The sequence below is a fragment of the Phaethon aethereus genome, assembly GCF_964289735.1.
Source record: "Phaethon aethereus genome assembly, chromosome: 3".
In the NCBI taxonomy this organism is placed as follows: Eukaryota; Metazoa; Chordata; class Aves; order Phaethontiformes; family Phaethontidae; genus Phaethon; species Phaethon aethereus.
The window spans coordinates 66,041,559-66,159,020 of record NC_138576.1 but is presented as its reverse complement, the minus strand read 5'-3'; the positions used below and the strand labels follow the sequence as shown (position 1 = coordinate 66,159,020).

Genomic DNA, 117,462 nt, shown 5'->3' with positions numbered 1-117,462 from the left:
AACATGAATAAACAGAACAGCTGGCAAAATGCAGATTCATGCCTGGAGCCTTCCAAGCTTCTTTTCACTCAGTGCTCATCTGCTTGTGCAAGCACAGCTCCATCCTCCCACCGCCCTGCGAGGAGGAAGGAGCAGCCCCTGCTGCTGAGGTGCTTCCAGCTCTCCGCAAGTGTGTGGGAGACAGCGTTCCCGAGGCCGGCGTGCTGCAGCTGAGGAGACAACACTCATAGACCCCCTCTGATTAGGATGTGTCAGTGTTGTCAGGGCAACTGTTAACAGCGGCGTATCATATTTTCTCCTCTTGTGTTGCGTGCTGAATATTTTAGTGTGCTGTAGCTGGAAGAGGCTTGCAGGGAAAAAGGTGGTGCAGCAAGGAACCTAGAGCTGTGGGCTGGGATCTGACTGAACAGGTTAAGACAGTGACAAGCAGCATCCAAACCAATGTGCCTTTAATTAGGGCTTTTCTTGAAGGTGGGGAAAGCCTGCAAGCCGTGGATGTTGCTATTTGTCAGCTGTTTGCCTACTGATTATCCATAAGGGATCTATTACAAGTGCTCAAATGAACAGGCAGTGTTGCAGCTAGCTGCGAAGCAGGGGCTGCAGTTTCTTACTTTTTTTTAGTAAGCAAGAGGCAACAGCAACATGCCTGGTTCAACTACTGCTCTCCGACAAGAGAGATTGAAGAAGACAAGTGCCAGGCCAAATCCCCTGGGTTTATTCACCATTAACGAAGAGGATGAGCAGCAAAAGAACGGGAATTCCAAAAGACTGAAAGGTATGTTGCGGTTCTGCAGCACGATCAGGGCTGTGTGGAATACGCTGCACAGCAGGCACAATGTTTTATGAGCTACAGAGCTTTATTAGCTCTTCGGTGTGTGACTGGTGCAGTTTGGCAATGTATATTGGCACCCACAAATGCACTGTGCGTGATAGGTGCCTGTATCGAAATCCCCTGGATAATTATGCAATCATCTGCTCTGGATATGAAGAAAAAAATACTTTTTAGTTATTAACACAATTTTTTTCTGGTAGGGGTAAGGGTCCTGCATCAGAAATGTATCAGTGACTTTCGATGTGTTTTATTTGATTTCTGTGTGCAGTCTGGATAAATACCTGTAAAAAGAAAGAAGGTTGGAGAACAGAAAATGCAATACCAGCCTGTTATAGAAGACAGCTTTGCCAAAGGCAGTGTAAAATTAGCTCTATTTCCATCCCTGTGCATAAGGGGCAGTGTGCCTTTGGCAGAGTATAGAAAAATACACATTGTTCAAATATGCTGACTTTAATTCTGACCAAAAAAAAAAAGCCCCAAACAAATTGTAACTGTTAAGGAAAAATACTTTGGTGCTTAACATAGGTGAGTGGTGATGGCAGAAGGATGCTGATGGCTGCTGATGGCTACACAGGCTGTCAAGCCTGTGTAGCCACTGTCTGTCTTGTATCATGTAATTAATGTTTTCCATATGGATCCTAGTGTTTAAATTCTGTTGGTCTGGCAGGGATCCTGCAGCTTACAATTGTGACTGGAATTTTAAGTTTGATCATTAGAATTTTTATTATCTTTCGTGATCAAGTGATTCCATTTATATGAGCACTCCTTTTCATGGTCTTATTTTGGGGGGAAAAATTGGACCAGATTTTTTTGTTTACAAAACAAATGTTAGGTTGTAGCCTCAAGACAGTGTTTCAGATTTCAGATGTTACCATTCTACCATGTAACGGGAGAGGCTAGCAAGCATTTAAATAGCAAATTTATGGTATGTTTGTTTATTTGAGCTGAATCATTTACAGCTAATTGGTTATTTTCTTTATCTTGAAGGAAAAGGGTAGCTTAGTAGCTGTTAGAAACAAATTCAGATCCTGGGATTTTTTTGTTTGCAGCTTGTACTTTTTTTTTCTCAGAATAGTAAAGAACCTGACAGTTTGGAGCATCATGATAAAAGACATATTGCAAGTCATTGTTAACGTGCCTAGTGTGTTAGGGTCTTGTGTACATAGTTACTTGCTCTCCTGTATACTTGAAACTGCCCATATAAAATGGAGATACAAACTCTAGTGTGAGTTTGTCGAGTTTTTAATGTCTTAAGAAGCATATTACTTTCTTTTATCACCCACTGGATGGCTTCCAGAGTCAACAATCCACAAAGCTAAGAATCAGTAATTTTCCTCTTTTTGTTCAATGGCACTGATAGTTTCCCAGGGTAAAAGTTCTTGTTGACTTAGCTAGTGTTTACTGCAGCAGTTATACAGATGTGCTTATCCTTTGCCTCTCTCTGTAACTGATATTCTATTTTTTATTATTCCTTTTTTCTCTTGTTGCTGTGAAATGTAAGTAGACAAATGTGCACAGAAGCATGGACAGCAAACTAACAAGTATATGTGGTTTTAATATAAAAATTTGGTGTCTTACCTTGAATGTTCCTAGTAAGAAATAGCATAGGAGGCTGTACAAAATATTTTGGAAGTATACTTGTTTGTTTTGCTTTTACTAAATACTTAAAATGGCTCATAGTGTCTCTGCAACACCATTTGCATGCTGATGGATGTAGTTATTTACCCTTCTGTGTGTTTGAATGCATTATCAGTGGTTAGGTGAGTTAGAGCTGGTAATACCTGGTCATGGGGAATGCATGTATTCAGGGCTGTGTTCTTCGTTCCCTACCTGGCACCAAGCAAGGTCACTCCAGCACAGCTCTGAGCGGAAACATAAGGTGTGTGAGGGACCCATGTGAGGCTTTCTCGAGTCTTTAGAGCCTATTCTGTTGCTACTTAACAGAGTTTGCTTCGTCTTAGTTCTTTACCTGTCCTGTTTGCTCAGCAAGCATCTGCAGCTGCTGAGATTAATCTTTTTTCTTTTCTGCCCTCCTTTAGCACATTCTAAGTCAGTGTCATCTTTGTGGGAGGTGGGCTATGTGTCATCTTCATCTGCAGTTTCTATAATCATGCTGGACCTGCAGTTCAAAACCCAAGAGGTCTTTGATGGATCTGATATTCCAAAGTAATAAAGCAGCTCATTCCTCCATCAAGGATATTTGAGTATCATCACAAGTTTTAAAATAATCATTATTTTGGTAGTTCAGGTCTTCTCAGAATACTAAAGCTTGATTAGAGTTTCTATGAGAACTGGTTTTGTTCTATGGGAAAAAAAATTTACATGGATCATAAAGTGGCTAATGTTTGTGAAATTCTCTGTAAATTGATTTTGATATCAGACATTTCTTGTCTTGTCTTTGGCTGTCTGTATTGTAACATGAGAAATCTGGTAGGCAATAAGTTTGTTCTTCCAGTGTAAATAAATAATGAACTGAAAATTGTTTGTCAAGGATTTATTTTTTTTTTAATCTGGCAGTGGTCTTTGTAGCCATGTGCTCCTGATGTTTCCTTTCCTTTGATATGAATTGTATTCACTGCTTTTTCACCAAATATTTTAACTTCCTTTCTGCCTCTCCACCTCTAGCCCTCTGCCCCTTCCTAATAGCTAAATGCATGTTTTAGGAGGATTGAAAGAGGCAGCAATTGACTTGTGGATTCTGAATAATGTAGCTACTTGCCTCTGTATATCAATTAAATAACTGGTAGTTGGAAAGGTGAGAGAATTATTTTGTTCAGTCCATGCCTGAGAATTTTTTACAAGCCTGAATGTGAATTTCATATGAGCCTGTGTCTGAAGACATTTTAATGTTAAAAAATTAAATCTAATCTCTGTTAGATTTGACAGGGTTGCTGGCTGAAATTGTTGGTCACAATTGGGTGGGTGTATGTGGGGGGTGGGGGTATTCCCTTGATATTTTTTAGTAGGGAACTAATTGTTCTTCTGCTAAATATGTTCCTTGGAAGTCCTGAAAGTTGTTGTTTATTTTCACAGATAACACTCATATTAAGAAATGAGTCTCATCTCCTAGACATTCTCATGGGTTTGTCCCTTGTTTTGGGTTTGGTGTTTTTCCATCTGTTCCAATGGATTTGACAGTTTCCTTTAGCTTGGGGTGGGGGGTGTTTTGGGTTTTGGTTTTTGGGGGGGTTTAGATCAAGTTTTCTTTCTTTCCTTTGTCATTTTGCCAAAATACTAGTTGAACCAAGCAAGCTTTAGTAAGATGCTTGAAACTTAATTAGTGATCTGAAGTGCATAAATGACTGGACATCTTCAAAATAACAATTTGGGAAATGCAAATGTAGTCCCAGCCTGATTATTTAAAGAGGTATTTTTATCATTGAATGTTAATGGAAGTAAAATTCATGTCTTGTTTGCTAAGCTAAAAGCAGTGAGAATTGGCACAGGTATCCAAACTGTGTGGTACTTACACAGACTTGTGACTGTCCAGAAGACTTTCAGGTAATAAATCCTGATTACTATTTGTTGGTTGAAGTCTGAATGTGAATTGAGGATGAACTTCCTACTGGGATCAGCATCTACCTAAAACCAGTCTTGCAGGTATGTCTAGTTTTGTTCTGTTAAGCAGCCTTAGAAATCAGTTCACAGCAAAGCAATAGACTACTGTTTCCAAGGGGACATTTTTGACAGCTTAACATTGGCACCTGCATTTTCAATTGTTCGAGCTGTGTTTCTGAATGCAGTATTGGCAATTAAAGTGTGTTTTTTACTCTGTATTATTTCATAAATCCTCTTTCCTGAAAGATCTGGATGTATGGCTGCAAAAGTGAGGGTTTTGTAGCAATCTGAAATCTCCCTATAAAGAAATGTGCTTTTTAAATCTATTTCCCTGTCAAAACTTAGGATATACAGTCACTTATGAAATATATGCCATATGTTTTATTTAAGCTACATATTTGCATCCCAAGTGTGCTACTGTGGTGAGGACTGTGTTGTAAGCTCCTTGGGACAAGGCGTGTATTTTTGTTACATGTCTCTGTAGCACCCGCTACTGCAGGGTCTTGAGGTCTAGCTGTTGTGCAGTAGAACAGTGCATGTAAAAATGATTTTGAATTGCCTTTTTTACTACTATTAACAGCCTCTATTCAGCTCTCACATTATAATGCACAAGAATTTTGCTACATAATGCACTATTCAAATACAACTTGCACATTTTTACAGAAGTTTGTTTTGCACTTGAATTGGTTTTGGTTTTAGTCACTAGCTTTCCAGCAGTTCTGCAACTATATCCACAAAGAAACCAGACAAAACAGGCACAGAGACACATGCTTAATAGCTTCAATGTTCCCTTAAAGCTTGTGTTGTAAAACAAATATTATTTCTGTGACTGAAAATAGGGTGTGAATGTGGTTCTCTATGTAAATCACAAGCATATGTCCAGGTAGATTAGTGTTTAATTAAAGGTATCCATCCTGTGTGTGTGAACTTTAGCCTCAGCCATTGTTTGAATTCAGGCACAAGCAATTCAATTCACCTTAGTATTTCCTTCCTCTGCCCTGTTGATTTTGTGCACCTTGGATGTGGTCTTAACTCTTACTCAATTTTGTGAAATTAAGTGATGCCTCCTCTCCTTCCTCTTGGGGTGGGGGGAACACCTTCTCAGACTGTTGATATTGTCGTGTTTCTAAAATTATCATTTGAAGAGCATAGAAAAGTAATGCTCCTATTTCTGGATTATAAATTTGAGTAATAACTGAAATAGCTACCATATGAGACTTATGGCAAGTGAATGAGAAGACTAACAATGGAATCCTTCACCTGCCTGCTTATTTAAAACTGATCAAGGGAGCGTACCTGTAATCTTCTGGGTGTTGCTGTTAATACAAAGCTAGACATATGTGCTTTAGGTCTCTGAACAGTAATGCGGATTCTTTGACATCTTGAAAGCAAACAAGAGAACAGCTTTTTCCGGTCCTTTGGTGCACAGCAGTGATGTCTGATTACCAGCAGATTTTGCTGCTGTTGTGTGGATGGTAATGTTTTTGTGTAATGCTCATTTCAGGTGTAAGCTCTGCTCATCTGGAGAGGTGAGAGAGATTTCTTTTAACATGACTGTTTATGTGCTTAGTCTCAGTGTTCTGCATGTACTGGGGAAATACGTATTCCTTGTTAAACTCAGATTGTCTAATTTTTAATTCACTTGTTATTTTGTTGCCGTGTATCTGCAGCCAAACTTAAGATACCTGAAAGAAAAGGAAACTTGGCATATTCAAGGGCGTTAAACTGATAGTCCTGGAAACTGAACCAGTATACCTACAAAACAGGTACTGTGTGGGGTGTGGAAGTGTAATGTTATCCCACGCTGTAGAGTCTGTGCCTCAGGCTGTATCCAGAATGACAGCTTGGTCTCTGGCTTCCACCATACTTTAAGCCAGCAAAACTGCCTGGGATGGTGGTTCTCCCAGTGGGGCCTCTTAACACTAGTTAGGTAGGGTTTGGTTTGGGCAGAGCAGTGAGCAGCTGTTAAAGGCTGGTGATCTGGCTCACCAAAGTCAAGTACTGGAGGTTCGCATGACAGTTAGTAGCCTTATCTTGCCCATCTGCATCTGAGGCAAAGTTAGGGGAGACAGTGGGTGGAAGGAAGGAAAGGTACCAATTCACATTACAATGCTGGTTGTGGAAAGGGGCAGGGCTGAGAAACTGGACAATGTGGTTTGTCATCCTGCACCTTCCAGTGAGTTCTGCTAATGTTTCTCTACACTTCCTCTTTCTTTCTGACAGCTAAGGCCAGAAGAAAAGGGGGTCCAAAAGTAGCTGTGATTTTCTTTTTTTTTCTGGACATTTATTTAAAAACAACTCTCAAAGTATCTGGGAGGTACATTCTCAAAAACGCCTATATTCGTTATCTAATTTGCAGCTGTTGGGGGTGCAGGAGGAAGTTGTATTTTCTTCAGGAAGCTACTACAAAGCTGTCTCCGTTGTAGGATTTCAGTGTTCATAGCTGTAGGTGCTGGGTAGCATGAAACAACTTATTTGTAATAGACAAAGAGATCCTAACATGAAGTAATTTATTTGCAATAAAGCAAAGAGACCATGCTGGAAGTCTTGGGGATAGCAGGGAATATGTCTGCAGACCAGTGGAGCAAATCTGATTTGTTCAGTCCCTCTGGCTTTTGGAGTGAAAGTCCCAGGTCTGAGGACTTGGCTTCTGTTGTAACGCAGTCTTTTCAACAAAGTGTGCGCTGGGATTACTGAGAGTTTATCTATGCTGGGTAAGAATCATTTTATACTTCTAGCTCAGCTCTGTGAAGAATCTTCCACTGCTGATTCTGGAGGACTGTGTTCATATATTTTTGTCAGCTGTGTTTGGGGGGGGAAACAGCCTGTGACCTGTTCATGTTGTCAGGGAGCCACTTGACATTGAGTATGTGGGTGGCAGAAGTCCAAAAAAGTGCAATGCTGATAGTCTTTGAAGTTTAAGATATTTGTTAAAAGGAATTTGGGTTAACTTGGCATGCGAACTGAGGATAATCCTAATCAGGGAAAGGTTGAATTTTGCAAAGTAACTTTTGTAAGTAAACAGGGTTATTTCAACCAAGATATAAATGATAACATAGTATTCATCAGAGCTGTCCGTGTGAGAACAGGCTGCAGTATTTGGTTGCTGTAGTTGCAGGACAGAATGCTTGTTGAAGTTGCAGAAAGATTTGATTTCAGTTTAATTTAGACATCACAAAGCTTTATATAATAAGAAACACCACTCATAAAAGATTGATAGCAAGCAGTGGAGTTTCTTCCTTCATCACTGTTACTGCTGTAAAAGTACTGGCTTTAAGAACCTTGAATTGAGACTATGATTCCAACTGTGGGGAAAATACCTGTTGTGGTGGGTTGACCTTGGTTGGATGCCAGGTGCTGACCAAAGCTGCTCTATCACTCCCCTCCTCAGCTGGGCAGGGGAGAGAAAATATAATGAAAGGCTGTCTTGTGGATTGAGATAAGGGTGGGGAGAGATCACTCACCAGTTACTGTCACAGGCAAAACAGACTCAACCTGGGGAAAAATTAATTTATTGCCAGTCGAATCAGAGTAGGGTAGTGAGAAAATAAAAACAAATCTTAAAACACCTTCCCCCCACCCCTCCCTTCTTCCCGGGCTCAGCTTCACTCCCAAATTCTCTACCTCCTCTCCCTCAGCAGCACGGGAGGATGGGGAATGGGAGCTGTGGTCAGTTCATCACGTTGTCTCTGCTGCTCCTTCCTCTTCAGGGGGAGGACTCCTCACACTCTGCCCCTGCTCCAGTGTGGGGTCCCTCCCACAGGAGACAGTCCTCCACAATCTTCTCCAATGTGGGTCCTTCCCATGGGCTGCAGTTCTTCACGAACTGCTCCAGCCTGGGTCCCTTCCCCGGGGTGCTGTCCTTCAGGAACAGGCTGCTCCAGCCTGGGTCCCCCACGGGGTCACAAGTCCTGCCAGCAACCCTGCTCCAGCCTGGGCTCCTCTCTCCATGGGCCCACAGGTCCTGCCAGCAGCCTGCTCCAGCGTGGGCTTCCCACGGGGTCACAGCCTCCTTCAGGCATCCCCTTGCTCCGGTGTGTGGTCTTCCATGGGCTGCAGGTAGAGATCTGCTCCAGTGTGGAGCTCCATGGGCTGCAGGGGCGCAGCTGGCCTTACCAGGGGCTGCAGGGGAATCTGCTCCAGTGCTTGGAGTATCTCTTCCCCTTCCTTCACTGACCTGGGTGTCTGCACAGGTGTTTTCTCTCACATATTCTCACTTGTCTCTCCAGCTGCTTGTTGTTGAGCAGCAGGTTTTCCCCCCTTCTTAACTCTGTTACCCCAGAGGTGCTACCACTGTTGCTGATGGGCTTGGCCTTGGCCAGCAGAGGGTCTGTCTTGGAGCCAGCTGGCACTGGCTCTGCTGGCCACAGGGGAAGCTTCTGGCAGCTTCTCACAGAAGCCACCCCTGTAGCACCCCACCCTCCCCTGCCCCCCAAAACCTGGCCATGAAAATCCAATGCACATCTAAAAGGAATGTAGGCTTATGGCCATTTCTTATGAGAGAGGGAGAAATTTGGAAAGTGGTAGATCTGTCCAAGGATCTTGAAATTCGCTGAGGTCTTCTTATAGTAGTCTTCTTTTTTTTTCCTGAAAATAGGCAAATAATACTCTTTGAAGGGGTTTATACAGTAACATGTAACATGCCATTGGAATAAGATGACAGCAAGAAGAAATGGAACTCTGTGCCCTATCTGTACCGCATTACACATGCCTGGTTAGTACTGTCTTTTTACTTTGCAGTGGAAAAACGGGGCAATAGCTAAGCATGTATTTTTAAAAGAAATATGTTGCACTTATACCCCCGATGTGTTTGTGATTGTGGTGTTGTCAAGAGTCTTTGCACTCCTGTTTAAGCTTGCTCAGAAACTCCTTCAAAGTTGCCTGTGTATCCAGGTATGTAGAAGTCTGACTTTTTTTTTTAAGATCAAACCTTTTGCTTGTCATATTGAACTCCAGAGAAATTAATGAGCACTGGCCTAGGGTGTTGCTTCTGGCCATCAGCAAGTGATGATGGAACTCTACTTATTACTGGGCTGAGCTGAATCAGTGGGAGTATGTGATTTTTTTTTTTTTCCCCCTGCACAAACTCAACATGTACATTCTTTGCTTACTCAGCTATCCACAGAGTACTTCTAGTGCTCCCCCCTCCCCCGCCCCGCTTCTTTAAATTCAATCTGTACTGGAGAACTTGTTTTTCTCGTATTTGAGAATTAAGAGTTCTAAGTGAAAGCATCTCGAAAGAGTTTTGTATTATTATCAGAATTCTCTTCAGAAGTGATTTGTGGTTTGGTTGGGTTTTTTTAAGCCACGTTAAGGAATTATTTAACTCAGTCTACCCAACCTCAGGCCACAACACTAATGTGCCAGCAGAACAAATGGCACAATGATTGATTGTAATTTGCTCTATTTTAATCAACTACCTTCACTCACTGAAGGTGCATCTCACAATGCACTCTTTCTGCAGCCAAGCACTACTTGAAACTCGTATATATGAGTTTCACCTGCATTGTGTTGAAGCATGGTGTGAGTAGATGCTGATGTCTGGGTCAGATCTGCATAATGAAGGTGAGAGAGGCTATGAGGAATGATTAATAAATAAAAATGCAGATGAAACATCAGAAATTAAATTAGGGAGTACTTTAAAAATTGAGCTTTCACATCTTGTTACTTGAGGCAAAGCATTTTTCTGTTTCGGAGGAGTGGAATTGTGTTTAGCAAATTCTACACAAAACTCCTATCTCATTGATTTATAGGTTTGACTATGACAGCCATTAAATAGCCAAACTGTCCCAAATCCCATCTTAGTGACCTGTATGTATAGATGTAGCATAGCTGCTTAGTCAAGCTCAAGGTAGGGATGACCAGGGATAGCACGCAGATTGCTTAAATTTTCTTTTTATACTAGCAGTTTCAGAGAAGAAGACCTTGAATGTTAGCTTCACTTTCTCCTTTAAATGATTAACTTGCTGATAATGGCAAAAATAAACAAAGTTCCAGTAGGCAGGTCACTGCAGCTTAACCTGGATGCAGGTTCCTCCAGAAAGGATAATTTGTGTCCCTGTACTAGGGGGGGTGAAGACAAGGAGTTTGGGGCAGGCAATGCCGGTGGAAAGCTGAACTGCTGTTTTAGTACTGACACAGACCTGTAGCTGCCCTATGTGTTTGTGCTAGGGAGCTGTTGAGTTCTGAACTAGAATAATACCTTCTGTAGCTTCAATGGGATGATGGTACAAGATTGTCTCTAATTGTTTGCCAGATTAGAAGTCTGTTGAAGTTTTTGTTCCCTTTTATTAATGCTGGGCAAATGCATTATCTTCTAGTTGTTTCAGATCTGTTGAAGCCTAGTTTTCTTCTCTATCTCTGTAAAGGCAATAGAGGTTTTCTCGGGGATTAGCTATGCTTCTGTAGATTTGAGTTCATGTCTAATTTATAGAGTTTAGCTGTGCAAATGTCAACAAGAAGAAACTGGGTTTGGAATCGAGAGTTCGAGCAAATCAAGCACAGGTATCTGCTGAGACTGGTGGGAAGGAAAATGTGGAAAGTAGCAGAGATTCCAAATCATAGAAATCTTCCAGTTAATGTCCTTCACATAAGAATAAAAATCAGTTAGCTGAAGTACTCTTTTCTGGTACTAGTGTCTATACAGCTGGCTTCAGGGAAAGCAGGAGTTTCCCGCTAGAAGTCATAGTTGTGGATTTACAATTGGTCCTTAATCACAGTAAGTGGTTTTCAGTAGTGTGTGTTTGGAGGCCAGATTTACAATCAAATTGGAAGAGCAGGCAAAGAGTCATTTTGCTCAGAAGTTGGGAGTTACTTCAACAACCCAGGAGAAATACTCAAGGTACTGGAAGTCCCAGTAGGGACTCAATGTACTTACAGAACTTGTTGTTTGGTTGCTGGCCACCTGGTCTTCAGTCTTTGTTTCTGTTGTTTAATACCACTATAGTCAGAACCTCCAGTCATGCCTACTAATTGGTCTAGTTCTTCACATGGAAGTTGATTTCTTTCACAGTCACCTCTGTTCTGGGTCTTCACATCTGAAGCAGACATAGCAACAACTGTCCTTCCACAAACTGGTGTGCCAGGTACAACTGCTCACAGATCTCTCCTGTGGTCTGCTGCTAATTTTTTGTTTAGCATTGGAAGGTTGTGGAATGAGGCTGGTGCCACTGCAGCCAGGAAATACTCCTGGTTGGTGGAGTTTTCTCTTCAGAAGAGCCTTGCTGCAGCCTAGTGCCATAGCCACCTCCTATTGCATGGTATGCTGTGCTAGAAGTGTGCTCTGTTTTCTTATCAGGAATGGAGATGCCTATTGAAGGATCTGAGAATAGCGGATGACAGAAAACATTAAAAAGCATTTTTATTGTTTGTGTGCTGGGAGACAATGAGGAAAAACCATGAGGAAGTAACATACATTTTAACATTTCTGCAGGATGCCTGAGTTCTAATTTAATTGATGGGAATATGATCATAGTGCTGATGTCTGGGGCAGAGGCAATCTGACTAGGTGAAAGTCCAGTGAAAGATCCTGAACCTAAAATCTCATAACATCCTAAAACATACTGTTAAGTGTGCTGAAGAGGCTTGGTTTTTCCATTCTTGAATTCCTGATCTTTTTCAGCTTCATTTTAAACTCCTGCACAGGCAAGGTTTATTATAGAAGTGCTGACAGAACTTGATTCACACTGTTGTACAGCTTGTACAAAGCTATCTTCTTTCTCAATTTTGCTTCAGAGAGCTTTTCAAAAAGCTGTTTTGGAAATGCAGGTTTCTCCAGTTCCCGCCCTTGACATGAGAAGTCATCCTTTTATGCAGCCGATTCTAGCTTTCATTTTTTTATTTCCTTTTTCAAAGTCAGTTTCCTCATTGCCTGCATGCTGACTAATACACTGATGGAAATTACAATACCAAATTTTGACTTGTATGCTAAGGCACCATGAATGTCATCAAATATGTTGGAGCTATTTTTGAAGGCACAAAGGTGTCATGTCAGTGGAGTTTGCACTTGTTTATACTTTTGAGTGCAGCAGTGGCAGTATGGTGGGAAACAAACTGCTGAACCTTCTTGCTTGTCATTCCTTCTTAACTGTAACAGCTATTTCATTGAGGAGTGTGCACCCCATCTTGGATGTGCAGTCCACACAAACTCTAGACAATGCTACTTCAACATTTTGTGTGCATTCCCTTTCACTAGAAAAACCAAAACATGTTTACCTTACTCTCTGGAGTGAAAAAGTAGTTTGTGTTTTTAAAACAAAACAAAAAAACCCCAAACACCCTTCTCCAGCCATCTAGCTATGTTAAAGTGCTGTGTTTAGTTGCAGTCTGAACTGCAAAATAAGAGGGTGAAGAAAAAGCAGATGGCAGTTGCCATCTGTAAACCAGAAAAGGACAGCAACAACCAGCTGCTGAGTGAGGTATTGGCAATAAAACCAGGCTGCAGACCAAGCAGCTTGTGCTTGTCATTGTGCCTGGGTTATCAGCATTTTGGTATGATTTACACTTCCAGTCTGTCTTTTCGGAAATGTTCCGTGATGTATTTATTTACTTTTGTGCCAGGATCTTTCTTCACCAGGTTATTCTCAAGTTTTAAGAAACACAACTGTCAACTAGTTTGTGCTTAGGGAGTTTGAGAGCCTCCCTGTCCCCGTGAGTTACCTGTATTGCTGTTGTAAACCACATCTCAGATGCCCAGTGTCACTGAAGACTGTATGCAGAGTGGCTTGGCTTTTCACTGCAATATGTTTACTGTGAATCTTTGTAGTCAATAGCTAATGCAGAGCATAGGAAAGCAGTGTAGTGAAGACTGATGCTCACACCATGGTGATGCTTATGGATACCTCCTTCGGTTAGACTTATGTTTAATAGCCATCCTTACAGATTTCACTTGTTTGTGGCATCTGCATGATGAGCAACATTCCAAGGCTGAAATAGTTAAGGTGACAATATGACAGTTTGATCTTCCTCTCCTGAGAAATGAAGACACCATCTCCATGATTACAGTGTGTTGGAGTTCTGAGCAGGCTCCTGACCCCAAGCTTTGCAGAGGTGATTTATGCTTGTCTTAGCTCTGCAAACAGGCCCTGCTATTGCCTGGCTGTGTGTTTTGCTGCTACTAGAAGTTTCCTTTAACACTTAGCGAAGATTTTGCTTAAATTTTGACATAGTGCTGTTCATTGGTCTTTCTCTTTATACTCCAAGCTTTGATACGGAGTTTTCTTAAACTTGTTCTAGGATTTTTTTTTTAAAAGATCTAGATAATTGCCAGTATCAAGCTCTTATCACTAATCTAGTCCCAGATGGTAAGGCTGTAGCTCTTTTTGCTAAAAATCAAGGCAAGAAGGTTCTGCTGACAAAATGTGGAAGTCTGAAGGTCAGTCTTCAGTTGAGTTCTCAGGCAGAGGTACTTTAAGATGACTTTGACCTCTTTTGTTTGTGGTTTGTATTTTTTTTAAGTAGGGGAAACAATGATGTGGCCTTGTAAACTTGACCTGGTAAGTTACCAAAAGCTTTAAGAAGGGAGTCTGTGTTATTGAGAGAGGTTACCTGCATCGTTTTGTTACCATTCACTCTTGCTTGCCCTTGTCATGGCTCCTTAGGAGCACAGTTTGACACATTGCAACTAGTGAGTCACATAAGCTCTTGAAACAAAGCTAACATAGCTTTAGAAAGAAAGAAAGTAGGGAGCAACCTGATGAGAAGGTTTTACTTTTGTATTTGTGGTGTTGGTAACATCTATTCTGTAGTCCTTCAAGACAGCCAAGGTATTTCTTATAATGATGCTGTAGAATCCCAGGCAAGTGGGTTGTTAGAGTTACTGCATACTCATAAACAAGATGTTCTGTGAAGTAAACAGGATCTAACGGCTGTAATTCAGAGTAAGACTTTGAATTTTTCTCCTTGGTTACAAAACCTTTTGTAATGTGTGTCTGTGTATGGCCATTTACTTGTTTTTGAAAGGCTTTGTCTTTCCTCATTCTCAACCAATTCTCTGCCATGGAATATCCAACCTGACCTGCCCACTTTGGTGGACTGAAGTGGTGTGAAAGTACACCAAGATAGGAGACTGGGAGTGATCACTGAAGTGAACTGATCACTGGAAGTGTTAAAAAAAAAATGTGTGGACGTGGCACTTCAGGATATGGTTTAGTGGGCATGGTGGTGTTGGATTGATGGTTGGACTTGATGATCTTAAAGGTCTTTTCTAACCTTAATGATTCTGTAATACTGTGAGTGGGAGCCATGACATTCAAGAGAAGACATAATATAAATATGGAGGCATGTGCTTTGCTTGAGGAAGGCTTTTTTTTTTTAGTTTTAAAGCAACTGTCTTCTGAGTCTAGTTATTGGAAAACCAGTTATTGATTAACAGTCCTTCTGAGACCTGTGCTGCAAAAACTACCTTTTCACATGAAAATTCTTGTGACTTGGAGAATAACTGGTGATAAATACCATGTTCAGTAACATTTACAGGAACAATCTCTGTTTCCCCCTCTGGGGAGGGGAAACTTGTTTTTGCAGGACATCCTGACAATAGTGATTATAATGAGAGCTTTCCCATCTGACTCAAGTATTTTAGGCTGTGTAGGGATTATTGAATATTACTCTGGAAAAACAGCCAGTCAGTGAGGCTCTAATTACTTGTGACTGAGCAACAGTGCACCTAATAACTCCCATTCTCTACACAGTGTTTTCTCCCTTTCTTTTGTCACAACTTTATTGACCTTTTGCTTTTATTTTCTTTAAATTAAAACAGTATTAATGATATACTCCAAAAGGGTTTCATATGTAGTATAATATATATGTTTACGTTAAATATCTCTCTCAACATTCTTTTTTTTACAAAATGAGAACAAAATGTTTTGCCTGTAAACCTTTTGAGAAGACTTTACTACTTGCAGGTATTAAAAGATGTTGTGAAATCACTGTCTGCATGTGCTCAAACTTTCACTCTGTATTGCACTCCTGGATCTTGTGCTGGTTTTGGCTGGGGTAGAGTTAACTTTCTTCACAGTAGCTAGTATGGGGCTATGTTTTGGATTTGGGATGAAAACAGTGTTGATAATACAGGGATGTTTTCATTATTGCTGAGCAGTGCTTACACAGAGTCAAGGCCGCCTCTGCTTCTCACCCCACCCCACCAGTGAGTAGGCTGGGGGTGCATGAAAAGCTAGGAGGGGACACAGCTGGGACAGCTGACCCCAACTGACCAAAGGGACATCCGTACCATATGATGTCATGCTCAACATATACAGCTGGGGAAGAAGAAAGGGGGGATGTTCGGAGTGATGGCGTCTGTCTTCCCAAGTACCTGTTATGTGTGATGCAGCCCTGCTTTGCTGGGGATAGCTGAACACCTGCCCGCTGATGGGAAGTGGTGGCTGAATTCCTTGTTTTGCTTTGCTTCTGTGTGCAGCTTTTGCTTTCCTTATGAAACTGTGTTTATCTTAACCTTTGTCACTTTTACTCTTCTGATTCTCTCCCCTGTCTTACGGGGGGGGGAGTGAGCGAAGCAGCTGTGTGGTGCCTAGTTGCTGGCTGGGGTTAAACCACGACAGTCCTTTAAATGGGAAAATCCAGTGAGATCTGGCTTTGCTGTTATATAAACACACTACTGTGCAATTCTGAATGCTGAAGCCACCTTCCAAATACCTTTATTTTGTGCTCCTGTAAAGTAGTGCAATGCTGGATTGCTGGATTATGTTTTATGCTTTGCTTTTTAAAGGGAGAGAAATAAAATGAGGAAAACAAGGAGGTGTATGCTGGTGTCCTGCATGCCTTCAAGATTAATTGGGACTTTCTGCTGGAAGAGAAGTTAATTTGTGTTGAATACAACTCACTGCTGAGTAAGTGGAGCACTGAGGCTTATGTTAATTGGCAGTGGTGCCTTTTCTGCTGTTTCCCCAGTGCTGTACTCTGACCTGGCTGGGCAGGGCTAGCATGGGTTGTAGCCAGTCAGAGCTGTTCAGGCACTAATGCTTGCAGAGTAGGGCTGTTTTAATGGGCCACTTGCATAGTGTGTTGGTTGTGGTCCACTGAGCTCTGCCTTTCACGTGCCAGTAGAGCCAAAAGCTGTGTGTGCTGAGGTGCTGGTGGCCAAGCAGATGGTAATGGAGATTGCCTGCCAGGGTGACTTGCTGAGCAGGTCTGCTGCCGCTCTGTTGGATTGCCTATTCATAGATTTGATGAGACATAGATACGTCAGTTGTTACTGTCTCTTAAACAGTTTGAATTTCTTCTGGTAAATGTTGTAGATACACTGCTGACCAGTCAGCCTAGGAAATCACAAATAACAGATCACAAATTTAAAAATATTTCCATTCCCTGTCCCACCCACATAAGGCCTTATAACATATTGTAGTGTGGTTTGTGATTTTGGTGAAGTATAGGGGCTAAACTGTTTTCATCAGTGGTGGTGCACGTGTTGCCACTGTCTGTGGGTACCTTTTGGGGGTCATCTTAATGTCAGCTGATCCCCAAAGCTTTCTGCAAGCAAGGATTGCTACTGCACCAATGTTTCTAATCCTAGCCTCTGTGGCAAAGTAGAAAGCAGTGCTGTGATGAAGTACTTAGGGTGAAAGTTGACTTTTTTGACGTGAGGAGAAGCCTTTGTCCCTGTATCTGCCCTTAAACAAGTAGGGAACTAACCTTCACCCACATACTATAACAGAGGTGCATTGCAAGGCATAACTGACAAACATTCCAGTACTTGAAATCTGATTATTTGAGAAAGGTAGATGAGCATTGCTAAGGCATTCTGCCACCCCCAGGTAAACTAAGTAGGGACACTTATCTGTGGGGGAGATGGGGGTATCTTTTTTGAAGCACCATTGTCCGTAAACAAATACGGATGTAGGCAGATTACTAATGCAAGCTGGAGTGTGGGAACAGGTTACATTATAGATTGCATCACAAGCTTTGGCAGAATGAAACACAAAGCTTGCAGACAGTGATTCTAGATCCTGTTCTTGCTCTGAGAAGGAAAGTACTTGACTTGAGACTGGCAAAAACCCTACTAGACTGTTGCCTGCCATAGTTAACTCTAAAAATAGATGAACACTGAATTTTGTAGTCTGCTGTCACAACTGGAAAGATAGCCCATGGTATCACTTGGAGCCCACCTATTAAAGGACTTGAGTACCTCAGTTTATGAGCACTGAAAAGCTAGACCACATGTCCTCCTTTCCCATAGTCTTTAAAGCCTTTTCAAAAGGTCTTTTAATAAAGCCCTCTCTGAATAGGAGTTGAAACTGAGGATTAAAAAAAGTATATGAGAAAAAACAAGGCTTACTGACCTTGCAACTATCCCATGCAGTATTTTAAATACTTCAACTCAATGGTTTGCTGTTTTCAAAGCTGCAAATGTTTTGCACAACTGTAATGCTGTCCTATGTAGTTGTAACTCACGGGTAGCGCAGAACTAAATCTGTCATAAGAGGAGGTGCTATGTGCAGGGAGTGTTAAAGAAGTCTGTTTGGCAAGAAGATGAGTAAGACTTATGCAAAACCATTAGAAAGGCTGAGCCAACTTTGTCCCATTGTAATCCTTCTGAAGCAGAGTAAATTGAAAAAGTAGTGAATCTGACCTCCTGTTTTCAGGCTTAGAGCACTTACCTTTTTCTCTTGGTAATTGACTGAAAGCACTTACTGTGTTCTGGATCTCGCTGGCTTTATTGAACCAAACCACATTTTGCAAGTAAACAATTAGTGGTCTAATTCTTCCTTTAAAGAAATGACCATAAAGTATCCGTTTCAAAGAATGAGAAAGCTTCCAAGGATGGGTATAGCTGTAATACCTGAAGCTGCCTTGAAGAAACTGGTGCAAATTTCTTATCAGCCTTTGAATCCCAGATCTGTTTATCTTCTGAATGAATGATGGGTCTGTATATCCTGCCATCACATTCAGTCATATTTCAAAATAGTAGAACTATAAAAAGTTTTATAGCTTTGCACTGGAGTAATTACTTTTAGAAAATCCTTTCTTGGAAAATGGGGAATTATTATGTTGTTTGGCGATTTGCAGAAAGGGAGTTTTGAGCAGAGCACTTGTAAAATGGTCTGAATCATCCCTCCCCGCAGTCAAGGCTGAGGCATGCTGGCAGGACTGCAAGCACAGCCTGGTATCGCTTGTATAGAAAAACAAAGGGCTTCAGTCCTGAAGTACCCAGCCTGCTACTCATCAGAGAAAAGGCCTCCATAGGATTTAATGGGAAGATGGGTTAAGGGTGTCTGGCACAGGGAAGAAAGGCATTATGAAGAAAAGCTATTTCGACCTTAATTGTATTTTTTATTTCTGAAATCCTTCTTTTTCACACTTCATGTTTCTTTACTGAAATGGTTATGTACCTGGGCTTCCCAGAAGATTGCACTGTCTGTTTACTTGGAGTACCACCTGGTTTTGTGCCACTAGCTCTTTTGACTTTTCATGTGCTTCAGAGTTTCCCAAAGATCAAAGCTGCATTTACGAGAACTGGAGAGACACCATGCTGGACTAGGTCCAGTTTCCTTGGTTTTGTTCTTATGCTATTGGCAGTAAATGTCTAGATTGTTTTGCAGCCACACTATCAATTTGCTGCACTGCTTAAGATGTGGGTACCTGGCACTGGATTCTACTCTACTGCATTTATTTTATTGCAAACAATGCATCATAAGTCAGAGAAAGAAAGAAGTGTTAAAATGATGGATCGTGAATGCCATCCAGTATGTATAAAGTCAGCACTTTAAAACACAAAAAGCTAGAAGTGACTGTACTGATGCAGTTAGCCTGTGCCTTAGAGATAGTATCAAAAAAAGTGGTACACTCAATTCTTTCATGTGTAGTCTCTGTAGTCTGCATTATTTAATAATGAACTGGTCACAAAAGTTACTAGCTAGCTTTGGAGGCTGGTGAGACTTTGGGTTGTTTTTTTTCTTTTTTGTGGCTAATACTTTAACTTGCGCTAATGAAGCTGCTGCTTTTAAGACCGTGCTTTGGCTGCAGCTTACAAACTGCCTAAAATAACACTTTGGGGAGTAATGAAGGCTACCTACTCTTGCTACTGAATCACATACTTAATTGCTGCATGGTTGTTCAGGCTCTACTCACTGTTCAGTAATTGCTGTGTTTGATAGTATGGCTCTGTTTTTTAAATCTGTTCACCAAATTATTCAGTTCAGAGCTGTTTGGCAACTCTTTGAGGAAACATACAGCTTAGCTAAATGCAGGCAAGACTGTTCTTTCCACAGCATTTTGTTTGCTAGGAGAAAGGGGAATAGCTTAGAGGAAAGGTGCACCAGCATGCAAAGTGCAGTTCTTGCACAAAAGGTATGTAGCCGCATCTAGATACAGGTGTGCTTATAACAAAAGTGAAAGGATAGTGTTTCAAAAGGATACATGCATACCATGGATACTGTACAGTAGTTACACATATAACACTTTGTGACACTACACCAAAACATTATTTTGGAAAATGTGTGCATTTCCTTATGAAAATGGCCTATGCCCTGAACTGTTAGCTGAAGTTCTCATGTCTTTTCAGTAATAACATCCTAGTGAAACCAACTTTAGCTGCTGTAGCCTGCATTTGTAGGAACTCCAAAATGATGGTAATAAATAGAAATATTTTTCTTTCTTTAACACTACTTAACTGCAAATTATGGGACTTAAAGCTTCAGGATTCTTCCCCTGTTTTCATTTTTATTAATGAATGCTACATACACTGCTTAATGCTAACTTCTTGTAACTGAAACTTGCCTATTTTTTGCTCAACAGTAGGAGTTGTGACACTCCTGACAGCGTCCTACTGAAAAGTATATCAGACGTCATTGCTTAGGCACATAAATGTGTGGAGTAACTCTCAAAGTTCTTTCCTCTAGCACGCTGATAAGAGGGAAGCAAATCTCAGACTCAAGTGAATTCCCTTATAACCATACTATTAATCAAAATGGATGATTTCTTTAAGAAAAAAGGGATTCTGTGGATATAGGCGTAACCAAAATCCAAATGTGTAAAATTACATAAACTTTATTATAGAAATGCTTGAAACCAAACTGGCATCCTAAGGCTCATAACAGCATAGTTGAATGTTAATTTGCTAAAACTGTGTAATCAAATGTCTAATTATGGGTTAAAAAATTATTGTGCACATTTGGATCACATTGTTGGACACACAGCTTACTTCAGCATCTATTGAAACTTCTTGGACTACCTGGGTCATGTAGAAGCCTTGTTGCTGGCAAATGGTTCATGAAGAGTCAAAGATGTGTTGTTTGAACCGCAGAGCAGTTCTGGTATCTGTCAGCTGCCAGCCAATTACCCTGCTGTTCTCTTCTGGCTATACTTTGCCTCATGCAGATTGTTCCAGGATAGCCATGGAAATGATTCAACTTTCAAAAAGGGCAGAAGGGATCTTTACATTGTTCTTGGTCTTAAGCCATCGCACTCAGCTGTTTTCAGCAAATGCTCTTTGGAGTTTGGGGAGTGTTTTCAATGTGAAATATCTGCACTTGGAGTGTCAGTGCTGTTGTTTTGTTGTTCTCTTTGGTGTTCATATCCTAGCTTGCTCTTGAGTGTGAGGGCATTGCCGTGGGCAAGCAGTTGCAGGCCTACATGATACAGGGAAAGGAGACTTTCACCGAAGCATTAAAAAAAGCCTCAATCATATTAAGATTCACGAAGCCTTTTTTTTAGAAACAAAAAATAAACTTTTTTTAGAGAATAGGATAAAGGAAGGACAGAGCTCACACAGTGGGCCAGAAGCAAAGCCAACAGTACAGTCAAGGAGCCCTGACTTCTGTTTATTCTCATGCCATAGTGAATATTGACTTCTACAGAAAAAAATCTAGGTTGTATTATTACTGCTATGGGTGGGGGGAAAAAAAAGGAAGTGACTATTTATCCACATTTTCAAGAGCTTTTTCTGTTAATGTACTAAAAGAATCTCATGAGGACATTGACTCTACAGTGGAAGCATATGTGTCATCAGGAGACTTGTCAGTCCCATAAATGTGATTGCTTCCTGGTTACCAAAAAGGAATCAGTGAAAAATATCCATTTATGTTTTGACATGTAAAGAATAGGAGAAAAATTTAATAAATCTGTACCTATATGATAAATAACTGATGGGCTAACTTATTATCAGAGGGAGGGGACACCTGTCCTATGAGGACAGGCTGAGAGAGTTACAGTTGTTCAGCCTGGAGAAGAGAAGGCTCCAGGGAGACCTTCTTGAAGCCTTGCAGTACTTCAAGGGGTCTTAGAAGAAAGATGGGGAGAGACGTTTTAGCAGGGCCTGTTGCAACAGGACAAGGGGTAATGGTTTTAAACTACAAGAGGGCAGATTTAGACTAGAGAGAAGAAAGAAATTTTTCACAGTGAGGGTGTGAAACCTGGCACAGGTCACCCAGAGAGGAGGTAGATGCCCCATCCCTGGAAACATTCCAGGTCAGGTTGGATGGGGCTCTGATCTAGTTGAAGATGTCCCTGCTTATTACAGGGGGTTTGGTCTAGATGACCTCTAAAGGTCCCTTCTAACCCAAACTATTCTATGGTTCTATGATTATGGATATCTTTATAGACACAAAGGAAAGTGGCACTTCTATTTGCAGTTAATTCCACAGGATTATACAGTTGTCACAAATGTGAGTGTTACAGGCTCAGGGGCTGGGGGACCAAGTTTCTAAATACTAAGCTATATATAGTAGCTAGATATATGTATATATCTGTGTCTTCTGACTTAGTACTGGTAGACTGAAATATGAAAAATTCACAGGGGCAGTTTCCTACATTTACAATGTTTTTAAGATACTGTTTGTAGATCCTTTTATACTCCTTTAAAAGGGGATGAGGTAAAAGTCTTTGTTAAGACTTGGAAAAACTGTTGTAGCAGTGGATTTCTCTTATGATATTTATATTTCGGGTCATATTTGTTGACAGTGGTCAATGTAACAAAAGCCACAATGAAGCAGAGGTAGTCTAGGGAATATAGCTGATGATGAAATTTCCCTCAAAACTGTTTTTCTATTGCCGTTTGACAACACTGAATTATACTTTTTTCAGGCAATTTTAATATTAAGTGCCAACCTGCTTAAGTTTTCCTACTTAGGATAGGCAGCAGAGTATATCTGATTTTTTTTCAGGGGTTCTTTGTTTTTTTGGCACTTGCATTTTTCCCCAAGCCCTCTTTCTCTTTGTGAAGACGGGTTAGGGCAGAAACAGCTCGCTGCTTTTATGTATGTGATCCCCTAGGCATACAGTAGCCTTGTTAGAAGCACAGAATGACAGGAGCACAAAGTCTTGCTTGCACCTGGAATCATTTCCCTTTTTATTTTTCTTTTCTCTTCAGTGCTTTCTGTGCTGAACCTTCACAGAAATAGGTCTAGAAAGTTAAGCTTCAAGTTGTAACAGTAGTTTGCTCACCAAATACTGTACTGCTGTCGTGTTACTCATTTTACAAGGACTGTGATGTAGGCTAATGTTTACACTTTAAAAGTTGATTACTGAACTTTAACGTGTGGGGCTACTGAACTTCAGCATGTGAGCTAAAGAGATGTGTCTATTCCTTCTGTTCCCTACTGCATTGATTTCAGATGAAAAAGGGCATAGTCTTGAGTGATGGAACAAGTTGGTAGTATGTGGGATTTTTTTTTTAAATGCGGGGTGGTTCACAGGTGCTGTAGCAGGGCCCACCTGCAGAGTCAAACCAGTTAGGGGTGCAGGGTGTGAGTGGAGATTGCTCTTGTTTTTCTGCTGCCTGTGGCTAAAGGTGAAGCCTTGCCTGCCAGTGTAGGGCAATCCTCTACTAATCTGGGGAAATCTATTTTTGTCTTGGTCAGTTGATATAGGCAACAATATCCTCACTCAGAGTGAGCTTGCTTCCTCAGAGGTAACTTGAAGGATAGCATTAGAAAGAGAGACCACTGCCCTCTCCTCTGCAGAGATTAAAATGCATTAGCTCTGGTCACACTCAGAATTTTGCTGAGAAACATGAACTGAGACAATGACAAGTGTATAAAAAATCTGCTGAGAGGAAATGGTTGGAGTTTACAAAGGTGACACTCTGATGTGTCACTAGCTTGTTTATTTAACACCTTATGTTACCTACTGCTACCTACCTGCCCCATGTTTATCATGGATAAGTGTGTTTTGTGTTTGTAATGGCACTGCTGTAACACTTATGTCTTTGGTTCAAAATGCTGCCTTCTAACATGCTGAATGGAGTGCTGGGATGGTGGAGAAGGATGAACTGCCAATTAGCCTGAAATTTGACAGGGGTTTTGAGGGGGCCTGTCTGGCATGCTGAGCTGTGATCAGTCTTTGATCCTTCTAAATGCTTAACATGCTTTACTTGCTCAGCTCTTCCAACTTAGAGTATTTTACCTGATCTAGAAAAAACATTGGTTGTTAGCTTTTCCTAATCTCTGCAGGAAGAGAAGAGGAAGAAACCACATTTAACAGTTAAGAAACTGAAACATCTATCAAAGTTTGGGACCGTACACTTGTAAATTCAACTCTGTATAATATTTAATTTTTTTTTTAAAAAAAGCACCTTTTTCTTTTCCTGACTATTTTATAGAAAGCTTGTGCCAAGTATTCCAATACACCTTTTTCCTATTATGTTTTGTGTATATACACATGCATGGAAAGAGCTTTCAGATGACTCTCCCTCTAATAAGCTAAGTAATAACAGCTAAACAATGTTTATTAAAATAACTTCAAGGATCGAAATTTGTCTTCCTCCCTCCTTTCAGACCTGGCCTGTTAGGAAGCTTAGTGCCTAACCCTTCCTTGCGGCAGAGCTGTTCAATCTTCGTGGCCTAAATGTATCTAGGGCATTCTGCAGCAGCTCTAGCACAGTGTGTGGCTATTTTTGGCAATGTAGCTTTTGTCTGGCAGTGCTAGAGGAGGATGGCATATGCTCAGTGTATACGTGCTGTGTATGTGACTCATTAAAGGGTGAATGATGTGGTTTGGTTTAAAAAAAAAACAAACAACATGTATTTATCAGTATTTTAAAAAAGCTCTGTATAATGTTACAACCCATACAAATTTAATATGCTTGACTGCATGAATTTTCATTTTCCTTTTTTAAGTAATTAAATGTTCAGGGAACTGTGCATTAGCAAGCAAATTAGCAAGTTAATTTACCCTACATGTTGGTGATAGAATAGCTTTTACCTCCTAAGGTCGTGTGATCTGAACTGCAATGTGAATATATCAGCATACAAAAACACTGCTTTTTATTTTTAGAACCGTTGTAGCAGGGGGTTAGTTTAACCTGTTCTCTCCTTAGGTTTTTAATTCTGTTTTACAGTCAGTATCAATGGGGTGGTTTTGGACGTGTGCTGAATGAGCTTGGTTTTGTTTTTGTTTGTGTGTTTTCTATACTTTGTGCTGTTACCTCAAGGGGACCACTTGCAGAGCAAGTTACCTGTTCATCTGAAGAAGGATGATAAAATTAATGATAATTAATTTTTAATATTCATAATCAAAGATAATTAATGCTTACGCTCTGTTTTGAGTTTGCAACTCAAACTACACAGTGTTTAGCAATCTACCTCCCTAGTATTCCATAAAATGTAGTTGCTTCAGGCTTACAATTTCACAGCAGAGCTCTAGGGTCTTGTTATTGTTTCTACCACCAGGTAGCCAGGTCCCCCAGCAAAAATTTGGGCCCAGTTATGGGGCTGAAGGAGAATTTTTTAATCAGAAACAGTAGTTTGAATAAATGAGATGCTAAAAAGTGGAGAATAGAAATGCTTTCATCTAAAGATACAGATCCAAGTTGTGAGAGGCTAAGTGGCATTAGTGCTCCTGGGGTTATCGTTGCTGCGATTATATGGGAAGGCTCTGGCAGAATGAGATGCTCAATCCCACTCTCCCAGGCTCCCTGGCCATATTATAGCCACAAGGCTGCTTTTCATGTTGCAGCCCAGGTTTGACAGTGGTGACAGGACAGAATTTTGGCTTCTGTGGACCTTTTTAAGCTCATGCAGAGTGGGTGGGAGATGCCTTTGTGCCACACGAGTGCAGTAGTTGTTACGGTTTAATAAACGATTATTGTAGAACCAGAGTGTTTAAGCTGTTGATATTGAAATGGGAGGTCTAATGATGGCCTGATCTTGTTGGTGTGACAAATGAGATTGTAATTATTTTCACAGAATCATTAGGGTTGGAAAGGACCTTCAAGATTATCAAGTCCAGCCATCAACCCAACACCACCAGTTGCCCTCTAAACCATGTCCCAAAGTGCCACGTCCACATGTTTTTTTTGAACACTTCCAGTGATGGTGAGTCCACCACCTCCCTGGGCAGCCTGTTCCAACGTTGGCCACTCTCTCCATAAAGAAATTTTTCCTAATATCTGATCTAAACCTCCCCTGGTGCAACTTGAGGCCATTTCCTCTTGTCCTTTTGCTAGTTACTTGGGAAAAGAGACCAACACCCACATAGCCACAACCCCCTTCCAGGTAGTTGTAGAGAGTGATGAGGTCTCCCCTCAGCCTCCTCTTCTCCAGACTGAAGAACCCCAATTCCCTCAGCTGCTCCTCATACAACTTGTTCTCCAGACCCCTCACCAGTTTTGTTGCCCTTCTTTTTTGTAACAAAGCTTATAATGAGAGCATTTCAGAGGAGAATTATGTTTGGTCATACTACATAGATGTGTTTCATATCTTACAGTGTGAAGTAAAACATGACATAGAAAATGTGATGCTGTAGCACAGGTATTTCTCAAAATCTGGATAGAACACGCTATTGGCATTTTTTTAGGATAGGGGAAGTAATGTAGCAGTTGCTGTTAAGCTGCTAGTAATTTCTTTGCTGTAATATTGAGGCAAGTGTTGACATTAATGGCTGTACTGTACTTGTTGAAAAGGCTCATTTGTTATCAAACCAGTAGAAACACATCAAGAATTACTTGATGTCCAAGAATGCTAAAATGCCACATAGTATACCCAATACTAAAATCTTAGAAATACCTAAGAAAACAATCTGTTATGTACGTGTGCAAAAAATCCTTCACTAGAACTGAGGTTCCATCTCAATTTAGTGTTTTATCTTGAAATGTATGCTGTTTTTTTAATATTGCTTTAATTGACCTTTGCACTAGGCTGTTTGAAGAGGGAAGGATATTTTAAACTATTGGAGGACTGTCCAAGGCAAATATGGAGGCTCCGCTGTCCTGCTTCTCTGGAGGCAGGTCGGAGCTGACTGACCAAGGCTTCCCTCCCAGGCAGTGTGGTTTGAAATAGGAAGTGGGGCAGTGTGGTAGACAGCTGCCAGCACCAATAACCAGGGGCTTGAGCTGCTTAACAGAGGCTAAGCCCAAATCTATTGACGCAGAGCACGGGGAAGTGCTTGGCAGACTTCGCCCCCCTCCCTATCCTTGCATATAATCTTATGATGCTGTGGATGTGACAAACTCCATTTTGATCAGATGTTGGGCCAGAACTGGTGAGCGCGGGTCAAATTTGACCTCGAAAGGATATTTTGATGGCATGCGTTTTCGACGCTTTCTGAAGCTGCACCTCTTGCTTCAGTGACAGCTCCTCCTTTCTGCTCTGGGTTTGCATAACTGCTGGCCGGAATTTTTTAAATGTAGGATGGGAGATTGAAGTTATGCATATGGGGTGATATGGATCAAACTATGGATTCACAGTAGACCTCTGCAGTGCAAATGAGCATACAGTAATGAATATAATGGATGAAATAGGTAAGCATCTCGCTCTTCATATTTCCAGAAATAATCCTTTTAAATGGCTTCTCAATTAAATTTTATAAATGGAAAACACTATCTCTAGCCGTGGGATGCATGTAGTGCTTTTCCTTTGTACTTTCACTTGCTAATTAATTGTAAGGAGTCTAATGTGATGAAGGGGTTGCAGAAGAGTAATCTGTGAGTACACTGATCTTTTGATTTGATTTTTTTAAGATACATTATCAAATTGAAGCTTTCCTTTCTCTAGTATCTGTGGTTAATAAGTAAGTAATTCACTAGTGATTATTTTCCAAAACACCAGATTTCTTGTTTATGTTGACTTCTTGGTTGTAAGTAGCCGTACTTGTGGTATATAGTGTAGTTATCTACTTGCTCACAACATCATTCTGTCTAATTAGTTTTAACTTCAAATTTGTGTGATTGATAGAAACTGGGTATGGTAATATGCAGAACAGGAAGGGGCCTGTTTGACTACAATGAAATCTTTCACATAAGCTGGGGACTGCAGTTGCTAAAAGAGCTACAATGCAACATCCCAATTCCAAAAGTAGTAGCAACCTTGGTATCCTTTCCTTTATCTGCCCTGGGCCAGACAAGTGGAGAAAGATGTTCTGTGGTGTGGAATTTCTGCGTGAGGAGTTATTCCATGAACGAGGAATTAATGAATCTTTTTGATACTCTTAATCTCTTTAGTTATTCACGTTTGTACGTGTAGAACATGAAAACAAGAGTATTTTGTGGTTTTCCTTCTACTTTGACTTAGTTTATTTTCTGGTAACTAAACCCAGCAAAAATTATTGGGGGGGAAAAAAAAAATCCCCGCAAAACTTTCTGATGGAAATGCATTTTTGCTGTCTCATTTTGTCATTCAGCATGTCTGTTTTCCTCTTTAGTATCTGCCTGCTGTGTTTACTGTGTAAACTTTGGGTTACACCATGTGGGTTTCCTTTTTGTTTGCTGTGATCTCTGAAGTAATAAATTAATTGCTTTTTTTCCTTTGCTGTAAGTGCTACTTAACATACCTGGAAATAGCCATATGTTCAATAGTACTTTGATGCTATTGTGCTTTCTATGTGCAACACCCTCACCTGATCATTATTCCTTTTACGGCATTAGCAGCTCACAGTCCCTGTACAGAGATGTGGCTTTTCTTCATCTTCTGTATCTCAGGTGCCAGTTGCAGCAGGGTTTGGGTTTTTTGTTGGGTGTTTTTTTTTTTTTTTTGACAATTGGTGTCTGGCATTTTGGACTCCAGAGCTAATGTGGTAGAGTGGAAACCAACATATATCCTGCAAACTGAGGGGGGTCAGCACCTCCAGCTATTGCCTTATGCTGTGGTGCCTGCCCTGGCATGCAACAGTGATCAGTAAGTGCTTGCCCATCATGTGGTCCAATTCCAGAGAGGACAGCCCCAGCACAGGTTGCATGTGTGCTGCACTCATTGCACAATTAGAGGTCCTAGTAAAAGTTGCCTGGTTTGATGTCTGCAGCTTTAATTTGCTTAAATTGTGGCTGCCATATTGGGATTGTTCTGAAAGTTCTTTAATCTCCAAATCATGTTGTGAAGTTATGACAATGAATTACCTGGGGTTTTTTTGAATGCATTAGTTAAATGGGGCAAGTGAAACATAGTGCTCCAAGAAATAAAGAATTGCTAGCACTATCTGGTGGCTTACTACTGTACATGCACACTTACCTACTTTACCTGATGGTTACAAGAATTTCTCCTTTTTTTATTCTTCAGCTTGGATTGCAGGCTTTTTCACTTGAGAGTGGAGGATTTAAGGGAGGGGAAGGAAGGAGATGCTGAGCTGTGGAGTAATTGTGAGGGGAACAAGTGGAAGTAAGCTGAGACCGCCTATCTCGCTTTAATTTCAAACATAATTGGGAACTTCACATGTGAAAGGCTGTTGCTCTACTCTGTTGTATTATTGCCAAAATCTTTGGAAATTGAATTAATCTGAAATACTAATATTGGTTGTAAAAGCAGTAGAATTCTGCAGCTATCAGATAATGTTGCAAAGTAGAAATAGAAGTATAGTAAGAAAAACAACCTTGGAGGATGTGAACAGACAACATTTTGTTATTAGGTCTTGACTGAATGAATTGATAGAAAACAAAGCAAACCTTTAGGCTCTTGTAACTTACGTTGATATAATTTCTTTAATTGGTTATTTTTAAAAAAAAACATGATAGAAACAAATTAAATGGGAAATTCTTACATTTTGAGGCTATTTTAGTATAAAAGAAAAGTTTACAGCTGGTATCAAATTCTTCAGTACTTATTATAAGAAAATACTACAAAGTGAGGTTTTTAGACTTCTTCCTATTAGCCAATGATGTAGTGTACTTTAAAAAATCAGAGTTGCTACAGTTCTTAAAATGCGTGCAGTGCTCAACGTTCGTTAATGGGAAACAAAAGCAGAGGCTAAGGCTGTGTGAAATGATGCAAGGCTTGGAGTAGCTTTTACATTCAGCCATACTTCTATATTCATCTTCTAAGTACTTGTCTTCCCTGCCCCCCTGGCCTAGTTGCAAAGCAGGGCTGCATTAACAGAAAGATGGCATTAAATAGGGGCAACTGAAGGTGCCATTCCTATGAAGTAGAAGGTTTGACTCTTTGTCATGACGTTTCAGAACTAGTGGTCATGTAACGAAGCATCACTTCACTTGTGTCCTTCCTGCTTGTGGTTAGGGAGGTGTGGTATTACTGGGATGAGAAGCCTGTTATACATCTCCAGGAACTGAACAACTTATGTGATTAACTAGGAATGATAATGCTTCTTTCCTTTGGTCTCTTTTTTTTTTCCTACGAAAAGGTGTACAGATTCCTTCGTCAAAAAAAAAAAGCAAAAAAATTAAAATCCATAGATCAGAATACGGGTAGAGTAGTCACTGAATTGCTGCTTGTTCTGCCTATGGAGATAGAATGGAAGCAGTTTTTTCTCATGTGTGCAGAGCAAGTCCCAGCTGAGACAGAAAGCAGATCTTTCAGATATCTGAAGCAAAAGAACCAAAATTAGTGTGGTGTTTTTTTCTAAGCAGTACGAGATCTGAAATGCTCGTGTTGCCCAGCAACAAAACATCTTGAAAAAAGACATTTATTCAGCTGCATGAAATGTGTATGCAACTTGTTCTTTGAAAGCATGCAGTAAATGCATGAAGCAAAATGAGACTTTCAGACTTGGTAACAAATGTTCTTTGGAAAGCTTCAACATTAAGTTGTCAAAAAAAAAAAGCAAGCACAGTGTTTTAAGTTGTACCATTTTGGAAATTATAATTATGCTATTAAATGAAAGCCTGAGGATAGATGAGACTTAGCTAGTGATTGTACGTGCTTCCTTAGTCATGAAAAACAAATGTGGAGATGTTAATAAATGGCTGCTACTTGTAGTTCTAATTTTACAATATTGTTCTTGGGGCTTCTTAAAACATCAGAGGCATCAATAGGCACAGAAAATTTACAGGGCCATGTAACTTAAACTTCCAAGTTTAGGTGATATTTTTAACACAGAGTAGCTGAGAAAGCATTTGAAATGAGACTCTGCTATTTTTAATGTGTCTAGCACTCTTAAAAAATAAATCCATATAATCCTCTTGAAACAGATGGTTACAGTGAGTTAAAATCCCACACTAGGATTTGGGCTTTTACCTGGCGCTGAAACCAATGTCATAACACAGGGATGCATCACTGAATTTGGATGTTAAGACCTATTTCAAAGCTGTGTTTTTTTTTTAAAAAAAAAAAGGCTGCAAGGAACTGTAGAGTCCCTCTAGATGTTGAGTTGTCAATTTTATGTCTTTTGAGCTTGTGTTGTATCTTTTTTCCAGGCTATATTGGAATGTGGAAGTTGGTGTTAACTAAGTTACTGTTCACAAACTTTTCTTCTGTGAGGGAAGAAAGAAAGGAAGCTAAATTCTTTAACTCTAAATACTTGAGCTGCCTAACTGAAGGCAGTTTTCAAACTGAAGTTTTTGTTTTAACTGTATGTAAGGATAACCCAGGAATACTTTGGGCGACATGGTTGAGGTGAGGAGGAGGGTATTGGTATTGGTCTTACCTATAACTAAAGTAATACTTCTTTTTTTCTTTAGCAGGACAGCTGGCTCTTATCTATAGAACTATAGTAGTGTCTCCAGAGTTGATGACAAAGCATTGGTGTTCTTATCTAGGTAACTGGAAATAATTTAATATAGCTGGTGATTAATGAAAGAAAGGCATACTATTTCAGTGTGCTTGTTTCCTGCACTTTTTTGAGTGGAAGATTAAAGTATTGACACACATTTCAGTTTTTACAGTTATGTCACTTAGTAGCTAAAACTTATCCCCAGTGCATTCCAACAGTTAACCAGAGATTAATTTGAGCCAACTGGACACAGAAGTAAGAGTCTGTCTTCAGGTTAACATCTCATTTACACCAAAATGTATTTAGATTTAGCGAATACAAAAACCTGTTCTGAATCTTCTACTATCTATTTATAAAATACATACATTTCAAGGGAATATATTCTGTTCAGCAGTGACAGGAAGAGCACAGCCCAAGTATAGCCTCAGTGTGTACTGCCCAAATACTCCGAGGATGCGTGTGTGCCACCGTTCCGTCATCAGTTCTCTGCAGGAGTACTCAAGTATTTGTGCCTGCCTTCTCACTCAATTTTGTTACCAGCTGCAGCACTCAAGGGGCTGAAATTATGTGAGTATTGACAAGATAGAGAAATCTTAAGTAGCTTGGTAGTAGGTAAAGAAAGGACCTGAACTGTGGGGTGCTGAAGCCTGATTCTAGACATAAAATTTTAATGTGGTCTCTTGAGATGCATTCTAAACTTCTTTATGCTCCTCTAGTTATCATAACTCTGTGTAGGTCCTTTGTAGCAAGTTGAAAGACAAAACATGAATATGGGAGAGTTTCAAGAGATGTCGGAGAGATTCTTCACTGAAAGTTGAAGAAGTCTTTGAAGCTGGTAGCTCACAGTATCTGGTGTTTCTGAGGCTCTTACTGCAAAGCCTACTTTCGAGTTCTTAGTTCATTGCTCTAATACCTGCAAATAGCACTTGGAAAAGACAGCAAGCATATAAATAACTAGTTTATTGATGACACATTAAAATATGGCTTCATCTTAACAAGACCATACACATATGAAAATGTCTTGGTATTCTGGGAGTGTTTCTGCTTCCTGATTAAAATTTAGGATAACTCTGGGCAATTCTTCAGAGGGCATGTAGGAGGTGAGAGCTGATCTTGAAGATGCAGTCACTCAAGAAGCTGAATTTCTCTGGACTTCAGTGACAGGTTGCTGTTAGGCATGTTGGCACATGCTAGATTTAATCTTTAAAAAGCTGGTGATGTGACAGTTGGATTATTTGCTGCACTCACTTTACTGAGAGAGCCTTTCAGTTTGGTGACATGGCCCCATTCTCAATTTCTTAATGCTGCTTCAGCTAGACTACTGCCTGGAACTGCAGAGCAAGCAAAGAGCGCATTATGAGGGATATTGGGACAGGGAGTAGGAGATTTGAATGTGTTACATCCATTAGGAATGTCCTGAACAAGAAGTATTGCTGCTGGGCCTGCCAGATGAGTAGTTCAGGAACTAGGTTATTGTGAAATAACTTGGTACTGTTGCAGCTGCTGATTATTTTTGTGCTTTTAGCTGAAGAAAATACAGTGTCTTTCTGCTGAAATGTGCTGTTTTGTGCCTTGATAAATACAACATGTCTGCTGCTTTAATCTATACTTACACAAAGGCAGAGGAGTACTGGTAATCTATGAGGACAGATTTGGAAAGCGCACTCTAGCAACTTTGTCTAAGTCATGACCAAGTCTTTCCCTCAGCTGTATGAAATGCAAATGTAGCTCTTAATCCTGCAGACTTTAATAGCCTGAATGCATACATGGAAACAAAGATGATATTCCATAGGACTACAGCAGACCAAAATGATGTGCCTAAACATGACCTGTAAATGAGGCTGTGACACTCCAAGTGGTCAATGAGTCTTAGGCCCTTTCTGTACTTTCTGCAGCTTTCACACAGTGGCCAAGTGAGACCTGGTCCCCCAAGCCATGCATCATCTTGAGTAGGAGGGTTTTTTTTACTTTTCCTGTTTGGTTGAAATTTTTAAGTTTTCTGATTTAACCCCAAGCCATGCAGTGTTAGCAAGCTCTTCTTGCTTAATGAAGCTGTGCCCCCAAACTCCCAGGGACTTGCAAACTTGTGTGTGATGTAGAGCTGTCTGTATGCTAGCATGACCTCATTCAGTTTGACAGACTGGAGCGAGTGGTATACCCATGACTTATGAAGCCTGTTCATCTGTCCTGGACAACAACCATTTTACCTATTCTGTTTAGTCATGATGAAATGTGTAAATTTGCTGTAATAGATGCATCTGTAAAATAAAAACAAGACAGGGAAATAGAGGTTATATTTATCAGGATCTTTCCTCACTGCTTCAGCCTTGCAGCTGGCTGATATGGCCACAGAGCCTCTCAGGGCTGGTGTAAGAGTAGAGTGTGTTAGTATGAACATCTGCCCCTTTTTGTTAAAGGCTGCTATTCCTGTCTCCTGGGCATGGAGAAGGATGTGGAAAGGGTGAGGACAGGAAACAGCACAAAGAAATTTGACCCTCTCCTTTCCTCTTCCCAAGCCTGAGCTCTGCTTTCTACTTGTTTTTCCCTTAGAAAGGCTTTCCTTCACCATGTGGTGAATGGGCCCAGAACTCCACATGCTAATGCAGATGGATTGCATGATTTCCTTTCCCTTCTCCAGCTCTCTTAATTAACATTTACATTGCTTAATCTACACAGCTCTGCCTGCCTGCATGCCTTCTCTTGTTACAGCCTCTGAAATGAGTGATTTAGGAATTTGATAATTATATACCTTGAGAAACTCATTTGTGTAACCATCTTGCTAGGTTCAAAGCTCTCTTATTTGCGCTCTAGCTAGTTTTGTGGAAAGACAGAATATGATACTGTTGTTGGTAGAACTAGGAATGGATTCAGCGCTAGCTTTTGGGACTTTTCAGCTCCAGCAATGAGTCCTCAACCTCTTCACAATCAATTTTCTCTACCCTGTGGAAACAAGGGGCATCACTTGAGTAGGAGGGTTTTTTTACTTTTCCTGTTTGGTTGAAATTTTTAAGTTTTCTGATTTAACTCAGTGTTGTCTTACTCTGTTCTCACTGGATTTCATCTTCAGCTAGTTCACAATCAGTAGAACATGAAGTGTTTCTGGAAAATGTATACTGTAGACTTGCCTATACTTCAATACTAAACAAATACAGCAATAATGTAACAAAATCATGTCATAGAAAGCATTGAAGTCATATTTCTAAGGTGTTATCTCAGACTAAACCATTTTGGGATGGTTGCTGCTATTTGCATTTCTGGCCTCATAACCTGGCAGTGTCCTGACAACATCAGTGGCAGTTAGTAAGAGAAGACGCAGTTGGATATCTTTTCTCAACAAACAAAACTGTGAAGGCAAGTACACTGTTGCAGGTGATTTTTATGAGAACCAGGGGAAAAAAAAGAAACAAAACAAACCACGGATGAGAGAGCTACCAACTGTTATGTAAGTGTAGAGAAATCCTTAGAAATCTGCACTAAGATGTCTGCATTTTTAATATGCCATTAAGTACTTAGCCTTGGGGAGGGGAGGCCCATGTAAGGCTTTTTCTCCATCTTCAGAGTTAGTAGTTCAGCGACCGTTTCTCAGCTGGTCCATTTAAGCCTGAGTGCATATAGTGAAAAGAACTCTTTCTTGGCTTGTGTGTGGTTCATTGAACAAGGTGGCTGCTTAAAAACAGGAGTGTTCAGTATTGTACATCATGTCACCCTTTGCTTTTACCCCAACTGACCTTTCAGCTCTGCAGAAGGGAACACATATAGCAATTAATCAGCCCACACTTATTACTTCAGGTCACTTGCATGGCTTAGACAAAAGAACAGAGAAGAAAATAAATGCAAATATTTTCAACCATTTACTTTTAAGGGTAGGATGGAACCTGGGCTGCCTGCTGTGTTACAGTGAGTTTTGGTGGTGTGTTGCCTTTTGGTGGTGTTGAATTAAATGCAGTTGGCTGGTTGGCCACCTCTCAGCAGGAGAGCTGCAGCTGTAGGGGAAGGGGCTGTCATATCTTCATGGTAGGATTAGGGACGTCCTGAGGTAGGGAGTGGGATGGAATATCTTGGGCACTTCTTTGTATCCAGAACGTTTTGTGGTAGGAATTGTTAATAGTTAATGAGCCATGGAATGCAGTGAGCTTCAGATCTCATCAGGCATGCAAAGTATCTGTTGAAAACAATACAGGATACTTCTGACAGTAGTTTTATGAATAAATACAAAAAAGTACATGTTACACTATAGCTGATTATTTGTCCAGCATTTCATGTGCTTAGAAAACTAAGCTGTCATAGGACTTGGTTTTAAAAATGTCCTGGAGACAAGTGGTAATGTCCTATAGTAGCACTTAGACACTAGTGAATTTGGGACATGTTCAAGGCTTTCTGTATTCTGTTATTGAAATTGAAGAGATATGTTGTTTCCATTCAACTACTGTAGTTCCTTCTGATTTCTAACTAGCTCGGAGGAGAGGCTATAGTTGTTACCTGTTCTGTTTGTCCCTGCGACTTACCTTACATTTCTGTTTTGTCAGACCTAGAACGAGAGTCTGTTCTGTAGCAGTTATGGATTCCCTGGTCAGATCAGATCAAGCTCTGATGAGAGTCTGAATATGTTTGAGTTTATGCATAATGGTTTCTTTGGCTTCAAGAAGGGCCACAGACCTAAGCTTATGTATAGTAGGAAGCGCTCGCAGGGTAGAAGCTTTGATTGCTGCTGCTATGCAGAGAAGTTTTTTATATATGCAAATGTATAAGCTCTTTAGCTTCCTACTGAATAGGTTGTATACCCTGACTCACAGTAGCACTGAGGGATGAGTGGAGTACTTGGAATACAGTGTCTTTCTCCCAGGTTGCTTACAGTCTTTTAATCGTTACAATATCTAATCCCAGATTAGATGTTGAGGAAGAAGAACAGTTTCCATAGCCAGTCATAGTGTTCATTAGCTCCTGACCAGATGACTCACTAGCATGTCTTTAAGAGATTTCCTTGGAACATCCATAGAAGATTACTGTTCTAGCACAGATCTGAGAGTATCACAGACAAATTCATGTCATCTAAATATAACATTAATTCTTCCAAGGGGAAGGTCATGTAAACCCCTAGAATGTTTTTTAATTTTACAATATTACTGGAGTTGTCTTCTCAAATAATCATATTCACTAGCATGTGTAATTCAACACAGGATCTGAATTTCTTCCAAACAGGGAATTGTCAAGTGGTCTGCACTCTTCACTAGAACTTCTGTTCTTTTTGGGTCGTATGCTACTATTTTGCTCTTAAAAATATATTTCTTTATTCCAGTATACACTGATCACAACTATAGGGTTGAAGTGATGCGCATCCTGCAAGTGGAAACAGATTGCATAAGTTTAGCAAGTCTAATTGCATATGTCTAGTCTTCTACCAAAATTAAAATGACTTTATTAATTTCTGGTAAGCCAGGAAAAAAGCTGGACTGCCTTAATTCATATTATTTCACATTATTTATCAAGATAAATTAGGGAGACACTTATTCAGAAAGAAAGGTCTCAAAATTAACTTCCAACTCAGGATCAAATCTAACTCATTTGTGAGACTGTTAGTGTCATCAAAATAAGTTCAAATGAAGACAAAATAAAATTTGTATATAGGGTGCAAACTAATCTATTTTCTCCCTACAATCTGAAATTAATTAAATTAATAGTACTTATTTATAGTTGCTTCCTTATCTAGATGTAGCAATAACAGGAGGTTTAACTGGTATAGCTAAACTTAGACTGCTCTTAATTTGTAGGAGGTTGATGATAGCTAGGACAACCTACTGCTGATTATGCAGGTATGAATATCAATTCACTCTGACATTATTAACTGTTAATTACATGTAGTTTGAAAATGCATGGGCTTGGGGTTGGTTTTTGTTAGTGACTTTTGGAACTTCAAAAATGGATGGGAATTCAGTCCTTTCACTCTGGCTTAGCATAGTGGCACTGATGTAGCCCCCTCTGGAATCAGGTGCTGTTGTTCAAGGCGATGTAGAAGTGTCAAGCAAAGATCTCCGTGTCCAAAGATCTGACAGCTTTTAAAGCTTTGTGAACGTTCAACAATTGGCAAAGGATTGTGTTTCTCTTGATAAGTAATTTTTAAAGTAGTCTGCTGGAGAGCTGTGGTGATTAGGATACTTCATATTCTTTACAGGTGGCATAATTCCAGTCCAAAATAGTCTATTGTGTGATAGCACTGAAAAGAATTATAATTTAGCAAGGAAGGCCTCTGTTCTGTCTTACTGTGATAGCTACAACCAGCTCCTCAGTCGCTTGTTTCCTGAGACTTCGCTGAAGATCGCAGGTTTGTTTTTAATGTTAACAATTCATATTCAGCTTTACAGTGATGTTAGACCAAGAAGTCAGAAGACCTTGCATATTTGTTGCTTTATTTTGTTTCATAATCTATTTTTCTGCTTTCTAGGCCCTAAAATAAAACTGTTCCTGATCCCTTCCTAACCTACTCCTACTTAAAAGGGATGGTACCTGTTTTCCCGCTTATCTGTCATGATCCAGGCTTGTGAAGCTGAGTATGGACAGTAAACACCCAGCATGTGAGGGAATCCACCCCGGGCTTGTCCACTGCCGGGCTTTTTGTCAGGCCATGCATAGTGTGGGGCTTGTCAGCTGAAGAGCCCTGAGAGGCATTTCAGGCCTAAATTTACTGGATGAAAAGAGGAAAAAATTAGGGTGGACAGGTAAAGAGCAGGGGTTGTGCTCTATATAAAGGAATGGCTTGAATGATTGGAGCTTTGCCTTAGGGCAGGTGACAAGCCAGTAGAAATCTTGTGGGTAAGGAGCACAGATGATGCTGTAGTCCATGTCTGCTGCAGACCTCCTGATTAAGAATGGGGAGCTGCTGCTGCTGCCTGTAGGCAGCTGGAAAGAGCCTCACAGTCACAGGCTGTAGTAGTCATGGGTGTCTCTAACTGCTTTTCTAGAAGGGCAGTGCAGCTGGGTGCTAGAAACCAGGAGATGAGTTCAATATATTCCAGAGAATTCTTGATGCAGGTGATCAATGAACTGACTAGGGGACATACTTTGGACCTGCTACTCACAGATGAGAATTGGTGGATGATGTAAAGGTTGCGGGGACCTTTAAACAGCTGTCCTGCAGACCTTGGTTTTGCAGAGTGTTTATCTCTAGTTGCATCAACTTCTAGTGTTGGTGTTCTATTAAAAGGAAGAGGAATGCTTGCTGGAAGCAAAAAGTGCTGATGAGTTTGTTTTTATTTAATTGCAAAGCTGGCACAGCAGTAGGTAAGCACTAATGAAAGTAAGTTAGCTGGCACTCCAGTTTTTGGAATTAATGTTTTAAAGTGTCTCAGACAGAAACAGAGTGCATCATGTTATTGTGTCCACTATTGTATAGGTGTGATATGAATCCTAATTGTTTAGACCATGGACAACGATGTTCTGGAGTTGCCTGGCTGTGTGCTGATCAAGGGACTGTGGAGCAAGGTGATGTCTCTTACACAGCAGCACCCTGTGTGACTGTTTCAAAGTGATTGACTTTGAAACATCCACTGTGTGAATGAAGACAAACCAGTAAGGTGGATGTGCATTATGTTATTTTAGTCACATTCTATAGAGCTTTAATGCTCTTATATCCTGGAACCTCACTAGTAGTGAGCTACTGACTGCCCAGACCTGTGGAAAATACTGCGTGCTCGTAGATGAAATGGATGAGACGGGAGTTTATCAAGAAGGGATATCCTGAGATAAAGTGGCAACATACAATATCTGCTCTGAAAGAAATAATTTTTCACTCACACCACAAGCGTCCAAGTCTGGTTGGGTAGTGCAACAGGTATGCATATAAAAATAAGAGTTTGGTTGGAAGATAGGCAGGTACAGGATGTGAGCAACTACAACCTGATGGTCATCTGGATCAACAGGAAGACAGAGGGACTGTGTAAGTAGATTTACAGAGCATGGTTGTGAGGAATGAATGCTCTGCTCTCAAGTAAAACTTGGCGTAGCAAGTTGTTCTAGCCTTGGTTCACTGTGGAAGACTGGTAGAATGATGGAAAGCTCTAATACCCTGCTCTGGAGCTGTTTGCAATTGGTGAGGCTTCATTAATTACAAAAGCTTTGTCTGAGATTCTAAGTGGGAGTCTGCTAGTGTTTAATCTCGGTGTGTTGGTCGTTCTGAGTCTGCATTATAGTCCTTTGTGATGAAAAATGCTTTTATGAAGGATTGAAGCAGGCTTGCTGAGTCTCCGTCTCCCTGTGGAATGGCAATCAAAAGAGCAAGGCTTAAAGGATAGCCTTATAGGTAAGGCCATTTCATCTTTAAAAATAATCTCTACCAGTGCAATACAGGGAGCCTGGGGAGCTCTTAGTACTTGACCTGATGCCAGCAGTAACCTACCTACATGGCCCCAAGTTTTGTGTAACCAAACCTTGTGTCTGTCTCCCATATAAGCAAAAGCTTTATGGTATTTAGTCAAGCCAGGAAATTGTCTATGTGGGGATACTGAAGGTAATTTGTGAGAACCATTGCATTGTTGGTATGGAACCAGTTCCATTCAGTGGTTGCACACAAGAAAACTTAATAGCTCTGGCAACCACCCTCTCAACCGCTGTGTCTGTAAGCAAAGGGAACAGCTGGAGGACAGTGCTTGAGTGACTTGCCTGAAGGTGAAGCAGTCTTGAGGACTTTTCCATCTCCACCTCCCTCCCCTATTAAGGGCGAAGAGGGGGGAAGCCCAGTCACCTTAATTGAAGTTTCTGGACCTGTTGCCACTGGCTACCAGTACAGGCTGCCTGGGCTTTCAAAAATAGGACTCAAACATGCTGAACTATGCATTGCTATGTGGAGTCAGATACTGTGATTTCATCCTTTTTCTCTTTTTTGCACCATTTATGTAATGTATATATATTTTTAGATGATGCATCTTTTTTCTGTGCTGAAATGGACCATTTAATGCACATTACAGAGCAAGAGACTGGATTTTGAAGTATTGTGGTGACATAGTGAAGTGACTTGCAACAAACACTCTTATTTGACAGTCTGTTTTTTCTCTGTTTTGGTTGACCAAACAAAAGAGTCTGCACCAAGAATGTGTTCTATGAAAAGTTCTAGGGGTATACACGTTATACTCTAGTTTAGTCTAGCAATACTTGTAAAATATTTAATCTTTAAAGGCAGGAACCCATCTATGTCAAACACTGTTAACATGTTGTTGTTTCTGGGGTTGAATTCAAACACCAATTAAACATTTAGTTCTGCTATCACAGAAGGTGGTATTTGTTTCATTTTTGTTGGTACCAGTCTGTCATGGTTAGGCTGCTGCAATGAAGTATGTGGCTTAGAGGTCTAAATTCTTTCGTTTTTCTATCCACAATAAAGAGGAAGCCACTGTGAATTAAAGAGCTGTAATTCCATGAACATTTCAGTGATGTTGTAAAACCAAGATGTTTTGCATAATAAAATAACCCCAAGTGAGAATTTTATCCTTCTCATGCTTGATTTGAATTTTACAAGGCAGATGGCAAATAATTAAGGTTGCATAACACTTCCCATTAAAAGAGCTTTGTTTCAGTCTCTTTATAAGTTTGCTAGATTTAAATGGCTTGGCCTCTGTTTCTCGTTTGTCAGGTTCGCTCCCTCTTTTTTTGTTCATCTTCAGAAAATGGACCAATTGCTGCAGAATGAGACATGGGGAAGTAATGGGGACTTCTGCTTCTTGAAAAAAATCTTAGTATCAGTCTCGTAGTGATGGCTTATGGCCATCATGCTTTAAATGAAAGATCTGAAACTGGGAACAGAATGCATTTGGTTTTAGAGCTATACCTCCTCCTGTCGCTATGAAAAGCCATCCAGATTAGCCACATAAAAAGTCGCAGTTAGCTCATGCCTGATAGGGATGCGTTCAGCATTTGAGTGCTGTATTTCTGTCCAGGTTTTTTGGCTGAACTAAGGCAGCAGCCTTTCCTCTCAAATGCTTTGCGCTCATCAGTGTTCACATGATTCACCATCCCCATGGAATGAGTGAGCACGCTCCTCCCCAGAGTCCCCAGGGCTGAGTGGAACTTTCTTTCCCTGGCTGCTTCCAGTCACTGCAGGCTGCTTCGGCACCAGGCACACCGACTAAGAGCATAGAGGCTTGCTGTCCTCCTGTGCTGCCCAGGTACCTGCTGTTGGGTGTGCAGGAGAAGTGATCTGATGCCACTGGAGAGAGGTGGGGAGGAGGTAATGTTTGGGTTGGAGCAATGCTGGCCAGCAGACTACAAGGGTAAAAAGTAGAAAGGCAGGAGAAGAGTATTGCAGGGTAGCAGGTTCAGAAGCAAGAGAGGTTGAGGCAGTGCCCAAGGAGGTGTGGAGGGGGGTGTAAGATCAGGAAAGGAGCAAGGGATGGGGTTCAATAGGGAAAGGGGAACCGGAGTGCAGCTGGTGGAAAGGAATGGAAAATAGCGGCAAGAACATGTTGTTCTCCTCATCTAGTGGCAGGGTGGCAAGTCCAGAGAATACAGCATCAAGATTTCCTGAACTGGTTTGATAACTGGGAGGTGGGGGTGATGGTGGTATATAAAGCTACCTATTTTTTATGCTTGTATGTTCTTAATTTTAGGTGATTGATATATGTCAGTACATAACACAAGCTTCATGTTAACTTATAGCATTCCGAGTTCAAGCACTGAAAAGTTAGGAAATCTCAGAATGAAACTTTCCCATGCAACTCGGTTTAATATAACCTATACGTGCACATACTATCAAATAAGTAGCTATGTAATGATGCTCTTAAAAGTTAATAGCCCTCTCTTCAGGAAGGCTAAACAACTGTGAATGAAGTCAGGCTTTGTCTCAGCTGTACTGCATACCTATAGTTGTGAAGATACAGCTTAATGGAAACTTCATTGCAACTTTTTTCTAGGTTAGTGTCTAAAACCTTCTGGGATTTGAAACAGTTTGTAGTTTAGTTACTAGAAACATTAGTACAAAGATTTGTGCAAGTCTTAGTATCAAGAATGAGAGGCGTTTGTTGTGAAATACCGAACACTTGTAGGTTTTTCTTTAAAATAACTTCTGGGGGTTTTTTTCTTGAATACTCAAAATGGTGTTAAATAGGTTTCTCTGGATTATGGCATGATGCAGTGCTTAGATGTTTTAAGTTATATATTCTGTCATGTCATTCTTAGAGAACGATAAAAAATTAGACCTGAAGAACAAAGCAACCAGTTTAACACTTATCCTATTCTTTGTTCTGTCTGTTAGACATAATCCAGCTAGCACCATGGTGGATTTTCCCCAGGTAACGAAGGCATCAAATACAATGACAATAATACTTTAACACCCTCTCTGATTTGGTGGAGAGACAGACTACCTATGTATATCAGATTAAAAGCAATGGGATGAGGTAAGGTAAGATTTTTGTTGCCCCTGTTAGGAGAGTAGATTAAGAAATGTTGGTTTTGATTTATTTTCGGTAGTAGCCCACTCTTAGATATGTTATTTCTCTAGAAGACTTAATTTTCAGGGGTTGTTAAAACCTGGATATGGCTGGATCCTCTCAGACTGTTTTTGAAATCATGGAATGTGCTTAAAAGAAAAGCTAGTCAGTCAGAGGCAAAAGGTTTCCCTGAAGACTGAAGGAGGAAAAAGTGACATTTATGTCTAAAGGCTAAGAGCTGCAAATTATGGCAGTTGGGCAGTGCAATCACCAAGACAACTAACAAGCAAGTGCTTGGAAAGCCAGTGGCACCAATGCTTAAGGAACTAAAAGAAAACTTGCATGGACTTGGAATGATTTATGCTTTTATGATGTATAAAGAGCCATCATAGTACTGGACTTAGGGCAAATGTTTGTGCTGCTAATACAGTTCTCTTAGCTGTGTCCAAGAGAAATGAGCTGCCTGTGGAGCTTCTATAGAGAAGCAAGTTTGCTTTTTTTTTAAAAAAAGCTTATACACATGGGCGTGGTGGCAGCAGCATGTAAAGATAAGCTCCACTTTTAGGCTGAGTGTCACAGCACTAAAGATCCCGGAAAGAATCTGGGGGAAAAATATGCTTTGGTTTTGCTAGCATACCTGAAGTGATGAATTTTTCTTAGAACATGAAGGCCAAAGAGCTCTAGTAACCATTTGATGTGTCCATATTAAAGAGCCTTTAAAAGTAAATGTTAGTGTTTAAAGACTGTATGTGTGTACCTTCCTGTTCAAATACATCTTTGCCTTTCTAAATGCATATTAATTTATATAGTTTTTCCAAAGACACAGAGCTCAGAAATAATTACAGTTGTTTGTGCAGCCTCAGTTCTGTGTATGAAATGTTTTAATTAGCTATTAGGTTGCTGCCCTTATGCCAAGCAATACCTTACTCCTTAGGAAGTCCCATTTCCTGGCAGCTGAATATCAGTGAAGAACTGGTCCCTGAATTGAAAACAGAATTTTCCAATTTCCTATGATGTTCGCTGTGAAAGACAAGTTTTCCGGTAAATGGTGTCTTGAGAATTTATTTGAACTCTTGGTTGTATTTATCTTGTGCCTCTTTAAATACAACAGTGTAGTCCTGGCATGGTTTTTAATTTTTGACAGTGATTAATGTGATTAAGGATAAGTCATGCAACAAATATATTTTCTTAAGTCAGGGTTTCAGCTTTGTTCCCTGCCCAGCAATGGCAGGAACATTCCTTTTTACTTCACTGTTTCTGAATAGATGTGTTTTGCACCACATTAAATACTTGTTTTATTTAGCTTACAGTAATAGGATATATCTTTTACATAAAGAACAGGAGAAGAATTAGAAAATGGAGTGTTGCACTTGCTCTAATTACAGCATCCCTTCTAGTGAGGTAGGGGCAGTCTAGCAGAAAACTGCCTGTTTTCCTCAGGCAAGTGTACTCTTGATTAGAGTAATGGCTTGAATGTGTGCATCCAGGAACTTAGCTGCTAAATAACAGCATGCAGTCTTGTAGTTTTAACTGTTTCAGAAATAATTGCATGGAGTAGGTTATATAAACGAAGCCCAGCTTCTGTGAATCTCCCTGCTGTCTTCAGTTGAGAGGTGGTTGTTGCTATAGTGACTGTCAGATATTATTCATGTTTTATTTTTCTAAGGCTGGAAGGAGGAGACTGAACATCTCTGCAAAATTTGTGAGCTGCAGGGCTTTGCCCAGGAAACTTGGAAAAGCCCAGCAGTGAAACAGTTAACTATGTTACTTGTATTGGTCACACTAACTTGCAGGTGGACTAGAATTTACCTCTGGAAGAGAAATTACAGCAGATGTCCCAGGCATAAATCTAAGTGGCCTAATGTGGTGTTGCATGAAGACAGTTAGTGCCAGGAGCAGTGTAGCTATCTCAGTGTGATGCTTAACTGATGAGCTCCTATGTTGAAGCCTGGTGTTGACAAGGCTCTCCTACTTTCAGTACCTGAGTTAGCTCAGAGTGCTGAGTCAGGAGATGAAACACATGACAATGAACTTTTTTGCTTAGCAAACAAGGTCGTGGTACTTCATTATTTAAGAAGCTGTCTCTTGTAGAAATCTCTGCAGCTTCTATAGCCAATTATAATTAATTTTACCCCAAGCTCCTTTGCATATGGAGCACTACATGCCTTAGACTGTTAGCTTTAAACAACACTGTTACTTTTTTCCCCCCGCATCCTCCCTTCATGTGATTTGAACGTCCTTATTTTTACTGATTCTTTGGTAAAAGATTTGATAAGATTTCAATAAAGGCAGAGCTTCTGCACAGCAGTTTCTTTGGGAGTAAAACACTTTCAATCTCAAGTCACTTGTCTGTTTTTGCAAATTTATTTCTGTCATTGCTGACTGTAAGATGAAAATGGCTGCTAAATCTATAGGCTAGGTGGAAATTACCCTGTTTATGTTCTTGCGATGGCCCCCTGTTTATTCTCTCCCTAGTGAGGTAATTCGACAGTCTCTCCTGCAATGCAGTTTTCTTCATAGAAGCAAAAGGATGAAACTGAAGATGGTTTAAAGCAATTACGGGATGAAGGACAGAAGTCTTAGTTCAACAGATAAAGTGATTCTGAGTTTAAAGTAATTGAAGGCAGAGGAGGGGAAATACTGGATAATGGAAATCTCTTAAGCGTTGTTGTAGATGTCTTGTAATAGGGATGGGAATTGTCCTTCATGTGGCCCGCTAGTAACTTGGAATCCAGTGAGAGCTGCTTTACTGCTAGTAGAAGCTCTGTGGAAAGAAAGTGTCTGGAGGTACCCAGAAGGTCAGGAAGCTGGTGAATGTGTTCTAAAAGTGATGCAGTAGGAGAGCTGTGTTGTAGGTCTCGCTTGCATAGTTGTGTAAGGTGATGATGCAAAGTAACCTAACTAGAAAGAAGGCTTTGAAAGGGAATAATCCTGTTTTTGAACTAACTTTCTTCTGCTTAGAAAGTTCATATTACTTCATTTTTGCAGTGCTTTATGCTTCTTTAAAACACTTGCATCCCATCGTGTGTGTGTGGAAATGCTAGAAGCACCCTAGTATTTAGAGTATGCCTACAGTTACACATACAGCTGAGGGAGATCACTGAAGCAGAAAAATAAGCTGTCTCTTGTGTATAATCTAATACCTATCTAAAGTACATATCTGAATTTGCTCCTTGTAGAAAAAAGCAGTTCCAAAACCTCACCTTGCTTCCATGGTCTAAACTTTGCCTGTCAAGAGCAAAGCTCAGCAGACTGAGCTGTCAGGGAAGATAACAAGTGCTTGTTCTTACACAGAGCATCCTCGGCCTGCACCTGAACATGGTATGTGCATGTGGGCATGTCCCCATATGGCAACAGGATCACTCTGTTGCTGTAGAAAGGGATTAATTATGGTGAGAGAGAAAAACAGTCATGCCTTGCTTTTGAATGATCAGTATCTTGCCATGGCAGATGTACCACCACTACAGGCCTGCTCTGTATCTTAAATGTTAAGTCTACTGTGATGGTAGCTGTGAACCTTGGTGCATGTGACATTAAGTCCTGTCAGACTACTGCGGCCTGAACAAACTTGGAAAGAGTTGAAAGCGTAAAGGAAAACATGGATATGCACTGAGTTCAGTAGGAATGTGGTGGCTTGGGTATGTCAGTCGGCTGGCAAGAAGAAAGCACTGTGGGAGCTTGCGGGAGTCTCCTAAATTAATCAGTAGATGTTGTTCATTTTGTGACATACTTTTTTCAGTTTAAAAAATACATATTGCATCAAAAGAATGTTTTGTTTTATCTTACTTTTGGGGGGAGAAGTCATTATCTTGTTGCAAAGCTGAGACTAAAGAGGTTGCATTGTTTTTAAAATTGTTTAGATCTCAAATTGCTTAATAGAACAATGTATAGTAAAGTATCAATTTTCCCCTTCTTTCCATCCCCATATTCACTTTACTGCAGTTGCTATCTATGTTTTTGTAGAACTCAAAGGCTGCAATATGCTTTGGTCATTGTGCCCTCTGAACAAGGATATCAAATAATACTCAAGTGGCTCTCCCCAGCTTAAGCAATCTGACTTTGGGATCACTGTGATGTTGAAAGCAGGCTAGTCTGTGCCTAATTCTCCAGTTCTTAGTGGTAGATCTAAGCTTCATCATGACTTGCAAATACTCATGGGAAGTACATCATAGTTTGGAGCAAGCTCTCTAGTTGAAGTCCAGCAAAGTTTTTCATCTAGAAAAATGTACAGGTGCTCCATTTCATAATCTGAGGTAACCTTCCATGTACAATTATTACAACAATACACTAAAACCAGCTCCTGGATTTGAGGATCTGTCAGACATTGTGGTAGCAAATGCTGCCTGCAGCAGTCAGAAGTCTCAGGAGGAGGAGCAGCTGGTGCTCTTGCACCTTGGCTGAAAGTGTTTTGCTCTGAAACCAACAGGGTCACAAATAAATCACCACAGGTTGTATATTGCCCTATCTTGGTGTTTGAAGAGCAGAAGGCCTAAGACAGGCTGCGCAGCACAAAATGCTGAGTGTCTGGAACTGAGGTTGCCCTACATGTCCTCAGGTGGTGACATTTCAGCTTTTATTTTGGCGACATGTAATTAAAAAACTTCTATTTGTGTGTCTCATCTGTATCTGGTCAAGCTTGCCAGCCTTCTGGTCAGCTGCAGAACCAGCTTCACGGCACAGGCTTTTTCAGCAGTGACCAGGGACCTTTTTTCCAGTGGTCCTTATATGTTAATGTTGTTGGTTTATATTGCAGTAAGATGATGCAATAGAATTATCCAGAGGAAATAACGTGTCAGCTTTTTTGTAAATGCTGTTAGTTATTGTGTTTCTTTTCTCCTCTTTAAGAGACTCTAAGCAGGGCTCCCCCTACAAAGGCACTCAGTTTGGTATGTTCTCCTATGTTATTTAATATTTTATGATGAAATGCTTTTTAAAGCTGATGGTCGGCCAAAAGTAACCTTTCATAAATATTCATCTCCCAGTAGAGTAGTTACACAATTTTAATCTAAAAAATGTGTCTCTTTCCCTGTAGTTGTTTGCGTCATCCAATTTTATGTCTGTGGACTGTTTCCAAATCTATTTATGCTTCTGTGTTTAATGTTTTACAATTTGATGCTGAATTAGCTGTGACTGTTTAGGAAGATAAACAAATTATTTCAGTCTACAATATGATGAAAACAATGTCAACTCTTGTACTACTCCATGAGTAGTAAACACTAATGCTGATGAGTTTTCACTTCTACTTCACTCAGCCAGGAAACCAGAGGTGAAGAACACTAGTAATAGTGTTTTGTATGGCAACTCTGATGGTAGACTTCTGTGATAAGTGCCAGAGCAAAAAGAACTGGGATGGTTACTGCAGCTTGATGTCTCTTACTTATATTTACAAACCAGACCCTTAAGTTCCACAGTGTTGGAAGTATGAAAAGATGTACTTCAGCTTCAGAGTTCTAAGAATTGAAATATTTTTAGGTAAAATGAATTCATAGGTGTGTTTAAATAAGGCATGGGCTTTGTTTCGCTTTACTGTTTCAGTGAGTAGAAATGAAATACAGATTCTGTCACTCTTCTGAGTCAAACCTTTAACTTGCAAATGTACTCTAAGTACTGCTGTTTAGACTTTAAAAGCATAGGCATTTTCCTTTTGCTGGTGATGGAAACTTCAGAAGTTTACATGTCTTCAAAATTTTAGATATATTACCTGTACTAAAAATAGCAAACCAGTCTATGGTCTGCAAGTCCTCTTTGCTTAAGCCTAGTTCCCTCAACAGTTCCTTCGACCTACTTGCCTTAACTAGAGAATCTAAGTGTTGACATCTTCACAAAATTAGGCACACTGTAATTCTTTCAAAACAGAAGTCTAGGTCTTAGTTTTAAATCACTGGAGTGCATTAGGTCTAAGCCCTTCAGAGAATTCACACACATCAGTTATTTCTGCCTCACTGCTGTAGTAACGGGTAGACCCTAGAAATCTTTTTTTAAAATAGTTCTATCAGTGTTGCTAATTAGAACATTTTGTTACAAGAGGATTTTGATTGGAGCTCTAATGGTATAACCATACCCATTCTGCTAAAAGATTTCTGAAGCATTTATCATACAATCATAGAATAGTTTGGGTTGAAAGGGACCTTTAAAGGTCATCTACTCCAACCCCCCTGCAATGAGCAGGGACAGCTTCAACTAGATCAGACTGCTCAGAGCCCTGTCCAGACTGACCTGGAACGTTTCCAGGGATGGGGCATCTACCACCTCTCTGGGCAACCTGGGCCAGGGTTTCACCACCCTCACTGTGAAAAATTTCTTCCTTCTACCTAGTCTAAATCTGACCTCTTTAAGTTTAAAGCCATTACTCCTTGTCCTATTGCAACAGGCCCTGCTAAAACATCTGTCCCCATCTTTCTTATAAACCTCTTGAAATACTGGAAGGCTGCAAGAAGGTCTCTCCAGAGTCTTCTCCAGGATGAACAACCCCAACTCTCTCAGCCTTTCCTCATAGGAGAGATGTTCCAGCCCTCTGATCTTTTTTGTGGTCCTCCTCTGGACCATCTCCAACAGGTCCATGTTTTTCCTGTGCTGAGGATTCCAAAGATGGATGCAGGTGAGGTCTCACCAGAGTAGAGGGGCAGAATCACCTCCCTCAACCTGCTAGCCACGCTGCTTTGGATGCAGCCCAGGATACGGTTGACCTTCTGGTCTGTGAGTGTACATTGCTGACTCCTGTCCAGCTTTTCATCCACCAGTACCCCCAAGTCCTTCTTGGCAGGGCTGCTCTCAATCCCTTCATCCTGTATTGATACTGGGGGTTGCCCTGACCCAGGTGCAGGACCCTGCACTTGGCCTTGTTGAACCTCATGAGGTTCACATGGGCCCACTCCTTGAGTTTGTCCAGGTCCCTCTGGATGGCATCCCATCCCTCAGGCGTGTCAGCCACACTACTCAGCTTGGTGTCATCTGCAAACTTGCTGAGGGTGCACTCGATCCCACTATGTCACTGATGAAGATATTAAAGACTACTGGTCCCAGTATGGACCCCCGAGGGATACCACTTGTCACCGATCTCCATTCTGGGCCTTGAGCCATTGATGACTACCCTCTGGATGCAACCAATTTCTCATCTACTAGACAGTCCACCTATCAAAGCCATATTTCTAATTTTAATTTCAATTGAGAAGCCTTGTTGGTTTGGATGTGTTCTATTTTTCTTCTGAAGTGGTAACTCTGTAAGGGAAATCTTTCCTGTGTCTCCTTATGAACTATCTACACCAGGACTTTTAAGAGGGCTTGCATTTTTTTGGGTGGAGCAGAGGCAGCTTGACAGTAAGCAAGCAGAGAGTAGACTTTCTATCCTGATGCTTTGGTTCTGTTGCTATCTGTATGCTCTTCCTCAAAGGCTTAACCTGAGACCAAGCCAGTGCACCACCAGTGTCTTCATTCCCCCTTTGCCTAAAAAGAACACACCTCTTGTGACCAAGCAGCTGCAAAATCCATGTTAATGTCATGCAATCCTCCCTTCCTATAGGAATCCTCTGATTCTTTCCTTGTCCTTGCTGCAACCTGTTGCTCAGTCCTACAGTCCTCCCATAGCCAGGTATCTACCTTGCTTTTTCATCCTGTTGTATTAAAAAACTCTTGATTTCTGAGCTCATCCCCAGCATTCCTCTGAACCTCCTGCTGAACTGGGCTCTGAGCCTTCCTGGAGACACCAGGAAGCCCTTTGTCCGTAGTGACTGAGAGTAGGGGTTTCTTACTGTGCTGTTTTGCTCTCGGCCTCGGCAACTGCTCATTGACCATCTGCTGGCTACCAGGACTGAAGGGCTCTGCAGCAAGAGTTTGAAAGGGTGAAGTTTGTTTCAGAATGGTTTGTAGATAGGAGCTAACTGCTGACATGCTACTTTGGAGGCCAGCTGGCCACAAGCCACCATTTATTACTTCCTGCAGGGAAGGGAAGTTTTAAGTTGTTGCAGAAGAGAAGAGGAGGAGCTGTTTTATATGAATAAAATGCTGATTCTTAGTTCCTGTGTTTCTACACAGTTTAAATGTCAGAGTAAACATCTTGGATACAGCTGTCCTGAGCAGTATGTACAAACGGATCTCAGTGATGAGAAAAGGAGATGGTTTGGTTTTGCGTTCGAGTTTTTGTGTTTGAGTCTCTGTTTGATCCATCTCTATGCTTCTCGGCAGGATCGTATTGTAACGTGTTAGTTGAAAGAATTTTCTTGCTATCTTGTTTTGAAGGACTTGACTTTGCTAACTGTTATGTGTGTATGACAGCTTACAAAAACAAAGCTAGTGCTGGTTGCAGTGTAAATTTGGTACACTCCAAGCACTATTTTATAATAAACTTATGAAAAAGCACATCAGGTCCTGAACAAGATTAGGGGTCCAGGGTGCGATTACACAGTGAATAAACGAAAGCAAGGAGTAGCCTTGACTGTCCAAGGTCAGTTCAACTTCCAGTACACTGCAGCAATGCCAGAAAACTGTCTTCAGCTGTGTTGGAACAGATTGCCATGCCACTTCTCCCCAAGCTTGTCTTGAGGGGTAGTTTCAGAGTTGTTACTGACAAGTGGATTTTCTGAAAACTGTATTCTTTAACAAGTGTGCATGTGGAGTTTTTTGTGGATTTTTTTTTTAAGACTTACTGCCTCCCACATTTCTGAAGATGAGAGCAGATCATAACTTTGTCCTGATTTACTCTGGAGATTTTAAAATTAGACAACCAGCTGCTTGGTTTTCATCGTTTTATCTATCAGCTGAGCTGCATGTGTCTTCGTAATTTTTGGCCAGCCATAGGACTTTCAGACCTATTTATCTCTGGAGAGTTCACTGTCCTTTGTTCCCAAGCTTCTGATTTAAAAATACAAGTAAAAAATAAGTATGGATTGCAGGTACAGAATGAATGCAGCACCTAACTCTAGAGCAATAAACAGCACTAAAATATTACTGTGTTGTTTGTCTAAGTATATATATGGACACTATTGATAATACAAAGAATAAGAAAAACTAAATGCTTGCGAGATATTTTACTGTAATTATGGAGAGTAGCTTTTACATGTGTACAATATTACCAAAGAGTTACTCTTAAGGTGTGGATGTAAGAAGAGGCAAAAGTCACAAGCAGTGGGAAAGCTTTTATATTCATGTTGAACTTTGTTTTCCTTGTGTCCAGCCCCTGGATGATGGCTCGTGAATTTTTTAGTAGGATAAACCCTCCAGTTTTGCCATTAGAGAGGATTTCACATCCAAACTTACTCTTTAGTCTTAAAGTTCAGTGCTGTTGCTTTAGAATAGAACAGCCAGTTGCTGAATGCTCAGACTCAAAGTCAGGTATTCAGGATTTTGGTCTTAATGTGGTTCTGCATTTAAGCTAATAAGCTTTGTCAGCTCTGACCTGTATCTGCACTTTCAATGTGCTCCACCCAGCCTGGTAATCTCTCTGATTTGATTGACGTGCTAGCCAGTCACTGTTCCCTGTGGCTAGATGAAACTGCCTACAGTAGCCCCACTTCTTCATTCTTGCTTATACAGTCCTAGGAGACTGTTCTCTGCTTAATGCTGACTAGTTCAGACTATGCATTTTTGTATTGTGTATGTGAGGTGTAAGATGCTATATAAAGCATAAAAATAAGCATGTGAACTAAAGTGTGTTTTTTGTTTGTTTTTGTAGCAATGTTCACAAGGAGGTAGTTGGAGGTAGTGGAATTGGTTGTGAAGAATATAGTAGTTCTCAGTTAACTCTTCTAAATTTCCCAGTTGAATGCTAGATTTCCTCTGCTGTGTATTGGCAGCACTTTTTGACCTAGGCACTAGTTTGTTCCAGTTGTTACTTCTGATGCCTTCTCTATGTCCCAATACATACCCCCTGCCACTCTTTGACAGTGAAGTAGCTCTTCAGTCTAACTGGGGGATTAGCTGACAAGTGGCAGGGACAGAATAGCTAGATTTTTTTCTTTTTTCCCTTTAGTTCCTCCTCCTCGTTTTTCTTTTTTTTTTTTTCTTCTGGCTGTTTTTCAGTAGTTCTGTGTCTCACTTGTGGAATTAGAGCAAGAAACTGGAAGGTGGTATTTCTTCTTCTCTGGTCTGTGCACCCTTTACCCAGAGATGTTATCTGAACTGTCAGGTACCTGTAGCTGTCTACGTGTGCCTCAGGCTTACCTACACCTGTGTTCTCATCCGTGGCTGTGCAGCCCGTGTAGAGTTCCCCTTTTCAGCCATTTGCTGGGTAGGGTGCAGTTCTGTGGGGGCTGCTGTTTACATCCTGACCCTGACATGGGTCCGAGCACCATCTTTTGCTTGTGGTACCCAAGTGCTCCTCCCACTGCATTGCATCTGTTGAAGATTCCACTTCTGGAAGTGGAGACCCTATAGTACAGCTGCTTCTGTGTGGCTGATGTCCTTCCTCAACTGAATAGCAGTTTAAACATCATCTTTCCAAGTCTCCATCCTTGCTGTGGGGCCTCTGGTTTGCCATTCACCTAACTAGGGATAGCTGGTTCACGTTGTGCAAACATGCACTTGATTTGCCGCAGTCTGAAAAGCAAATGCTTGTAATCTGCACAGTTCTTGTGTATTTTAAGAAGCCTATCAAAATGCTGGTGTGATACTTCCCAGCTCAGTGTTTCCTTTTGACATTTTGTGTTTTTTCTAGAGTCTCAGCAAACGTTCTTCCTGCTTTCCAGGGCCACCCTCCCAGGGGTTCTACTTCTCAGTCAGGCTTTTCCCCTTAGATGTGCTGTCTTGCTTAGTCTTTCTGGCCAGTGTCCTTTGACCTTTACCTGGCAGGTAAAAAAAGCACTAAAAGCTTATAGTTTTCCTCTTTTTTTCAAGGTTTTCTATTGAGACCTTTCCTCAGCTTTGCATCTCTTAAGGTGGAATTTCACTTTATACTTGTTTTACTTCCCACTGCTAGGAACTTCTGTTCCTGCTCACACAGACCTTCTTTGGAGAAGGTGGAGGAGCTGGTTTCTTTAATTCAGGAGGAACAGCTTAAAAAAAAAAAAAACCATAAAAATGCCTTTAGTAATCCTACAGTCTATCTGACAGATACTGATCATGGAACAGCTTTTTTTAAGTACTACTTGCTGTTACAAAATTATAGAATAGTTTGGGTTGGAAGGAACCGTTAAAGGTCATCTAGTGCAACAGAGCTGGATGCAGTACTGCAGGTAGGGTCGGAGCAGAGGGGCAGAATCACCTCCCTCAACCTGCTGGCCATGTTGCTTTGGATGCAGCCCAGGATACAGTTGGCCTTCTGGGCTGTGAGTGCACATTGCTGGCTCATGTCCACAAGTTACCCCCAAGTCCTTCTTGGCAGGGCTGCTCTCCATCCCTTCATCCCCTATCCGCTATTGATACCAGGGGTTGTCCTGACCCAGGTGCAGGACCCTGTACTTGGCCTTGTTGAACCTCACAAGGTTCACATGGGCCCATTCCTTGAGTTTGTCCAGGTCCCTCTGGATGACATCCCATCCCTCAGGCATGTCAACTGCACCACTCAGCTTGGTGTCATCTGCAAACTTGCTGAGGGTGCACTCGATCCCACTATGTCACTGATGAAGATATTAAAGACTACTGGTCCCAGTATGGACCCCTGAGGGATACCACTTGTCACCGATCTCCATTCTGGGCCTTGAGCCATTGATGACTACCCTCTGGATGCAACCAATTCCAACAGTCTACCTATCAAATCCCTGTCTCTCTAATTTAGAGAGCTGTGTCAAAGGCCTTAGAGAAGTCCAGATAGATGACATAGGTAGTTCTTCCCTTGTCTGCTGATGTGGTCACTCCATTGTAGAAGGCCACTAGGTTTGTCAGGCAGGACTTGCCCTTGGTGAAGATGTGCTGGCTGTCTTGAATCACCTCCTTGTCCTCAATGTGCCTTAGCAGAGCTTTTAAGAGGATCTGTTCCATGATCTTCCCAGGCACAGAAGTGAGGCAAAAAACGTTTGTTACCCTTTCAGAAAGTAGGCTTTGGGACAGGGAATCTTAGCTGCTGTGGGAAGTGACTGAGTGCCATTATAATGGCTGTATGAGAAATGGAATAAATCCTATGTGAAATTGCTTATCAGTCCTAGAGCTTGTACTTGTCCTGGTAACAGAAGTATCAGTTAAACCTGTCTGAAGGTGAACACATAGACATATCAGAACTGATTGTAGATTTGTAAATAGAAATCATTTCTATCACAAAACTGCTTTTTTAGGAGTAACTTCCCAGTTTTGCACTTGCCTTTCTTCAAGGTAAAGCTAAAAGCTGAAGCTACAGAGATCCTCCCTAACAGGTCAGCCTCACAATTCCCTTTCTTTCAGCTCTGCCTCTGGAATATTTAAAGACTGAATTCTGTGCTGCAACTGGTTTTACTTCAGAGCTCAGTGTTTACAAATGCATATGTATTTAGTCGCAGTACATGTCTCTTTCTTCTTTTTTTCCTTCCTTCCAGAAGGAGAAACTGAGGTCTAGTTTTGTTTCATACTACACCATATAGTAATGGCAGACCTGAGAGAGAGAAGCTGAGCAGCTTTTGATTCCCAGTCAGGGTCTTATTACAGACCATGCTACATGCTTAAAATAACAAAATACAATAATGTAGTGCACGTATCAGGATGGCAGCAGAATCCTTTATGTTGTTTTGGTGATGTAGTCCTCCAGTTAATTTTTCAGATTAAACTTCTATTCACAAGCATATAACCTAAAGTAATAAAATTTCATATCTGACATGTTTCAGTTAGGCACTTGCTATCAAGTGTATACTTAGGGTATAGGTACACCACACAATCTGTTTAACTTGGGCATTTACCTCCTATTGCCAAAGGAACATACTGTTCTCAGTATTGTTCCACGCTTGCATTTTAATCCTCAAAAGCTGCCTTAAAATTGAAGTTCTGTACTGTTCTATCTTTTTAAGCAATTATTGGTAGCACACATCTTTAAAATCATCTGATAGATGTGCATTTTTATTATGTCTGGACTTCTATTGCTTAGTTAAATTCACTTTTACATATGTGCGGTTAGGTGTTTCACACAGGTCTGTGTAACTTAACACTAGAAGAGAAGCATGTGGTGAAAGGAGGGAGGGAAAACTCATTGAAAATTGAGGGGAGAAAGTGTTTGACTTTAAGGAATCTGTATTTCTGGCAGCTGGAGCAGATTATTTTACAAGTTTGAAGCAGCTCTGTCAAAGCTTGTCTTATGGCAAATTACTTTTGCTAACCTGTAGTGAGCTGCTCCTGGTTTTTATATCAGTGACTTTGGATGACATGCTAGATAGTGTTAAGCATGAAGTTGTAATTATATAGTAGTAGGGATTTTGCTTTAGTCAATAAAAGTAGTAAGTTCAAAGCAGTCCTTACACCAGGCCAATGCTCTATCACCATCAGTTGCTACCCAGTCAGTGAGCACTTGACGAGAATAGCTGAAGTAAAATGGATAATCCAGCTTGATTTTAAAATTACTTTTACATAAAACATGGTTTTGATTCTGCCAGTGCTTCAGTCAGTGGATGATTTCTATGCAGTCTCTGAAATCCAAGCGCCGGATAGGTAGACAAAACTGCATATTTTTAAGCCCTTGTAGGCCCTGCTTAGACAAAGCTTTTCACCTGACTTTCTTATCTGAAACTGTTATCTAAGAGGATGGATGTTAAATAACATCTCACCTAGGGAGGAAGGCCAAAGACAAAAGTTTAATAACTGACCAGAGCATCCTGGTTTGGAGAGTTCATTTGTGGATGGCTGTTGGAAGACTGTTCACTGAAACAGGTCCTTGCAAAGCGGAGATGAGGTGGTGCAGCTCCTTACAGCTTTTTCTATCAGTGGAAGGTCAGGGTGGTGTATTTACCCATATGATCGCTCTTTCAGTTGGGATGGATGGGCAGTGTGGTTCTTGTGTGGCTCTGCGCAAATCACTTTGTTTTGGTTCAACATCAAAAACTCTATAAGGAAAAAAAAATCAGAACAACATCATATTGGAAAATACCTCATGGGGTGGAATAAAAGACAGATCGAGACTTCTTTGTGGCACACAGTGACAAGACAGGAGATGATGGGCACGAAGCTGAAATACAAGAAATACCATTAAGACATAAGAAAAACTTGTCTATTGTGAAGAGTGGTCAAAGACTGGCACGGGTTACTCGGTGGTTGTGGAGTCTCCATCATTAGAGATATTCAAACCCCAACTAAGCATGGCCTGCTCAAGGCAACCTCACTTTGAGCAGAGGGGATGGACTAGATGACTTCCAGATACTTTCCAGCCTCAACAGCTTGGATTCTGTGATTGTTTTCCCCAATATAGCCACACTATTACCCAGGCTGCCTTCAGCCTTTTGAGTTTCCAGAATGCTTCACAGAAAAATATCCTCTTATTTCTAACACTTCTTTATGCAAATTTATTCCCTCCATGTAAAAAGATAGTGGTTCAAGATAAGCAGCAGAGCAAGTATTAGGTAGTTGAACGTTGTCTCTCCTGGCATGTGTAAGGTTATTGAGCCTTGCTGGAACCAGTGTTGTCCATATTTAGGTTTGGATTTTAAATGTTTAATTGTCTATCTGATTAATCTGTACCTTAGAGCAAGAGTTGTTTTATGTGGGAGCACACCTACACTAAATACTCGTGCCAATTCTCATGCTTGATATCCAGCATCATTAAAAGTCATGGTTGTGCCATCTGTTCTTTTCATCACTTGTCATATGAGTGCTTATATGAGTGTGTACTGAAACCGTGTCACAAAATATTCCAAGGAAATGCCAGAGGAGAGAAAACGTGGGAAAAATATTACTCTGTGTACCTAGGGTCTATTGCAAGCATATTATCGGCATGGTATTTAAACTATTGTTTTGAAGTTAATGGACTATTGCATTATCCTGTGGTGTGATGCTTGAAGAAAATAATGCACGTGCACTTTGAGAGATGCAAGAAAACTTGTGCTGAAGCTGTTGGAACACCAGTGCTCTCGCTAATGCTCAGAAACAGTATTTTTATTATTTTATAACAGCTTTCTCTTTGTATGATGCCTTAGGCCAGGCTGATAGGAATCATGTTGTAGGTTTCCCATGCATTACAGTGGGACTTTTTCTGAGAATGTTCTAAATGGCTGATTCAGGCAGGAGATCAGTTTTACACATGCAAACCTACCCCTGCCAAGCTAAGGTAGTAGTATGATATAAAAAGTTTAAATGCACTTACTCTGGTGAATAAAACACTTCTTTCCAAGCTTAGTACCACCTGTTTGGAACACTGAGGAAGGAAAAGTATGGTTTTTGATAATGATAGAGCTTATGAAGCCTGGAGGTGCAATTGTTCAGTGTTGCTCAGGTTATCTTGCCAAAAATCAGTCCATCTACCTATAGGTCAAACTGATCTTTTGTATGAGGCATTTAAAATGGCAAAATACTAAGATCTTTTCTTGGGCTACCTTTAAGGTGTGACAATTCTTACTGTGATTTGGAATCAATATTTGTTAGGTGTGACGGTAGTTACTTCTATTGATCACGAGACACTTAATACAGTTGTTGGGGAGGGAAGTGTCTTTTTTTGGACAATTATTTAGAATTGCACACATGATTTTTTGGTGAGATGATGTGATATTTTCTGCTGTCAGCAAGACATTGCTCTTGAACACTAAACATTTGATCAATGCTGTTTTTCTATTTCACTCACCTGCTTCCCCCCAGCAAAAAGGGTACAGTAAGTGTCACCTAGGTTCCTCCTGCTACCTTTTATCCTTTATGATCATCCTGAAACATGCCTGTGGAAAGAGGTAAAGGAGAAACAAAGACTTTTGTCAGGCCATGTAGGGAATGAACTCACTGAGGCCTGAGTGTATATTGTTAAAGCTGACAAGTGTAAGAAATTGCTTGAAGCCTTCTGAAAAAAAGCTTTTAAAATTATGTTTTCTAAAGTGGATTTAATATAGTAATGCCTGTTGAACTTTTAAAGCTGGACTAGTTGTTTTTTTTCCAACTTATATTTCTAGTGATATTTTAATTTAAATTGTTTTTTTCTTCCCCTAAGCTTTATTCATATCATTAAAAACTGTCTTTTTATCCTTGCTTGCAAATACTTTCAAGCTGTTTGTGGAAGGGTTCTTAGAATTCTTGCAGTTTGTCTTCAGACTCTTCCCAGATTGTTGTGTTCTGGACTGAAACACTTCTATAGTGGAGCAGCTGGACATGAAGATGTGCTCAGTAGTGAGCTGGGGAAAATTATGGCGTCTGATTTTCTGGCTTGGCTTTTAACTATAAATAGCTGCTAAGCCAAAGATAGGATTGTAGTTTGAAGTATAATGATGAGTCTTTGGGTTTTTTATAAAGGGTTATTGAAAGGTCATTCAGAGCCCCAGAATTACCTCTTTCTAGACTGGCAGGGCCTGATCAAAAGTCTATTGAAAATAACTGAAATGTCTCCTCTGTTAGATTTGGGGCATAAACTGTCCTCTATTCAGTTCCGCATAATAGGCGTGTAATTTGCAAAAAGTCATGAAGTTTTTACCAGTATCTTGTACCATACCTTTAGAAACCTAGGATCTGCAAGTCACCTTTAGCAACACAGTTTCCTCATTGCATCCAGAGACTGCAACACCTTTAAATGTTGACTTCTTCAAAGTCACTCTGCAGTTGCATTCTGTTCCTCCCACTAACTTGCTCTTACCAGTGTGATTAATCCAGTTTCCTCCAAGGGAAATTTAAATTTAAAAAATAAAAATAATGAAAAGCTGCTGTTCTTTGGAAGTAGTGATTTTCAAAGCATCATTGAGAAGGAAGAAGAAAAATTAGCTGCGTGTATAGCATTAAGCATAGCATGAAAAAAATCATACACCTCATTAAAAGCAATATTGTTAAAATGGCATCTTCTTGTAGCTCTTTCTTCAGCTTGAATGGGGAACTTGTGGCTTCAGTGTTTTCTGTGTAACCTTGAGGGTTTTTTTTCCTATGCAAAATGGTGTGAAATGGTATTAATGTGGTATTTCAGAATGGTGTGGTTTTAAAGGGAATTCAGTGATGTTTAAGTTGCATTATAATAGGGTGTTTGAGCTGTTGTTTAGTAATATGGTTAATTAATTTCTTTCCTTTTCTTCCGTATTTTAGCAGCTGAAGGTTCTAAAATACAAGACAAGAAAGTCACTTCAGGACAAAGCAACAGCGGAACTAAACCAGGTATGCCATTCCCCCTGTTTCATGTTACAGGGCTATTTGCCTCAATGGTATATGAAGAACAGCTGTCTTGAACTTTTAAAATGCTTGATGCTCTTATACCTATCTCACTGTTTCAGTCAAAACTGATATCAATTAACTGTTCATATTTAGTTAGGCTGGAATCTCTGATTGTTTGCAAAAAAAAAAGCAACGCTGAAAACAATCTACTCTTAGTACAGTGGAGGAATGAGGGTTGGGAAGTGAGATAAGGCAACAGAAGCCACTATAATTGTATCTGTGCTTGCATGAGAATTGTCTGCTGTAGGCAAAGATTTACAGCTTTATATAAACATGCTTCTGTTCAGACATTTCTTCGCTTATCACAAAGCATGGCATATTCTGTAATATCCTCTATGCAGTGGGCAGATGTTTGTCATTACTGATTGGTACATTGTGTGGATTTAATTCACTGTTCACTTACGCAGTTGAAAATCTATGTACTAAAATGCTTAATGTAATCCTTGATGCTGTGAGTCTGTTCCACTTGCATGCTTAGACCTAGATCCAGAAGAGCACTTAAATATCTAAATTCTGCCTGTATTGCAACTGAGGTACCCAAGCTTAAAATATGCAGTTAATAATCTTGTATAGATACCTGGTAAAGCATAGGTGCTTGTGTTTCTGAGGTCTAGGCACACTGTAAGCACCCCGTTTTCAGCTCCTTGACAGCCTGGCAGCTCAGTGTCTGTTTGTACTGACAGACTCTTCTCTATCCCCAAACTGGGTACCTTGGGCCTATGTCCTCAGAGGGAAGCAATCCCAGTACCATCTGTGGGGAGATCACACCTCACATGCTCTGCCGGGCAGCACTGAGTCTGACACAAAGCATAGCATTCACGGCTGCTCTCAATCAGAAAGGGAAGAGGAAAAAGAGGAGAGAATGGAGGTAACATTACCCACTTCCACCGCAAAAACAGAACTCTTGGTGCTGGGCAGTATTCGATATCTACTTCATCCTGCAGTAGTCAGTCCAAGTTGTCACTTCTCAGGAGGGTGTCCTGGCTGCTCCTATGTTCCCTTCATCTATGCTGGATAGAAAGGAACGCAGCATTCCCTGGGCTGGAGAGAGGGAGGGCACAGGCATGCGTGCAGGGTTTAGCTCTGCACCCAGCTGGTGAGAGCTCATGTTGGAGAGAGTTCCTGAGAGCTGGTGGTTTGTTTGAAGTTTGTTGTTGTTTTTTCTTCACACTGCACATGAATTTTGTGTCAAACAGTGTTTTGGTTACAAAAAAAACCCGAAGAGGTTGCAGCAGGAATGACGGCTGTCACTATAAATGTCATTATTGTCTGGAAGGCGTCTGCAGGCTGAACAGATATTAGGAGTCCAAGGCAACTCTGAATGTGTGCGTAGCAGTGCAAAGGGAGCTAGACAAAGGGAAGAGAGTTGGAGATCCCAGCAATGCGTTTTTTCAAATAATGCTGTGGCATACATTTCTTTTTGCCCGCAGCACCCCTGTGAACTAACATACAAACTGGTGGTGTTTTCCACTTGATATCTCTTTTGATTTCTTTAGTACAAGAAAGTAGCACCTGAGGAGTCAAGGGCAGAAGGGAAGCAGCCATTTGTGAGAAGAGGTTGAGAGGATTATAGATGAAAATGAAGAATAGCAGTAGTCTGACTTTTGAAGTAGCAGAGTACAGCTGATAGTTATCTGAGCCACAGAAACTGGCTATATGTAGTAAGTACATATAACAGTTACTAATTTAGCAAAATTACAACCTGATTTCTACAAACGTCAACTGTGCTTAAGAGTTCAGTGAGTATTAATTATATAAGATTTGAAAAGCTTGCATTTTCCTTTTGCTAATATAATTAGGGACCAAAAATGACTGACATTTCAGTGCTGAATTTCTGCAAAATACTGTTCATGGCTTCTAAGATCTTTTAAATGAATAGTAAATTCTTAAAAATAATTTTGAACTAACAGTAAGTGTTGTAAGTTTATGAAAAATAGTGTTTTCATATATAGTGTAGAGGCTTAATTTCCAGCATTAGGTACAAAATTAGTATTCCCTTTATAGAACTATGGCTTATTTAATCTCTAAACATCCCTCTCAGGCATAATATTAAGCATTTGTAAGTTATGTAACTGTAGCGAAATAGGTTGCTGAGCATGAGTTCCCATGCATTGCATCATCACCAGACTTCAACTTCTACAGCAGCAACATGTGGGTCTTCTGGAGTGTGCTCTGCAAGGCTTTGCATGTGACCAGTTATCAATTATTTCTGTAAGAATTGAGGAACTTTTACAGGATTTTTTGCAAATGACGTTTCCCATGTCTTTGTGCAGCAATTTAAAACTATTGCCTGCTGACAAATACAAGAAAGAGAGAGTACAAAGTACCTTGTGTGTTTGTCCTGGTGTTCCTCCTGAATAAGAAGAAATGCCAATCCTCCAGGTATTTGCCTGGCGGGTTGTTAATGAGCAGAGATGTGAGAAATAAAATGGGGAGCAGGCCCAGTGAACTTTCTTGTTTTGCCACTATTGAAGCTATGTACTGGGAGTGTCAGCAGATCAGCTGGATTCAGAAAACAATTGTTGGAAGTTGGGCTTGTAGCCAAACGATGAAGGATCGTTTTCAAGGCTTAGAAAAGATATTTTAATTAATGTTGTAAGATTTGCGCCAGTAATGTATGCTCCAGTTTCTGGCAGAGCAAAGGCAATGCTGGTCTGCTGCAAAGGTGTTATCCCCATCTTTGTGCCAATATTGATTTAGTTCTTTGTGCTCCCAAATGTACGCAATATAGCTTGTTACTGAAGAAATACTTACACTCGGCATAGCCTGCAAATTAATGTGAATTCTTTAGGGTTGATTTAACATCCTGGGGTGTTGGGGTAGTTGTGAACCTGATCAGGTGTGTGATATAGAAAAAATAATTGGGTGTCTTCAAAAAGAATTGCAGAGGGCAGCTTTAAAAATTTATTTTATTCTTTCCGTTGCTTATAATTAGGAATTCTTAAGGGAGACCTTTTCAGTTTGCCTGTCTGTGTAACCCTCCTTCCTCTTTGAAGAATTCCTGCTTCTCCCCAATAGGGAAATCTCTTAAGAAAGGAAGAAAAACCCTGGAAGGAGAATAGTACATTCTGAAACAAGCAGGATTTTTTGGTTTTCCCCAGTGTCTCATCATTCTCTGTCAACTTGATGTTACATTGACTTTGCTGACAGCCCTTGAAGGGAATCCTTGTTTTGCAGGGGAATTCATATTTGGTGTGCATTATTCCACTAGTACTAATTACTCTACAAAAATTCATGTTTTGTGAATCTTGTGTGGTAGCCATGAGAGAGCAGGAATATTATTACCCTTTTGACCTGTGTCTGTGTGCTGAAGAGACTGCGTGCAAGTCAGCACACTTCCTAACACCAGCCAGATGTTAATCTACACCATACATTGAATAAATCTATGCAGTGGCATGGCTAGGCGTAGTTTCACAAGTGGCAGCACCGTGTGCTATTCAACCAACATTAAAATTTTGGTCTGTAACTGGGTGATGGACTACCTTTGTCTTTGCTGGTGACTTGTTCACTTATTGCACCTTTCGTTGGGGCTATCATGTTTGAATATTCTTCTTCCTACCAACTATGCAATGGGTTTTTGCCTTTCAGCTCTCTCTTGGCATCGCTGTTAATGCCATTCATTGGGGCTGTAGTCTCTGACCATTGTTAAGGTGATAGTTTTTCACTGATGAGAGTTCAAGAATAATTAAACAGAAGCTATTTGTCAGTGAACTTTCATCCAAGAAATCCTGTTATCTTGATATAGAAACTTCTGTGAGAGTATGAAATGTGCATTATTGATTTTTTCGTCTAATTCACATAACTATTAAAAATCTGTGTAGCACATCCTCACTTCAGGGATTTATTTTTGCAAATATCTTTAACCTCATTTTTATGACCCATTGTATTGTTTTGCTAGTAACTTTTTTCATAGATATGCAGTCTATACACAAATAGGCTGATGTCACATGTTTTTACAAATTGCTTACTTGTGTATTCACACTGAAATGCAAATGTGAAAAGGATCTGTTGTCTTGTTTTTAGGTGCACTTCTGTGGTGACAGTATTATAGAGAGTTCTTTATCTTAAAATGCTTAAAATCTGAGTTCCCCTCAATACTGAAATAATCAGACCATTTCGTTATACCCAGAAAACTTTATTTTTCTGTGGGGTTTTTTGTTTACTTGTGTGTTATATTCAAAACAGACTTTTTCAGTGCTAGTGAAAAAGCATAAAATGAACAGCTTTCCAGGTTTAACAGAACAGGCTAAGGATGAGTAGGAAATTAGTTTTGGCAGCATGCTGAGATGAATTGGTAAGTTGGATTTTGTTCCCTTTTTGTCTGGAACAGCTCCACTGCTGAGGCTGGAAGTAGGATGCTAGCTGTTCAGCATTTTGTTGTTTTCCAGAGAACTCACTGAGCAAGTGATGTTTTCCAACTCAGCCTGAATTTTTATAGTCAAGCCTGGGCTCTTACACAGATTTGTTTCATATTATTCTTAGTCTTATTGCTGTGACCCAAGTGGCTTGTTGCAGATTTTTTTAAAAAAGAAATCATGTAGCTAACACAATCTACAAGGATAATTGAGGAAACTATCACCTTGACTGATATTATACCAGTCTATGCATGTGATACACTGCCTTAACGTGTTCGCCAGAGCTTTTAACATGTGCACTCACACACACACATCTGTGGAAATCAGTATCATACTTTCTTCAGAAGCTCAGTCAGAACTGCCACAGTGTTCTGATCCAACCTTTTGCATGGGTAGCGAGCTGCTTCAGTCTTGTGAAATAAGGCTTACTGGGTTTTTTGAGGCAGTACTGGTGGGAAGAGGGTGCTGCTTTATAATAGAAGTTCCTGTGGATGCCTTTTGGAGAGAGGTTATGGAATAATAGACAGTATCTTGTCAGAATGCTTGCAAGCGAGTTGTTACAGGCTTGGAAAGAAAACAAAACTTCTTCCGGGGTTTTCACAGGCAGTAGTCTTGCTTGGAATTTAGAGTTACAGCTTAGCCCATTCTTTGGGAGTGTTTTATATCTTAATAATTAGAATACAATCATATTTTTAATTGTTCTATTTTTTGATAAGAGGGATTTCTGGAAACGTGATCTATTTTGAAAGTAGAATAACTAGAGTTGTTTAATGGTCATTCCCCTAAAAGTTTGTTTATGGTACTACTTGATTTCATGCTGTATGCCTAATATTGCCCCCCCTCTTCAATTGCAGATCATCCAACAATACTAAAGGTTGATGACAGGCAACGACTTGCTAGAGAACGGAGAGAAGAACGAGAAAAACAGCTAGGTAAGGCCTACTCTATACTGTTTTTTTTTAATTGTTTGGGGGCTTTTTATGGGCTACCATCTGCATGGAATGTTTTTGCCAGTTTGCTTTTAGGAGCGTTCAGTAAACTGATTGTGCTAGATACACAATGATGTCATTCTAGGTACAGTATTGCATCTTTAAAACAGATTTTTTTAATTCATGCACATCTTGAGATTCATCATTGCTATACCTGTCACATACCTATTACTTTGTGAGTCTGAATGAAAAATGTGTTTATTTCTGAAACCATGCTATGAAGCTTCACTGATGTAAATGGAATTTTCAGGCTTTAGATTATTTTGTGTACCAACTAAGATTAGAGTTCTTAATATGTTGTATGCATCCTTTATTGTCATCAAATAGAATTGCAGATTGTGTTGCCAATGTATGGTTTGCATTCTTCTACATAAACTTGGATTTTTGTCAGGTAAAACCTTTAAAAGGTGTCAAACAGTATCTTTATAAATGTCACCTGTGCATGAGCATGTATAGTGTAATTCAAGTGACTAGTGAAGGTGGAGGGTACTGAGGAATCAGCTAGTGGTGGGCAGTATATTGAGTGTGGTGGTGGGAGGACTATTGAATGACCTGAAGCCAAACTGATGGCTTTCTGAAAACTTCTTATATGTTTGGCTGCCACAACATTCTGTGGCAATTGTGAGGTTGGGGAGCATAAGTATTTCCTCTTATTTTTTACACATTCACCCTGATTTCTTTGGATTCTCTGTTGTTCTTATGGCTTGAGAAGCAGAAGTTACTCACTTCAATTTTGTAGCTTCTGTAAGTTTATAGAACTATACATAACTCCAGACAGAGTTACAGTGCTTTTTCTAACCTGGAGGAGAGCCATGATTTATTGCCATCTAGGTCTTAATAGCATTAATATCCTTCTTTCCTTTACAGCACCTTGTCATGTTATACTAGCCATGGGTGAATCACTAAGGTGGTTTGGGAGGGGAAAAAGAAAGCTTTCGTTTTGGCTTGCTCAAGAGGATAACATGACAGGATGTTGGCCAATCCCTAAAAAGCTGCTACTGGAGTTGAGGTTGATGGTGTGTGTAGGCTTAGTTTCTTCAGGTTCCAGAGCAAAGGAGGTCACTGGCCCATTTTAATTAATTTGTCAAAGATGACACTATGTCTTGAATTTATCCTTTTTTCAGATTCAGTCCTTGTGCAATAACAATGCTTTACTCAAGTGCAGAGAGATGCTTTCTTTAAATTTTCCTGAACTCTGATTTTTTTTGTAGCTATTCATAAATTAATATCTCTTACTGGAAGGACATGACTTCCATTGAGAAACGTGTCATTTTGTGTGACAGATTTTAAAAGCAACATCAAACTGTAGGGGTTTTTAAGTTGACATGGAATCCTTCATTCCTAAATGAGAGAGTTCTGCATGTCCCTGTGATGTATGAGTGTATTGTGTGTTCTTGCATGAAGAATTATTTTGAACTAACAAGAAAATTGAAAGTTGTGTTGTACTTTCATCTGTATATTTGTCTTCTAACATTGATTTAGGAGCTGTCTCTTGATATTTGTGTTCTAGTATAGCAAAGCAATGATTTTTACAATGGCATGCAAGCTTTTTTAGTGCAGAACCTAGATAATCAGGCACTCATGTCATGTGAACCATAGCAAAGAAATGCCTAAGATGTCTGTCTTAAACATCAAGTTGTATAATGTTGTTACATAAATGTCTCGCTGAAAATTAGAGTTGGATTTTGTTAATACTGGGACATCAGCCATGCAACAGTAAAGCAACTGAAGGAAGGAATCTTTTTATAGAACTAAGTTGGATTTAAACTTAATTCCTCTCCTTTTGATTCAGGGGATCTGTAAAGCTTAGCAAAGACTTCTTTTTAAGCAGAAGTTGAGAATTTCAGTCATACCTCCAGTAAGATTATTCTCTGCTGCCAAAAAAAAAGACAGTGTTCCATTTTGTAAGTGTAGAGCTGGTAGTAACCCGTACTTTCAGCAACTTGAACCACAGGACGTCACATTTTATCTGTCTTTTCATGAAAATTAAGTTGTTTGACCCTTCTGTTGAGATCATGTGGCCTAGCAGTTTAATAAAGATTATGTTTCTTTATTGGGCAATATTCTGATGTTACAAGAGGGTTGATTTGAGACCTATTTTTTCCTGCTATTTTTTACTCTCAAGCTTTAATTTTTTTCAAGTTCTGCTCTGCTGTGGTAGATGGTATGAAAGGTCAGTATGTGCTCTGGACTCTTGAGGTTTTGCTTGCACCTGGCAGAGGTATTTCAGCAGTCTTATTTTACTTACCACACTTGGGTGTCTACCTCTTCTCTTTTTAATGAGAGTTTAGAGTGTAGAAAAGATGAGTGCTGTCACTTTTTTGTCTGGATACCTATAGCACGTATGTTATGGGAGTGCTGATACCCGCTGTTTCTTGCGGATCATGTTATGCTACCTAACTCAAAAGAGTAAAAAGGCTTCTACAGAAATGCCCCTTTCACTTCAGTATATTCATGCTTAATTTTGGAATTTTCTTTAAGGAAATGTAGAAGGCACACAGGGACACATGCTATTCCGGGTAATCAACCCATCAAGAAGGAAAGACTTTTTAGTTCCTTCACTGTAAGAAAGGCATTGCTTTTGAAATGCCATCCCAACAATTCTGAAAGATTAATTCTTTGGCTTTTTTCTGTACAGCTCATGTTTTCATGACTTCATGACTAATAAGTTGTATCGATTTTTTTGTTTGTTTTTTTAACTTTATTCTTAGACTTGCCTTTTCAGCTGAGCAAATACAAAGGAATTGTTTAGCCATGCTTCAAGTTTTTAACTCCCCTAACCATTTTGTAATGTGTGTATTGCTGATATGCACGTTCAAACCTTTAAAGGATTATTAGGGTAATCTTAAACTAATGCTTTCAGTGTGTTACTTGCTCTTTAGTAATCATGTTTTCATTTTGTGCCGTTTCTGCTTCTTGGAAGTGCCTATGCATGAAGTTAACATCTGTTCTTTAAAATACAAATATCAGATCTTTCTGTGTGAGATCAACTCTCTTTGGTTGTGCAAGATGGGAATCCTAAGAGAGGTGGTGGTGGGTGAAGCTGGTAGTTGTCAAATGGGGCTGCTCTTAGAGAACAGAGGAAAGGGAGCTGTCACACTTCTCCTGGCTCCAGCTCAGCACTGTGCTTCCTTCTTAGCATGTCTCAGGCTGATGGGCTGTGTCGGTCACTGGAAGCTGTGTGTGACACCCTTGTCAGAATTGAGTTTGTGAAGGCAAGTGTGATGAGATGGCCTGGCCAAACTGGAAAAAGTTTTATAAAAGCTTCAGCTTTTTCAGTAGGGGGGCTTCACCCTTAACTCTGCCATATTGGTTGTATCTGTACTGGCAAACTAAACAGTGCTGAAGAGCATTCCCTGGCGCTGAAACTCAGTAGTTGTTGCTGTTAAACTGTTAGGATGGATCCTTGGCAGGGTTTTGGCTTGAGTCAACTAGCTGTCTCCTCGCTGATTCCCAGACAGGGTTTGGGAACTGTCAGGGGAGGCCCATGGGCTTTTCCTCATGTGATTGAGTGCTGTCACCCTTTTGGAGGGTACGGGTGAAAGTTGTTCCATGCCAGTTGGTCTCTGGGCATGTTCCATTCATTAGCATAGACCTGGTTCTCCATAACTGGAAAGAAAAATCAAAATGTGTTTTCTTTTCAATGGGGAAAGTTACTGGGATTTTAAAATGGGTTACGTATTGATAGCCTCAGGTAGTGGCCTAGCAAAGAGGAGGAACTGGGGATTTCTTGTTTTTACTTTGCAGTATCTCAGTCCCTGATTCTTGAGAAAACCATTTTAAGTCTTACATATGTGCATGTTTTATCTATACTAATCCTGCTTGAAGACTGACCTTTTTGTATCACAGTTATGATCCTGACAAGGACACATGGCTCAGTTTCTGGCACTGGGAACAAGAGATGGTAATCCTGCCATCTGACTTAACTCTTCATTTCAGGAAATGTGTTATTAATCTTAGTTTTTAGAATATGTCTGAGCTTCAGGTTGGCTAAATCATTAAATTATTAATATTTACAATGCATGAGCATTAAAATAATATTTTAAAGAACACATTACGATACGTGTTTTCATCAATCCCTTCAGTGACAGGGAAGAACGCTGAAAGGAACAGGAAAGCACATCTGATCAACACGTGGCTCGGGGGCCGGTGCCGTTGTCAGAATTTTGGGTTTTTTGACCACGGGGCAGTTCACATGGCACTGGGCCTCCTTGCAGCAGATGGAGTGCAACTGACTCCAAGGGGCAAAAGGATTCTTGCTTATGAGCTGGCAGGCCTCATCGAGAGGGCTTTAAACTAGATTTGAAGGGGAGAGGGGATAAAACCAGGCTCACTAGAGTTGAGCCTAGGGGTGGCATGCCAGAGTTGAAATCAATAGCCCAGCTCAAGTGCATCTACACCAAAGCACACAGCATGGGCACCAAACAGGAGGAGCTGGAAGCCATTGTGCAGCAGGACAGCTATGGTGTAGTTGCCATCACAGAAACATGGTGGGATGCTTCTCATGACTGGAGTGCTGCAATGGATGGCTATAAGCTCTTCCGAAAGGATAGGCAAGGAAGGAGAGGTGGTGGGGTGGCTCTGTATGTTAGGAAGTGTTTTGATTGTATAGAAATCAATGATTGTGAAGACCAAGTAAAGTGCTTATGGGTAAGGATGAGGGGGAAGGCCAATGAGGCAGATATCTTGCTGGGAGTCTGTTACAGACCACCCAACCAGGACGAAGAGACAGATGAGATATTCTATAAGCGACTGGCAGAAGTCTCGCATTCGCTGGCCCTTGTTCTTGTGGGGGACTTCAATCTACCAGACATCTGCTGGAAGTATAACACGGCAGAGAGGAGACAATCTGGGAGGTTTCTGGAGTGTGTGGAGGAGAACTTCCTGACACAGCTGGTGAGTGAGCCCACCAGGGGAGGTGCCTTGCTGGACCTGCTGTTTACAAACAGAGAAGGACTGGTGAGACATGTGGTGGTCGGAGGCTGTCTTGGGCTTAGTGATCACGACATGATAGAATTCTCAGTTGTGAGCGAAGTTAAGGAGAGGGGTCAGCAAAACTGCTACCATGGACTTCCGGAGGGCAGACTTTGGCCTGTTCACGTCACTGGTTGAGAGTGTCCCTTGGGAGACAGTCCTGAAGGACAAAGGGGTCCAAGAAGGCTGGACAGTCTTCAAGAAGGAAATCTTAAAGGTGCAGGAGCAGACGGCCCCCATGTGCCATAAGAAGAGCTGGTGGGGAAAGCGACCGGCCTGGCTGAACAGGGAGATTTTTCTGGGACTCAGGGAAAAGAGGAGAGTTTATCACCTCTGGAAGAAGGCACAGGAAACTCATGAAGAGTACAAGAATCTCATTAGGTCAGGCAGGGACAAAATTAAAGGCAAAAGCCCAGCTAGAGCTCAGTCTTGCCACAGTTGCAAAGGATAATAAAAAATGCTTCTACAAATATATTAACAACAAAAAGAGAGGCAAGGAGGAGAATCTCCATCCCTTACTGGATATGGCAGGGAACATTGTCTCCAAGGACGAGGACAAGGCTGAGGTACTTAACGACTTCTTTGCCTCAGTCTTTAATAGCCAGTCCAGGTATCCACAGGGTATTCAGCCCCCAGAGCTGGAAGATGGGGATGGAGAGCACAATTAACCCACCCATAATCCAGGAGGAAGCAGTCAAGGACATGCTAAACCACCTGGACACCCACAAGTCTATGGGGCCTGATGGGATCCACCCGAGAGTACTGAGAGAGCTTGCGGAAGAGCTTTCCAAGCCACTCTCCATCATTTATCAGCAGTGCTGGTTAACAGGGGAGGTCCCAGAAGACTGGACCAATGTGACACCCATCTACAAGAAAGGCCAGAAGGAGGATCCTGGGAACTACAGGCCTGTCAGCCTGACCTCCGTACCGGGGAAGATCATGGAGCAGCTTGTCTTGAGAGTGCTCACAGGGCATGTGCAGGACAACCAAGGGATCGGGCCCAGCCAGCATGAAAGGCAGGTCCTGCTTGACCAACCTGATCTCCTTCTATGACCAGGTGACCTGCCTAGTGGATGAGGGAAAGGCTGTGGATGTTGTCTGCCTGGACTTCAATAAAGCCTTTGACAGCGTCTCCCACAGCATTCTCCTGGAGAAACTGGCGGCTCGTGGCTTAGACAGGTGTACTCCTCACTGGATGAGGAACTGGCTGGATGTTCAAAAAAATGTGTGGATGTGGTGCTTCAGGACATAGTTTAAGGGGACATGGTGGCGCTGGATTAATGGTTGGACTTGATGATCTTGAAGGTCCTTTCAAACCTTAGTGATTCTGTGATTCTGTATCCCTCTCCCATTTGAAAGTGATCATTGGCAAAATATGACATTAATAAAAAATACAGGTTTTTTTCTTCTAGTGAATTCCTTCTGGCTTACTCTCTTCTCTGGCAGTTGGAGACAGAACTCTTTCCAACATTTCCACAGTCAGCAGCCCCCCAGAAACTGGGAATCAGTGGCCCTAGCATATGAATCATTTTAAGATGTCTTCAGAGGACTTGGGTGTCAAAAGGGCTTATAAGACAAGAAAACAATTTTTAAGGAAGATTAGTTCAAAAAATTTCTGTGCTGAATGTCCCTCAGAGCATGGTTACTGGGGAAGGGTTGACTTAAAGAATCTAATACTAACTTCAGCTTTAATTACAGCTCTGAAGTTCACCTTTTAATTCGTTCAGTCAGCCATTTCTGTGGGCTGATGAAACGTTCCCGTTTTTAGGTACAGTTAAAGCACCGCTGATCCATTTTTCTGCTAATGCAGCAAGGAGGCGATCACAGTCTCAGACAGTATGGAGCTGGCTGAGAGGAAAGGTGAAACAGCGGTCAGAGGAGAAAGCTATTGCTGAGGTCAGTGCTGTAAAGTCAGAAAAGATAAAGGCTGGGAAGATTGACAAAGGCTACAGGATCTTTAGTCAGGTAAGCTGTCCGTCCAAGGTGGATGCAAAAGGCAGACTGAGAAAGTGTGGTGCTACTTATCTGCCTTTATATAGGCAGTAAACCAGGAAGAAAAAAGGACTAGAGTGAAGAGACAGCAGAAGGGACAGCAAAAGAGGAGCTGGGGGGACCTCCCTTGCTTCACATGGATGAACAGAAAATAGAGGCTTTGAGACTTAATGCATGCTCCCCCTTCCCTTGCAGCCTAAAACCCCTGCAAAGAATGGCTCTGTGTGCATGATTGGGCAAAGAAACTACAAAATGATTTCTGCAAAAGAAACATGCATAGTTTGCAGTTAACATGTCCCACATTAAATTAGTTAATTCTAGGGTAAAATTGATTGGTTTTGAGTCTTACATGTCTCCTAGTGTTGGAATATTTCTTTCTTGATTGACCTTGTTTTCTTTTGCTCTGTTATTCATTTCAGAGGTGCTGAAATATAGCCTTAATTACGTTGCTTTGTAATATAATCTAGCATTACTAGTTTGCAAACAAGCAGAAAGTATTAACAGCATGTTCAGGGCTCAATTTCTAAATCTTGGTTTTTTGCTCCAATTTTGTGTCCTTGTAGCAACATGACTGTGTTCAAATTTATAGGTTGTACTAAATAATGAGATAGAACAAGGATCAGGTTCTGACTTTTCTCTATTTTCCAGCTTTAATGTAAATGTTCCTATGACATTTAAGCTTTCAGTATGCAGGTACTATTTGAAGGATGACTAAACTTTCTTTGAATGATTTGTGTATGTTGTCAGACAATGTGTGTTATTACAAGGGAAAAAAGTATCATGAAGTTGTTAAGGCTCAGCCCCAAAAAAACCCTTTTCGTTGGACCATACCCATATTGGAGTCCCGCATTGGCTCAGCACCAGGCATAGCTTCTGGAGGAGCCATCATAAAAGTGGGTATTCTCCCCTTCCACATCCTGCAAATTGGCTGCTCTTCCAAGTTGAGGACCTTTTGGAGGTATTTTCTCTTTCCTCTAGGCTCATCTGCTGGCTCCTTCTATGAGCAAGGTATTTGATGCATGTGTCTCTGAAACACAGCTTGCTGTGCTTCTAGAAGCACACCTGTGTATTCAGAATAGGGCTTAATTTCCCTAAATTTCACCTTAGAGTAGGCTTTTTTAACCCTTGGGTAAACTTCAGGTTTTTTACCCTAGAATACAATTTGTTAATTTCTCTCTGGGGTAGCAGGAAAGAGTTTCTATAAAGTCATAAATGGCGATATGAGAATGAAATAAAAAGATGGCAGTCGAAACTTTTTATTTTTCTTGAAGATATCATCATATATCTAAGGACACTACCTTCTTTCACTGTATATACCTACCTTGTAGATGGCAAAAACTGAGCCCTTAAGTTCATGCATAAGTATCAGTAGTACATATACAAGGCAGTGAAAACAAAGCAGATATTCCTCTTTGATTCTCTAATAAGAGAAATGTAGAAATTAATACTTCAAAAAAATAAAATTTAAAAGCAGGAAAGATTATTTCCCTATCTGCATAAAGTTAAATTCATTAAAATAGATATCACACTTTTTTCTCAGAAAACAGGTGTATTGTAAATCATGCTTTTACGTACTAGTTAAATACTGGGTCCAAGCATAAAATTAGTAGCTTCCTCATGTTAACAGATAGGTGTATATTTTCTGCTGCCTTTTGCCTGTAACTTGAAGGTGATGGAAAGAGGTAGTTTTCATTTGTTTGAAATCAGATCTATTTCTTTTGCTATAGTTTATTCCTAACACTTCCATTTGCTTTGGTTAGTCCATCACTAATGTGTGTTTTGTTATTCAGTTGTCTTTCCTTATCAAAAACTATGATTTTTGTCATCCCTTCTCTGAAGAGCAGAAAGCTGAAGATTGGTGTTCTATCCAGAGGTTTAGCATTCTGATTGTCTTCCCAGCAGTGAGAATGTATGTGAAAGTTAACTCTTTTACATACCAAAACATAAGTGTTTTCAACATTTCTTTTCCTGAATTTAGTCTTGAAAGTTCAAATACACTATTTTCATTACTTTTTCTAAATAATGTGACAGGCTGAAGCCTATGGGAACCACCACAAATAATGCCCCAAAAATGTCTAACCATTTACATTAATGACAGAAAGAATAAACAGTCTCTATGTCTTTTGTAGGCAAGTTAATATTCCAGTGACATCAGTTGAAGTTTTTTACTTTTTATTCTTTGCTTTTTTTAATTTCTCATATCCTTCAGGAAGTGCTTTATTTTCAGTAGAGAACCAAAGAGCCTTTTCATCCTGGGTTGCCATTGTAAGCAGATCCCAGGCACAAAAGATACAAATGATCTCAGTATCTGTGGAAGTCTTTTGGCTCACAGCAGCGGCTTGTCTTGATATGATCATTAAGAGTTTGTATGTAAGTGACTATTGGGTAAAAGCCAACATGCTGCAGCTAGATGGACTTTCATGACATATGTGCAACCAAGCTCTTTAGGTGTCCTTAGCTTTTTCAAAGAGAACAGATGTTTCAAAACTTTTGTAAAATAGTTTGATTGAATTCCAGTTTTGAAAGACTACATCGTTTGGGTTGGTTAGGGTGTTCAGGGCCTCTGTAATGGAGTGTGTGCACTGTTGGGTTTTTAGATTCATTTGTATAGCACCGTGGTGACAGGATGCTGTAAGTCTAGAGCATTTCCCATGTGAAGGTGGGTCTAACTTAGATTGCAAACATATGATGTTGCATAAGGGAACAATCTAGTTCTACTCTTGAATGGTTGACTAGGGAAGCTAAGGCTTATAGCAAAGATCAAATTATGCAAATTTTGCATGCAATCGATGAAATGGACTCCAGATTTCCTTTTAAGAGGAAGATGGGGAATAATTCTCTTTTTTTCTTCCGAGATCCATTTCTGTGGTATCTACAGATAGTTTCCAGGCTTTATTATTTGTCTAAGACTAATTGTTATAGTTTGTGCATGTTAGAATAAAATAGGTCCATAAAAGCATATACCTTTCTAAAGTTGAAGTATTACAAGCTCTGCATCTATGTATCTGTGCAATGCTACCTGCAGAACTGAAACAAATGCTCTAAACATTTCTGCATCAGAAATATAACAGTAGTCTCAAATAGGAAACAATTCTGAAGATTAAAACTAGCAGGAGAAGCTTCGCAGACAGTAATTATACAGAAAGAACAGGAGGAGAGAGCAATACCATATCCTCTAGGAATGTCATTTAACTGTTATTTAACATTACTGCAGTCTACCACTAATGAACAATTATTTGAGGAGAAAGAGGAAGATAAAAACCTAGTGTTGAAAAGGGGAAAATTATTAAAAGTATTGTCTTATTCGCGGTGTATTATTAGTTAAGTTCTGTTCAAATTTGGTTTGAGTAAAATATTTTACATGTTCAGGCCTGTAAATTCAAGCTGTGTCTCTTTCCTTACTTTTGTGTCTTTGAGTAATAGGCATGATGGAAATCAGACTCACTGTGCCTTTTCTGAAACTTCTGTCTTCAGACAGGTGTCCAGTATATACTAGTTGGTTCTGTTGATTCAGTCCTGTTTCTGCCTCGAGGGTCCCTCTAGTTTCAGAAGCCCCTATGCCCACTTGGCAGCACATCTGCTTACCCATCTGCCCAGGCTGACCAACCTCCACTCAGAGTGATGGAAGAAAAAAAAAAAAGTATGGAAGCAACCTAGCTTTAACCAGGTTGTTTCCTTGGTCCATCTGATCTCAGTCTGGTGAGCAGCATTGTCAGCATGAGCAGGAGGAGGAGTACAAGCGGAGGGCCTAGAGGTAGGGCAAATGCTGTTCCTCTTGGTGTCAGCCAGCACTTTGGTTAGAATGGTCTGAAACGTCACCAAAATGGGTAAAAGTTAGTACAATTTTTAAATGTGTGTGGTTTTGAATTAGGGAGATCTGAAGAGGTCCTATTCTGTAATAGTAGATGTTAACGTTCTCTGAAATTTTCAAAGATTCAGGAGAAAAGAAGAATTAACATGAAAAGTTGGCAGTGCAGAATTTTAAGTGCTTTAGAAATTTCTTTTTCCAGTTTTCAGACAGTATTAAAAATAAGTAATTTTTTCCTTTTTTTAACAAGTAGTTGGTTGAAATTAACTTGGTTGCTGTTTTTAGAGAATGTTTTTTTTGATGAAGAAAATGAGATAAATGCATGTAGAGTAAGTGGCAAAAAGTACAGTTTACTGATGTGGCTGCATATTCTTGGGCTGACCCTATTCTGCAATCCAGCTGTGCAGAAGTTAATAGGAAGAACAAGCTTTTGCAAAAATCACTACCTTTCTGGTGACAGGCTGACAGTGGTTCTGTATTGGTTAGTGAAGTTAGAGCAGAAGGCAAAGATAACAAGAGGGGTCAGGACCTCACAGGTGACATGTCTTACACTTCGGTTATTCAGAATGTAACCCAAACTGTTGGAAAAGGTGCCCTCAGACTCTGGGCCCTCTGAGCCCTTTGCTCAGTCTGCTCTGGACCTGAGCAATAGAAAGATAGCATCATGAGGGGTCATATAGTCCCAGGAGAAGGGTAGACCATAGTGAGAGTCATCTCTGTCCATCTGTTGTCTTGGTGAGCCGTTGACTCCCAAGAAGGGGCAGCAGGTACATGTTTCTGGTTTACAAATTAGTCTTGCATTTGGAACACCGATTTTGGCTCTATTTTGTTTTGCTGTAAGGCTTTAATACAGAAGAAAGAGCCTTTGCAGATTTCAGTTGGCCTGGAAGCTGCTTTTTCTGCTGTATCTGGCTATTTTCTGCCTTAGTCTGCAGTTCATGTTTCTCCTTCAAGTCACTTAACTAAATTAGCATAGAAAAGTTTTGCTATAAATCTTCCAGTGGCTCTTGCATTAGTATTTCACATTTGTAGGTGTCACTTCTCGCCTATAGTTAGCAATTATCTAAGCAACTGTACTATTCCTTGTTGTAATTGTTCTAGTTATAATTGTTAAATTTCCTGCAAACAACTTGCTGAACTTTCACCCATCTTTCCAACAGGATGTCTTATGGTTGCTCATAGCTGCTGAGCAAACACCTCTCTGCTAGATTGCATACCACAGCAAAGCTAAACATGCTATCTGCGTTTCTCAGCAAAGTACTTGGCATCTGAAACAGTAGAGAGCTGTTTTCTTGATATAGTCTACATATGAATTGGTCTACTGAGGGTAGGGATTTTTCATGAGACTGCATACCCAAGAACGTAAGGTTTAGAGTGCAAACCAAGTTCTTTATTAGGTGAGGTGGGATTTGAGTTGGGCATAAAAGTGCAGAAGAGCAGTTTAGTGAAGATGAGTCTTAGCATTGTAAGAAGGGATTGCAATATCTGCTCTGAACACCTGGAAGAGTTTGGGTTTTTTTGGTTTTGGTATGTGGTGGTGCCAGCACAAATATCTCTGCCTAATTGAAGGCTGGAGTGCTGTTCTAGAGTATGTGATTATAACAACAAGCTCTCTTTTTTTTTCTCCTTTTTTTGTTTTTTCCCCAGATTGAATTTTAAAAATACTGTCTCAGGCTTGGGTAAAGAACTTCCTTACATTGCTGGCCTTGGAAATTCAAAGTCTTTTTGACGCTTTCCTGTCCTGATTCCCTGTTGCTATTGTGTTATCAATGAGGTCCTTCTGTGTGTGGTTTGCTAATGTGGTTCTTGGTGATGTTTGTCTTGTGCATCTCTTCCTGCACTGCTGTCTGTCAGTTCAGGAAGATCCAGAGGTATCAAATGTCTGGGATTTTTAGAAAGTAAGTAGCAGGGTTTTTTAGAATATAAAAATTTCTGGCACCTGAAGCTTTCAAGACCAGCAATGGGAAGAGGTCCAGAGTATCATATGTAGATGGTTTCATGTGGACTATAGTTTGAGCCTGTGTTCTGGGTAGTACCTACATGAAAATTCAGACCCTGATGAGGAGCCAAATTTGTCTCGTGTAGTGCTTCTTGATTAGCACATCTGAAACATGTTGTTCAGAGCTGTGAAGCAGTAGAGTTACGACAGGTTAAAGTTCACCTTTAGACTGACTTTTTGAGTGGGTAACTTGTTTCCTTCTAGTCAGCTGTTGGTACAGCTAACAGTTCAGGTGCTAGAATTGTCAACCCAACCACTTGTATCATAAGAGATCTGTATTGATCAGTAAAGGTATATAGTAGTGATAGTTTTATCTTTCTTTTTACAGTTAAAGATTAGAGAATTGCCATAGTTTGTACAACAGAAGTGTGTTCACGTACAACTGACTTAAGTATTTAGGTATTTTAAACTAACCAAAAAATCCTTTCTTCCACATAGAAACTATATGCTCAAATAACTTAAATACTTCTGGTGGCAATTCATAGCAAGTAAATTGAGATTAAACGAGATGAATGTGACCAGGGTTTTAATATATGAGGAGAGATTAGAATATCATGTGTGTATTTTTACAAAAATGAGTTAAAGTTTTTCCATTTATCTTGGTTATTCAAATTGTATTAAAAACTTCACCACATGTAGCATGTTAATACTTCTATTTCTGATTTTTTCCTCACAGCTGCAAGAGAATCCATCTGGTTAGAAAGAGAAGAGAGAGCCCGGCAACATTATGAAAAACACCTAGAGGAACGCAGAAAGAAGCTAGAAGAGCAGAGATTAAAGGAAGAGAGAAGGCGAGCTGCTGTAGAGGAAAAACGAAGGCAGAGAATAGAAGAAGATAAGGTGATAAATGTCATGAAAACACTTCAGCTTGCTTTTACCATAAGATATGATACTATCAACCTTTTTCTTTGGGTTATGGAAAGAATGCAACATAAGCCATGGTCAGTATGAAAGCATACAAAAGAGTGTTTTAAGCCTTACTTGTACAGATACTGCTTCTTAAAGTGCTCTTTGTGAATCGAATGCAGCTAAGTTGAGCATGTCTGGGTTACAGTGTATGGCACTACACAAACTCATGCAGAAAAGTACAAATTGTGTCAGGTTTTTATGGTTATCTGTTCATTCTTAGCTATTCAGTATAAGGGTAGCTAAATATTACTTGCCCTAACAAAACCTTTAAGAAAGGGAGTGTGTAATGAAATATGCGCTTGGCTGACTTGTCCCAGTTAAGCTGGGAACTATGTGCAGTAGGATCCTATGTAAGTCAGCTCATCCTTGTGGGTTTTTTGTTTCCTATCTTTCCCACTGCTCTAGTATTTAGTGGGTGGAGATACAAGGTGGGAAGTAGCCCTAGGGTGGTTTGTGTAGTGGCTGCCATAACAGGGCCACTGTTTTTTCTCTGAAATTTTTCAGGTCTCAAACAGATCTTACCTTTTCAAAATTATAGTTAATAATTTAACTTGTTTATGGCTTAATTGCTGTTTAATCCTGTTCTAGTGTGTCTTAGCAGGGAGCACGTAAGCTTGAACACTACTCCAAGATGTCTGCTAGGTTTTGTCCGCGTGGAGGGTAGCAGGGTTTGATGAGAAGATTAAATTAAAAGCCCAATAGTATCCAAATGTATTATCCTGTTGTACTTAAGGAACGTCATGAAGCTGTTGTACGTCGCACAATTGAAAGAAGCCAGAAGCCAAAACAAAAGCAAAACAGGTGGTCCTGGGGAGGAGCACTACATAACCGCATTAATAACACAGGTAAAGAGGGAGGCTTGGTTTGCTAGCCAGTTTCCCTGCCCTGCCAGTTAACTGGAATTTATTTCGCTTCTGTTAAAAGGAAGGATGATTCAGTGTATGCTGGTTTAAATTCTTTGCTCTTGATCTTCTTATTGCTAGCAATGGCATGTTTCTGACATTCTTGTGTTAGCAAAAAGATAACAAGGAGAAATCTGAACAAAAGTTAAAACTTGTTTCAGGAGTTGACTAATTCTGTAACTCTATCTTGCTACAGCTTCTCGCTTCTGCTGCTTTGATGTTGTTTGTGTGTGTATGTGTGGGTTTGCTTGTGCTGTGTCAATCTTGTGATATGAGCTACTGTGCGCAAATGCTAAATATTATGGCTCAAAAAACAGGTCTGGTGGAAATGACCAAATACCAAGGTTAAAAGAGACACAAGGAAGAAGAATTGTTCTTTGTAATAAGCCGTCTGTACCCTGTACAGCTACATTGGGAGAAAGAAGTCCCTTTTTTTCCCCCTAGAAAAACTTAAAGATGGGCAAATTAAGTGATTTTTAGATATATGCTTTATTCCCCAGTTATCTTCTCTAACTTAATCTGCCAATCATTAATGTGTACATGCTCTGTTAAATATGACTTGAACCCAAAAAAGAACTTGTCCTTTATTTCTTTCACTAGAAAGAGATACTTAGAATTCTTCCATTCCTACACTAATGTATACATTTCAATGTGTCCAGCCTTTCATCAAGCAGGGGGGGAAAAAAGTTGATAAAAGTATTCTGAAGTCTTTGTCATATGTAAGTTCAATAAACAGTTACTTTTTCTTAAAAGATTACTTTTTTTGCTTAACTCTGTATAACTTACTTGATTTTTATTTTCTTTACTGTGAAAAATCATTGTCTTGCATTCTGTCCCTAGGTTATTTTTTTGAATCATCATTCACCTTTCTCGATTTAGCAGGCCTGGAGCACCACTTCAGATCTCTGGGTGGTGCTAGAAAACCTGGTACATAATTGCTGTGGTTTGTTGATTCCTTTACCCATAGCTAGTTCTCAGGAAATAAGATCATCAGTAACTAAACCACCCTCATGTAGTTGCAATGCATGCTTAACACCATGCTGATAGATTAGAACTGTTATTAGTACCAGATTTTTTCATTATTATTTATTTTTACTATGGAGAGTTACTACTGGCTGACTAAAGATTTGGCACAATTCGCTGAAATGAGGCGTAATATTCTGTCTAATGGAATTCAAGGAGACCAAATTTGAATATTTTGGTCTTTTCTAAAACCCTTTTGACATAGTGCATATACACAGGATTTACAATTATTTTGCACATTAACACAGACATATAACCAGCTGCATTGACTGGTTTGTTGCTCGTGGATATTTTAATTCTTTTTTTCGAACAAAGAAACCAGTGATCTTCTAGGCAATGGATTGTATTTGGCCTATCCTACATTTACAGGATTCATATTTCCAACACTTGCACTCAAATCCTCATGCTGAATTTCTTTCATTTAAACAATCTTCAGAGAAATGTTGGCATGCCAAATACAAGAGGTGATTTTTCATATTGTCATTTGTCATCTTCAGAACGCTGTTTTATGCAGTACATCTCATATGCCAAATGTAGAAACTTTTTGGCTGTACTGATATACTATACATTTTGTCAGCTATATGTTAGATAGGAGATCAAAATCCCCATTCCCACAAATATTGTTCTGACATGTGCCACATGAAGGCTGAGTATCCTGTCTCCAGTACTGACTCGCACACAGCACTCTTCAGTATACCCCATAGATCAATGTGGGATAATCTTATGAGCCTACAGAGGTCTTGTTCTTAGCTATAATATTTAGATTTCTCCTTTTTAAAACCCATTTCTGAGTTTTATCCCTCTTCCAGTATCCAGTTTGCTGGTTCTGTACCCTCACTGAGTCATTCTAACATCAGACAAAGTGAGCAAATAATCACATGGGAGGGGGGAGAAATCTTTCTTTGCCCCAACCAGTTAATAGTGAGTCCTACACAGTTCATAGATCTGGGAAGAGTAAAGGTACTTTTTATGCACTATTTCTTATGAAAATTTTTTGTACACAGTGAGTATGCTTTAATCCACTAGGTCAGAACAGCTAAAGACAATGTTGATATACTTGTCATAAATAAACTATTTCAGCAACATCCTCCTTAATGTTGTCAGTGTCCTGAGTTTGTACAAGTTCGTACCTGCTTAGAAAACAGTACATATTTTTGCACACACACAGAATATGAATCAGTAGGGTGTTTAGGCGTATGCTCAAGCCTCGTTGCATTTCAGCATGGTTGAATGCTTTGAGTAATGCTGAGGTTCAGTACATGCTAAAATGTAAGCAAAAGCAGAACTGACTCTCCTGGCATCTTCTGAATGTCAGATTTCCACATGGAAATTTGCAATGGAGGACATGTAGTTGATGCATGTAGCTTTTTTGAGAGAGAGACCAGAAAGCATATAGCTGGCCCGTTCAGCTCATTCCTCCTCTTCTGCCATTGCTGGCAACCTTCATGTGACACAAAGTGCACAATCTGTATTCTTGAAACAACTGTCACACCCTTGGTAGGATGCAGATGCTGACTCTGCAGCAGTTGCACAGACAAATGATGCAATACTGCTCTAGAACGTACAGAACCTAAAAGCAAAATAAAACCCTTTAGTATTATATACCAAGCATGTGCATTCTAAGTAGTCTGTAGCCTTCCACAAAGACTCATTTGCTTTAACTGCTAGGCTGTATACAGTTTTTGATTGATTAACTATAACTTTATTCACAGCAGGTAGAAAATGATGCTGTGGCAGGAAGTTTAGCGCTTATACATAACCATGGGATTTTTAACTAAATCCTGTAGTGCCTTTTGTGCTTGCCCTTGCTTCCCTTGTGCACTAGTCTTCCCTGAATCTTTCAACATTGTATTGTGACAATACTGACCTTCTGCCTAGTAACAGTGCCCTGTCAAGTATCACCTTTTATTCAGGCGCTAAGGGTTTTTTATGAATAACCTCACATTTCCAAGCATGTTGGTCCTTCCCTGAAGCTTTCTATTGTAAGTCATGAGCAAGGTTTTTCTGAGAATATTGAAAGAAATGAGGAAATATCATCTTGTCTGTTAGCATCCACTTCAGATCCTCCATGAAGTCCTTGGATTGCAACCTGCTTGAATGATTATCAATGAACAGAATATTTTAGACATTTGAAACTTAAATGGTTTTGTGCCCAGTCTTTGAGTCACCTGTATGACATCTGCTGAGAAGTCCATTCTATTTTGAAAGTTCTTGTGGTAGAGCGGCAGTGACCTAGTCATGTTTTCCTCCTCCCACTAGTGAGCTAGGAACTTGCACTACTGCATGTGAGCTGTCAATTAGCATTATTTCCATTTGTTTTAGATCCAGACAGGCGGTCTGTTTCAACAATGAACCTTTCGAAACATGTTGATCCAGTCATTAACAAGCGGCTCTCCTCCTCATCTGCAACATTACTAAATTCTCCAGACAGAGGTACAGTTTCAAAGAAAAAGAAAAGAAAAAAAAAAAAAACAAACCAAGAAAGAATGTTCTATATTGATGTATTACTTTGCACATAAAACAAGCTTCTGAAGTCGTTTTCTGTACTTCATCTAAGTGGGAGTGAAAAGACTTCAAATGTGAAAAGTAAATGGTTGAACATTTTTTCCTGTGAGAAGAAATATAAAATTCTTGTTTTTTAAAACAAAAGAACTTACCTAAATGATTTTACTTTAGCAAATGGTAAAAGCAGTGCTTCTGTCAGGTTTTTAGTAAATGAAGTACAACTATTGAAAGATACATTGCTCCATGGTGCATGCAATCATGTGTGACCTTTTATTTGCATTAGGCCATTTTGTCATTTTGTTTTCCTTTCTTCTGTTGTTAGTGGTTCTTAAATATCTAAGAACATGTTGCATGAAGCTTTCAAAAAGTTATTTTATTACCATTTCTGATTATTTTTATTGAAGAGGTATGTGTGTTTTTCATATGGTCTGTTTATTGACTTTTGTGTCCAGTTACTTTTCAAAGATCGCTTTATTTCAGTGTATGTTTTTTGATGTTTACAACTCTGCACAAATAATAAACAACCAAGCTTTCAAAAATTAACGTAGCTGAATTACTGCCTCTGTTCTAAGGATTTATGAGGTTGAAGCATTGAGCTTAAAGGACTTTTATAAAAGAATGTCTCTTGTATAACTTGTGCAAAGAGCTTTACAGAAAAGTACTTGGGAGGGATTTTTTTGTCCTCTGCTGAGTATGAGAAGTTCTGTCCCATTTCAATCCAGATAAATGCATGTTTTCAAAGACAACTTTGGAACTTTGGTTATGTTGCAAACAACAAACACAAACTGGTTTGCGTGTCTTAACTAAGCGCCATGTTTTATGTGCATGCTTGTATGTGTGTATCTGGTTGATTTGATGAGCCATGTTAATACTAGTGGGCTAACCTTGTTGCAGAGTCTGGTAACTTGCAGAAAATACAGCGTTATTTTAGGAAATGGTTTATTCCAAAACTCCAATAATTGTTTGCCTTAAATGTTGAAATCTAGTCAGTTTTAATTTTATTAGCTTTTCAAGGCGTGTATGTATTTTTCCTGATGGTTGCTGTTCTTTGCCAGGGACTGCTTCTTTGAGGAACAATCTTGGGCAGGCAGGGTGGAAACAGCAACAGCCATTATATATGAAGGATAATATTTTATGGACTGTAACCCATTGTGTGAAATGGGTGGCAGAAATTATCAGATTTAGGACAAGTTAGACTGAATAGTAAGCAGTCTTGTGGTGGGGAAAGGGAAGGAATATGGAAGCGATGGCCATATGCCAAAAACTTTAAATGTTTAGACATTCTTTGCTTGGCATTTCATTAAAACAGCACAGAACTCTTCAGAAGTCTCTTACGTCTTTCACAGACTCCAAGACAGAAAGCAAATCCAAATGCTATAAATGCCCTCTTTCTTGTGCAAGGCAGAGTTAGATACCTAAATCTAGTTGAGCATGTATCTGGAGAAGTGCCACTCGTCTCTCCAGTGGCTTCAACATATCAAGGCAAATGCTCAAAGGAAGGCTCTAACTGTCTGCTCCCCATTTCACCTTCCAAAGGACACCCAATCACACTTTGTCTGTAATGCATACTCCTACCTGCAAAACAGCAAGCTGGAGATGAGGATGATAAGCTTACCCTAAGTGGTTTATAGCAGTCATCAAGAACGTGTCTTCTTTTAAGCAGCATCGTTTCACCATATGAAGGACAGGAATTTTTTTGGCCCAGCAAAAGACAGAAGTTTTCATTCAGTATGAGCCTAAAAGACTGGTTAATTCCTTTTCAAGTACAGTATTGCTATATAGCTCTTTATCACAATTTTACAATTGGGCTGCTAGAGCAGGCTTCTCATTATGCTTTTATGTTAGTGGTACAGATCTGCGTAGTTGAAACTGTAACAAAACATGAACACACACATTCAAGTGGTGAAAGCTGCTGTTGACCAATAAATTTAGGTAACTGCTCTTTAAGGAAGGCTTAGCAAGTGGATGATACTTCAGGTGAGGTATGAGTTACACACTTTCTTAGTTTTGAAAAGCAAAACTTGCACCATAGTTGTGTTCCTTCTCTCTGCAGTGTTTTTTCTTTCAGATAGGTGATGGTCTTGATCACTGTGTCACCTTTGTCTGCCACCTTTATAGAAGAAATTCAGGGTCTCCAGTATTGTTTCCTGTTGAAAGAGAATCTAAGTATACAGTAGTTTTTCTCCAGGTACTCCTCACTGTGTTTGTGGCATGCTCTGAGCAAACACAGCGAGAGTCTCCTTTGTGGTGCTCATCAGGAGACCTGTTAAATCCCTGCAGCCCATCTGTTCCCAGAACTAATCAGATGCTGCTATTTGCTTACTTGCAATTTATTCTGCTGCTGCTGCTAAAGACAACTTTCCAGTGTTCAGTTTGTATATCCTGAAGACAAATACAGATGCTTGTAATCAATGCAGTGCTGTGAGCTCTCTGGGACTTTGTTTTTCAGTTAAAAGTTAGGCTATAAAGATTTCCTTTAATCTGTTTTAACTAACCTGCTTGCATCTGGGGGTAGGGGTGCTTGCACCAGCAACCCTATCACGCATGTGCTTCCTGTGTGGCAACAAGGACGAAGCAGCCCTAACAGGGATAGCCTAATGCAGTATGAGAACAAAAAATAGCATTTCCCCTTGTCTGTCAGATAGTTTGAAGGACTAAATCTTGAAAACATCACCCTAAGTCATTAAAAAGATCGTAAAAAAAAAAATATGTCATTGCTTTAAAGTCGATCTTATTATTTTATGATGCTCTCTGGTTTGTATTCAACTTGCTTCGGTGTGAATTGGATACCAAAGTTAAATTCAAAGCATTTGGGTGTTAATACTCTTGTACTTGGTGGGCAAAAACTTACTTGACTGTTCTAGGTTAATGGTGATGCTAATGGCCCTTAGAATGTGTATTGGAAGTGTCAAATATGGCGCTTTCAGGGACCTGAGCTCCCTGAAGCTTGGAAAATTCAGTATGTGATGACCTTGATCCACAAAGCCGAGGCGTATTTAAATGAACTCTGATCTCAACCAATTTTAGAGATTTAGGGAGACTTCACTTTGAGTTCCTGGCTAAAACTATTTTGACACCTCTGAATCAGGCTCATTGCTTATATGGAGAAGAGGGTTTTTGTTGATCTCTCAGCTCATTGTTGGTGCATATCAGCTAGCTCACTCCCAAATACTGCCTCAGTGCTGTTAGTTGGATGCTGTGGGCACATGATTGCTTCCAGTAGGTGATGTGGTTATAAGCTCCCTTATGTTATGGGCAAAGATGAGTGTATTAAACCATACTCACCTTTAGGGCAAGTGACATGGGATTGGTGAGAAATGGCAATTTAGTGTGTTAAGTATCAGTCTCTTAGCTGTGTCGTCTTGAGACTACTTCATCTCTGGGGCCTTGCATGTAAGGTCTGTGGCTGGCCCAGACATTATGACATTTACTTATCAGCTGTTTACAGCTGTATGGATGAACTCTAAGAAATTGATGGTATACATAGTACTGATCTATTGGCCTGAAATTTCAGGGATTGCTTTCTGAGGTGCAGATCCAATTTTTGTGCAGCGCTCTTGTTCTTCTGAGATGTTGTATGATGTTTGTGTTAAACTACGGTAGAGAGTTTCTCCAGACTCCGCCATACTCGTGCCTGTGAGCCTCACCTAGTAAAGCCTGAGACCACAAAAAAGAATCTGTTGTCTTGCAACAGTAGCTTTAAACAGTGATCGTACTGAGCATGGTGCCCAGAGAAGAAAGAAAGCAAAGATCTTACCATTATTGTGCCTGGTTTAATGGTAGCTCTGTGAGGTTTTTTTCTTCATTGTTAAATTACAAGCTTAATGATAATGTGTGTGCTGTAATGGAGGTCTCTGTAGGGTGTTTTGTGTCTCTGTATAATCTGTGCCAATGCAGAATGGAATCATTAATCACAAAGAGCTCTGGCAGTAGTACATTGTGTATGGATACTTATCGAGAGAGCCTGCTGTGTTTGAGAGTCCTATATTTCTATAGTAATGCCCCTTATTGAGTTAGCAGAATTTAGGGGAGCAATTTGAGAAGTGAAAAACAGCACTGAGGGTGGGATTAGGCAATTATATTTTCATAGGATGAGATTGGCCCCTCTTTTCATGGGGCTCAGCATGGAGTAGATTAAAGACGGATTCAGAGTTTATGGCTATTAAAAGTGATGGATCTCTACCTTTAAAAATGCAAATTATTCTCAAGTTTATTATAGCCAGTCACTTCAATGAATGTTGTAGAGACTGAGCCTCATAAATTCAAGCTACAATTTTGTTGCTGTAAACACCAAACTAAGGCCAATGAATGCTGAGGTGTAAGAAGACCTGATTTCACTTGCAACATCAAGATTACTGCTATGATCTAAGCTTATTATAATGAACTACTATGGGAACTAGTTGAATGTTTTGTTTTGTGATGCTCATTATAATACAATTTGTCACATCAAAGTGTCAATATTTCAATACAAAAAATACAGGGCTCTTTTGGTTACTACTTTACCATGATCAATATTTGAATAGCATTTTTTAAAAAAAAATTTTACAAGGCAAAAGGAATATATTGACAAGCTAAGTTTGCATTAGGCAGTATTGAGAAAAGCAAGGCAAGGGAGTGACTGCAGCCAGGTCAATGTGTAGCGTGTTTTCAAAACAGACTAATAGTGCAAAAAGTTGGCTCTTGTTCTAAATTGAAAATTATAATTAGATGGACTTTTGGACAGAGAATTAATGATCAGCTGCACTTACACTGTGTTTTGTGGCTTCATGTATTATTGAGGCAACTGTAGCTGCTGAGCTTGGTATCTGCAGTTGAGGCGCATTTTTTGCGATGCTTTTGACAGAACCTTTCTTTGACACAATTCTCTCTATAGTAGTAAGCAGCCGCCTTTGGTTTTTTTCTAGCTGGGCTGGCAGACTCTGGAATATGTTTTAATAACTGGTCTTTTTTGTAACTAGAAGACTACATACCTTATGTGTAGAAAGAGCTTGGAACACAAACATCTCTGTCAAAGCCTATATGTAGGAGTGGCAACTGCTTTCCTAGTCCAGAAGTTATGCTGTCATTCCTAGTAGGGAATGTGGCATATGTGCAAAATATCAGTATTAATTTGATAACAATTTGCCATAATGCCACAGGCAGCAACACAAATTAAATGTTCAGATATATAGGTTCCTATAGGAATTTCTCTACTATAATGGAGTAAGAATAAAATGCAGAACAGAGTGATTGTATGCTTTTGATCTCTGAAGGACAGTGTGAAGATTTTCATGGTATGTAGTAGTGAGGAGGTAATACTAATACTAATGTAACATGTGAAGCGTTTGGTCTAATGTCTTGTTTGTACGGTGCATGTTTAGCTCGCCGTCTACAGCTCAGTCCATGGGAGAGCAGCATCGTTAGCAGGCTTCTGATGCCCACTCACTCGTTCCTGGCCCGAAGTAAAAGCACAGCTGCGTTGTCTGGAGATGCAGGTAAACCTCTAAGAACAGAGGCTTCATGTCTCAGTGACTTATTTTTCCAGATTCCCTGTGGGATGTTGCAAAGTTATTGATCTAATATGAGTGTACCGTAGCATCCCAGAATGAGCTTTTGAATGTTCATGATTACGTTGCATGACAGCACAAAAGCTTGTTTGTACGCTTGTTCGCTATGCATTTCTTTTTCTCCCACCACCTCTTTCTTAATTCTTCAATCAATGAATACAACAGAGGGCAACAATGTTACGCCATCCTTGGCTGTTTAAGGAAATGCCCACAATGCTGTAAAGAGCTAATTCAACACGTGCAGTGCTAAGGCTGTGAGCTGCTTGTGCAAAAAATAGTTTTGCTCTGTACCCCAAGGCACTTGCCATGTGGAACATGTTAGACTTGCAGAAAGATAGGCCCTGGTTCCAGTGGGTTTACTACATGTGAAGTTAAATGCACAGGTTTAGTGAAGTTACGGTAATTACAAAGTTCTCTGCCAACCCCAGGACAGCTCTCTGATGTGCTACTGTACTACTATTAACATGCAGAAATGTGAAAATATTGCTAGTGGTAACTAGCCCAGGCAAAACTGTATTCCAAAGACAACCAGGCCATACTTGCTTATTGTGTTTTAGGCAGATGACAGTAGCCTCTTCTTTTATCATGGATGTTTTATGATCATGTGCTGGGGTCTTTACCATTACAACAGTATGTTGCTGCACATGTGGAATGTTTAAGTCTAGGCAGGTCTTTCCTATCTGATATGGACAGGATTTTTATTCTAATTAAAGGATGTAGAAGGTAAGAAGGAATACAGATCTGCTAAGATTACTTTTAAAGAAGCTTTCACTTAAGGACTCTTATAACTAATTAGGCTGCAGTACATTTCCACAAGGATAGTGCTGTAGGAGCAAAAATGTGGATGATATTCTGCAAACAGCGGAGTTAACAAGTGCAAAATTCCTTTTAACTCTTCATATGTGAAATGAATACTTAATGTCATCTACCAAGCAGGATGTTGGAAATTCAGCTCTTCATTAGGGAATAGTTGAAAATGCAATGACTTAATTTTCTAAGTGGTTACTTTACTGGAGCAAGCATGAAAATTTTTTTGACTGCTATTGTTAATGCTGTGCAATAAGCTCTAAACTGAGTGAAATATTGAGAAAGATTGCAAATAGCAGGAATGACTGATGTGTCAGTCATCAGTCTGAGGTAATTGCCCTGAAATGCCTTCCCTGTGCTAGCTGGAACTGTACCACCCAGAAGAGTAATCCAACTGCTCATTGTTTTCCAGGATTATTCTCTAGAAGCAATAACTGCACCCCTTCATGCAGGACACTTCCTGGAGATTAATGATCAGATGGTGGTAATAGCTCACAGCTGTACTCTGAGCATGCTGCTCATCCCAGCCTGTCATTTTTCCCTGGAAAATTACCCTGCCCTTTCGCTGTAAAGATAACTTACAATGCAAAAAAATCAAAATCAAATTAAATATGGATTCATATCGAATTTTGAGTGAGCTATTAGGGACATCCAGTATAAGAGTATGTCTGAATCTTTTTTAAATAACCCTCCAAAATCAAAATGTTTTTTAAATAACTCTCCAAAAGCTCCTTTGCACAGATGTAATCCTGTTGGCACAGGATTCACTGGGAGTGCTTCCTAAAGCGTTGTTTGGCAACATCACAAATGAAAATGACCTGCTTGTCTTTTAATACTTATGATGTCATCCTTGGTGGTAACTTCAGATAATCGGTGTGCAGCAAGAAAATTGATTCACAGAGGGTGGGAACCACATAAATTATAAACTACTTAAAACATACATTGTGCCACTACCTCCTCTCTGGTTTAGGTACACTCAACCAAAAACAACCATGAACAAAAACCCCTGTTTTCTTTTTTCCTTGATTTTTATTTATTTATTTATTGTCAGTCATCTTATAATACCTCATTAAACAGAAATACCTATAAATGATAAGGCAAGCATGAGTGCCGTTGCTGTAACACTTACGTGAGACTCTCTTTATTCATAACTTTAATCTCTCAGTGCAGGAGAATTTGCAGCATTAGTAGTACTAAGTCTATGAGCTCTTCCTGTAACAGCAGCTACTCTTGTAAGACTGGAAGAATTAACTCTGTGTGGAACTGCATTCTTTCAAGTGTGTTCAAACAGAGGTCTACAGGCAAGAAATGTTGGGCTTTCTTACTGAGGAAGCTGAGGATGTAATTAAGTTTTACTTAAAAAAAAAAAAAAAAAAAGGTAGGGAAGATACCATATAGAAGGTGTACTTTTCCTTCAAATAACATGCTGAATAATAATTACACTAAGAATATATTAAATGACCAGGAGGAACAAAAAGGAGCAGACAAATAAACCTCTGCAGTAATAACATTGGTTTTTTCCCCCCAATCTTCTCCATCAGTTAAATCAAGAGAAAGTCTAAGATACTTTGCTGCAAGAAGTTCCTCATGATATGAAGTGTTACAATTCTCTTTGAACATGGTATACCTGATAGCCTGCCACTAGCAGGAGATATTTTGGTAATAGTTTTTGTCCTTGTGCAAACCAAGGAAAACTGCCATCCTAGTTGCTCATAAAATATTAATTTCCAAGTTGATTTGTTGTTGTTAACCTGCTTTTTGTAATGGTTAAAATAGTTTGCTGTCGAGAATGTATTTGAGTCAGCTGTTATTCTAGCATTATCAAGAAATATTAAGAGTTCTTAAATGGATGGGCTTCAAATAAATATTCCTAAAAGAGGGGTTTTTAAAAACACATCACTTGCTAAAAATAGTGGACAGCAATTGCATTGATTTCCTGGATGAAACTGTTTTGTATTGTTAATGTGTTTTAATCTTTGTGTGTACATCTCCTTTTATTTTCTTCCACTTCCAAGACCAATTAATACACATTCTGATTTTAGATTGTTTTCTACTCTGAATGCAATTGAAACTCATGTCAGTGCATATACTAAGCTAGTCAGTCAGACCAGTCATTGTGTCCACTGCTTTTTCAGAACCACCAGTTGTATAAAAACCTAACAGAAAAACCTAGTTACTTTCTACTACCTACTTAATGTGGCATGCTTCTTTATGTAAAAGAAATCATTTGTTTGCAAATGGAAAAGTACATGAGTGCCTATTGAAATTGTATCATTACTATATGTGTGGCCACGCTAATGTATCAAATGATGGTTCTGACTTGAGAATTAGTCCTTCCTCTATGTATTAATACCTTCTTTCTTTTCTGTCTTTCTCGGTTGTTTCTGTTCCTGCTGGCTTTCCTCTGTCAATTCTCCAATGATGCTCTATAATTAAAATTAATAAATAACAAAACCAACCAACACCGTAGTTATCCCCGTTTGTCCCCGTTCAGCATCTTGCAGCCCCATCAGTCCTCTGTCCTACAAGGCCATGAACTGTAGGAATCCAGGAGACCGAGCAAAACTTTATGCCTCTACTGATGCTGTTGGACGTAGGAGAACAACACATCTTGCAGGGGTAAGCATGCCAGTTGTACGTAGTGTCTCATGCCGTGACACCTGATTGCATTGCTTGTTAAGACAAGGATACGTGACTGAGTCTGATCCTTCCCTTTGTGCTGTCCCCACCCCCTCCAATTTGTTTCATATTTGGCTGGATTTTAACTGAAATACACTACATTGTGGTAGATGTGGCCTGATTCTGCACCAAAGAATCCATGTGGAAAAACACCCATGTTTGCAGAGTGGATGCCTTAGCTTCTTATGAGGCACGGAGGCAGTCAGAGTGTGTGCCCTCTTCTCAAGTGGATTCTTTGCTGCCTTTTAAGGCCCAAGCTGGTGTTGCAGCTTTTCCCTCACTGGGGAATCTGTTTTTCCCAGCAGCCTGTTTTCACAAAGCCGGTAGAACTTCCTATCTTCTGAGGCCTTTAGCAAATCCATCTGAGCCTCTGGGATAAAGAGCAGGGAAGGCATGCCCTCACACATGTCTATATATGTAAGCCCCCCGAGCACTGTCACGGTGGCTTTACTTTCTTAGGAGACCAGGCTAGTAAACTTTTCCTTGTTAAGAAGGAAGAGATTGGTTTAGGAACATGGTTTGTAAGGAAGGCTTCCCATGGATCACCTGCTCATTCTGAATGATTTGGTAGTAGTACTGTGACTGATCTGAGCTTTCAGGGAAAATCAGACCAGTGTGATACAGGCAGACTGAATTCATCTTGACTGTGCTCCAAGCCAACGGGATGCAGTCGGCTCCAATTCAGCTATTTGCTGAACCTAAGCAGTTACATTGTTCCTCGTTCTCTACAGCCTTGGTTTGTTTAGAGTGTGAGAAGAGTGAAGTCATCTCTGCAATGATTAAGAGGTGCTTGCATTTTCATTTGGCCTGATGGACAAAATAGCAAGAGACAGTGCTGCTATTGCCATCCTTGTTGGAATCAGTGTTAATGACAGTCGTGTGAATCATAGCTAGTACTTGATCTTTCAGGCAGATAGTAGTATACTGAAGTTTAAGTTAAGGCACAGCATTTGGATGCATCTGAGGAATCTGATAGTATGTGCATAGTGCATTGCAATCTCCAGAGCTGTCACTGGGGACCTTATCAATGTCTATAAATACCTGAAGGGTGGCTGTCAGGAGGATGGAACCAGTCTCTTTTCAGTGGTGCCCAGTGACAGGACGAGGGGCAATGGGCACAAACTGCAGCACAGGAAGTTCACCTCAACATGAGGAAAAATTTCTTTACTGTGAGAGTGACGGAGCACTGGAACAGGCTGCCCAGAGAGGTTGTGGAGTCTCCTTCTCTGGAGACCTTCAAGACCCGACTGGACGCATTCCTTGTGGAGCCTGCCCTAGGTGATCCTGCCTTGGCAGGGAGGTTGGACCAGATGATCTTCAGAGGTCCCTTCCAACCCCTACCATTCTGTGATTCTGTGATAGCAGTTTAGCACCTGTTGGGTCTTTCTCATTGTGAGTCTGTGTTTTGGTTTGGTTTCAGGCTGGGGGGGGAGGAGGGAGGGGTTGGTTGTTTTTTTAGTTAGAAAAAAGGTTGATACATTTTGGTGGAGGAGACAATGTAAAAATATTAATACAAAATGACTGAGTTTCAGTAGCCTATGTGCTGTGGAGAATCTTTTTTTCTTCTGTAAACTTTTATATGAATTCAGTTTTTTACTTTACTGATATTGAGAAAAAAATTCTGGTGCTCTGTTTTTGAGACTGATAAAGTGGCTCCAATTATAGAGAGTTATTGCTAGTGAGCCAAAATTCTTCTTTGTTGTAATGCGTTTATTCTGGCTGTGTATGCTTTGATAACTCAGGGGATTACCATCATATTAATCAGTAGCTATCTGGTAAATTATACTGCTAAAGAGCTGGCTAATTACTCTTGAGTAATGACATCAGGACCAAGACTATCTATCACTAATACTGTTATGTTTTTGGCAATTTAAAATAATTAATTTTAACCATAATGACCCCAAAAAACCACTTGGATTTTTGAAGATAAACAAAGGGTTTATGTGCTCATGAAGTTGTTTTCAGTTTTTCTTCCCCAGTTCTTAGCTTGGTTTTCAGTTCAGGAGACAAGCACTGCAGAGCTCTCGGCTAGTGAGGGTACACATGCTGCAGGGGTTGTGCTTAAGCCCCAGCCAAAGTGGTGAGTAGGAGCTCCTCTGCATCATGTTGGCTGAGTGGCAGCTCGGTGTACTCTCCAGTATTCCCATTCTTCAGACTTACAGAATCTGAGCATATTGTTCCAAAAACCTGAAGTTTTTCATCTGTAGTTAAATGGAGGAAATATATAGATGCTTAAATTGTGAGATATTCCTTTAAACCAATAGTTCTATTAATACAAACCAGAGCTATAACAGAAATATTTTTTAAAAGTAAAATCCTGAGATGAGAAATAAAGAAAGAAAAAGAGGAAATCGCTACCATGTATAAGAATCAGTGGCAAAAATGTATGTGCTGTAGAATCATCCAAGAAAAATAAAAATATAATAACTGTTGCACCACATTTGAGGGCGTTGAGGGCCTCTCTGGTGTTCACATACGAGCATGAAAGCAAAAAGCTTGTGCTATATAGGGACTGTGACGAAGTGGGAGCTTAGGGGAGTGCTGAGAGGGGAGTGTTTTGCTCTTTCTTCAAGTGAAATCCTGGGTTTATGGGGGGTAGTGGAAGGTATGCTGTGGCAATCGGCAAAGATCAAACCTTAAAAGGTAAATTTTTTTTTTGCCTGTGTAAAAATATACCTCTGCAAATTAGCCCATTATGTCTTAGGGCAGTAGAGAACATGGTTAAGAAGGATTCTTGTTGTCAAATGCATGTTTACTGGCAAAGATGGTGTCAGGTTACAGGGGCGATATTAATGAACTTGTTAAACAGGCTGTAGAAACTACTGACTCGGCACTGCTTTTTCTCAGCCCCCTGACCCCTCATTTTTCACTGAGCTTGCTTCGCTTTAACCGAGCTTCTTGCTTTGCTTTGCCGTGTGAACTCTGGCTTGACTTTGTCTTTTTTGTTTGCTGAACTATAGACTGACAAAAAAGAAAAGGAGAGAGACCACTTGTCATCCAGCTTCTCAGCCAGCTTTAAAGGAGGTCATTTTTCTTCCAACCCCAAAGCTAGATCACCAGCTCCCTCTCCAGTTTGGTAAGCCAAGTACATGCTTAGCTGGAGGTTGAGCTATAGGCAGCTCTGTTTTATTAATTAAATGTGAAACAGTGCAAACTTACTTGGTGATGTAGATGTTTTCTCTCTGCAACAAAGGAAAGACAGTCCTGCTTTTAGATAAGTATTACTATTGCTTTGAGGAAGGGAATGGAGGAGGAAGATGCCTGGTTTCTTCCCTCTTTGCTGGGCTCAGTTGCTCACACATCTGGAGAGCTGCAGGGAAGCATATTGCATGAAAGCTAGTTGGGTGCTCCAGCAGTCCTGCATGATAGCAGAGAAATAGAGAAGTTGTTTTATTTTTAGCTATTGTAGTTGTAGAAGTGATACAGGTGGTGTCCAGCAGAACATATCTGATAGTAATTGTCACTCTTTGGTTACACAGGCATGCGTCAAAGTCTTTGCCCTTTTTGCCTGGCACACCCAAGCAGATAACTTCCCCACCTGGTTCCTCCAAAGTTACCTCTGCTCAGGCACGTCCTCCTTCTCCTGGCAACATCCGGCCAGTCAAAAAAGAGGTCAAACCAGAGAGTGAGAAGAAAAGACCAGAAAAGGAGGTTGAAAAGGCCACTGAGGAGAGGACAGAAGAGAGTAAAGGAACTTCAGTAGGTGCTGGAGAATCTGCAAGTCAGGAAGACCTTGCTGCCCAGACAGAGGTCCCTCAAGGTAAGGAGAGATCCTCCTTTACGTTAAGGAATGTCTGAGAGTCTCTTATGTTCTTCCCTTCTTTTCTCTGAAACAGCGTAGCTTGCAGTAGTTTTCTATCAAATGTTAGTCTAAGTTCTTCAGAATGTTCCTACAGATGTATGTTTATTGTGAGGAAAGTGTAAACTGGTTGAAGTCCTCCTGCTTGTGACAGTCAAAACAACATGCAGACCTGCCTCGTGCCATGTGGCTTCACAGCCCTCTTCTCTGCCATTTTGGACCGGGATTTTGTCCCTCACAGCTTCTGTTCAAACTGTTGAAGTAGAATAATAATGATCTGAAGACTAATGGTACAGGAAGCCATCACAATAAGGTAGTGTGAGCAGTGAGAATGTCCAGCTCTGCTAGACACTCAGTATGGTTGTGCTGATAACACTGCCAGCTTACCTATAGTATTGCAAGAGTACCACATTGTGGGAGAGATTAGCAGGATAAAATGGAATGCAGAGGAGAACCAAGAAGAGTAAAGAGCAACAGGCAGAATTTTTCAGGGAAAAGGAGTTATTTACAAAAACCTCACAAAACAAAAACAAACCAAAAAACCCCACACCAACCCTGAAAAGCAGCAAGGCAGAAAAGGGTGTACACACAAAATAAAATAATTATCATAAAGTGTAGGAAGGGCAAAAGGTAAATCTGAAAATGAAAAATGTAAATTTTGTTCTAGCAGACATTTTAGTCCATTGTAAACATGGCATAAACTAACTGTCTCACAGATGGGATAGAATGGTCATTGTGATCACTGTGATTCCCAGGTCGGCTTACTTAGGATTCTGAATTTAAAATTCATAGACTCCCCTGTGATTGTCTTTCAGAAAACTGTTTTAAGTATTAATAATCCTGCATTTAACTGCAAGATGTGTAGTTGGGGAGTTTTGTTCTGCAAGAAGACCTGATGTGAATTGTTTTCTTTTGTTCTAATAAGTCTGTTACTGTAGTACCAGTCTGATACACAGGTTCTACCACACAAGGTGCAACCCCACAAAAAGCTAGATATTTACAATAGTAAAAGGATGCATGTGTTGGCCGTGGGCCTGTAAAGAAGATAAAATTGCCATGTTAGCATGGGTTTTCACTCCTCTTCTGATAAAAGGAAGCAGGCAAAAGGTGAAGAAGAAAGCTTCCTTTTAAAAGCATTTCAGGGATACCACTGAGATAATTGCAAATGTTTACAAGTTGTAGTTCCCCAGTACAAGGTGCAGACCAGAGAAACATCATCATGCTTGTCTGAGAGTTTAGGTCAGGAGGAAGAGAGGCTCAGCTTCTTTGCAGAGTCAGACAATTGAGTTTGTGACAAGGTCACTTAGTAGGGAAACAGGTTATGTGTGATAAAAATATTCAAAAGTAAAGTAGTTTTTATTCACAGCAAAGAAACAAGTAGTGAAGAGGGGCAAAGGAGAAGGACCCTATAGTCAAAGTGGTGAGCAGCACTTTGGATGTCGTTTGCCAGAGCTAGAGGAAGTGATGGTTTGAGACCAACGACTGAGACCTCAGGCGAAGCGTTTTACATGTGAGGTTAGAGGACAGGCTTTGTACTGCAGATGGAGGCCCAAAACTTAACCACTGGTTGAATGCAAGAATCGAGAGAGGAGCTAGAGGGACGTTGCTGATTCTCCTAGGTCTGTGTGGCAGGTGAACGTAGCTGATTTCTGCCAATTAACTGAACTGGCCTTTAACCCGCCTGGCTCAGCTACCTGCTAGCTGTGTAGTCACAGGAGCCAGGAGGTCAGCAGGTCGCTGATGGAGCTATTCAAGCTTTTGCAGGCAAATTTCACATGGCTACTAGTAACAATGAAGTTTTAAAGGTATTTTGGGTGTGCCTGTGCAAGCTGCTGTCATCTTTTCTGACAGCAGGGCAGGTGTGCATTAAACAGGCTATTTGGTACGCTGGCAGCTTCAGCAGCTGAAGCAAGAAGTGAGCCCCAAGCAGCACAGAGCTGCACTCCCTTCAGGAGTGAAAGCCATGCCTTGGTCCATGTTAGTAAATTAAAAAGGGCTGAGGTGCAGGAACTCTCTCATTTATGCTGTTTAACTATTACAACCAGGCTCTCTGGTATGTTTCTGATCCAGGTTGTAATTGCAGCCCCACATTTTCTTACCTTCTGTCCCCAAGGCTACTAAAAGCATAGCTCTAAAGGCCTCCCAATTTTTAGAGTGATCAAATTACTTGCCGCCTTATATTTGACCATCCTAGAATTTTCTAAGTTCACAGCTACATCTTGGAGGTTAGCCCAGGCCTAGACTGTTCCCTAGGGGTGGACTGAATACCTGTTTTGGTAATGTGAGAGAGTAGTGCTCTTGCCGAGGCTAAACTGTGCCAGCTCACCTCAGGGCTAGAGAACAGGCCCTGGCACTCTTTAAATTACTGGTGTACATGTATCATTTGAATTCAAGGTGAAAGCCCTGCAGCAGTTATAGAAAGACTTGCATAATCTTTGCTTGATAGAAGAAGAGAGCAGAGAGGTCAGCAGATACGAGCATTCAGCACAGAGAAAGCAGATTAATTTCTGTTTGTATATATGATGAGGTGTAGAAGGGGGGAATTGGGGAGGAAACTCCTCTTAGAAGTTGTTAGTGAGGTGAGGAAAATGCTGTAACATCCCAAAGGGTGGTTAGAAATGTAGATTTAAAATCATGTCCTGGCTGTTCCTGATGACTTGTTTTACATGTATCTTCCCAGGATCAGAATCTGATTCCATTGACAGTTCAAAGTCTTCCCTCTCCATGCTTGTCTGTGTTGCCAGGTGTGATTGTCCTGGGAACGCTTCCTTCAGTTAGCTTGGGTGTTGGTAATGGTCCCTGGCCTCTAGAGAAAAAAGTGCAGTTGAGGTGCTCTGTACCTGTGCTAGAGAATGCCAGGCAAACTTACGGAAATGTGAACTAGTGTTTTACTTGAGGAAAAACCGGTAACACCTTCTCTACTAGGTGGCCAAAGCTGGTCCTGGATAAAGAATTTATATGAAGACACTATTAAGGTTTGAATACAAGCCATAGTTCACCAATAGTGGCAAAGCTTGTTAAGAAGCTGTGTTCCAGTCCCACGAGTTGGCTCCGGTTGGAGTAACTGCAAAATTGATGGTAGTTTGTGTCCTACCCCTATTGCGGATCACTTCAGACAGTTGATGTTTGAGAGAGCTAAGTCACCAAAAGTGACTGGCCTGTCACCAAAAAGTCTGTCTCTGCTCTTCAGGTGTAGACTATCAGACAGAAGAAAATAGAATATCACAATGTTTCATTTCTGCTTGCTGGATAGAATTGGATAAACTTAAATGTGATGGTAGGGACTTGTTGAGTCAGCATAACTCCTGTTGAGCCACCTCTCAGAATTTGTTCTTCTGACAGAAAAGTTGACTTAACCCTTCAGCTTCAGCTGCTTTTGCATATCCTGTAAATGCAAGCTTCCCTTAAGGAATATGAACCCCTAGCATCCAGAAATTTCTTTCTCCTCTGAATCATTTATAAAACCACATAAGCTTGAAAATATTTATGGAGTATTTGAAACTATGTTCTGCTCCTTTCAAGAGAGTGTCGTCTTGGCTACTGTGTCTGTACAAACTAGTTTTCCTTCCCATCTGTTTCAGCAGTCAGCCCATCCCTACCTTCTGCTCCACCAGCTCTTTCTCCACCTCCAGCCCCGACAAAGACCTCTGCAGGTACAACTGACCCTGAAGAAGCAACAAGGCTGCTGGCTGAGAAGAGGCGCCTTGCCCGTGAGCAGCGGGAACGGGAGGAGCAAGAAAGGAAGGAGAGAGAAGAGCTTGAAAGGTGACTCTAGACCTCTGTAGTGGAGAAGACCTGTTTTCAGCAGCCTCCTAGCAGCTTCCTGTGTATATTCTATGTTTATTCCTGTGTATATTCGGAGAGAGCAGATCCTTGCTGTAGTGATTCATTGCTTCCTCAGAGATTAACAAAGCTATACTCGTTTGTTCCAGCTAGGGATCTCCGCACAGCTGTTTGCAACTTTGGGATATTGTCTCTTACTTTGAATTGTAATATCTCTACCATGTGTTTAGGTGTCCAGCAGCTATGATAAAGCTCTTTTTTCTCATTTAAAATCAAGAACCCCAACAGTTTGGGAGCGTAATTGATGTTATGTCTCATTTGCTAGTAGAAAATTAGTAGCCCATCTGGATACTTATGAATGTGGCTATAAGACAAGTGGAGCGCCTTTTTAGAGGGATGCCATGCCTCTGGAATTTGTGAGAGTTCTTCAACAACATTGCTGAACATAAGAGCAAGGCAGAGCCAGTTAAAATAGCCTGGCTTTGCAAAAGGCTCACAACATGGTCCCTTTCAAAAAGGGGTTTTAAAGAAAATAAGCTGCTGTGGCATAAGAGTAATATGGTGAATAAATACTAAGACTGAAAGATCAAAAACAAAAGGTAAAGAATAATCCGCTTTCACAGCAAAAGGAGTTGTGGCCACTGAGGGAATGCTGGTCTTCAGTGAGATAAAGCAGTTGTGAAGAGTTTCAGGCCTATCTTATATTGCTGAGATAGAAAATGGAAGCTGAATTGCAATACTGCTAAGCATAAAGAAATTCATATAAGGAAATATTCCTAACTTAACTCATGTGGTAGTCACAGTCTCTGGGCTAATTATTTCTGAATGGAGAGTTCTCATTTGGAGTTGAATATGCGAAAGTATCAGGTGAATCATGGTCAACAAAATGAACTGTTGTGAGTTACTGGAAAAGGAGAACATGAAAATGTCATTCTGAACTATCCAAGGTGAATCCGTTTCTTGAATAATGAGTTTTATGAGATATTTTTTGAGATGGTAAACTCAGTAAAACTAGGAAAATAAGTGCAGACAGACATCAAGGAAGATCACAAGTATAGAACAGTTCCTGTATGAAAATCGACTGAACAAGTGAGGATTCTTCAGCTGGGAAGACCATCTTCCCTCTCATTCTGAGTGGGGAATATAAGCTACAAAATCCTAAGTAACTTGAGTAACATCAAAGGTGAAGGGGAAAAGTTATTCACTTCCATATTACAAGGGTGAGGGGGGCATTAAGTGAAGTTAGGAGGTAACGTTCAAAAATCAGCAGAATTACATACTCTTTTTCTTTAAATTCAGGAGTCATTGGCACAAGATAAAGGGGGGTGCTGAAAATTTGTACTATTTCAAAATATGATAAAATTAAATTATGGAATGAAGTGTTTTGCAAGATGCATTAAAGTCAGTGATACTGTTTCTGATTCAGAAAGTACCTGAGTCTTAGATAGTGGAAGCCAGGCATGTGCTGGAGAAGTATTGGTACTGCCTTGAAAAGTTTTTATGTTCTACAGAGCTTCACCATTGGCCCCTGCTGGAAACAGAATGGGCAACTTGGCTTGACCTAGTTCAGGTGTTTTGATGCTCTTATGAATGAGAGTAGTGCAACCTTTATCCATATGTTCTGTAGTGCTGGTGTCTTGGGTCAGGAATCTGGTGGTCTGGGGTTTTTCCCCTCCTTTTTATACTGATTTTTCTTATGCTTGTTTCATGATTGCAGGCAAAAGAAGGAGGAGCTGTCACAGAGGATAGCTGAAGAAAGAGCTCGCCGAGAAGAGGAAGAAGCTCGCAGGCAGGAAGCGGAAAAACAACAAAAGGATGCAGAGGAGGAGCGGGAAAAGGAGGAACGGCTGCGCCGACAGGCAGAAGAGAAAGAACAGAAGGAGAAAGAAGAGATGGAGCGCATTCAGAAACAAGTATGCTCCCCTCCTGGAATTTCTGTGCCAGTCTGATTGGAAGCAAAGTGAATGAAGCAACACTTCTTATGCAGTACCTAGATCAGAAGAATATCTAAAATTTAAGTGCTATATATAAAGTGAATAGGGTTGTGGTAGAGTTCATTCCATACAGTGGTTCAAAGAGTAAAGATATTTCTTCTTGACAAAAACATATGGTAGGGAGTTGAGTTTCACTTAGTTGTTTTTTTTTTTTCTCTCCTGTAGAGTTTGTTTATTTAGAACAAATCCTTTCCTGTTCCTGACAAATTGTGATGGAAAAATCAGTAGAGCTGTATTGGGAGATTTTAATAAATGGTGTTATACCAGAGAACTTTGTCCCCACAGTTATAGAAGGTCTAAATGCTAAGATAACTAACTATTCAGAGTGTTGGAGACATAGCACTGTTGAGTTCTAATCCTATTCCCAATATTGCTTTTGTGTGGGGCTAGTGGGAAGTGATAGGTTTTGATCACTTTAATCAAGCCAAGGAGAACCTTTGCCTGATGCAGTCTTCCTGAAATCAGAGCAGCTCCTCAAGAGACATCAGAGTAAATAAATCAAAATACAATTTTTTCAAGTGTTCTCATTTTTGATGGGCATGATGTTGGTTTACTGGCTTCAGGCAAGGCTGTGGGAAGCATTTTGGATAGGATTCTTCTCACACATGCTCTTACTTTGTGCATGTGCTTTCTCACCCCCAAAATTCAGCACTTCAGTCTGCCTCATAAACATTACATGTGTGCTTCTGGAAAATAAATGTTTAAGGGATTGTGTTAGCTAATACAGCTTAGAAACTGCAGTTTTCTTTTCTAGAAGACGTATGCTGCTTTCTTTGAAATGCTAAACTGAGGTATGTTCCCAGTTTAGCACTCAGATAACACATGGCCAAGTTTTTTTGGATGTTACAGCCTTAGCAAAGGAACTGTTGTAGTAGTGTCACTGTCAGGGAGCAAGGCCTGTCTACAAGTGCATTCCAGACAAGTTTTACATTTAATCAAAAAAGCAGGAATGGAAAGCTTGTGGAAATGTACCAGTGGCTGTTTGTCCCTGGTCTCATTAAGTGACGACTCTGGCCAAATAAAATAGTCTACTGCTTTTGTTTGACTTAAAAAAAAAAAAAAAAAGAAAAGAAAAAAAATCCACCACTCAAAACATGACTGTCTTGAATACTGTCCTGGCTGCTGTTTTAATGCTGAAGGTTAGGACATGTATTCCTCATTTGTCATCTGGTGTGCTTTCATGCGCATGCCCCAGACAAGGCACAGAACCAAATATGATGCCCATTGTTGAGTTATGTATCTCTTAATGTTACGCAAAACATGGAGATTAATCAAGAAATGTGCAAGTCAGTCTGAAAAGATTGTTGGTGACTTGTAAACACCAAAAGTGTCTTTTCAGGGTGTTAGATATGCATAGCTAAGCAGACATCAGTGTAAATCTGTCCTTAAGTACTAAATTATTTCTCACTTTTTCTTCTACCATCAACTCAGAAAGAAGAGGAAGCTCGTCTACGGGAAGAGGCAGAACGAATTCGATTAGAACGTGAAAAGCATTTCCAAAGAGAAGAGCAAGAGCGCCTGGAAAGGAAGAAGGTAACTCAGTACATGCAGAGAAACTGCAATTCACTTTGCCTTAGCAGTTTGCTTCCACCTCAGCTGTAGAAAGTTATCCAAGATATAAATGTGCCCTCAGAAAAGCCGCTGTCCTCATCTGCGTAGCCTGATGTGAAAGTGAAGGGAATATTGCCAACAGTAATAAAATAATTCATCTTTTTGCAATAAACAAATGCAAGTGATAAATGACAGGCAGTTGTGGTTTGGGAGAGATGTTTTTAAATTAATGCCAGCAAAATTATTTTACCCCTTTATATCTCATTGTAGAGGCTTGAGGAGATCATGAAGAGAACTAGGCGTGTAGAAGCTGTAGATAAGGTCAGTGCTGCTACATAATGTGTAAATATAGGGCATGTTTCACTTCTTTAGTGCCATTTTTAATTTGCAAAACTGTGCTTCCTTTGTAGAAACCTAGCGACCAGCAAAATGGACATATATCAAAGGCAAACGTTACTGGAGAAGCAGGTATTGTGTTTAACTGTGCCCTGCGCACAATCAGTGAATAAACATCTACTGAGCATGATGAATTGAGATGCAGTTCTGAAACTTTGCATGCTAATTGTGTTAAAGAAAACCATGAGAGGGGTATAACTGAAGTTTTAGCAAACATTATTTAGCCTTTCCATATAGGTAGTTAGCCATTACTAAATGAATCAGCTGTTTTTAGCAACTTTGTCACATTGGTGTTTAAGGAGAGGGGGTTGCTCACCAAGTTTAATTATTTGTAAAGTGAAAAGAAACATTCTCTTTTGATTCTGATCACAAAAGAAGCTGATTCTATAGTTTCTTTTGCATAGTATTACAGATGTGGTTGTTGCAGATTTATTCCATTTTCTTAAAGGGTTATTTCACCTTAATCATCAAAGCAAACTGTTCATTATCCAAACATGTCCCTCTGATTTCTCTCTTCCACACCTGCTCCCTTACTCACTTGGTCATAATTTCTATTTGTTTCAAAATTCAGCTCCTACAAAAGCTGAGTCTCCCTGTCACACCCACACTTTGTCTTCCCTTCTATTCTGTTTCCTCTATCTTTTTTTTTTCCCCCCTCCTCATCATTTTAGGTAAAGTTTTATATAACATTTTAATACTTACAATGAAGGAAGCAAAATGTAGCCTATATTCCACAATCACTGAGTATGAATTAGCAGTATATAAAGATACTGAAGTCAAGCTATCAAATGGCTTATCCTATTGTAGCATAACATATTAAATTACATTAATCTTTAGTTTTCTTTTGTGTTTTGAGTTGAGTAATGTGGAGAACAAGTAACAGCACTGGCTGTGTGTACTGCTTTTTTTATGTTTAAAGTGAATGCTATAATTAGTACTGCTAGGAAACCTTTTCTTGAAGGTTTCATTATGTGCTTGAAAGTTACTTGTTTACATACTATCTTAGGGGGAAAAAAAGTTTGGGAACTGCTAATACAGAATGCATCTGGGGTGCCATCTTTTGCTGCAGGCACTGTTGAAGGTGCTATAAACCACTTAATTCTTGAAACTATAAATGGCTTTATAACCTGTGGCTAGTGCTTTCCTGCCCAAGGTGGAAGAAAAGTAGTCAGTTTTCTAAAGCATAGGAGAATTTAGACCTCCATTTCCCCAGGCCCAAGGAAATGCTGGAGCCCTTGAGAGATTGGATAAAGAGAAAACTGCCCTCACCTTCAGGGCTGCTCTACTATTTGACTTTGCTTTAACTAGATATGCTGTTGAGTTAAAGGTATGACTTCACGGACATATTTCAGACAAATCTGACTTCACATGTTATGCTCTAAAAGACTTCTGACTATACACAAATGGTGGGGGTTTTTTCTTCCAATTTTACTGTTTGGCAAAATATGAGGAGGCTTTTGTGGGCATGGCCAAATCACAATGAAACAAAATTTGTCACCTTTTTGTTATTTGTTTGGCCTCTGCTTCAAAACAGGAGATAACTCTGCCTTTCCAAAGCAGAACAACTTTCTTCTGTTTTTATCTTTTAAATGTTAAAACCAGTGTATTTTGCTCTTGTTTTACTTGTAGAAGCACAGAAACCTGGATTGCTAACACCTTCATGTAAAAACTTGCAGATCAGACTAAGTCATTTGGTATCAAAGACTTCATCCCAAGCATTTAGAGCATAGCAAACCAAGAGCAGCTGAAGGAGGGTACCCTCAGATGAGGTTTTGGGTAACAGAGAAATGTGTCCAAGCCTATGAGTACTAAATTATCCTTGTGATTATTGTAACAGATGCTAGTGTGGGTGGGGTGCAATTGCTTCCTTTTACTGAGCTCTGTATGAATTAGTGTGATTAGGTACAATGCAGAAGGCTGTAGCTGAGCCAAGCCAATAACATCTATCTCATAGTCTTTGGATGAGGCATAAGGATACTCTTAATTTTTTGTTGCACTCTACAGCATTTTATAGTAGTGATTTGGTACGTGTTGAAAGAAATGTCCTTCCCATGAGATTCTTTTCCTCTTGATTTCCTTTTTGGGTTACAGTCAGTAATCAACCCAGGAACCAAAAAATACCGGTGTGTAGAACTGATGTCCCAGTGTTCTCCTATTCTATTCTCTATTGCTGCTTGAAAAGAGCCAGCATAGTATTTTGTCAGTTACAGACCTGTTTTGACCACTGGCTTGTGTGTTGGAATTGTGTATACCATTGTAAAATGGTTATTCTTGTCCATAAAGCTATAGCTTTGAAATCTGTGGGATTTACTTGGGACCTGAAACAGGGCTTGTGTGCCTAAAAACTTGGCAAAGGATGTGGGGCTGGGGGAGGGAGGGGTGTGGGAACTCTTTTTTTTTTTTTTTAAACTGTAGCTTGCCTTGACTGTGCTGTCTTTTGTAGGAAATGTTTTATCCTAATCTGCAGGTAGATAATGTTGCTTGGTTTTAGAAAAAACTGTCTTCTAGTCATAACCAGTCCTGCATCTCCCTTAGAACCTACAGGAGGACCTCAGCTTCAGCATGCAACGCAATCTCCACACAACGGGAAACCCGTCACCTCCACGTGTGTGATTGTTTCACATCAACCCCCTGTAAACCTGGATGGGTAAGAACACTGCTAAGTATTGGAGGGTGTTCAGAGGATGAGGGCTACTAGAGTAATAAATTATTTTCAGATCCATGTATCCATTAACTAAATGAGACACAGCTGTTCAATCTGCCTTGTTTCCTGTTTGTTTTTATATTTTCCTGTGTTCAGAGAAGAACTTTATCATCTTTCACTTAGCAGTAACCCATTTTTGCCAACTGCTAGGGAAGAATTTTGTAAAAATATCGCATGTTCTTTAGAGTGTTTGGAACAATGCGGTGTTTGCCAGCAATTATTACATAGATTGAAACTTAATGGAACAGGCAAATTTTTTCTGTTCCTTTCCATAAACTAAGCTTCATAAAAACCACTCTGGATTTGCAGTGCTAGTTGTCTTGATTGGAATAATGAACACTGTTTTCAGCCTAGATGTTTCAATTTCTGACCTGCTTGAAGTCTTAGCAAGTTTTGCTTATTAAGCAAAAATCCCTCATGTGAGATACAGAATTACTCATTTTGGCTTTGCATGTAAAAAAAAAAAAAGCAACAAACCTTTGTCCTCTATAAGGAGAATTTGGGGAGGCAGATATTTAATGTTGGGAGCTCTCTAGCCATGAAGCAAATCACTTGGGCTTTGAGAAATTGTTGAAATGCTTGAAACCTCGGTGTTGAACCAAGTGAAATCTGTTCCATAAGCATGAGCTGTCAGTTATTTCAACTTCAGTAAGGCAGAAAGCCAAATAATCCCTTAGTCCTTTCATGTTTTATGCAGGCAGTGCCAGAATATGCATGGAAAAACTTGAATGTGGGAAGCCATCACGCAGTCTGTAATGGGCTGTATGCTTCAGGGTGTGATTGGCACTAATTGAAGGAGGAATTTGCCCCCTCTCTGTCCCTCCGTATGCCTGGGGGATCTTAGCCTGCTGTCGTGATGACAAGGGTGCTCCTGCTGAGAGAAGTTCTGTCAGTGGCACTGAGCCGCATTGGATGAGCTGCATGGAGCTGCCTCATAATTGTCTTGGGCAGCTATTAAATGTTAATCACTGCCAGCCTTATATGCACCTTGATGTTTGTGATATAAAACATGCGATGCTGATGAATGCTGTCATGTAGCATTATAATCCGTGTGGAAGGAACCTCAGAATGGCCAAAGCGAAGAATGAATAAATGAGATCGAAGAACATCAACAAAAGTAGGAAGTATGTATAAGGCTGTGGAAGGGGAAGCTGGTATGCCCGATTTGGGTGTGGAGTGACTCTACTTTATAGAGGTACATCCACAGTGACTGGGAAGGCAAAGGCTGAAGCGCTTAGGAGCATCCCCATGTAAGCTTAGCCCAGGCAGTCTGAAAAACCATTGTAAGGAGTAGATAGCAGCACAAATTTTATCACATGGTAAAAGCCACAGGTGCCAACAGCACTGCTACTGCATCTCATGTGCCATGGTTGTCTGGCATCTAGATGTACCTGATACTGCAGCACACACAATAGCAACGTGTGGAGATGGTCTCTTGTGTGAGAACCTCACTCCAGCCCCAAGAAAGATTTGGCTTTTGTCTGGAAAAGACTTGAGGATGTTTTAAGGACAAGATAGCTCAGATTTCTGACCAGAACTTAAAAAGGCTTTGCCTGTGGGACTTGTGGCACATGTGCCACAAGTATCGGTATTCCTACCTGTGTTTTAAACAAATGAACAACAATCACTTTTCCTTAGGCTTAAAGCTTCCTCACTTTGCATCATGAAAGAAAAAAGCAGACAATACTAGCTTGTGAATTGAGCTCTTTTACCATCTTAGTTGTCTGAGTTAAAATGACGTGTCTGAACACAAATATGACTTCTGTGGTATGTAGTTTTAAACGATGCTGCAAGTGTTTTGATTTTGCCATCTACGCTTGCTCCGAGTATCTTCTCCATAAGTAAATTTGGTTAAACAATTTAATGCTTGAATGCTAATGAAGAATAGTGAATTTTTTGGGGGGTGGGGGTAAGCAGGCAAGGAGTGACCTTGTATCTGACCTGTAAGTCTGTGGTGAGAAGCCTCATAACTTAACTTAAATGAAGACATTTCTCATATGGGTGTAGTACAATGGAAAGGGCAACACTAAATACATTTTTAAAATGGAGCGTACCATGGTCCATTTTTCATGGAGCAATTTTCCAGTTAGTAAAATACCTAGAATTACTAAGAAAACTGGTATTTCATGGATGCTACAGTACTACTAACAGCATGTTAACTTCTGGCTAGGCTCTGGGTTTTGGTGGGGTTGTTTTCCCAACAAATCAAAAAATGAATTTGAAACAATCATTTGACAATAAGATATAATATTAAAGTTTTTTCAAACTTTCTGTAAATTATAAAAGATTCCAACAAGATTTTTTCCCAGATTCTGATTTTTTTTTTTTTTTTTTGCTTTACTGAACAGTAGAATCCAGGAAGAAACAGTGATAGAAGTTGGAGTTGGATAACCAGTACAGCTACCTAATCTATCTCCCACTTGCAAATTTTGGCTTATTCTTTGCCCAAGTTAGATCCTGTTGCTGCTTCTCAGAAAGTTATTTCAGTACAGTGGTTTACATTAACAATCTTTTCCTTATAATACTTATCCTGTCACTCCATTTTTTTTCCTGAGTTGCTTTCTATAAATGCCTGCGGTGGGCCTCAGTGAGAGCAGTTCACCTCCTCTGTGTTGCTCCATCCTGCACAAAGGGAGCTGGGTCTGGGTAGATTAGATAACCAGTTTTTAGAAATATACATTTAGACAAGGTGACTGCCTCAATATCTTGGCCCTGGAAAAGGATGTTACTGAGTTCAAATTATTACATAGTGTTCATTGCTTAGTCTGTAGGATAGCACACTTGAAATTTGCTTTAGCACTACCTTCCCTTTTTTAGGCCTCCAGCTCCTCACTGCTGGCTGATTTCAGTGCTGTTGCCTCAGTGGATTAAAAATAAACACTGCTTCATTTAAATCATGCGAAAGTCTGGGGTTCATTTTGCTGTTAATGTCTATCTGTGACATGTCTGCAAAAATCATGTCTATAAATGAGATGACTGACATTGTCTTTCAGATCAGGAATAGCAGATGTGGAAATATTTCAGCACATTCCGAAAGCCTGAAAATCAGGTGGTTTTTTTTCTTATTCAGTGTTGATTTCAGATGGCTGATCAGGAAGACAGACATACTAAATTCTGGTCTTTTTTCTTTCTTCTTTACTCTCTTCAAATTCTTTACATATAGATTATGTCTGCACAGAGCTTTGGTTAAAACTGTCTACATCAGATGTAATTGTTGGTAGTTTTTAACTTTGTGGATCTTCCAGTTCCTTTAATTAAATTGTCTGCTTTTCTCTCAACTTCCTGTAGTCTATCTTGTTAATATTGACGTGACCAGTTCAAAATGGGAAGCTGCACAGATGCTTTTTTTTAGCTTCCATGAAGCTGTCCTTCAGATGCTTGCAAGACTGTTTTGTTTGGAAATGCACTCTGAATCTTGGGCAACCATTTTTTTTTAAATTATGTAGGTGTCTTGCTACAAGCATACTTATGGAATGTGTTACAATGCCAAAATTATCCAGTTCTTAGAAACATACCTGCAACGTTGTATCCCTGAAATGGGTATTGCGAGTGTTGTGCTGGACACTGAGACGTCACTAAGAATGTAACTTAAGACAGTAAGAACAGCTGTACCAGGTCAAAAATCCATTACTTTTGTGTGTTATTTGCTTTAATGCCCTGTAGCAGTCACTTAGGGAGAGAGTGTAAAGGAAAAAAAAAAAGGTAAGTACCAGGAGATCCTCTGGTCAATGAAGGGTTACTAAGCAGTGTGATCCAAATGCAACCATAGGCTCAAGCAGTCCCTAAGCTGCTAATTACCTGCAGCTGGAGGGTATACCAATCTCCTAGGAATTTGTCTAATCTCCTTTTGAGCTTATGGCCTCTAAGATGTCTAGTGGGATTAATTCCACAGTTCTGTTTTTCCCTTTGTTTCTTCTAAACTTGCTCCCCTAGTAATCTGGTGGAGCAAATAGTATAAAATATTAGAAGATTTTATAGCATAAAATACAGAAATTCATAGTTACTGTTGTTGCTTCTGTACCCCCTTTGTGGTTGTATAGACTCCCCTGAATGAAAAGACATCTTTCAAGTCTGTGAATCCTGCTCTCAGTATGTAGTGCTGGCAATGCGATGACAAATAAATAGGAAGAACTATTTATCTATGAAATCAGCTGATCATTAAAATCTGTTTGTAGAAGCAAGAGTCGTCTTTGTTGTACCAATGCTTGTTGAAGTACTATGCTATTTAATTTATGAGTGAGCAGTTGCTTTCTCCCAACCCTCTTTCTTTGCCCATCCATCAAACTTGCTGTGTTATCCTAGCTCTGGTAAGGTTATTGACAGTAGATGAGGATGAAATAAGTATGAGGATACCTTTATAGTGAATAATAACTGAATAACTACATTATAGAGCAGGTTTTATTAGTCCTAAAGCATTTCAGAGATTCTGCTTCTCATCCTACAGATTGTGGATCTCTGGCACAAAAGGGTGATGTGACTTGTGACCTCTCCCAAGGCAGCTGTCGGGATATCTGTGTCTGCTTTCAAACTCAGTGTAGTGAAACATACTTTTCACTTTGGATATGCTGAGCAAATTTCACAGATGAAAAAAAGGGGAATGCCTTTCTGAAAAAGAACTGGTGGTAGTTTGAAAAACTGGGAAAGGCTTGATATGAAAACCAACATGTCGTTCTCACGGGAAATCTGGGCTTTGGATAAAGTGTTGCTCCTTTCAAAAGAGCAATAATTATTTTCTGTCTTTTGGGAAGTACTGTAAAACAATTCTGTAATTGTTTGTGAAAAGTTGGACACCTAAAGAAGTCAGTAAATTGAAATAAGCCATATGCCAGTTACAAGCAGGTTGGGGTTTTTTTAAAAGACTGGTAAATATACTGTCAGGAGAAAATTAGCCTGTGAAACCAAGCCGCCTGCTTTGAAATGGCCTGCAGAAATTGATAGCCTAGTTTAAATCTAGGAAAATTGCATCTGAGCCTTTGTGGCTGAAGGATTGCCAAACAACCTGAACAGTTGTGATGTGGTTGGAATAGGTACCCAAGATTGTCAAGGTCTAACTGTTGAGGGCCTTAAGAAGCACCTGTGGAAGATCACATGATTTTTGAGTGTCAGTTGAGTACTTGCTCTTTCTCGGGGAGCTTATGGTCCTATGACTGTCATCCTGTGCACTAAAGTAGCACCTTAGTTTCTCCCCTCTGGCAAGGTAGCAAAGACAGCAGGATTTGGCAATATGGTGCCTCGTCAAAGGGTTGGGAGGGGAGGGGTGAGATGGTGAGACGTGATCATGTGCCTTCTCCAGAGAGTATGTGTAACTGGAGATGGTGGCTGTGCTTGTACAGCTCCTGACTGGGGGAGACGGACAAGAACCTGCTCGTAAGACATCTCTGTCACGTGGAAGATGGAAAAAGAAAGTGCAGATGGACATGAGGGGTGCTGGGAGGCATTTCTTGTGGCTTGGGTGTGATCAGTGGCAGGAGTGCAGAGTTGGATAGTGCCTTGGAAATAAGCCCCGAGAAGCTGTAGAGGAGGAGGGACTGAAAACTGCACAGGTAAGAGAGTGTTTTCTCGGCATGAGTGGCAGGGAGAAGAGGCTGCTCCAAAACTGGAGGCAGGAGGTGATCCAAGGAGTAACAAAAATGACAATGACCTTATCGAAGGGCAATTACATGGATTTGTAGTAAGAGGAAGGGTCTGGCAAAGGTTATGAAGGCTGAAAAAGATGTTAAAGGCTGTGAATTGCATCGCATGTGTGGCTCAAGATAGCAATGGCAGTGCTGCAGGGGTTTTCTTGCCGCTTCCCCTCGCAGTTGCTTCTCGGAACCACAGTGTCTGTAAAGCCCTGTGTAGTTCTGGGTATCGTGTAGCCACAGGTAACAACTGTCCTGTGTGTTTGAGGAGGCATCTCTGGTACCTGGCTGCAAACCCAGTTTTTCTACTGTGGTAGAAGCATAGTTTTGTTTTTACTGGCTAAAAGAATGCTCTGGATGAATGCAGACTTTTCCATTTGTAACATTGCTTTGAGGAGGACTATATTTCTGTTCTAGATGAAGTATATGATGAAATACCTATGTTTCTCTTTCAGCAATCTCAATCCAGAGAAAAATGCAAACGAAAACGGAATGTCTATGCAGAATGATAACTTTGAAGAGATCATAAACCTGCCTCTTGGTTCTAAACCATCCCGGCTGGATGCCATGAACAATGACGGAAGCAATAGTCCTGAAATTCCCTTGAATCCAATTCTAGCCTTTGAAGATAAGGGGACTCTTTTGCCTCAGGTAGATAGTGTTCAAACACATCAAACAGCAGGTAGGTTTGCCTTGGTTCATTAACTCTTGTAAAGTGTTGTAATTGACAGAGGACCTAGAGCTCTTAACTGATGTAAGTTGATGAATTTATGTGGTTTTTAACCCCCATGTCATTTGGGGAAAGGAGCGTATCGCCTCTTCGTAAAGCTGTGCATGCCGCGTGCGTACAGATGCTGTGCAAGTTACAGTGAAGCCTTGCCTTTTGAGGCGGGTTCCCAGTTACACTGCACTTTCTGCCACTTGAAGTTGCTTGAGAATGTTTGTCCTGTGCTTTCAAACAGCAACAGTGACAACTGCTGCTCCCAGCTCACGATCAGCAGTTGCGTTCCAGTTCTGCAAGCGCAACATCTGATAGGCACATGCGGAAGGGGGGCTGGTACCTACCTTCTGTGTAGAATTCTGGATGTACTTCCCTCATTGAGTTCTTGCTGACATTAATATTGAGGGATGGTTTGCAGCACGCTAGATTTTTCTGAATTGCATCACAGCTTTTAAAGGATGTTAGGTAAACCAATACTAACTTAGCAAATTAAATTGGACTACCATTTTCTTTTTCTGTGGCTAGCAAATGTAAGGATAATCATCTTACAATAAAATAATTGCATAAATGCATAGCATTTTGAAGTAAGCATTGTCACTCTTTGCTGACCTGTCATTTTTGATACCTTCTGTTGTAGAAGTGATCTGATTGTTTCTTCTGAAGAACCAAAGGTGATTATGAGCATCTCTGCAGTCTGTGGAGTTTCTTCCATGCTATGAAGGAGTGTGGGGGTTTTTTTCTCTCCAGTTTTTTAAAGATTTCTTGAATATCTTTTTTTGGAAGGACTTTAGTAAAACCAGCAGAAGAAGTGATGGGAATAGACTTGGATCACCTTTCTAATAGCTTTCATCACTAGAAAAATCATGCTTCATATGCATTACTTAATACGGCTTTTTCCAACAAGCTTTTTCTGTTAGTAAATGGATATTTCTGCATTCCTTAAGACACGAGACACTGGAATCTGAAAGCAGTGGGCTGATTTGGGTGGTGGGACTGATTCTTTTTTTAAAAAGGTGGGTGTTGGTTTAAAAAGCATCACTGTAAAATTGGCAAAGAATCTTTTACACTTTGTGGTTCTAATACTTGAAAAATAAATACCTCATTGCTCTACAAGTAGAGTTAATGGGGTGTTTTATTTAAACCTGTTGGTTTAAATATTGCAGAGAACTCTAATTATGGGGGCAAAGTATAGGCTTCTGTATCAGGTTCTTGTAAATGTAATTCCTACAGGGACATTCTGTAAATTGAGACGTCACTATGCTCTTCTCACATTTTCTCTAAAAACACAAAACAGGGCAGGTTTTAAAATGTGAAAATTTGAAAGCGTTATTTTTTCATGGACAAGAAGAAAACCTATTGTTCTCCTAGATGTATTTATGAATTTTGTTCAGTACAGAAATAAATCATTTAATTGAATAAATTAGAAAAATGTGGTAAAATGATACTGCAAACTTGATTTTTTTAGTTACATCCATGTTCACAATACTATAAAAGTGTACACATGTGCACACACAAGGAAATAGCTTGTTCTGTTCCGAGTCCTGTAAGTTGCTGCTGTTCCCAATGATGGAAGACTTTTCCTTTGCCTTATCAGACTACTGAAGACTGTGTGAAACCTGCAATATTTGATTTTTGGATGATGAAGCAAGTTTGGGGATTTTTTTGGTTTTGCTCGTTTCAGAGCAAATGGAAGAGAGTCATTGTGCTTTTTATGTAGTGTGTGATTTTTATAAGGCAGTACAGTTTGAGTGGTAAGAGTGGCAATGCAGGTTGCTTGCTCTATAGTTTGATGCTGATTTCTACTGTCACTTCCATCCCCCACTTTTGGTTGCTATTGGGCAGAACTGTATCTTGCACCTTTCTGTGCTTTGATAAACAATGCTGTTACAGGCACAGCTCACTAGGTATTTGAGTTTGAAGCACCAACCAGGGCTTGATGCGTTGCTCACTGAAGTCAGTGAGTAGATCCTTGGCTAGAGGAAACGGAGGTTTATGGGATTTCGGCTCATGCTACCAGAGAACATACCGTTAAGATTCCTGCGCTTGCCTTTAGCGAGCACTGAGCACTGAGCTAGGCCTCTAGGGACCTGTGCAGAAAGTTTGTGCTAGCAGAAGAAATCTGAGATGAAAGCTGAAGAATTTTTGAAGAAGTGACTTTCTGCCGCTGCCAAGTGTTCACCTTATACAGGAGATGGGATAAAAGCAATGGAAATGCATTGAAAGAGACTTCATCTGCCAGAATACGTGTGGAAGGGGAAAAACCAGCCGTTCAGTCAGGATGCTTTCAATAGTAGCTTGTGACACAGTAAAATGAATTGGGTTCCTTTCTTGCTTTCTTTAGTTTTCCATGTACATAGCCACAATATTTTGAAGTGTCCAAAATATGTAGTTTTTCTTTAAACCTATATATAGCATGTAAGTACCAAATAAAACTTGTTTGAAATATTTACTTCTATTTATATTTTCATTTTCTTGCATAGTTGAAACAGGAGTCAATCTGTGATGGAAAAGTCTTCTTGTTGCTCCTGGTCTGCTTAAAACTTTGCTTCAGGTTTCCTCTAATCTCTTTACTAGAAAAGCAGTACAGGGTCGCTTACAGCTAGAAACAGAGCAAAGAAATAGCCAGGAATATTTAGCTTCAACTTTAAGTTTGAGGATTCATTTAAGCTTAGGTTTAAATTATGTTGATCTTGATCTATTTAGACTCAGACTTTAAATTACACTTATTGTTTTGTGTGAGACTTCAGAACACTTGCCTCGCTGTTTGCAGCACAGAGGATGAACAGCCTGCTTCATTTCTCATGTGTGTTTTTTTAACAGGACTGCAGTAAAAACAATTTATAGTTGTGTTCATTCCAGGTTTGCTTCAAATGAGAGAGAATTTCCTCCTTTTCAAGGGCCTGACATACATACTAAAAGATAGGGAACTGGGAGTAGAGTTAGGTGTATGAATAAAAAAAAAAAAGGGATTGAAATTTTAAGTCTTGGTTTAAGCCCCTTTCTTTAAATGCAGGGAAAAATAGTTTTTCTTCTGTTGAATGTGAATGTTGAATTCTTCAAAATAAAATATGGTATCAAGTGAAGGCCAGCTCCTTTGCCTGCTATTGCAACTGTTGTTGTTTGTACTGTCAGAGGCAACACTTAACCTACTCAGTGAGATAGAACTAGCAATCATAGAAGTCACAGCTATTCTGAAGGCACGGAGCAGTGACCTTTCACAGGAGCTAGACTGTGCGCTTTGGAAAGACTGTGCTCCTTGCTCATGTCTTAACAGCACACTGTAAACACGTAGTGGGGTGACATTCAGTGAGTTCAGTACCTGACAGCTACGGGGTTGTTCATCTTTAGCTTTGCTTGTTCCATGTGTCTCACCTCCTCATGCCTGCTGAAGGATGCTTTGTTATCTTCCTTCTTGCTAAGACCTTGAAGTAATGTTTGCAGTTAAATACCTGGGAAAACCAGACAGATTCTAATGCCATTACTTAATATTGCACCGACTCTCTTTCTGGAAAATGACCTAAAGTCACCCAAGGAAGTGGCCTGGAGTTGGCGATTTTCTGGTTTTGTTCCGAGCTGTGTCATTCAGCTCTTGGTAGTCCTCTGTTTTAATAAGCCCAAGTGCCCATAGCTGAGCACTTGGGTCTTTCATGTGAGATTTCAAAAGAAAATTCCTGTCATGCATGAATATTGAAAATGCTGTGCTGCTTTATCTGAAGTCGCTGTCCTGTTTAACACATCTTTTTACTGTGCTGTAGAGAGGCTTTTGATTTACTGTGCTATAGAGAGGCTTTTGAGTGTCATTTTGGTTGGGTTTGTTTTTAAACAGTACTATTAGAGAGAACTCCCAATTCTTAAAAGGCTTCCCTAACAGAAATGCCTCCCCCAAGCACCAAAACGAAGCTGAGATTTGGGCCACACTACAATATAATGTTGAGCTTTTAATTGACAGAATGTTTTGTGGGTTTTTAAATTTTTTTAATCTCATTTTTATTCCAGTTTGTGGCCCGTAGCAGCTGTAAAGCTCTACATGCATGTAAGAGTTATACCATGGTCAGAAGTACCTCAAAAGACTGGAAACTCTTCTGAAATGTTCTCATAAGAAACCGTTGTATCTGGGAGCAGCTGTTTGCCAGAAGAGTGGTTGCAAAACTTCAGTATTCCAGCCAGTTCAACATGAATCTCCAGCCTGATTCTTGTATTTAAAAACAACTGTATTAATAAAAGGTGGAGTTGGATTACTAATAGATGATTATTATTAGATTCTCTTACAAATTAAAACCTACATTAAAAAACTAGCCTAGCACTCCATAATTTCAAGGCTCTGTGCTACATTTTATTTTCCTGAAAAATACTGTTTTGACTGGCTGAAAGGTCTGAGACAGGCTCCTTCTGGAGGAAAGGGAAGAGGAGGCTATTCAGTATTCTGTATACATGTAAAAAGTTTAAATTTAAACATATTACTCTTTTTGGTTGTTACAAGATCAGCTCCTAATTTTGCCAAATTTGTTCACTTTTTCCCTGTTTTCAAGTACCTTTGGAAATAATTTACCACTTGCAGAACAGAGATTTTGGT

At 40.1% G+C, this 117,462-nt stretch overlaps 1 protein-coding gene across 1 annotated transcript; it reads left to right on the top strand.

The window, feature by feature from the left end:
• Window positions 1-627: 627 nt before the first annotated feature.
• On the top strand, window positions 628-112,873 carry MAP7 (microtubule associated protein 7; the record flags this gene model as incomplete). Its single annotated transcript, XM_081998393.1, has 17 exons — window positions 628-775; window positions 59,707-59,775; window positions 65,042-65,119; window positions 78,626-78,789; window positions 79,592-79,703; window positions 83,106-83,216; window positions 88,649-88,762; window positions 92,112-92,260; window positions 95,281-95,396; window positions 95,800-96,080; window positions 99,701-99,884; window positions 101,620-101,815; window positions 103,328-103,429; window positions 103,718-103,768; window positions 103,858-103,915; window positions 106,352-106,490; window positions 112,624-112,873. Exons 1-17 carry the CDS (start codon window positions 643-645, stop codon window positions 112,871-112,873), a joined length of 2,307 nt encoding a protein of 768 aa, XP_081854519.1. The 5' UTR covers window positions 628-642.
• Window positions 112,874-117,462: the final 4,589 nt, after the last annotated feature.